The 144,179-nt window shown below is 41.9% G+C and overlaps 1 long non-coding RNA gene across 1 annotated transcript; it reads left to right on the top strand.

Moving 5' to 3' along the window:
• Positions 1-3,154: 3,154 nt before the first annotated feature.
• On the top strand, positions 3,155-65,799 carry LOC140203372 (uncharacterized). Its single transcript, XR_011887350.1, has 3 exons — positions 3,155-3,306; positions 55,424-55,501; positions 63,554-65,799. It is a non-coding gene; the product is annotated as an uncharacterized lncRNA (long non-coding RNA).
• Positions 65,800-144,179: the final 78,380 nt, after the last annotated feature.

Here is a 144,179-nt window from a genome sequence, read left to right on the forward strand (position 1 = left end):
GGTCTCAGTCCAAAATGTTGACTGTTTATTCATTTCTATAGACGCTGCCTGACTTGTTGAGTTCTCCCAGCATGTTGTGGGTGCTGCTTTGGATTTCCAGCACCTACAGACTTTCTCGTATTTCAGCCTTTTATCCGCTTTCTCATTGTCATCAAATGGGCAGCATTTCTACAAAGCAGGAATAATGGCAGTTGCACTTTCTGCAGACGTCCTCAGAACTTTGTTTGATTTAAGACATGTATGTGGTCCTTATGGTGAACAATGAGTATGTTAATAATTTAGCAATTTTGCCTAAATGTTGTCCAAATAGTCAGGAGGAGGAGAAGATGGCGGTGCGACGCAGTGATAAATAGCTGTAATCTGTCATGTAGGAGGCCATGTACAATCCTGATTTGATGGAGACGGATGTGAGAGCACAGAGGAACACCTGGTGAAACTTCTGAAATGCCTGCTTTGCTGCCGCTGCTACTGTGTGATCTGAAATCTCCGGTGGGGAAGGCCCCGAGTCCTTGGCTTTGCCTGTTGCTTGACGGCCGGAGCCGGGGCCGAAGCACTCAGCAGAGATGGTGCTCGGTGTCGGAGGGCTGGTCGGAGGCTCGAAGTTTTTGGACGGACTCAGAGTCGGACTGTGGTCGGGTGCTTCCAGGATGCTGCATCGGCAAGTTTGTGGCGCTGGAAGCTCATGGCAGGGAGAGTTTCTTCCTTCTACCGTCTGCGTGAGATGTTGGGGCTGTCAGGACTTTGAGGCTTTTTTTTACCATGCCCATGCTCTGCTCTTATCAAATTATGGTATTGCTTTGCACTGTTGTAACTATATGTTATATTTATGTGGTTTTTGTCAGTTTTAGCCTTGGTCTGTCTTGTGTTTCTGAGATATCATACCGGAGGAACATTGTATCATTTTTTAATGCATGCATTTCTAAATGACAATAAACGAGGACTGAGTGTCCTCATAATCTAATCTAATCTAATCTAATGACTGAAGGGTTCGCTCCCATTGCTGGACAGTGGAAGCCAGCAGGCATAGATGGCAGTGCGGAGGGAATGCAGTGATCAAAGGGTGATGTAGGCAGTTTGCTTTTGCTTTATCTTTGCAGAACTGCAAGAACAAACGAAAATAAGAAATAGGAGCAGGAGTAGGCCATCTGGCCCATCGAGCCTGCTCCGCCATTCAATAAGATCATGGCTGATCTGGCCATGGACTCATCTCCACCTACCTGCCTTTTCCCCATAACCCTTAATTCCCCTACTAAGCAAAAATCTATCCAACCTTGTCATAAATATATTTACCGAGGTAGCCTCCACTGCTTCATTGGGCAGAAAACTCCACTCTCTGGGAAAAACAGTTCCTCCTCATCTCCGTCCTAAATTTCCTCCCCCAAATCTTGAGGCAATGTCTCCTAGTTCTAGTCTCACTGACCAGTGGAAACAACTTTCCTGCCTCTATCTTATCTAACCCTTCCATAATTTTATATATTTCTGTAAGATCTCATCTCATTCATCTGAATTCCAGTGAGTATAGTCCCAGGTGACTTATTCTCTCCTCATAGTCTAATCCCCTCAGCTCTGGAATTAACCTGGTGAATCTCCTCTGCACCGCCTCTAAAGCCAGTGTATTCTTTCCCAGGTATGGAGACCAGAGCTGCACACAGTACTCCAGATGCGGCCTCACCAGTATTCTGTACGGTTGCAGCATAACCTCCCTGCTCTTAAATTCAATCCCTCTAGCAATGAATGCCAACATCCCATTTGCCTTCTTGATAGCCCTCTGCCCCTGCATCTGTGATAGAGGGACTATCACACTCCCTCTACAATCAATGGCCATCTAAGTGAAGGAACAAATACCACAGATAGTGGCCTAGGGTATACCAGACCACCTCTGCTCCTCAGCCACCCTGTAGAGTATCATTGACAGTATATTGGCACTCGGAAACAAATCACCAGTGGATGTTTAGGAATGGGGAAGGAAGTATTTAACACAGTATCCTTCCTGAGGATATGAAAGGCCCCGAGCGTGTGACCGCCAGTCTTAGAGGTCCCACTGACCAACAACTAAATCTAATGTACTGACCAAAAGTGTGCTGTCTTCTTACTCAAGGGGAAGGATGTCAGAGGGATTGGCAAAGTAGATGAATAGATATTAGCATGTTAAAATGGAAAAGATGAAACACTCTGAAGATAATTGTTTTATGGTAGAATATTCCTATGGGAACACTCTAATGACATAATTATCTTAGCCTCGGAATACTAGCATCTTTAACCTTTCATTTTGCTGAATGTTCCGACTTCTTGCCCAGGGATCATTTCATAAAATATCTAGGCTTTAAATGCACACATACACCTAGTGGCCACTTTATTAGGTACACCTGTACACCTGGTCATTAACACAAATAATATGCAATCAGCTAATCATGTGGCAGCAACTCAATGCATAAGAGCATGCAGACATGGTCAAAAGGTTCAGTTGTTGCTCAGATGAAACATCATACTGGGGAATAACTGTGATCTAAGTGACTTTTACCATGCAGTGATTGTTGGTGCCAGACGGGCTGGTTTGAGTATAACAGAAACTGCTGATCTCTTAGGATTTTCACACACAACAGTCTCTAGAGTTTACAGCGAGTGGTACAAAATACAAAAAGTTATCCAATGAATGGCAGTTCCATGGAAAAAAGTGCCTTGTTAATTAGAGAAGTCAGAAGAAAATGACCAGACTTGTTCAAGCTGCCAAAAAGACGACAGGAACTCCAATAACCACATGTAACAACAGTGGTGTGTAGAAGAGCATCTCTGAATACACAACATATCACACCTTGAAGTGGATGGGCTACAGCAGCAGAAGACCATGAACATACACTAAGTGGACACTTTATTAGGTACAGGAGGTACTTAATAAAGTGGCCACTGAGTGTACAACATTTGGTAGCAGGCTGTTTAACCATGACATAAGGGGAGGGAAAATTAGGTCTGAGATGACGAATGTTCTCAAAAATAGCTACATATGAAATTCTCAGCTTGGGTTAGCAGATAACTAATGATTGGAAATTAAAATACAGCTGATTTTAATCTCTTTTGCCAACACAAAGTATCTTTGCACAGGCCGTGAATCTTTATAACTCCTGACTCCCTTAGCTAGCTGATGGACAGATATTTTTTTTTTATTTGCCTAAATGTTCTGCACGACTTCGTAGCATGATTAAATTTGGATTAATCCAGATTCCCACAGAGGAATGATCAGACAGAAGCTGGCAGCAGGCCAACGAGAGAGAAATGAAGACAAGAACAAAGTCCCATTCGAGGAGACAGGTTTTAGTTAATCTTCCCTTGCTTTGTGTGTTTTGCAATGGTTTGTTTTTCCATGGTTATGACTCTTGCTCAAACACAGCAGTGAGCGCAAGACATTGCTGTGTGTTTTCCTTCCTCCTACTGCTTGCTCAGTATGACCGGGAACCATTCCAGCTAACCCATTAATCAGCTTATCAGCTACTGCTGCTTAATACATCAACAGGTCTGCATTATTTGATACAGTTTCAACCCGACTGCTAGCATAGATACTAGCACCATTGGACAACCAGCTCTTTTCTTTCTTCATTTTGGATCTTTTGACAACACATGGATCACGGGTTCAACAAATAAATTAACTCTTCTGACAGTATAAAATGTCAGTCAGCATGACAGAGCTGCAGGGTTGACTGATACCAGATGAACCACATCTAACCAATGATGAATGTCGCCCATCTGGAAATCTGTCTTTGCCCCGCTTTAAGTTGTGCCTGCGTCATTTCCAACAATTTTGAAGTCAGATTTTCAGAGTGGTTTGCATTTTGTCTGGTTAATGTTATGTTTTGCATGAAATAGTGATTTTCCTTTCATCCCTGACCAAATTAGTAAGGGTCAACACAACAAAGCTTGTTGAGAGTGCAGCACATTTAAGTAGATGCTGGGTTATGATATTCTTTACAGATGTCTCATTCCCGTTTCATTTAAAACAAAGCAAATTAGAAATCTGGGGAGTGAGTCAAGATAGACAGATAGGGAGAGGGAGAGGGAGGCCCAACTGAAGTTACAGAGTTAAAGATGAATCACGATGAGGTGATTTTGATTATAGGAGAAGGGACATAAAGTGTATACCAATTACAAAGAATGATTTAAAGCTGCATGTGTTGCGATAATTCCAATACATCCACTAGGAATTCTCATACTAATTCATGTAAACTTTTAATAGTTCTGCTAAAGAACTTTGGGTGCCTGCATTTTCTTAAATATCTGTCTACTAAATTGAGCCATAGAACCAGAATGGAACAATGTTTATATGATTAAGTATCCTGTCAATCTTCAGGCCTTACCACTTAGCAACTTGTGCTAGTATTATTTTGTGACTTTATGTGTTGGATTGTAACAGTATATACTGTGTGTGGGTGACTATATGTACCGCTGTTTTGTACCTGGGTCCTACAGGAACAATGTTTTGTTTAGGTGGATACATGTATATGGTTGAATGACAATAAACTTCAACTTGAACTAATTCTGAGGTGCACAGGTAGGGCGTTGTGGTCCGTAGATCCTCAAACAGAAGGCTGCATGAAGATTATTGCAGTTAATGATGGTCTTTGCAAAAGCGTTAGCCATTTGTAGCAGACAACAAGGAACTGATTGAGTCTGTGGAGGCATAAAGCTCATGAGCATTGGGAATTACCTTTTGGTTCCCATACACCCTTTGTGCCTTTTGATAGAGTTTTATTTTCCCAGAAACAAAACTGCTGTTTATTGTTGTAATATCTGATCTTGCTAAGACAAGGATTAACACTTTACATTGTTTTTTTTCCTCCAAAGATCAGGCACATGTAAGTGAGGGTCTCTTTATTCTGACTACTGTGTCAAATGGACTTCTTCTTGTCTGTAAGCATAGAGGTTAGAACATTACAGCATTGTACTGGCCCTTCAGCCCATAATGCTGTGCCAGCCTTTTAACCTACTCAAAGATCAATCAATGCTTCCCTCCCACAAAATGCTCCCTTTTTCTTTCATCCGTGTGCCTATCAAAGAATCCTTTAAGGGTCCCTAATGTAACTGCCTCTACCATTACCACTGGCAATGTGTTCCATTGTGAAAAAAACCTGCCTCTGACATCCCCCCCCATACATTTGTCCTATCATCTTAACATTAAGCCCTTTCATATGAGCCATTTCCATCCTAGGAAAAACGTGCAGGTTTTTTTTGTCCCTTAGATCTATGCCTCTCATCTTGTACACTTCTATCAAGTCACCTATCATCCTCCTTCTCTCCAAAGGGAAAATCCCTAGCTCGCTCAACCTTTCCTCATAAGGCATGCTTTCTAATCCAGGCAACATCCATTCAGTTCTCCTCTGCATTCTCTCTGAAGTTTCCACATCCTTTCTATAATGTGGTGACCAAATCTGCACACAATACTCCAAATTAGGCCTCACCACTGTCTTATACAACTTCAACATGACATCTCATTTCCCGTACTCAAAACGTTGATTTATGAAGGCCAGTGTGCCAAGAGCTTTCTCTACAACCCTCTCTACCTACGACGCCACTTTCAGGGAATAATGGATCTGTATCACCAGATCCCTTTGTTCTACCACACTCGTCAGTGGCCTACCATTCATTGTGTAAGACCTACCCTGGTTGCTCCTACCTGTGTAAAATGTCTCACCTGCCTGTATTAACTTCCATGTTTTGTCCTGGGTGGCATCGTCATACCCAAGTGATACAGGTAAGTGGAGGGTATTTTGTCTGACACCTGACTTGTCTCATTGTAATGCACAACTGATGGGTCATATGGGATGTAGACAAGACTGTCCGAGTTATGACTGGATGTAGACATTGCATCACCTGTGATTGCACTCATGGTCAGCACCTTTTTCCAAGGCAGAAATGGCTACTAGGAGAGGGCATAAATTTAAGGTGACTGGACGAAAATATAGGTTAGATGACAGAGATAGTTTTTTTATTTTTACACAGAGGGGGTTAAATGCCAGGAAGGTGCTGCTGGGATGGCGGCTGAGGAGGATACGTTATGGAAATTTAAAAGATTCTTAGATAGGCACATGGATGAAAGAAAAATGGAGGACCTTGTGGGAGGGAAAGGTTAGATTGAACTTGGATAGATTAAAGAGTCAACAAAACATTGTGAGCCCAGGGGTCTGTATGGTGCTGTGTATTGTATATTCTAGGAAGGGAATTGATGAAGCAACTGAAAATTGTTTTTGGACACTGCCTTACGGAAGTCTCCCAGGGATATCCTGGGCCTGGGATGGTTGTGAACAACCATTACCATCTTCCTGTATGCAATGTATGACTCCAGCCAATGGATAGTTTTCTGTTTGCGTTCTGTCCTTGTCTTGTGTAATTCTTCATGGGTTGGATTTGAAAGCTGAACCAGCCAGTGACCTTCAGTGTTCAGACATTATCCCCTAGCATCTGTAATGGCCTGCAGCTGTTAGTGTAAGCCACGTGGAATGGCCAAGGCTAGACCGGCCCGAAAATATTTTTAAAAACCTGAAAGTAGATAAAACTATGCTTTTTCACTTAGCTGAAAAGCTTCATGAGTCAGCTATTTTTAAACTCTTAAAAGCTTTTAGGCTTGTAAATCCCCTGGAAACATTAAGATAAAGTAAATTAACAAACCAATGAAGATATTTTTAAACAAGTATTTTTACAATGAACTATTACACAAGGCTTTTTTTTTAAGAGATTAATGAGCTAATTAAAATTTATTTCTGTGTCTCTCACAGACACACCATAGCATTGCAATCTTTTTCCAGGTACAGAGAAACATTTCCTGTATCTGCTCAGAGAAACAAGTATCAGCAAATTACCTTTGTAAGCCTTGGGCAATTTCCTGCTATGCTTCTCATCTCTTCGCTATTTTCAATGCTAATAACAACTACAAGGCAGCCTGCAGACTTACATGGAACCACATACTCTTGGAAATTCTGAAGTTGCTGTTAGTTTCACAATGCAGTGACAATGAACAGATTACTGGTAGTTTCAATGTTATTGCAATCACAAAATCTTGTCTCATTTTTCCTGATGAACACCTGCAAGACGCTGGAGGAACTCAGCAGGTCAGGTAGGATCTATAGAGGAGAATAAATACACAATGTTTCGGACCGAGACCCTTCATCGGGACTGGAAACATAATTTCACCTGTTACCTGCCAGCCTACACTCCTTCCCTTCCCCACACCTTCTTGTTCGAGCTTCTGCCCCCACCCCACTCCCCACCCCCCACCTTCCTTTCCAGTCATGATGAAGAGCCTCGGCCTGTAACATCAGCTGTTTATTCGTTTCTATAGTTGCTGCCTGACCTGCTGAGTTCCTCCAGCATTTTGTCTCCATTTCCAGCACCTGCAGAATCTCATTTTCCCTAATGTTATGCATAACTGAAGGACCCATATTGGATTGAGATTAAGAGTTCATTGTCTCAAAATTTAATTGAATGGTCCTGTTTCTCAATTTTCAGCACTGACGAACTAAACATTGACTTTACCAGATTGAAATGTGATAACCGTCTTCTTTGCGTCGTTTTGTATCACTCCTGTGTTGTCTGAGTGATTATTCTCTCTTCTTCCCCTCTCCCATCAGGCAGATGATACTAAAGCTGAAATCATGTACCTCAGGCTCAAGGATAAGTTCTATCCTGTCCTGTCGTTATCAGACTCTTGAATGGAGCTCTTGTACAATAAGACTTCACTATATACCTTGTTCTGGCCTTACACTTAATTGTTTATCTGCACTGCACTTTCACACTGCTGCTTTTACACTTTATTCTGCACTATTATTGTTTCACCTTATTCAAGACACCGTGTAGCCATTTGCTCTGTATGAAGAATACGCAAGAGAAGCTCTTCAATATATTGTTTCATGTAACAATAATAATAAACCATAATAGATCATAAGCAAAATATATTTGTTACCTGGGGACATCCATATTTCCTTTTATTCAAATAACTAAATTTAGATTCACCACCTGTTGTGGGAGTCGAGTTTATGCCTCTTGATATTCGTACCTCTAAATCACTAGCAATATACCCTCTGCAGTAATGCTGTCTTTAAAAAAAACTGACCTGATTTAACTGCTGATGGAAACTAAGACCCTTCACTTAATTTCTATTTGAGGCAGAAAGTGATTAAGCTGACCAAGTTTGCAGTGTTTGAGCTTTTAGAGGAAGCCTGTTTAGTAATCAGTTGGATAAATTGGCAGCTAAATGAGATCTAATTAGCTAATTCATTTGCATGTTCTATCCTCTTTTACATACTCCCAACATTTCATAACGAATAAGTGTGGTTGCATTCTTGGGGAATTTTAATTTGTAAAATTATGACTAATGGTATATGATTAACCATCTACATGTTATCATGAAATCATTTTCCGGACGGGAATCATGTGTTTGAGCTGGAGCATGGTGCTCATTTTCCAATTATCTTAATTTTATTTCCAAATGCAAATGAGATCCAATAGGATACTTGTATAATCTGTTTTTATTAGGATTGAGTAGCCTTGTAGAAGACTAATACTCTGAAACAGAGTGCATCTTGCAATTTATCATGAATAGATTGGTGGTAATTTGTTATTGGTTCCTTAAGGTTGTTATAGCCAGTGGGGCGGGGGCGGGGGCGGGGGCGCGTGGGTAGGGGCAAATGTAGAGGGGATAATCTCCCACTACCTGTTAAATGGTCCCAATGCATGTGTCTCATATAGCTTCTGACAACCAGGTCAGCTCCTGGCCTTCATGTGTGGCTTAGCTACTAAGCCTGGCGGAATAATTTCTGCTGACGGAAGAAGGAGCTAAAAGAGGTTACTGGCACCTTAAAACCAGTCACTTCAGGCAGATGAGGCTTATCAGCTGTGGTTGGCAGCTCACCTGAATATAGAACATAGAACATAGAAATCTACAGCACATTACAGGCCCTTCGGCCCACAATATTGTGCCAGCCATGCAACCTACTCTAGAAACTGCTTAGAATCCCCCCAGTGCATAACCCTCCATTTTTCTAAGCTCCATGTACCTATCCAAGAGTCCCTTAAAAGACCGTATCGTATCCACCTCCACCGCTGCCGCCAGCAGCCCATTCCATGCACCCACTACTCTCTGTGTGAAAAACTTACCCCTGACATCCCTTCTGTACCTACTGCCATGGACCTTAAAACTATGCCCCCTCGTGTTAGCCATTTCAGCCCTGGAAAAAAGCCTCTGGTTATTCACATGATCAATGCCTCTCATCATCTTATACACCTGTATCGGGTCACCTCTCATCCTTCATCGCTCCAAGTTGAAAAATCAAAGTTCACTCATCCTATTATCATAGGGCATGCTCTCCAATCCAGGCAACATCCTTGTAAATCTCCTCTGAACTCTCTCTATAGTATCCATATCCTTCCTGTAGTGAGGTAACCAGCACTGAACACAGTACTCCAAGTGGGGTCTGACCTAAGTCTTACATAGCTGTATCATTACCTCACGGCTCTTGAACTCAATCCAATGGTTAACACACCATAAGCATTCTTAACAATATTGTCAAACTGTGCAGCAGCTTCGAGTGTGCTATGAACATGGATCCCAAAATCTCTCTGATCCTCCACCCTGCCAGGAGTCTTACCGTTAATATTACATTCTGTATCCATATTTGACCTACCAAAATAAACCACTTCACACTTATCTGGGTTGAACTCCACCTGCCACTTCTCAGTCCACTTCTGCATCCTATCAATGTCCCACTGTAACCTCTGACAACCCTCCAGACTATCCACAACACCCTAACTTTTGTGTCTTCAGAAAGCTTACTAACCCACCCCCCTACTCCCTCATCCAGGTCATTTATAAAAATCACAAACAGGAGGGGCCCCAGAACGGATCCCTGTGGAACACCGCTGGTCACTGACCTCCATGCATAATACAAACCATCTACAACCACCTTTTGCCTTCTGTGGGCAAGCCAATTCTGGATCCACAAAACAAGGTCTCCTTGGATCCCATGCCTCCTTACTTTCTGAATGAGCCTTGCATGGGGAACCTTATCAAATGCGTTACTGAAATCCACCCACACTACATCCACTGCTCTACCTTCATCATCGTGTTTTGTTACATCCCCAAAGAATTCAATCAAGCTCGTATGGCATGACCTGCCCTTGACAAAGCCAAGCTGACTATCCCTAATCAGATTATGTCTCTTCAGAAGCTCATAAATCCTACATCTCAGAATCTTGTCTGACAACTTGCCCACTACTTAAGTAAGATTCAGTGGTCTATAATTTCCTGGGTTATCTCTACTCCCTTTCTTGAACAAGGGAACAACATTTGTAACTCTCCAATCCTCTGGTACTTCTCCCATCCCTATTGATGATGCAAAGATCATCACCAGAGGCTCAGCGATCTCCTCTCTTGCTTCCCACAGTAGCCTGGGGTATACCTCGTCTGGTCCCAGTGACTTATCTAACAATGCTTTTCAAAAGCTCCAACACGTCCTCTTTCTTAATGTCTATATGCTCAAGCGTTTCAGTCCACTGTAAGTCATCCCCACAATTGCCAAAGTCCTTTTCCCTGGTGAGTACTGAAGCAAAGTATTCATTAAGTATCTCTGCTACCTCCTCTGATTCCGTACACAGATTTCCACTATTGCATCTGATTTGTCCTATTCTCACACGGCTCATCCTCTTGCTCTTCACAGACTTGTGGAATGCCTTGGGGTTTTTCTTAATCCTGCTCACTAAGGCCTTCTCATGATCTCTTCTAGCTCTCCTAATTTCATTCTTAAGCTCCTTCCTGGCAACCTTGTAATTTTCTAGAGCTCTAACAGTGCCTAGTTTCTTGAACCTTTTGTAAGCTTTTCTTTTTTTCTTAACTAGATTTTCTACACCCTTTATATACCATGGCTCTTTTGCTCCACCATCCTTTCCCTGACTCAATTGAACATGCCTATGAAGAATGCCATGCAAATGTTTCCTGAACATTTGCCACATTTCTGCCGTGCATTTCCCTGAGATGCACATCTGCCCCCAATTTATACTCCCAAGTTTCTGACTAGTAACATCAGATTCCACCCCCCCCAACCCAATTAAATGTTTTCCCAAATTGTCTGCTCCAATCCCTCTCCAGCACTATGGTAAAGGAGATAGAGTTGTGATCACTACCTCCAAAATGCTCTCCCACCGAAAGATCTGACACCTGACCAGGTTCATTTCCCAATACCAGATCAAGGACAGCCTCTCCTCTAGTTGGCTTATCTACATATTGTGTCAGGAAACCTTCCTGAACATATGTAACAAACTTCACCCCACCTAAACCCCTTGCTGTAAGGACATGTTAGCCAATATTAGGAAAGTTAAAATCACCCATCACAACAACCCTATTATTATTGCACTGTTCCAGAATCTATGTCCCTATCTGCTCCTTGACATCTCTATTATTTGGGGGGGGGGGCTATAAAACACCCAGTAGAGCAATAGCCCCCAACCTATTTCTGCCTTCCACCCACACTGACTCAGTAGACAATCCCTCCATGACTTCCTCCTTTTCTGCAGCTGTGATACTATCAATGCCACACCCCCACCTCTTTTGCCTCCCTCCCTGTCCTTTTTGAAATGTTTAAAGCCTGGCACACTCAGCAGCCATTCCTGCCCCTGAGACATCCAAGTCTTTGCAGTGGCCACAAAGTCATAGTTCATAACACGCTGGAGGAACTCAGCAGGTCCGGCAGCATCCGTGGAAACGATCAGTCAACGTTTCCATGGATGCTGCCCGACCTGCTGAGTTCCTCCAGCGTGTTGTGTGTGTTGCTTTGACCCCAGCATCTGCATTTTGTGTTAGAAGTCATAGTTCCATGTATTGACCCACGCTCTAAGTTCATCCGCATTGTTTATGATACTCCTTGCATTAAAATAGACACATCTCAAACCACCAGGCTGAGTGCATCTTTGCTCTATTATCTGCCTATCCTCCCTCACAAATTCCCTACAAGCTGTCACTACTTGTGTGCCAGCTGCCCCATCCTCTACCTCTTCACTTCGGATCCCACCCCTCTGCAAATTTAAACCCTCCCCAATAGCATTAGCAAACCTCCCTCCCAGGTATTGGTTCCCCTCCAGTTCAGATGCAATCTGTTCCATTTGTACAGGTCACCCCTTCCTTAGAAAAGGTTCCAGTGATCCAAGAACTTGAAACTCTGCCGCCTGCCCCATCTCCTCAGCCACTCATTCGCCTGCACTATCTTCCTCTTCGTACCTTCCCGAGCTCGTTGCACCGAGAGTAACCCAGAGATTACCAACTTGGAGTTCCTACTCTTCAGCCTCCTTCCTAACTCCCTAAACTTACTGTGCAGGACCTCTACCCCTCTGCTGCCTATGTCATTGATACCAATATGTACCATGACCTCTGGCTGCTCACCCTCCCCTTCAAGAATATTCTGCAACTATTCAGAGACATCCTGGACACTCCCACTCGAGAGGCAACACAATACCTGGTGTCTCTTTTGCTGCCGCAGAATCCCATATCTGTCCCCCTACTATTGAATCCCCATGACTATTGCTCAGCCTGACTTCACCCTACCCTTCAGAGACTCAGAGCTGAGCACAGAGCCATTGATCTGGCTGCTGCTGCCTTGCCCAGATAGGTCATGCCCCTCAGCAGTAGCCAAGGGGGTATACCTGTTACTGAGGGGAATGGCCGCAGGGACACCCCGCACCGACTTCTTTCTTACCTTGCACCTCTCAGTGTTCACCCACCTACTCCCCGAATTCAGCACTCTGGGTGTAACCACCTGCTCAAAAGTCCTATCTATAAATTGCACTGCCTCCCGGATGATCCTCAGCTCATCCATCTCCAGCTCCAGCTCCTTAATGTGGTTTAGCATGAGCTGGATTCGCTGCACTTCCCGTAGGTGTAGTCATCAGGGAGACTATCAGGTTCCATGAATTCCCACAGGAGGAACATTCGACTGCCGTACCTGCCATCCTGCTGGCACTGTACCATGGGCAACCAAGACCAAATCAGCAATAACAAAAGGAAAAACCTACCATTCTTACCTGTTCCTTTGGCCTCAGCATCTTCTCGTCGAAGCTCTGGAGTCAAACATCCAAGTTCCCACTCCAACGATAGCCCCCACTCTGCTAGACCCTATCTCTCTTTTATGGTTTAAATAAGAAACAAGAAAAGCCCGCATGCAAGGAGAAAGAAATCATTGCATTTGGTGCTGCTCTGCCTGCCTTCTGCTGCGGCCGATGCCTCAGCTGTGAATAGGGGAGAAAGATAGCTCTGATCTCAAACCTTTGTTGTGTTGTGTTATTTATGGAGAAGGCTTCGAGAGTAAACCCTGAGGGAAAATCTGGAGCTGGAGTCCCTAAGGCAGTCCTACATTGAGTTCAACACTGACTGGCAATTCCAGCAACGCCGCTGGTGCCAGACTGTATCAGCTCCTCCTATTCCTTTAGATTCATCAGCTGGGTGGAGAGGGGGAGCCTGTGGCATGGGCAAGAGCTTGCTCTCCATATCGTACTGCCCCGGCTCGCATATCGGCTGAAACATAGATAGCTAGGATGCAAAATCCATGACCGGTGGAGGACCTCTCTCTAAGTTGTGATTTTTAAAAAATAATTTAATGAACTGCTTTAGATGTACTACTGTGTGTCTCACAGATGTGTCAGCTCGTTGCAATATTTTTGCAGGTATGACAGACATCCCACCCTACAAAAACTCATTTCAGGGAGGTAGCTCCATCAATTTGTGGGAGACTCCTTGAACTTCCAGGAGAGGTGGGATGTCTGCAATAGAGTAGCTCCTTAGCAGCTAGCCAGCTAGTTTAAATAACGTTGACTATGCTAATGAACGAACGACACCTGTTAAACTCACCTCAACATGTCTTTTACAGTCTTAACCCATCATGGGCAATAGAAAAGTCACTGTTGCAAACAGTGCAGCGAGCAACACTGTCACTATTTTTGACCCCTATTAGGCAGGGGTACACTTTAGTGTAGTCTGGGGTGACGTACGTTTTATATTTTCTTTTTTTTGGAACACTCTGCCATGGTGCTCACTCTCTCTCTCTCTTTCACTCGCGCTCTCTCTTGCTCTCTTTCTGTCGCTCTAAAAAAAAAATCGATTTCCAGTATATTGTATATAACTTGCGGACATCAGGGAGCCACTATCAATATGCGGGAGACTGCCGGAACTTCCGGGAGAGGTGGGATGTCTGGTATGAATAGTTTGGTGATAGTTTGTTACTTCAAATGTGCTATATGTATGTGAGTTGTTTCTGTCGATTACCATTACAGAAAATTCATCACGTGACTGTAATGTGTGTAATATATATGTCAGGTTAACTGAGATCAAGTTCCATTCCTGGTACCCCCATTCACAATTGGGGTAACAGTAACAATGCTACAAATGACTACTTAATGGATTTGTGAATTGGTGAGGCCTAGTGTTTGGGATTCCGTCATCAGTGAGTGCAGAGTTCGAGGCCTGGAGTTCGGTGATCAGTAGTTCCTGGGGTGGAAGCTGCGGATCAAGGCTGGAGGGCTGAATCAGGAGTCTTGAAGTCAAGGCTCAAAACTGGAGCCCTAGGTATGAGAATCTCTGTGGGTAGTCAAAGGCCCAATATCTGCAAAACCATGTATGAATCTGCTTCTGAATCTGGGTCTGCTGGAGGCTGGAGGCTAAAGAATACTGTCATGAAGTTAAAGCACTGTGCATGTGCATGGGTAAGAAGGAGGAATAGGGCCTTGTTTTGCTATTTTTCTGTTGTTTTGTTGAGTTCTGTGTTGTTCTGTCAAGCATTGTGGGCATGCTGTGTTGGCGCCGGAATGTGTGGCTACACTTGCGGGCTGCCCCCAGCATATCCTTGAGTGCGTGTGTTGGTTGTTAAAGCAAATGACATATTCCACTGTATGCTTCAATGTACACAAGATAAATAAACTTGAATCTTGTTCGTTTAAGCACCACACTCCATACAGAAACCCAGCCATGCTATTCTGTTAACTTCGTAGCTGAAGATCATGACCTTTGGCTGAGGGTCACAAACAGCATGAAACAATATGTTACTCTCCTTTAAGCCTTGGAAAGGCAGCATAGGTGTTTCCTGCCAAAATATTCAAAGTGGCAGAAGGATGTGTCTGGGAATCAAGAAACTAATTCCTTCGTGTTTTTCAGATACCACTTGGGGCAGCAGGCAACCACGTTCGATGTCAAAGTTGAGTTTATTGTCATGTGCGCAAGTTTTTGTATGCAATGAAATACTTACTTGCTGCCACATCACGGGCATAGAGCATCAGTAACAGTCGGCAGCAGAGAAACACAATGATATATTACAAACACAAGTGATTCTGCAGATGCTGGAACTCCAGAGCAAATGACACAGGCTGCTGGAGGAGCTCGGCTGGTCAGACAGCATCTGTGGAGAAGATGAACAGTACACAGCTGTTGCAAGAAAGAAGTAAAGTTCTGTGTGGAAGAGATCGTGTCTCACCGCATTGGCCAAGCTTTGTCGCAACGCCTGTTCATTTGGCACAGTCTGACTCCTGATGGGCATGGCGTGTTGACCTTGATCATTTCCTGACTGGGCTAGTTCACCCCTCTCGACAAGCTGCTGATCCCAGATTCCTCTGGGGGCATCATATCGCTGCCCAATTTAGTAAGGACACCAATTGGCAATTCTGGCCCAGAACTCCCGGCCTCAGACCTCCAAGCAGCCGGATTACTGTCACATGCCACCACTGAGCCTGCGCAGTCGGCGGTGGTGAGCTAAGTGCTGAACATGAAACACTGATGGAGATTCTGGAGAAGGACTTCAACAGGTTTTGCAACAGAGCTGTGGGAGCTGAACCCATGGTGTAAACTGCTGATTTGGCTGCCCAGTATGATACCCAATTTAAAGCCGTACTTTGGGTGGGATATTGTGATTTCTCTTTACTGAGTTACTCTATTAATTATAGAATATCACTCTTGGGGCAAGTTTAATAATTCCAACTCAGTCAGAATAATACATCACTCTGAGGAACTTGCCACAGCGTTCACCGTTCAAGCAGAGTGCAGTTCTTGCTTAATTAGCAGAGCAGGGCTAAGTGAAGCACTGCTTATTTGAGAGCCCGAAGGATGGAGGATCTGGAGTAAATTAAATCATTTTTCTTCACAGCTTGTATAATACTCTGTATGTGCCCATGTATAATATTGGTCTGGAGAATTAACGGTATAAGAGGGCTTCAACTACTCTTTAGTTATAGAACAATTCAACTGGCTGTTTTATTCTTTACTCTGATTTCTCTTCCATTGATTTCCAGTACTGCATTACTTGCGTTGCAGAGCTATCAAAGAGAGTTTTCAGTTCATTGTTTCAATGGCAATGCCCAAAAGGAAGAACAATCTCACCGAGCTGTCGCCTCTCCTCGTGCCATTCAGCCTCTGCATATGGTAAAGTGCTCCCCACCTCTGAGCATACCTACAAGGAGCACTGCCACAAGAAAGAGGCATCCATCATCCGGGCCATGTTCTCATCTTGCTGCTGCTGTCGGGAAGGACGTACAGGAGCCTTGCCCAAGTTCAGGAACAATTATTATCCTATTAACATCAGGCTCCTGAACCGGCATGGATAACTTCATTCACCACTACTCTACACGGATTCCACAACCTACGGACTCACTTTCAAGGATTCTTTAACTCATGTTCTTAATATTTATTATTACTTATTTATTTGGTTTATTTTATGTTTGCACATTTTGTCTTCTTTTACACATCGGTTGTTTGTGTGTAATTTTCATTCATTCAATTGTGTTTCTTTGTACCTTCTGTGAATGCCCACTTGACAATAAATCTCAGGGTAGTATATGGTGACATGTACGTATTTTGATAATAAATCTACTTTGAATTTTGAACTTTCAGGCTTACACTGCCTTCACCAAATACTCACTGTTCACGTCCAGAAAGAACCACACTTTTGCTTTTTGAATAAAGTGTCCAACAGTAGAAACAATACCTCAAACATCGACTATCCTGCCCCAAAACATCTCTCATCCTCAAGCAAGTAAACTACTAGAAATAAGCACAAATTATTACCCTCAGTGTAAGTGCCACACTGTATAAAGTGCTTGCAACTACACCGATCTGAAAACAGATTATGATCTTCCTCCTTAACTAATTTTCAGTGGAGCAAAGTTCAAAGAGCATTTCTTATCAAAGTCTGCATACATTGCACAACCCTGAGATTTGTCTCCTTACCGGCAGCCACGAAACAAGGAAACCCAAAAGAACCCATTAAAAAATTACCATCAAGCACCCAAAGTGCAGAGAGAGAAAAAGAACAAATCATGCAAAGAATAACCTCAAGCAAATAGCATTCCGATTATTTTACCTTCATCCCAAAATGTGAAGCTTTTGACTTGATCTTGTTTTCTCTGTGTTTCTTTTTTCTTTAATGTATTGTTGTTGCTCTGCTGTTGTTTCATATACCAAAATATGGTGAAAGGCTTGTATTTCAACATTGAAAAGAAATTTGGATAGGTACAAGAATGGGAAAGGTATGGAGAGCCATGCAGGTCGATGGGATGAGTCAGCATAGTAGTTCAGCATGGAGTGGTCGAGCAAAGGGGCTGCATCTGTGCCGTGGTGCTCTGACTTTATGACTCTATAACTAAATAGTTAGAACATGGGAGAACAAGAGAATAAGCCTGTTCCACCATTCACTTTGATTAATGGCTGATCTATGCTGACTTCAGCTCTTCTTTTCCATAATCCTCAATTCCCCAAATTTCAAAAATATTATTTACCTGCACCTTAAATACTTGTAACCATCCGATCTCCAGAATCCTCTGGGCTAGAGAACTGCTGAGATTCACCACCTTCTGTTAAACTTGACATGAAGACAAATGAATCAGTCAAATTTCTTTCTTGCAAGAACCGAAATGTATGTGGAGAATCTGGTGCTCTTTAGGCCGTCCCAATGATAAAACCAAGGCACAAATGCTCAGCAGCTTTCCAACTTCAAGCGGCATCGAGTCATGAATCTCCCATGGCACTAGAATGAATTGGAGTTGAAAAGGAAACTTGCTGCATTGCGTAAGTTGAATAATTGTTAACTTTTGTGTTGAAAGGATAGAAAGTTAGATCCAAGAGAATAAAACTGGAATCATTTCCTTAAATTATTTCCTTAGAATGAATGTTGTCATTTATTTGTTTACTTCAAATTAATAAATTTGTAAAAGGACAAGGGACTCAACTATATTTTTTTCTGTACTATGTCGACTTTGTTTCATTGAAAGGCAGAAATAACATATAACTGAAAATAAAAGCAAACTTGTGCTTCTCAGTTAGCTCTGACAAAACCAGTCATTAATAAACAAAATGAAGTGCTGGACATTTATTCAGAAATTCCTTTCAAACAAATAATATAAATCATTGCCTTTTTTTTTGTTGTAGTGCAGTAGTTTCTCTTATACAGAAGGAGGCCACACTACCTGCTAAGTCAATGCTGGCTCTCTGTAGAGTAATCCAGTCAATCCTATTTCCCTACCTAATTCTCAAAGCCATGAAATCTTATTTTGCTTTGCAATCATTGATCATTTTTTCTTCATTATATGCCTTGGGAAAGCAGCCGTCGTAATCAAACACCCCTCAACACAGTCATTCTTTCTTCTCCCCTTTCCCACTGGGCACTTTTTTGACAGCATGCCTCACCAGACTTGAGGACAGCTTCCGTCCTGTTATTATCAGACCCTGGCTCTTAAAAATGAACTCATACACTCCAATCTCTTAATGTACTTACCTTCCCCCATTGCATTTTCTCTCCAACACTGCATTCTGCATTCTGTATTTATTTTTATTACTTTGAGGTGCTTGTGTCATGACCTGCGTGGATGGGATGCTAACGAACCTAACTCTAATACTTCCCCACCCCCACCCCCATACTTTCATCCAATCACCTTCAATGTAAGCAACACACATAAAAGTTGCTGGTGAACGCAGCAGGCCAGGCAGCATCTCCAGGAAGAGGTACAGTCAACGTTTCAGGCCGAGACCCTTCATCAGGACTAACTGAAAGAAGAGCTAGTAAGAGATTTGAAAGCTCTTCCTTCAGTTAGTCCTGACGAAGGGTCTCGACCTGAAACGTTGACTGTACCTCTTCCTGGAGATGCTGCCTGGCCTGCTGCGTTCACCAGCAACTTTTATGCGTTTTGCTTGAAATTCCAGCATCTGCAGATTTCCTCGTGTTTGCACCTTTAATGTAACTTCAGTGGCCACTTTATTAGATACCTCCAGTACCTAATAACATGGCTACTGAGTGTTTGTAATCTCCTCCATCAGTGATTCTGACCCTGTAGATGTTCGCAAATTTAATGGCGCCCTTCAGAATCAGAATTAGAATCAAGTTCATTATCACTGACATACAGTGTACCATGAAATGTGTTGATTTGCAGCAGCAGTACAGTGCAATGTATATACTATAAGCTACACTAAGAAATATATTTAAAAATTAAGTAAGTAGTGCAATTAAAGAGCATGAAGTGAGGTAATATTCATGGTCCATTAAAAAATCTGGTGGCGGAGGGGAAGAAGCTGTTCCTAAAATGGTGAGCTTTTGCATTCAGGCTCTCATACCTCCTACCTGATGGCAGCAATGAGAAGAGTGTATGTTTTGGATGCTGAGAGCCCTTAATGATGGATTCTGCTTTCCTGAGGCACTAGCTTCTAAAGATGTCCTCAGTGGTGAGGTGCCTTGTGCCCATAATGGATCTGGCTGAGTTTACCCATGATGAAATGTAAGCACTGTTATGCCTTCTTCATAACTGCAACGATAAGTTGGGCTCAGGCAGGTTTTCAGAGATGTTGACACCCGGGATAGTTTGGCTTCTAGCTGCCGAAGCTTATGCTTCGGATTTCATGGAACAGTACAGCACAGTACAGGCCCTTCAGCCCATGATGCTGTGCCTACCCTTTGGCCTACTCCAACATCAATACAATACATTGATTAATTTTTCTATCATCAATATGCCTGTTTAAGAGTCCCTAGACTGTTCCTAACGTACCTGCCTCTACCACCAGCCCGGCAGTGCATTCTACCACTGTCTGTGAAAAAACCCTACATCTAATATCCACCCCCCCCCCACCATACTTCCCTCCAGTCACCTTCCTGTACTTAATAATGTGGCCACTGAGTGCATGTTCATGGTCTTCTGCTGCTGTAACCCATCCACTTCAATGTTTGATGTGCTGTGCGTTTAGAGATGCTCTTCTGCACACCACTGTTGTAATGCAGGATTATTTGAGGCACTGTCCCCTTCATATCAGCTTGAACCAGTCAGGCCGTTCTTCTCTGACCTCATATCAATGAGGCACTTTCACCTACAGAACTACAGGTTTTATGTTTTGCTTTTCACACTATTCTCTGTCTCAAGAGGCTGTTTTACATGAAAACCCCAGGAGATCAGCAGTTTCTGAGATACTGAAACCACCTTCTCTGGCACCAACAGTCATTCCACACCCAAAGTCATTTTGATCAAATTTCTTCCCCATTCTGATGTTTGGTCTGAACAACAACTGAACCTCTTGACCATGACTGCATGCTTTTATGCACTGAGTTACTACCACATGATTAGATGATTAGATATTTGCATTAGTGAGCAGGTGTACAGGTGTACCTAATAAAGTGGCCACCGAGTATATGTCCTCTTGTATTAGGCATTTCTGCCCTGAGAAAAAGGCTCTGGCTGTCCCTCCCTACATTTCTACCTTTCTTTCCCTTCAAGATTCCACTTAAAATTCATTTCTCTGGACAAGCTACAGGCCATCTGCTCAAATCATTCTTCGTGGCTTGGAGTTACATTGAGCTATAATCGGTGAATCACCTTGCCAATGTTTTGTTGAATGGATGGGGCAACAGATATCTTGATTATTTCAAAAAAGAAGAAACCATAAGTTCACTTCACTGATTCTCAGAATTGATTTTTCTGGAGATATAATTTGTCACAGCTGATGATGGGCATGTCTGACATCAAGCCTTTATATGACAATGGTAAAGTCTTTTCAAGTTCACGGACAACTGATGATTGTTTTGAAAACTCCATGAATTCAAGCCCAGGCTTTTTTTTCAAAACCTCCAGGCTCATGAGAAAAATATGTTGTCCAGTACTTTAAACAGAGACAATTTCATATTTGTAATTTTAAGTAATTTTTTAAATTGTAGATTTACTAGGATACAAAGCATTTTAGATTTCAGTTTGCATTTCCAATATTGTGTTTATTACTGCTTGAGATGGTTTAAAACAAAACATCAGAATCAGAATCAGGTTTATTATCACTGGCGTACATGGTGAAATTTGTTAACTTAGCAGCAGCAGTACAATCCAATACATGATAATATAGAAAAAACAAAAAAAAATGAGTTACAGTATATATATATATATATATATATTAAATAGTTCAATTAAAAATAGTAGTGCAAAAAAAAGTGGGTTCAATGTCCATTTAGAAATCGGATGGCAGAGGGGAAGAAGCTGTTCCTGAATCGCTGAGTGTGTGCTTTCAGGCTTCTGTACCTCCTTCTTGACGGTAACAATGAGAAGGGGGCATGCACTGGGTGATGGGGTCCTTAATAATGGACACCAACTTTCTGAGACATCATTATATTTTAATCGCACCAAAATATTTGGCATTTTACATTACCTTGCCTTTTTAATAGCACATTTTTTTTGTTCTCGATCCTCAAACAGCTTTTGGCTAATACATAAATAGAAGACTTTTTTACAATGTGCCTATTTTTTTTTGTTTCATTACTTGATTAGTTGATATTTTTATAAACTTGATACAAGCCGTGTAATGCAGTTGTTCCACATATAGTAATTTGTCCATCAAATAGTATTGAAGGGATCACAGACACAAAACTAATACCTTGGCTTCAATGCTTTGATGGTTGGCCTGAGGTTATACCAATGTTAATGAGACTGTAGGAGAGTCAAATGAGTTAAGGAAGGATAATTTAAGAGAGTGCTAAATGGTTAGCATGGACTCAATGGGCCAAAGGGCTTGTTTCAGTGTTGTATCTCTCTGTGACTCTATATAGATTTCCATCAGGAATTCTGGAATCACAGCCAAGGACAACCTCTATAATGCAAATGATATTCTGTCATTATTTTAAGAACATACATTTATCTTCCTAATTTCTGCTAATAGTAGAGGACTGCTCATCAAAGACAGTAACTGTCTAGAAATTTCTAAATACCAAAACAATGTGGATACGGCAGGACAATCAAATTCCAATATTACTTAAAGGCTAACAAAGACTTGCTAAAATGGGAAATGCATGTGGATGACATTACAGCAATAAATATCCTATTGAAAATCTTCCTCTACTTATCCAAAGTTCAAAAGAAAATGGGGCCTTAGTGTAACATCTTGTCCATCTGTACTTTAACCCTATGCCTTTCAGGGATGGCTCCAATGTAGTAGATGCTGTATTGGTGTCTAAGCTGGAAATAGGGTTAAAATGGTGGCATGGTAGTATAGCAGTTAGTGCAATCACTTTATAGTGCAAGAAATCAACGATCGGTGTTCGATTCCTGCCACTGTCTGTAAGGAGTTTGTACGTTCTCCCCATGACCATGTGGGTTTCCTCCAGCTGCTCTGGTTTCCTCCCACATTCCAAAGATGCACAGTTAGGGTCAATGAGTTGTGGGGCTGCTACGGTTGGCAGCAAAAGCGTGGCGACACTTAGGGCTGCCCCCAGTACAATCCTCACTGATCTGATAAGACGCAAATGATGCATTTCATTATATATTTCAATGATTTGATGTACATGAGACAAATAAAGCTAATCTTTAATCTTTAATTTCTATGAGTTATGGGTTAAAACAATAACTCAATTCCATGGTTAGTTCTTCTCGAAGAGAGAGGGCTAAATAGGGAGAGAATGGAATCCAGATTTTCTTAAAAACGTTGGGTAATTCGTAGATACATGCCAAATGTGTCTTTATCAGAAGTAACTTCATATTTACTTTTAACATAAAAGGATTCTGATATAGGTCCTGACAGCATGAGTGGGCCTACTTTTGAAAATTGATTCTGTTGGGCCCCAAATAAGGAGAAATTTTCTTCTTTGTTAATTATCATTTGATAAGCATTATCCTTTCTGCATAACCACAGTAAAGGTTATCAATTTCATTTGCAGGGTTTGGCTCTGCTGATCAGATAATGAAGCTATTGCCTCTTCAGAAAAGGAGAGTCGTGTGCAGCAAGAAATTCCATATTAGAGTCTGCTACTTAAAGCTTAGCATCTATTAAAATGGTGAAGGACACAGGGACTATTATGAGAAACACTATTTCTTACTCCCGTGTCTGAAGAGAATAATATTTTTATATAAATAGCATTCATATTAAACCTTGCAGGGAAAACATTATGAGGCTTGTCACATTATCCAAGCAGATCATGCTTATGTCAGTGCTTTAGCTAGCGGTCTCCTGGCAACCATGTGGGACTGGTTGGTCAGTTATTCAGTTACAGCTTGCCATTTCCAATCTGCAGTTAGGAAAATGCACAGTCCAAACCAGTGTGCATGTCTGAAAGAACACTGTCCCAGATTTTTGCAAACATTCAAGGCAATTCATTTGAAAAGAGGGAGTTATGATATGCTGGCGTTAGCTACAGCTATTGGTTTTGTTTGATATGAAAATAAGGTTTTGCTCTGCACACATATAGATAAATGCTCTCCTGGGTGTTTGCATATTGGACTATAGCCAGCTGAATGTTATTGCATTTTATACTGTTTTAGGACCACACAGAGTCAGAGGTGTCCAACATGTAGCCCACACACATCAGACCCAGATGTTTGGCCTGAACTATCCCAGCAGTGCACTCACCTGTGGCCTCTGATGACCCTGTGTGCCAGATTTAAATAGCTTTATTTCAATCTAATCTAGGCTCCTTCCACGATTTTGACTGAACAAGAGTGAACTATGTGATTAAATTTGTAATTTGGTTGAGAAGCGAAAGCTTCCCTGAAGTTTCGCATTGTCTTTGCATGGCTCAGTGAGGAACAACTAACTCTGACTGGACGTTCCACTCCTAAGGTTTAGGAACCAAGATCCAGGATGTCACTATAGAACTGCACCAAAGGAAGAGAGTTGTCTTCTGTCATTTGTGTTGTTAATCAAGACCCAGTTGTTCTCTCTTGTGGACAGTAAATATCCCAAAGTTCAAAGTAAATTTATTATCAAAGTATGTATATTCTATGTTACCATATACTACTTTGAGATTGATTTCCTTGCAGGCATTTACAGGAAAATAAAGAAAAATGATACATAAACCAAGATGAACAAACAACTAATGTGCAATAGAAGGCAAATTGTGCAAATACTAAAATATAATTAATACTGAGCACATGAGTTGTAGAGAACTCAAAAATTAGTTTGTCGATTGTAGAGTTGGGGTGAGTGAAGTTATTCACACCAGTTCAGGAGCCTGATGGTTGAAGAGTAATAACTATTCCTGACCCTGGTGGTGTAGGACATAAAGATCTTATATCTCTGCCTCTGCCCAATGGTAGTGGCGAGAAGAGAGCATGGACCAGATGGCGTGGGTCCTTGCCTTCATGAGGGAGTGCTCAGTGTAAATGTGCTCGATGGTGGGGGCAGGCTTTGCTGTGATGAACTGGGCTGCACCAGAACTTTCTCTAGACTTTTCTGTTATTGGACTTTGGTGTTTGCATATCAGGCCATGATTCAACTGGTCAGGATATTCTCTACTGTGCACTATGCAAGTCTGTCAAAATTTTAGGTGACATGCCGAATTTACACAAGCTTCCAAGAAAGTAGAGGTGTTATCATGCTCTCTTTGTGGTGGCCTTGTGCTGAAGAGGAACAGGAGAATTACCACCAGAATGGTGGCTGATATTCACCCAGAAATTATTTTGGTCATCATGTTGCTGTTTGTATGGGCTTGCTTCCATTTCCTCTAAACTACAACAGTGACTACACTTCAAGAGAACTGAATTGGCTGTAAATTATCCAGGGATGAGAAAGGCACTATATAAATACAAGCCTTTTGTTTTTCCTTAATATGTTGCCATAGGGTAGACCGCTCAATGTAACAACTGATCTTCAAAAGTCAAATATCTGGACGCCCCTCTGAGTCTCTGACCCTACTTCTGGACCTTTGTCCTCATTATTTAGTCATGACAGGAACTGAGTTACATGAGGTTGTTTTGTCCTCTCACCTTCTCTCCTCCCTCCACTCCGATACTTTCACCAATCTGAGACAAGTTCACTAGTGTAAAAGGTTCAGCCAGAATAGGTAGTTCTTAAAGATGGACACAAGGTGCAGATCACTAAAAAGACTGATCATCTGGGTAAACATCTTATCGTTCCTTTTAAGAGCGTAGTCCATAGGACAGTACAGCACAATACAGGCCCTTCAACCTATGATGTTGTACTGACCTTTTAACCTACTCTAAGATGAAACTAACCTTTCTCTCCCACTTAGCCGTCTATTTTTCTATCATCCATGTGCCTCTCTAAGTCTCTAATGTATCAGCATCTACCATCATCCCTGCAGTGCATTCCACACACCCGCCACTCTCAGTGTAAAAAGTCCAGCTCAAACAGCCTTCTATACTTCAGAGCTGAGCTGAAACAGATTTTCCAACCAGAGATTGGTTGTTGTTGTTGTTCAGTCGTTTAGTCGTGTCCGACCCTTTGTGACCTTCATGGACCATAGGGAAGATACGGAAGTAGATTGCCAGGCCGTTCTTCCGTGCAGATACTGCGGCTGCCCAGGTTGAGACCTGGCTGGATTTGGACTCAGGACCATCTGCATTGAGGTCCAGGGCTGATGCCACTACACCACCAGGTACTGGTTACTGCACTCTAGACAAAAAATATTCACAAGCAATTCTACACTAAAGGGGATGAGGAGCATTTGATAAGTCTGGGTATCTACTCGACGGAGTATAGAAGAACGATGGGGGATCTCACTGTAACCTATTGGACATTGAGATGCCTGGATAGAGTGGAGATAGAGAGGATGTTTCTTATAGTAGGGAAGTCTAGGACTAAGGGCACAGCCTCAGAAAAGAAGGATGATCCTTTAGAACAGAGATGAGGAGATAATTCTCTAGCCAGAGGATGGTGAATCTGTGGAATTCATTGCCACAGATGGCTATGGAGACCAAAACACTGGGTATATTTAAAGTAAAGGATCATAGGTTATTGATTAGTAAGGACATTAAAGGTTACAGGGAGAAGGCAGGTTGAGAGGGGTTCCATCAGCCATAATGGAATGGCAGAGCTACCCGATTGATGAATAGCCTAATTCTGCTCCAGTGCCTTATGGTCTTTTGGTCTAATTGTATGTGATTCTTCATAAAAGTATCAGAGAGCATGTAGTGCTGGGACAAAAATAAAGATGGAAGCTAGATTAGATTAGATTATGAGGACACTCAGTCCTCATTTATTGTCATTTAGAAATGCATGCATTAAAAAATGATACAACGTTCCTCCAGAATGATATCACAAGAAAACACAGGACAAACCAAGACTAAAACTGACAAAACCACATAATTAAAACATTTACAACAGTGCAAAGCAATACCATAAGTTGATAAAGAGCAGACCATGGACACGGTAAAAAATAAAGCCTCAAAGTCCCGATAGACTCATCACCTCACGCAGGCGGCAGAAGGGAGAAACTCTCACTGCCATGAACCTCCAAGCGCCGCCAACTTCCCGATGCACCACCATTGGAAGCACCCGACCGCAGCCAACTCTGAGTCCGTCCGAAAACTTCGAGCCTCTGACCAGCCCCTCCGATACAGCCTCTCCGAACACCATTGTCTGCCGAGTGCTTCGACCCCACCCCGGCCACCGAGCAGCAAGCAAAGCCAAGGATTCGGGTCCTTCCCCTCTGGGGATTCTGGACCACACAGTAGCAGCAGCAGCGAAGCAGGCATTTCAGAAGTTTCACCAGATGTTCCTCCGTGCTCTCACATCCATCTCCATCAAATCAGGATTGTGCACGGCACCCTACTTGACAAATGACAGACATCACCACCGGAGTGGCCGCTGGGAGCTGCGTCGCACCGCCATCTTCTCCTCCCATCTTCTCCGCTCTGATAATGGAGATAGGTTCTGAGAAGGCTTGATGGAATTAGCCTCAATTCCTTCTTGTGCAATTGGACCCTGGATGTCCTCACTTTTAGACCACAGTCAGCTCAGATATGTTCACACCTCCTCCACGATCCCATCAGCACAGGAGCACCACAGGGCTGAGTGCCTAGCCCCGCTCTACTCACCTTACATCTGTGACTGTGTGGCTAAGCACAGTTCCAATACCATGTTCAGGTTTGCTAATGACACCACTATTGTGGGCCGTATCTTTCTTTCTTTTTAAATCTTTTTATTAATTTTCCAAAATTACAAACAGAATAACAGTATTGATACAGAGAGATTGGAATAATCTTATTGTTGATAAACATTTACTAAAAAAACTTCAAGTAATACAGGTGTAATAGACTTCCAAACTCTTAATATAGTTAATCATAGAGAAAAAAGAAATAAAAAGAAGACAAAATGCAAAGAAACCCCCCCCCAAAAAAACAAAACAAAAACTAAATACTAAACCCGAAAAGAAAGCAAATGGAATGAAACAAGGCTAGACCAATATCTTAAATTGAATACATTCAATAATGTCATCAACTCCGCTCCTCTATTCATATATTCTTTGTTAATAAGAAGGATTCGGAAAAGGTCAAATTACATCATATGAAAATGTTGAATAAATGGTTTCCAAGTCTCTTCAAATTTAACTGAAGGATCAAAAATGTCACTTCTAATTTTTTCTAAATTTAAACATGATTTAGTTTGGGAAAACCATTGAAATATGGTAGGAGGGTTGGTCTCCTTCCAGTTTAATAAAATGGGTCTTCTGGCTATTAAAGTGAAGTGGGCCGAGTCAAAGATGGAGATGAATCAGCATACGGGAGGGAGATCGAAAATCTGGCTGAGTGGTGTCATAATAACAACCTCCCACTCAATGTCAACAAAACCAAGGAACTAATTGTATACTGTAGGAGAGGGAACCCTGAGGTCCGTGAGCCAGTCCTCATTGGAGGATCAGAGGTGGAGAGGGGCAGCAACTTTAAACTTCTAGGTGTTACTATTTCAGAGTAATAGTCATGGTCCTGGGCCCATCATGTAAGTGCAATTGTGGAGAAAGCATAGCAATGCCCCTACTTCCTCAGGAGTCTGTGGAGGCTCAGTATGGCATCAAAAACCTTGACAAACTACCATAGATATGTAGTGGAGAGTGTACTGACTGGCTACAACGCAGCCTGGTATGGACACACCAATGTCTTTGAAGGGAAAATCCTGCAAAAGGTAATGGATTCAGCCCTGTACATCACGGGTAAACCCCTCTCAACCACTGAGCACATCCATAAGAAGCATTGTTGTAGGGAAGCAGCATCCATCATCTGAGATTCTCACCACCAAGGCCATTCTCTTTTCTCGCTGCTGCCATCAGGTACAAGGTACAAGAGCCTTCGGACTCGCACCACCAGGTTCAAAACCAGTTACTAGCCCATAACCATCAGGATCTTGAACAAAAGGGGATAACTACAGTCACTTGCCCATCCATTGAGATGTTCCCACAACCAAAGATCTCACCTTAAGGACTGTTTATCCTGTTATTTCATGTTCTCGTTATTTATTGCTATTTATTTATATTTGGATTTGCTCAGTTTGTTGTCTTCTGCACTCTGGTTGATATTTATTGATGCTGTTATAATTACTACTCTACAGATTTATTGAGTATGCCCACAGGAAAATGAATCTCTGGGTTGAATGCGCTGACAAAAACGTACTTTGATAATAAATTTACTTTGAACTTTGTACTTTGGAAGTGAGAGAGGTAGCAAGTTTATGGTGGTCGTTTAGACTGAGCGATATAAGATACTTGAGCTGTATGCCAAAGGCAGATCAGAAGAAGGAAGGATTCAAAAAAATCCAAGTTTGATTGAGTAGATAGTTTTGGCTGATGAAAATGGCTGGAGGAACTTTTACAGTAGGATGGTTGATGTAAGTCACTGGTGAAGATGTTCAATTACCCTGAGCTGTTGGAATAGGGCCTAATTTTTCTTGTAGTTTTGTTTTCTTTATGTTTGCTGATATATTTGTATGTAGATAGTCAGCGGAGTTTTTAGTCAATCGTAATATAGGTGGCTTTGTAGTTTTTACAGTTTCTTTGTCTGTAGCCTCTGTAATGTCATAAATTCTATCTCATAGGCTGTTCTTATTAATGAATTTCCTCATCAGTCTTGCTAGATCTAGTTTTAAACATAGGTTGATCAATGCTTCTTAGTTGTTTGTCTTTTCTCTGTCTTCTTCCTTTGTTTCTTACTTACAGTAGAATGAATTTCTTTGTTACGAACATCTGATAAATAGCTGTGGCCCAAGATTTATACTACATTCTTGACCTCAGAAGAACATTCAGGGTAATATTATCTCCAGATCCAGCACATTATGAAATTAATGAAGAGGAGACGGTGATGCTTTGAAGGTTAATGGTCACAGGTTTAACGGTCACAGGTTCAACAGTACAGTTTCAGTCGGATGGTATTCAGGGCAGAGTGTGGATGCTCAAGGTAAGAGCGTTGATAAAGAGCATTTGAATTAGTAGCTGACTAAGTCCTGGGTAGTGAAGGTCTTTAATGGTGTATGCTACCTTCCTGGGGAACTGCCTCTTAAAGAAAACCTTGATGGTGGGTAGAGAAAGAGGTTGAATGAGCCTGGGTGTGGGAGCTGACAGAGAGAGAGAGAGAGAGAGATGGGAGGTGCTGCTGAATTGTGCTTGGTCATAGCTATCAGGAAGAGTTTGAAGTTTTGCTCAGCTGGTCTTGGACAACCTGAGCCACTGAGGAGGAGGCTGGGTGGACTGTAAGATGTGGAATTTTGGTGGAAACAGTGTTGTTGAGCACAATTCAAAAATGCGCAGTGTCACTGCTTCAGTATTTTAATTTGTCTTCCTGTGCCTTCACAAAGTGAAAAGCTGTGTGTAAGTAACCAGCCAGTATATTTGTTGCATGTGAATATGTTTATTTTTGTTGGAAGGAATAGCTGATGGACCATGCAGTTGCCCAGTGGGTGTGGAACATTTTGAAATTTTTAATCAACAAATTAGCTCTCTTTGGATTATGTTTATTAAGACATCCTACATATTGGAGAAATCCTTCTGCCTTTCTGCTTACCTGTACCAAATCCCATCCCTTGTGCTCAATAGTCTGCACTGGCTCCCCATGCAATAATTGATCACCGTTAAAATTGTCATCCTTGTTTTCAGAGACCTGTCACACCCAATCTCTGTACAGGTAACCGATTGCTGTCCTAGAGTCCTCCTGGATCTTAGTGCTCATGTAGATCAGATTCTCCTACATCCCTGTATTAATTCCCTTCTCTTTTGGCTATTCACTTGCAGCTGCTCGGGCTCTCCTCTTTTTTCTGTTATGATGCACCTTAATGCACAGACTTTACGTAACCCATTCTTAAGTCTTGTGTAATATTGCCAGGTTTAGTTTAAGTGGGATAGTTTTTGACCCTACATTTTAGAAATTGTTCCCCTTTGTGTCAGAGGTAGAAGACCAGGATCCTATATAATTGGAGCAACACATCTTTTCTCTTGTACACAAATCCTTTTGTAGTGAAGCTCAAAGTACTATTTCATTCCAGTTTGCTTGCTGGATTTGATGTTAACTCCGAATGATTTGTGTGCAAGAACACCCAGAACTGTTTGAACACCAACCACTTTCAAGAAATACTCTGCACTTCAATTTGTTCCTGGCTGTAATGTTTCCACATGATATTCCAGTTACCCGGTTGTCGACAATTCACTTAACTCGTCTCTATCCCCTGGGACCTCTCTTTCTGCATCCTCTTCTCAGCTCACAATACCACATCTTTTTGTATCACGTGTGAACTTGAATATATTGCAATCAAAACTCTAGGGTGTAGATTTGTTGGAAACCGTTGTTTTTTAATAATTTTTTTTTAAAAACTTGTACTTTTTAAACAAACTCATGTATTTTGCACAGTATGTGATGGTTCATCTCCACTCGCTGGCAGAAAGTGGTATAGCAACTAACTAATCATATTTCACCTTTCTCATTTTTCATTGGCTAAATATTAGTACATTATCCACATGACGTAATTGTTTTAATTATGTGGTCTATTAACTAGTTCATCCCTATCTTAGGAATTTCTTAGCTTGGCTAGAAAAGTGATGGATTTTGCAGAGGCGGCAACTTTGCATCTGTTCAGCTCTCAGTATCGTTTCCCAGCTCTTTATTCAGTTTGCTTAGTATTTGTATGTTTATTTGTACTTTAAGATAAACTGAAATCTGGGAATTAAGACTATTTGTCATTTCTGATGTCCAGAAGAACCCTAAGGAACAGGAAATAATCAGTTCTTTATTGGCTTTGAGACAGGTTATTTCCTTCACTAGAGGAACAGGACTCGGCTATTCAAACTCTGGAATCTGCTCTGCCATTTATTCGGATCATGGTTAATTCAACATTCTATGATTCCACTTCCCAGCACCGTTCCTACAGTCCCTTTACTGATCACAAATCTTTCCCAGCCACGGCTCATATCCAGGAGGATCCTCCTCCCACAGAGCTCTGTGGCAAGGGATTTCCAACTTCCTGAAAGAAGAGATTCTTCCTAATTTATGTCCTTAATGGGAGAGCCCATGTTATGAGACCATGCTAATGTTAATTTCTTCCTCAGTAACATTTGAACTGTAGTCCTCCACTCTGTTGGATGATTTCTGCTTCTTTTTCCATGAAGGTTGACACAAATTATTTCTTTAAACTTCCTGTCATTTCCCATCATCCACATTAATTTTAGATGATCATTTTCTTATCACATATCTAGACAAGCTTTTGTGTTCAATTTATATGGTTCTCACTGGGTTATTTCTGCTTTCTCTTTCATTATCAATGTCTTGGTCCTCTTTTTGAAATTTTCCGAATCCTCACTGTTCTCACTGGAAATAAACCTTGTAAATCCTTTTCCTTGATCTTATGTGACCTTTAACTTGGTAGCCATGGCTGGATAACTTTTCAGTTTTTCACTTTAAACTGACACTTTATTAGGTGCACCTGTACACCTGCCCACCTGCTCGTTAATGCAAATATCTAATCAGCCAATCACACGGCAGCAACTCAATGCATAAAAGCATGCAGACATGGTCAAGAGATTCAATTATTGTTCAGACCGAGCATCAGTATGTGGAAGAAATGGGATCTAAGTGACTGACCGTGGAATAATTTTTGGTGCCAGACGGGGTGATTTGAGTAGCTCAGGAACTGATGATCTTCTGGGATTTTCACACACAACAGTCTCTACAGAGAAAGGTGCAAAAAAAATCCAGTGAGCAGCAGTTCTGTGGGTGAAAACACCTTGTTAATGAGAGAGATCAGAGGAGAATGGCCAGACTGGTTCAAGCTGACAGGAAGGTGACAGTAACTCAAATAACCATGCATTACAATAGTGTTGTAGAGAAGAGCAGATTTGAATGCACAACATGTCGACCCCTGAAATGAATGCTGCAGCAGCAGAAGACTACTATGTGGCCACTTTACTGGGTATAGCAGGTATCTAATAAAGTGGCCACTGAGTATATATGACTTGTACACCATAAATTAATGTTATCTAAGTTGGCTATTGCTTGCCTCCTAAAGAAAGATTCAGGATTCAAGTTTATTTATCACATGTACACAGTAGAATGTGTCATTTGCATTAACAACCAGCGTACCTGACGGTTTGCTGGGACAGGCCGTAAGTTTCGCCATACATCCCAGTGCCAATGTAGCACACCCACAATGCCAACAGAACAACATAGAACACAACAAGCAACAAAACAATCACAGCAAAACAAACCCATTCTTCCCTCCCACCCATGCACGTACACAGTCCTTTAACCACTGGACCGGCCTCCAGCAGACTCAGACTTGCAGACAATTGGGCTTTGACTTCCCCAGTGGATTCACAGGGATCTGCAGAATCAGCTTCAGTTGTGGACTTCCAATTCAACCCTCGAACCTCAGTCATCAGCATCGAGCCTAGGACATGCCAATTACTGAACATCAGTCCTTGAACTCTGGACTCGCCAATGATGGTCTCTGAACACTAGGTTTTGAACTCCTGTTGTATCTTTGAATGTCCTTTGTAATCTTGTACCCTGTTTCCTCACAGCACCCAAAATGTATTCATCTTTGGAGGGAGGGAGTTTGAAGACATCTGGATGAATCCCAGGGGTCAAGAGCTATTCTTACCTTCCTTGTTTCTTCAATTCAATGCGGTTCTTCACACAACTATGAGAACTCTATAACAATTACTGGAAGGAAGGTGAAGAACACTACGGCAGTCATGATGTCAGCTCATTAAATGATCAGAGTTCATTGCTCAACTGCTGGAGGAACTCAGTGGGTTAAGAAACCTCCAGAAGAAGACATAAAGGAATGCTGTCACTCTGAGCATGTGAAGGGTTTCCTGTACAGAGAAGTGTTTCTTGTAATCACTCTGCATAGAAAGAGTTCCAGACCAGGATTGAGCTCTGTGCGATTCTGGATGTTAACGCCTGGACGTCAAAGCCCGATGATCAGTGAGTCCCGGGGTCAATGCCCACAGGTTGACAAAGTCTGATGTTTGAAGTATTTAATACCATCATTCCCACAATCCTGATTGAGAGGTTACAGAACTTGGGCCTCTGTATCTCCCTCTGTAATTGGATCCTTGGCTTCCTAACCAGAAGAGCACAATCTGTGCAGATTGGTGGTAACATATCCTCCTCACTGACAATCAACACTGGCACACCTCAGGGGTGTGTGCTTAGCCCACTGCCTCTATATACCCATGACTGTGGATAGGCATAGCTCAAATACCATCTATTAATTTGCTGACGATACAACCATCGTTGGTAGAATCTCAGATGGTGACGAGAGGGCGTACAGGAATGAGACATACCAACTAACAGAATGGTGTCGCAGCAACAACCTGGCACTCGATGTCAGTAAGATGAAAGAGCTGATTTTGGACTTCAGGAAGGGTAAGACGAAGGAACACATACCAATCCTCATAGAAGGATCAGAAGTGGAGAGAGTGAGCAGTTTCAAGTTCCTGGTCCCAACATATCGAAGCAGTTATAAAGAAGGCAAGACAGCCACTACATTAGGAGTTTGAAGAGATTTGGTTTGTCAACAAATACACTCAAAAACTTCTATAGATGTAACATGGAGAGCATTCTGACAGTCTTCATCACAGTCTGGTATGGGGGTTGGTGGGGGTAGGGGTGCTACTGCACCGGACCGAAAGAAGCAGTAGAGGGTTGTAAATTTAGTCGGCTCCATCTTGCGTACTGACCTACAAAGTACCCAGGACATCTTCAAGGTGTGGTGTTTCAGAAAGGCAGCGTTCATTATTAAAGACCTCCACCACCCAGGGTATGCCCTTTTCTCACTGTTACCATCAGGTAGGAGGTACAGAAGCCTGAAGGCACACACTCAGTGATTCAGGAATAGCTTCTTCCCCTTTGCCATCCGATTCCTAAATGGATATTGAACCTGTGAACACCACCTCACTTTTTAAATATATATAATTTCTGTTTCTTGCACGATTTTTAATCTATTCAATATATGCATACTGTTATTTATTTATTTATTTTTTGTGGCTTCCTTTTCTATATTATGTATTGCATTGAACTGCTGTCGCTAAGTTAACAAGTTTCACGACATATGTCGGTGATAATAAACCTGATTCTGATTCTGAATTAGCAAGTCTAGAAGTCAAAGCCTGAAGGTCCAAGACTGAAGTCAGCAATTCCAGAGTTTGAGGCTGAAGGTGGAAATCCTGGGTTGGCTTACCCAGAGCTCAAAGGCCTGATGTCTAATTGAGGAGAAAATTCAAAAATCCAAGGTGCAGAGGCATTTGGAATTTCTTCTGCAGGGCTCCCTGAAGGGTAATTTGCAGCTTGAATCGATGGTGAGAAAGGCAAATGCAATGTTAGCATTCATTTCAAGAGGACTAGAATATAAAAGCAAGGATGTTGTGCTGAGGCTGTGTAAGGCAGTGGTGAGGCCTCACTTGGAGTATTGTGAGCAGTTTTGAGCCCCTTATCCAAGACAGGATGTGCTGACATTGGAGAGAATTCAGAGGAGGTTCACAAGAATGATTCCAGGAATGAAAGGAATGAAATATGAGCACTGATTGAAAGCTTTGGGCCTTTGCTCACTGGAATTTAGAAGAATTAGGGGGGAAGGAATCTCATTTAAACCTGTCAAATGTTGAAAGGCCTAGATAGCATGGATGTGAAGAGAATAGTTCCTTTGGTGAAGGAGTCTAGGAAGAGGGCACTGCCTGAAATTAGTGGGACATTAGTAGAACAGAGAGATAAGGAGGAATTTCTTTCTGGAATTTGTTGCCACAGATGTCTATAGAGGTCAAGTCACTGAACCATTTAAGACAGAAGCAGAAAGGTGCAAGTAAGATGTTCATTGTGTAACATGTACTTGAGCTTATGGAAATAAACTGGATTTTGACTTCATCTTTACTGAAAGCCACCTTATGAGCTTCCAGTTTAGGATTATATAAATTGGACCATTTCATGGTGACAATGAAAACTGCTGATTGTAATTTTCTGAATCACATTGCCCAATAGTTCTCAGCAGTGATCTAATCAACATGCTGTGCCTTATCTATCACTTAATGCCAGGGCTGTCTCACATAAGAACACCATTTAACTCCCCGGCAACGCAGTACACCACATCAGTAGAAACGCATTGCGCAGCTTTTCACTCAACATCAGCAAAGCCAACGAGCTGGTTATTGATTACAGGAGGAAGAAGCCAGAGGTGCATGAGCCAGTCCTCAATAGGGGATCAGAGGTAGTGAGGATCATTGCATATCGTACTGGCTGTTTGTCAGCCTTTACTTATGCGTAGTTCGTATTTCTTCATTTTCCTGTAAATGCCTGCAGGAAAATGAATCTCAAGGTGGTATATACGTACTTTAGTAATGAACTTACTTTGATTTTGATCAAAATTTACATCTCTGCAAACAAGGCTCCCTGCAGACCGTGGTCTATCTTTGGGTGCTTTGCTGTTGCTTAGAGGGTGGTGGGCACGGACGTTTTTTGCTGAAATGGGCGGGGTGAGGGGGGAATTTGTTGAGTTGATGCTTTTGTTTGTGCGGGGGAGGGGGGGCTTTGGGGTTCTAACATTTTTCTATTGTTCATTCTTTTGGGGTTCTTCTGTTTTTTGTGGATGTCTGCGAAGACAGGTATTACAGGTTGTATACTGTATACATTCTCTGAGAAATAAACAGAACCATTTTGGTTATACTTCCCTGCTCTAGGTGAAGGTGCCTGCTTTAGAAGCAGTTGTTAACCAGAGTGAGGGCAGAGGGAGAGTGTGGGATTCTGATTCCATTACTGGCAGAGCAGAATCTGACCAAGAACATGAGGATACACTCTCTCAGTGAAGACAGCAGCTGCCATTCAGTCATAATCCACAGTGTAGAGGCATTCTTCAATTGAAGAATAGCCTGTGACCCTGTCGTATGGCACGCATTCTTTTAACAAAGCTCTGAGATGACACATTTTACTGTATGTTTTGATGTACAAGAGTTAAATAAATCTGAATCTGATTCTCAATCTGGAATGAGGTCAGCAACCTATGCAGGAAAGCCAGAAGGGGCCACGACATGGTCAGTGACAAATAACTAATTAGTTTTTATTTCAAACACAAGAGAATCTCCAGATGCTGGAAACCCAAACCAACACACAAAATGCTGGAGGAACTCAACAGGTCAGGAAGCAACTATGAAAAAGAGTAAACAGTTGACGTTTTGGGCTGAGACCTTTCATCAGAACTAGAAAAAAAGATGAGAAGTCAGAGTAAGAAGGTGGAGGGATTGAAGAAAGAAGCACAAGGTGGTAGGTGGGAGGTGAAACCAGGAGAAGGGGATGGGGTGAAGTAAAGAGCTAGGAAGTTGGTTGATGAAAGAGATAAAGGGCTGGAGGATGGGGAATCTATTAGGAGATGGTAGAAGATCATGGAAGAAAGGGAAGGAGGAGCAGCACCAAAGGGAGATGATGGACAGGTAAGAAGATAATGTGAGAAAGGGAAACAGGATTGGGGAAATGGTAAAGGTGGGGGGGGCATGCAATTACTGGAAGTTTGAGAAATTGATGCTGATGCCATCAGGTTGGAAGCTACCCAGAAGAAATATAAGGTGCTGCTCCTCCAACCTGAGTGTGGCCTCACCATGGCATTAGAGGAGGCCGTGGACCGGCATGTCGGAATGGGAATGGGAAGTAGAATTGAATTGGGTCATCACTGGGAGATCTCGCTTTTTCTGGTGGCCAGGGCATAGGCGCTTGGCGAAGCAGTCTCCCAATCTATGTCAGGTCTCAATCATACACAGGAGGCCACACTGGGGAGTACCAGATATAATAGATGACTCCAACAGACTCACAGGTGATGTGTCGCCTCACCTAGAAGGACTATTTGGGGCCCTAACTGGTAGCGAGGGAGGAGAGGGAGGAGGTACAAGGGCAGGTATGACACTTGTTTTGCTTTCGAGGATAAATACCAGGAGGGAGATCAGTGGGGAGGGATAAGTGGACAAGGGAGTCGCATAAGGAGTGTTCCCTGTAGAAAACAGAAAGTGGGGGGGGGAGGGGAGGAAATGTGCTTGGTAGTGGGATCTTGTTGGAGATGGCGGAAGTTACGGAGAATTATGTGCTGGACTACTGGGGTGGTAGGTGAGGATGAGGAAGTTGGCGTGCAGCCAAAGAAGAACATCCTTTTTAACCCTGGTGGGGTGGTGGGAGGATGGGGTGAGGGTAGACATGTGCAAAATGGAAAAGATGCGGGTAAGGGCAGCATTGATGGTGGAGAAAGGAAATCCCCTTTCTTTGAAGAAGGAGGACACCTCATTAGATCTAGAATGAAAAGCTTCATCCTGGGGTCATGATGGGGTCAGAGGAAATTAGAGAAGGGGATGATATTTTTACAAGTGACAGTTTGGGAAGATGTATAGTTTTATTATAAAAAGATCAGTAATTTAAACAGGAAAATTAGTATACAATCCATCTTTATGAAAAATAACTCTAGTGCCACTCAGAACACAACAAGCAACAAAACCACAACAGCAAAACAAGCCCCATTCCTGCCTCCCGCCCAGCCACCTCGCACATGCACAGTTCTCTGACCCCCGGATAGGCCACCTCTGGCCCCCAGCCTTGTGGGTTTACAGACATTGGGCTTCAATTTCCCCAGTGGACTTGCAGTGGACTCAGGACTCTGATCATTAGGCCTTGATTTCTGGATTTCCATCCAACCTTCAGGCTTCGATCACAGGTAATGGCCCAGGTCTCAGAATGCTGACCATGAGGACCCCAAGGGTGGGGGGTGGGGTGTGGTTTGTCATCATCTCTTGTGTCTACTGCCCCCATAGAGCTCCAATCCCAGAACCTGCTGATGACTCGGTGACCTGGGGCCGCCAGCCCTTGTCCTTGCCGCTCTGACGGCCTGACATCTGACCACAGATGTACTTCAGCATACGTCCATCTCGCCAGCCTTCAAACATTGATCAGAGGTCTCGACTCCAGTCTGACATCTAATTTCCCCCATATCCTGGTCCTTAAGCCGTAAACTAACTCCTAACTCCGCAACCTGACTCCTAACTCCCCTTTCTGTCCTCAAAGCCTATTCCTTCAAATGAAACAAATAAAAAGCAACATGTTTGAGCCATGACCTCAACAGCTAGGTGTCATCTTGACTCATGTTTCACTTCCTTGTATTGTGGCTATAGACAGACATTCTTGCACAACACTGGAATATCTCAGGTTTGGTTACCTTCTGGAAAGCTGCTCCTGTCTGTTGGAATGTCAACAGATGATCTCAAAGAACCAGGAGAATCTTACTTTTTAGGGAGACAGTCAAGGCTGGCTGATTGTGCATCCGCAGAAGAGGCTGCTGCCTGAGCCGGGAGGCATGACCTACACTTTAGGGTGGATATAGAAGACAGAGCATAGTACAGTCCCGCATAGGAGCATGCTCTACAGTCCACAACCTAACTAAATTAGTAATCAAATTCTCTATTTAAACTAATCACTCCTGCCCACACAATATCCATGTCCCTCCATTCCCTGCAGATTGGCATGTCTATCTAAAAGCATCTTGAATGCACTGTTGCATTTGCCTCCACCGATGTGCATTCCAGGCACCTATCACCCCCTGTTTTAAAAACGCTTGTCCCACATACCTCCTTTAAACTTCTGCCCTCTCACCTGAAATGCTTGTCCTCTGGTATTAGACATTTCAACGCTGGGAAAAAGATGTGGGCTGTCATAATCTCATAAACCCCTATCGGATCTCCCCTCAGCCTTCATTGCTCCAGAGAAGCCAACCCAAGTATGTCCATTCTCTCTTTACTGCACGTGTCATCAAATCTAGGCACCATCCTGGCAAACCTCTCCTGCACCCCATCTAAAGCATCCACATCATACTTTTAATCGGCTGACTAGAACTGAATGCAATACTGCAGATGTAATAATGACCTAAATTTGCACATGACATGAATGTCCTGAACACAAGAGATTCTGCAAATGCTGGAAATTCAGAATAACACACACAAACACAAAATGCTGGAGGAACTCAGCAGGTCAGGCAGCATCTATGGAGAGAAATAAAGAATCAATGTTTTGAGCCAAGACCCTTCATCAGGAGTATCCTAAAGGTCCTAAATCTGCATGTGATTGACTATTGGCTCAACCTTCTGCAGCTGACACCTTCTCTATCAAGCACCCTTGAAGGGATGACCCCAATCCCTTGCCAAACAATACTCGTGGTCTCCAAAGTGAAGCCAACACCACTCTGGTTCCTCATTCCTGTTCTCCACCATTCTCCTTATCATCTCCTGGTGGTCAGCCAGACAAGCTTGAAGCTATAACCTCCATATGGACACTCAGCCATGTCAAAAAGGTTGGATTGTTGCAACATTCGTTTCGTTCTCCCTAAGAGTGGTGAACCTCTGGAATGTTCTTTGTTAGAAGGTTCTGGAAGCTAATCTGCTGGTGTAAGTTCAAGAGGAGGCAGGTGAGTTTTTGAAAGATTGGGAATGGTGTGCCATAGGGAAGTGGCACAGGAGAAGAAATTAGGCTTATAAACAAGAGAGATTCTGCAGGTACTGAAAATCACACACAAAGCGGTGGAGAAACTCAGCAGGTCAGGGAGCATCCATGGAAGGGAAAAGCAGATGACATTTTAAGCTGAGACCACTGCAAAGGAAGCGGGGAAGAAGCCAGAATAAGAAGGTGAGGGAAGGGGTAGGTGTAAAAGCTAGAAGGTGATATGTGAAGCTAGGTAAGGGGTAAGGTGGGTGGGTGGGGAAAGGGGTGTTAAGCAAGGAGCTGTGAGGGAGAGGTGGAAGAGACAAAAGGCTGAAGAAGAAGGAATCTGATCGGAGAGAATGGTGAAGTTAAGGGAAGAAGGTGGGGAGCCGGAGGAAGTAATGGACAATTCATTAGGAGCACACAAAAAATGCTCAAGGGACTCATCAAGTCAGACAGGAGATAGGACAGGACAGCAGATCATAGAAGAAAGGGAAGGGGGACAGTCATCAGAGGGAGGATATGGGCAGGTAAGGAGAAAAGAAGGGTCGAGAGGGAAACCAGAATGGGTAATGGAAAAATAGAGAATGGGGAGGCGGGGAAATTGCCAGAAGTTAGAGAAATTGATATTCATTCCTTCAGGTTGGAGACTACCCAGATGGAATATGAGGTGTTGCTCTTCCAACCTGAGAACTGCCTCATTGTGCCAGTCAAGGAGACCATAGATAGGCAAGTCAGAGTGGGAATGGAAGGTCAGATAGAAATGGGTGGCCTTATGCATCGGACAGAGGGAAGGTGCTTGACAAAGCAATCTCCCAACCTGCACTGGGTCTCACCGATGAAGAAGTTAGGCATGCTGTCCAAAAAGAAGCGGAGAGCTTTAAGACCTTCGTGATGGGGGATAGAAGTATATATGTAGGAGATGGACATCAGTAGTGAAAATGAAGCGAGCAGGGCCAAGGAACTTAAAGTGATTGAAGCAATTGAGAGCATGTGAAGTATTATGGATGTATGTAGGAAAGGACAGAACCAAGTGGGACAAAATGGAGTTAAGGTATGCCGACACAAGATCAGCGGGCCAGGAGCAGGCAGAACCAAAGGGCCTACTCGGACAGTCATGTTTGTGGACCTTGGATAGGAGTTAGAAATGAACAGTATGGGGAATGGGAACTATGAGGCTGGTAACAGTAGATGAGAGGTATCCTGAGATGATGAGAATGGTTTGCTGCTCCTTAGAGGGTCCTTAATTGGGAAATTAGGCTGATCAGCTTTACTCGTTTTGAATGCTGGGCCAAGGTTAAGTGCCAAATATCCTACTCCTGCTTCTGTTTATTTATGTTCTTGTTTCTGTAGGGCAGTGACAATGTTTGGACCTCTTGACTAGAAATCCCTCATTATTCCTCATGCCTCCTGCCAGGCTGCAGCCATCTGGTACCTAGTCGGAGTGGGAGTGATTTTGGGAGGGGTCAATATTTCTTATTGATGTGCATGGCAAACTGAGGTCTTTTCTAAGGTTTGACCTTGACCTATTAGGAACCTCTAACCACATTGCCTCATGGTATGGTGATTATTGTTAAGGCCAGGCACCATCTCAGCTACCTCTTCCCGAGCTCTCCTTAGCAGTAATCCTGTATAGGCGTTGGACTTTCCTGCAGTATAGAGTTTCTCTCCCTGCACATACAGCACACTACACTGTTGTATGTTGTACACCATTATAGTTACAGTTATGTCTTTGCTGGTAGTGTACTTTTAAGGATCATGACCTTGTGAATTTGGCGCACACAAAGTGAAGGGGAAGGTATGCCTTGTAAAATAATATTTGAATGATGTAGGGCACAATTTCCACTGAAAAACCCCTTCCTTTAAAAAAATTCTTTGACTAATTTTGTCTTTTATTTTGTGAGAAAAAATATGAGCATCAGTTCAGTGATCAGCACACATTTAGAGCATGAAAATGTGTGACAGCAGGCCATCCCTTCCTGATGGGTTTAACACATTCTATGCATGTTTTAAATAGAAGGGGATTGGTATGTCACCACTCACTCTGACAGTGTCCAATGCACCTGAATCTGCAGGATACAAGATCAGTCTTCTGGAGCTTGAACCCATGGAAAGCATTTGGCCAGAGTGATGTCCCTGAAGACATCCTTAGATCCTGATCAGATCAGCTGGCAGGAGTATTTGTAGACATATCCTACCACCTCCTTGCTTCAGGCCATGATTCCCTCCTGTTTTTGGAAGACCATTATAGTCCTGGTACCCAAGAAAAACAAGACAACGTGCTTTAATGACTACTGCTCAGTGCCTCTGAAATTAACTCTAGCTTTCCAGACAATCTTGGCCCACTGCAGTTTTCCTACTGCCAAAGCATCATCTCCCTGGTCCTACGTTCATACCTGGAGCATCTAGACAGTAAATACACCTATATCAGATTATTGGTTATTCACTACACTTCTGCCTTCAATACTGTATAACTCTGAGCAAACCCATCACCAAACTGAAAACCCTGGGAGTCAATGCCTCCTTCTGCAGCTGGGTCTTTGACTTTCAGACGAACAGTAATGATAGCAATACCTCCACCACGATCATCCTGAACACTACTGATTGCAATCTGTGCTCCACGAGGTAGAGTCCTCAGCCCCCTACTCTACTCCTTTTACACTCACGACTATGTGGCCAGATAATGCTCTAATTCCATCTGCAAATTTGCAGGTGACACCACCAATGGTGGCAATGGATTCTTGTATGATAAGATGGACTCTACCTGACAATCTACCCTGTTATGATCTTTCGTTTTATTGTTTACCTGTGGTGCATATTTTTGGTAGCTTTTCCACTTTATTCTGACTGTTACTATTTTATCTTATTCTAGCTCAATGCTAAAGTGCAATGACTTGTTCGGTATGAACAGTGTGCAACACAAACGTTTCACTGTATCTTGGTATATGTGATAATAATAAACCAATATCAGAATGCCAGGCATCAATGTGCTAAATAAATTCATATAAATAATTTGTAAGAGTATACTCATGTGCTATCAGAACTGAAGGAGAAATATCAGATAGGTTTCAATCACTGACCCCATTCAAGCATGGAAGAATAGGTTTATAATGAGTCCTGACCGACGAAGGGTTCCGGCCCGAAATGTTGACCGATCTTTTCCACGGATGCTGCCCGACCTGCTGAGTTCCTCCAGCATTTTGTGAGGTTTATAATGAACCTATCTAAATCCGGGGCATTAAATTCTTTCTTTCTGCTGCAAAATATTTGTCTCCAATAGACATTCAAAAGTTGAAATACAGTTACGTGTGCAAATGCTTTAGTTCACTGGGAATTCATCAAATAAAATTGATCACTGGCAATTGAATCCTGGATTCAAACATCAAACTATATCAATATATGTTAATTTATTGCAGGATTTGACAGAATGATGGCATTGTGAGTCCTGATGTTCTGAGTTCAGTTCTTGCTCCAGAGATAGAGCATTTAATCCAGATCAAAGCAGTCCTGAAGGACTGCTGCATTGTTAAAATGAGAAGTTGTCTCCCTTCTCGTTGGTTTGCAAAGGATCCTGTGGCACAGTTTAAATAACAGTAAGTGAAATCTCTTTGGCTAATATTTATTCCTCAACCAGTGAGAGAGATTGATCGTTATCACATTGCTATTTGTGGAAATTATGGGATGAATATGTAATGTGGAGAGGATGTTTCCTATAGTTACTGAGTCTATGACTAGAAGGCAGCCTCAGATTAGAGGAACATCCCTTTAGAAAAGAGATGAGGAGGAATTTCTTTAGCTGAAGGGTGGTGGGTCTGTGGAATTCATCGCCGCAGATGGCTGAGGAGTCCAAGTCATTGGGCACATTTAAAGCAGAGTTTGATAGGTTCTTGATTAGCAAAAGCATCAAAGGTAATGGGGAGAAGGCAGGAGAATGGGGTTGAGATGAAAGGGATAATAAATCAGCCATGATGGAATAGCAGAGCAGACTCGATGGGTTGAATGGCCTAATTCTGGTCCTACGTGTAATTGTCTCATGGTCTTATTTTGGTTGTTCTCTTTCTTACAAGCTAAAGTTTTTCTAATTGGCTCTGAAGCATTTTGGATCAAGCTGAAGTCATGACAATGCTATATAAATGTATATCTTTCTTCTAATTCTGGTCTTCCTCTGGTCCCCTAACTGGCTGAGAGAACTGTATCATTAAAATGTGAACACATCCACCCTATGCCAATGAGGGCAACCCATGTTTCTGCATGTTTGTTGAGGCCTGGAAGTTGAAATCAGTGGTTTGCTACTGACTGCTTGTGGAATTTGACGTAGATATTTAAGTAATGATGCTCCATACATGCTTCATGGACTTGCTAAAGAATCCTGAGAATAAGAATAGGAGGTGTGGCAACAGATCTTTTCTCATTGGTTTCAGTGGCGGCAGATGTCTGCAAGAACTTTGGGTGAGTGCTTGATTCCTTTAAAAGATACGATCTTTATGTAAAATACTAATTTTATCAAAAAATATATTAAATGAATTGCTAATTTAGTTTTATAAAGTGGTTAAATATTTTTAAAAGTCTCTCCAGAATCAGAATTAGGTTTAATATCACTGACATGTCATGAAATTTGCAGTTTTGCGGCAGAAGTGCAGTGTAAATTAAGAAAGATAAATACAAACTTGTACATAAATTAAATTAAATAGGTAGTGGAAAAAGAGAGCAAAAATATTGAGGTAGCGTTAATGTGTAGGTTCATTGTCCACTCAGAAATCTGATGGTGGAGGGGAAGAAGCTGTTTCTAAAATGTTGAGTGTATGTCTTCAGGCTCCTGTACCTCCTCTCTGATGGTAGTAATGAGAAGAGATCATGTCCTGGATGATGGGGATCCTTCACGATGGATGCCATCTTTCTGAAGCATCGCCATTTGAAGATGTTCTTGATGCCATGGAGGCTGGTTCTCGTGATGAAGCTGGCTGGATTTGCAACCCTCTACGGTTTTTTTTCCAATCCTGAGCAGTAGCCCCTCCAGTGATGCAACAAATCAGAATGTTCCTCCCAGTACCTGTAGAAATTTGTTAGTGTTTGGTAACATACCAATTCTCCTCAAACTCCTAATGAAATATAGCCACTATTGAGCCTTCTTCATAATTGCATCAATATGTTGGCCCAGGATAGATCTTCAGAGATGTTGACACCGAGGAATGTGAAACTGCTCACCTTTTCCACTGCTGACCCTTTGATGAGAAGTGGGGTGCGTTTCCTCGACTTCCCCTTCATGAAGTCTACAATTAATTTCTTCACCTTACTGACAGTGCAAGATTATAACTGCAACACCACTTAACCAGCTGATCCATCTCACTCCTGTACGCCACCTCATCACCATCCGGGATTCTGCCAACAGCAGTTGTGTCATTGGCAAATTTATAGATGGCATTTGACTTTTAGAAGTGAGTTAGCATTTTTAAAGTTTTTAAATATTTAATTTTGTTTTTTTAAATGTTTTGAAGAACATGGACTATGTTATAAGCTACGACAATCCTTTTGAGAAAAAGCCTCCTGATGAATCATTTTCTCTCATTTGTGGCTGAGACTTGTGCTGGCTGCTTTGCACCACCCAAATATGGCATGGGAGACACTGGCGCCTCACTACCAAAGATTAGATGCTTTAGATACTTCATACTTTATTGTCGCTAAACAATTGATACTAGAGCGTACAATCATCACAGTGATATTTGATTCTGCTCTTCATGCTCCCTGAAGTACAAATCGATAGTAAATATTAGAAATTGAAATTATAAATCATAAATAGAAAATAGAAGAGGGAAAGTAAGGTAGTGCAAAAAAAACCGAGAGGCAGGTCCGGATATTTGGAGGATACGGCCCGATCCGGGTCAGGATCCGTTCAGCAGTCTTATCACAGTTGGAAAGAAGCTGTTCCCAAATCTGGCTGTATGAGTCTTCAACCTCCTGAGCTTTCTCCCAGAGGGAAGAGGGACGAAAAGTGTGTTGGCTGGGTGGATCGTGTCCTTGATTATCCTGGTAGTGGATTGCAAAAGCTTCTACCAGGTGGATTGTAAAATACCTTTTTACCCTGAGGCTGGAACAGGCATGGGTAGTTGACCACACTACTCTCGTATAACGCTGCTCCTCTTTTGACCATCTGAGCTGTACCCCACTTAGTTGCTGCCTTCCTTGTACATCAAATCATAGCTGAAGAATCTTCAATGCTTGTCATCCTAGTCTTATCATTACCTCTAGTTTTAAACTATACATCATCTTATAATTTTTACCCATATTGGTGATGTCATTTAGAGTGCAATATTAAGTTCCACATTTTTGTGCACAGTGCTTTCCAGTGCTTGCTTTATCAGATTAGTTTCTGATTCCCGCCGCATTCTGTAGAGAGTTTGTACATTCTCCCCGTACCATGTGGATTTCCTCCAGGTGCTCTGGTTTCCTCCCATATTCCAAAGACGTATGGTTAAGGATAGTAAGTTGTTGGCGTGCCTTTGTTAGCAATGGATTCACAATTCAGCACAATTCTTACTGATTTCATTTGATGTAAAACAACGTATTTCGCTACATCTTTTGATGTACACATGACAAATAAGGCTAATCTTTAATCTCTATATTTATCTTTAAAGACACATACTCTGAGCTCTTTCTCCCTGGAACTCCATACAATCTTAGGTTTGCCACTCTGAGGAGGGGTGTGGTGTTGTGGGGGAGGAACAAAACATGCATCTTGAAAGTCATGAATAACTCAAGAAAATGCACACAAATAACTCATAAACACGAGATTACGCAGCTTCTGGAAATCTTGAGCAACACATTCACGCACAATGCTGGAGGAACTCAGCGAGTCTTGTGAGCTGCTTCTTGGTTTGGGTTCAGCTGCCTTCGGGTAGGTAGAACAATGAAACAATTAGTAATTATTATTTACAGTTCAGGGCAGATCACTAAATCACAACAGGAGTTAATAAGCTAACCAAAGTTGTATTGATAATCCTTACCTGTTCTGGTTAAAACCGAGTGGGTTTGCACATGTAGAATGTTAGCTTGGACGAAGCAGTTTGAAATTTCAGCCATCCAGCTAGAAGGCCTAATCTCCTTTTGGGCGGACAGAAATGCTGTGACGTCCGGCAAGACCAACGGAGGAGCTCTGTGTGTCCACAGCTATAAGAGCCAGTAGTACAGAAATGGCCAACTGCTCACCTCAGGTAGAATTTTTACTGGTGGAGTGCAGGCCCTTCTACTTACTGAGGGAGTTGAAAACTACACAAATTCAGGGAGGCAGCTACCTACAAACATCACGCCAACATTAGTGAACATGCAGGGTCGCTGACCAGCTACGTAGGAGGGTGCCAGGATATTATCATGATTAAACACTAGAGTGTCAGGGCAAACCGGAAACCATAGCCGACTGCAGAGGCCCGTGAATCGCTTAGGGATTGAGACGCTGCCTTCAGATCGGGGGACGGGATGACTCAAAGGTCAGCAAGGGCTGCACTTTTCCATGCCATCAGGAAGGCAATGAGTGGGAGACTATAGAAAATCCAGAGGCCCCTTTGTCTAACTAGGGACATGCGTCAAGATACAACCCATAACCCATTGCATCAATGATAGGTGATGCTTTCCTTCCTGATAGGCTGAATGCTTTACCTGCACAGCTTGACCAATTGAATGATGTGACAGGGAGGGAAGCCCCCTCTCTTCCTGAGGGACAGGCACCCTGTCTGGTGGAAGCCAAGGTGAGGAGGACCCTATCCAGTGTAAACCCACGCAAAGAGGCTGTACAACTTACCTGGTCAGGTGCAGAGGGACTGCACTGCCCAGCAAACAAAGGTCTTAATGGATATTTTTAATACCTCTCTGAAACAGTCTACTGTTCTTGTAGTCTTCAATGCAGCCACCATCATTCCAGTATCCAAGAGAGCAACCGTATGTGATGCACCATCAATAACTCCAAAAGACTAGAAGTAGAGTAAATACTGAAAAGCTTTTATTCACAGTAAAATGTGACCTCCAGCATGCTGAGTGTCTGCCCCTGGACTGAGGGGAGGAGCCAAGGCCCAATCACCTTTATTCAGGGGTCTGTGGGAGGAGCCACAGGGGCAGTCAGCAGAGGGGCGTGTTCAGACAGGTAACCCAGTTACAACATATATATATATGGTTTACCACAGTAAGTGGTGCTAATTTCAACAATTGTGAAGTACTTTGAGTAGCTGATAATGGATTGCATAAGATCCCACCTTCCAGCTCTATTGGACCATTTTCAATTTGCCTACCGCTCAAACCAGTCCCCTGATGATGCCATAGTCTTGGCTCCATCCTGTCCCACCAGAAAACGATGCCTCTAAAACCAGGAAGTTATTCATTGAATTCAGTGGGGTTTAACTTGATCATCCCTCAGAGGCTGGTGGGTGAACTGTCGTCAATGGAACTCAATGCCTCTCTCTGTAACTGCATCTTGGACTTCTTGATGGAAAGACTCCAGTCAGTCTGAGTTGGCAGCAACGTCTCAAGCTCCATCACACTGAGCACTGGTGCCTCCCAGGGCTGTGTGCTCCGTCTCCTGCCATTCACACTGCTGACTTGTGACTGCAGCGCTAGATCCAGCTCCAACTGCATTTTCGAGTTCGCTGATGATACAATGGTGGTTGGCCTCATCAGCAACAATGATGAGTCAGTATACAGCAAGGAGGTAGAGAGGCTAGGCAAATGATGCAAGAACAGCAGCCGAGTCTCAACATGGACAAGACAAAATAGATGATTGAGGACTCAGGAAGGCCCAGGTTGACCGCTCCCCATTGCTCATCAATGACTCTGCTGTGAAGTGAGTGAAGAACACAAAGTTCCTTGGTGTGCACATAATGGATGATCTAACCTGGACCCATAACATCTCCTCACTAGTCAAGAAGGAAAACTGGTATCTACACTTTCTGAGAAGATTGTGGCATGCAAGGCTCTCTCCCCCCTTCTAACAACTTTCTACAGGAGAACAATAGAGAGTGTGGGATGGAAGCTGCAAGGCATTGGATGGTGAGACCCTACAGAGGACACTAAAAATGGCTGAGGGGATCACTGGGGTCTCACTCCCCCTGATTTGTGACACTTACCGGGAAGGTTGCAGATGAAGGGCTCAAAGCATTGTTGAGGATGCTTGCCACCCGTCCCACAATCTCTCTGACCCACTACCATCAGGAAAGAGGTAAAGAAGCATCAAAACTAGGACAGCCAGACTGGGTAACAGCTTCTTCCCTCAGGCTGTAAGACTAATGAATACCTTGACGCCACCAAGGTCTCATCACTAGGACAGTGAGTTGTTTACTGTTTACCTGTGCTGCACTTGACTACATACATTTTGAATTATATTTTATTAACTTATTTATAGTATAATAGTTTAGTTTATGTGCTGCGTGTGATATATGTTGTGTGGGTGCACTGTGGTCTGGAGGAACGTTGTTTTGTTTGGATGTGTACATGTACAGTCGGATGACAATCAACTTGAACTTGAATCCAGAGCTGACTTTATGACGTTTTTTTCTCTGTGTTGCACCAGAGCTTCTTTATTGACTTAAAGTTGTTCGCCTTTTCCATATCCATGGTTTGGGGTGTGGGAGCTGATCCTATTTAGTCTAGCTGCAGTTGCAGATCACTGTGCTAATTCTCTTCCTAAATGGGAATGTTCTCCACTGGCATGAATAAATATGAGAGGACAGTTCTGCATTTGCACAGCGGTAATTGAGGTTAATTTGATCTGACACCACTGTGAGATTGTGTCTGTATAAAAGGTAAAATGGGAAACTGCTGTGTTCAGATTGACTTCTGTGAACAGAACCATAGATTTGTCTTCATTACATTCCCAACTAGTGCAGCCACATCCGTCTTCATTCATTGTTTGGCTTAAAAATTCCTGGAAGATCTTGTAATTGACTGGAGAGAGAAATATCACAAAGTAGTGACTGTAAGGCAAGTGGATATGGGAAGGTCCATATCTTGCTTTCCATGCAGATTCATCTTTGCTAAACCTCTTTAGCATTATCAGTTGTACTTTCTGTCTGCAATGTTTTAATGCATAATGATGGCACTCCCACATCAATACTCCCCCACATCAATACTCCTGAATGTAGCTGATGTACTTAAGGAAAGGAAAGGTACGTCGCATCCAGAGTTTCTCCGGTTAGCGGACGATTTCCCTCCATGCCTCTCTGATGTAGTGGGGAACCGTGTACGAGGCAAGGTACAGCAGTGGTTTGCCATTGCCTTCCACCGGGTGAGTTTCCAAAGAGATCACCAGCTTGTAACCCAGTAAGGATGGAAAGCGTGCAGAGGAGCTGGCTGGATTTGAACTCGGGTCCATTCGTCCTGAAGTCTGGCACTGATGCCACTACGCCAACAGCCAGGTCCCTAACAACCTTTTCAAACACCAGATAGATATTAAAGATTAGCCCCATTTGTCATGTGTAAACCAAAACATCGAATCTTACAGTGATACCTTATAGTTTCAAATCAGCGAGTATTCTACTGGAGTAGGGATCCATAAGACCATAGGACCATAACAAATTGGAGCAGAATTAGGCCATTCAGCCTATCAAATCTGCTCCAGCATTCCATTATGGCTGACTTATTATCCGGATTAATCCCATTCTCCTTCCTTCTCCGTGTAACCTTTGACACCCTAACTAATCAAGAACCTATCAACCCAAGCTTTAAATATACCCAATGACTTGGACATCATAGCATGTTGCCACGTCTCTGGTGCCAACATAACATGCCGGCAATTTACCCTGACATCTTTGGGATGAGGGAGGAAAGTGAAGCATCTTGAGGAAACGAACACAGACACAGAGAGAATGTAAAACTGCTTACAGACTGCAGTGGGGATTGAACCCCAAATGGTGATCACTGGGTTATAAAGCGATTGCACAAATCACTATACTGCCATGCTGCCCAGTCCTATCCTTCATTTAAAATAAAATGCATTTAGATATGTTTCTAAATGGATTAAAGGAGTACTATGAAACTTTTAGGAGAAATTGACAACATTGTGTTTGTGGCATAGATACAACATACATAGCTCCAGTATGTATCAGTCAATACAATGTGCACATGCCAAGATGTGGGTTTGGCACCATCCACAGTACTTTTGAGTTTGGAAAACTGAAATGAATTATTTTTTGAAAACGTACTGTTGTCAGACATTTAGTTGAAATAAACAAACTCTAGGGATGAGAGTGCATTCTGCACTGATATTGAGCCAGATCATTGAGTTCTTTGCCTTGCAGCTTTTCATTCCATTTCCAGGAGTTCTTGATTTGCTTTCAGAATGGTTGTTGCCCTCTAATTCAAAAACTAAACACATTCAAGGTTCAAGATTGTTTAAATAACACACACAAAATGCTGGAGGAAATCAGCAGGGCAGGCAGCATCCACGGGAAAAAAGCACAGTTGATGTTTTGGGCTGAAACATCGACAGTGCTTTTTTCAACAGATGCTGCCTGGCCTGCTGAGTTCCTCCAGCATTTTGTGTGTGTTGCTCGGAATTCCAGCATCTGCAGATTTTCTCTTGTTTGTGTCAAGATTGTTTAGTGTCATTTTGAGTACAGAAGTACAAAGGAGAACAAAATATTTGTTACTCTGAATCCGATGCAACATATAAAAACACAGTAAGAAAAAGAAAACAATAATAAAAAACACAATATATATATATGGTGGCCGATTAGGAAAAGGGGAGGTGCAACGAGACCTGGGTGTCATTATACACCAGTCATTGAAAGTGGGCATGCAGGTACAGCAGGCGGTGAAAAAGGCGAATGGTATGCTGGCATTTATAGCGAGAGGATTTGAGTACAGGAGCAGAGAGGTACTACTGCAGTTGTACAAGGCCTTGGTGAGACCACACCTGGAGTATTGTGTGCAGTTTTGGTCCCCTAACCTGAGGAAAGACATCCTTGCCATGGAGGGAGTACAGAGAAGGTTCACCAGATTGATTCTTGGGATGGCAGGACTTTTCATATGAAGAAAGACTGGATGAACTGGGCTTGTACTCGTTGGAATTTAGAAGATTGAGGGGGGATCTGATTGAAACGTATAAGATCCTAAAGGGATTGGACAGGCTAGATGCAGGAAGATTGTTCCCGATGTTGGGGAAGTCCAGAACGAGGGGTCACAGTTTGAGGATAGAGGGGAAGCCTTTTAGGACCGAGATTAGGAAAAACTTCTTCACACAGAGAGTGGTGAATCTGTGGAATTCTCTGCCACAGGAAACAGTTGAGGCCAGTTCATTGGCTATATTTAAGAAGGAGTTAGATATGGCCCTTGTGGCTATGGGGGTCAGGGGGTATGGAGGGAAGGCTGGGGCGGGGTTCTGAGTTGGATGATCAGCCATGATCATAATAAATGGCGGTGCAGGCTCGAAGGGCCGAATGGCCTACTCCTGCACCTATTTTCTATGTTTCTATGTTTCTATGTAAATACATGAGGTAGCTTATATTTGTACATAAAGTGACGCTAAGCACAGGAGTACCTGCATATAAGGTGACTCTGACAGGAAATGATCAAATATGGTGGTGGGGTGGTGGTGGATGTGTTGATCATCTGCCTGAGGAAGGGAAATCTACCATGCAGCTTTGTGCTGTGCATTTCCTGGAGATCTGCTATTCATCATAACACGAAATAGAGCGTATATAGGGTATGTTAATGTTCACCATGCCTGCCAGAGATCAGAGCGCATTTGAACAGTTTGCCTTCATTTATACATTGGTTGCTTGTTAGTCTTTGTGTGTAATTTTTCATTGATTATATTTTTTTGTTCTACTGTGAATGCCTGCAAAAAACTGAGCCTCGGGGTAGTAAGTGGCGACATATATGTTCTTTCATAATAAATTTACTTTGAAATTTGAACTTTATGAACTTTGAAAACTGCTAAGTCCCAGATGGAAGATAGTGTCCCATGCATTGACATTGGGCTTCGTTGAGACATTGCAGCAGGCTACAGACGTATGAAGTCAGGGTGGGGGGAATAGAGAATTAAACTGAGGAAACAGTAAACCCTGCTGTGTTTTGCAAAACAATCCCTTAATCTGTGTCTGCTTCTTTCAATAATGAGGAGACATTAAAAGCAGTTCACTTGATTAGCAGTGTACAAGTGAATTATTACCTCAGCTGAAAGGACTTCTTGGGACCATAAATAGTGGTAAAGTGTGAGGCTAAAGAGAAGGACGCATGCCATTAATGGAAAAATGGTTGGTGGAAAGAATGACGAAGGGAACAATTCCTCCAGTTGTTGAAAGGGGAGGGGAAGGGAGGATGATTCTGGAGCTGGAGTCTTTTTGGAGGCAGTGGCGGTTGTCAAGGGTGATCTGTAAGTCAAGGTGCTGGCATGGTATCAACAAGAACAGAAATTCCTGACCTTGCCTGGATTCAGAACAGAAAGCATTAAAAGAGAGGTTAGGGTAAGAGTGGGGATATGGTTGAGGGATTTGTCATCTATACTGGTGAAGATGTTGGCCTTTTAAGGAGAAAAAGAGAACATCAGAGAGGTAACACATGGCAAGTTTCATCATCTGAGCAGATAGGATGGAGATGAAAGAACTGGGGTAATGTAATGGAGTTTCTGCAGGAAAGCTCTATAGATATCTAATGGATCTTAGTGGCTAACTTGTCCCTTTTGGATGAAGCCAGAGAAATATAGGAAAGGAACAAAAGAATCAATAATGGAGCAAAGAAAATGAGAGTAGATGATAGGTAATAGGCAGCAAAAGTAGCAATTTTTGTTTAATTCTGCATTAATGCAGGAAACAGCACCCATCATTGTACTATTAAAATGCGGCTGTCAACATTGATAAGTAGCCAGAGTGAGAAATACAGATACATTGGAATTATGGAGAGAACAGATCCACCATCCTCAGTGAAGACTCCTGCCCAAAAAATGAGATGGAGGAGGCAGAGGTAGAATTCAGCATCATTCTGGGACCAGAATTCATTACAGTGGGGACCTAGGTGGATGAAGCTGATGGTCAGAAGGGATAATGCCAACACGGTAAGATGTGGGACTACGATGAGAAATGCAGTTAGAGGACAGTGAAGGAGAAAGATGAAAAGTAGCGTTGGAAGTTAAGATTTTATCAACGTCTTTGACTTGCAGTTTTAACGTATCCCTGCCATTTCCATCAAACTCAATATATAAGTTTGCTGATGACACCACAATTGTAGGCCGTATCTCGGGTAATGACGAGTTTGAGTACAGGGAGGAAATTAAGAACCTGGTGGCATGGTGCCAAGACAATAACTTATCTCTCAATGTCAGCAAGATGAAGGAATTGGTTGTTGACTTCAGAGGGAGTAGTGGACTGCACGACCCAATTCACATAGGTGGTACGCAAATGGAACAGGTCAAAAGCTTTAATTTCCTCGGGGTCAATATCACAAATGACCTGACTTGGTCCAACCAAGCAGAGTTCACTGCCAAGAAGGCCCACCAGCACCTTTACTTCCTGAGAAAACTAAAGAAATTTGGCCTGTCCCCTAAAACCCCCACTAATTTTTATAGATGCACCGTAGAAAGCATTCTTCTAGGGTGCATCACAACCTGGTATGGAAGTTGTCCTGTCCAAGACCGGAAGAAGCTGCAGAAGATCGTGAACACGGCGCAGCACATCACACAAACCAATCTTTCGTCCTTGGACTCACTTTACACCGCACACTGTCGAAGCAGTGCTGCCAGGATAATCAAGGACACGACCCACCTAGCCAACACACTTTTCGTCCCTCCTCCCTCCGAGAGAAGGCTCAGGAGCTTGAAGACTCGTACGGCCAGATTTGGGAACAGCTTCCTCTCAACTGTGATAAGACTGCTGAATGGATCCTGACCCGGATCTGGCCGTACCCTCCAAATATCCGGGCCTGCATCTCAGTTTTTTTTGCACTACCTTACTTTCTGTTTTTCTATTTTCTATTTATGATTTATAATTTAAATTTTTAATATTTACTATCGATTTGTAATCCAGGGAGCGGGAAGTGCAGAATCAAATATTGCTGTGATGATTGTACGTTTTAATATCAATTGTTTGGCGACAATAAAGTATGAAGTATATAAAGTAATTCCCCCCTCTAACTCTCCACATTAATCTTCTAACCAGTCAACTCCATAAACATTGGATTACCTGGACATGTTGAGCCTCAACCTCTCAAAGGTATTCCCTTTGTCCTCTTTATGTTCCCCCAAGCCAATCTGCAATTTAAAACTTCTTTCTCTCTTTTCCAGTTCAGAGGAAGGGCTTTAAGCTGAAATGTGAACTCTCCATGTCCATAGAGGCTGCCTGACCTATGGAGTGTTTTTACGGTAATTCTGATCCTTATTTCAGATTTATACAATCTACATGTTTTTGTTTATTTTGAACATGATAACTCTGACATTGAATCCACATACAGCTGAAGAGAAAATATTGACCTGTGGCAGTTCTGGGGTTCTCGTGCTTTTAGCCTCTTCCCATCCACATTAATGAATTTTTCATGCTAGCAGATAAGAAGGATTCTATTTGCCCTTATATTTAAACTTAATGATTTGATCTGCTAATATTAGGTTGAATGCAGCAAACAACTCCAAAAATCACCAAATAATTTACATTAAATGGTAGTCCTAACTGCTTATTGCAACCATGGAAGGTAAATGCAGCTTCACCTCTCCAGTAGTAACATTAGTCCTCATTAGGGGAGCAGAGGAGAAGAACTTAAAGTTCTTTGGTATTGTCATATCAGATGATCAGTCCTGGGACCTGCATGTAAATGCCATCACAAAGAAGGTACAACACCACCTGTACTTTCTTAGAGGTTTGTGTAGATTTGGCCTGTCACAAAAAGCTTTGGCAAACTTCTATAGATGCAGGGTGGAGAGTGTCCTAACTAGTTATATCATGGCTTGGAATGGAAACACCAATGTTCAGGAACAGAAAAGTGTACAGCAAGTGGTAAATGCAGCCCAGTCCGCCACAGTCAAAACCCTCCATTGACCACATCTACATGAAGTGCTGCCACAAGAAAGCAGCAACCACCATCAAGGACACCCATCATCCAGACAACGCTCTCTTCTTGCTACTATCATCGGGCAGGCAGGAGGTACTCAGCCCCAATCTCCTGCCTTCTCCCTGTATCCCTTCATGCCGAAACTAATCAAGAATCTATCCATCTCTGCCTTAAATATACATAACGACTTGGCCTCCAGAGCTGCCTGTGGCAAAGAATTCCACAGATTCGCCATTCTCTGGCTAAATTGATCTGTGTTGGTAGCATTCATTGTAACTGCTTAATGTAGCTAGGCCCTGGTTTGTCTTCATCCTGCTGATTGTGGTCTCCTGCTTTCTACTCATGCTGATGGCTTGCTTTGTTTGAAGCCCGTCTCCCAAACCACCACAATAATCACCAGGCCAGCTGCTTCTCGCTCCTCTCCCTCATTAACATAATGGACAGTTTTCGACATCATCTGAAGCCAGACAGTATCCTTAACTTCCTTAGTTTGCTTCAGCTTTCTCTTTGCCCTCCCACTATCTACAGTGGATATTTTTTAATGCAAATATTAATATCATAACTCAGAAAAATATGCAAATCAACTAGGGGACAAATGTAGGACTTGTAGGTGTATATATGGTCAGGAGGGGCCAAAGGTGAAGGCCGCACACTCAACAAGCTCCTTGGTTAGCCCCAGCGTGGGATTTCTTCTCTAAACTATCTTTCCTTGATCAGCAGGGATTGATAGGCCTATGTTAGTCTGCTTCTCCAGATAGGAATCATCATATCTAATTTACTGACAACCCCCCACCCCTCACTGTTCTCCCATAGGCAATTATATATTTGTTTAAGTAGCATTGGTTTGTGGGATCAAGCAACACACATCAAAGTTGCTGGTGAACGCAGCAGGCCAGGCAGCATCTCTAGGAAGGGGTACAGTCGACGTTTCAGGCTGAGACCCTTCGTCAGGACTAACTGAAGGAAGAGCTAGTAAGAGATTTGAAAGTGGGAGGGGGAGGGGGAGATCCAAAATGATAGGAGAAGACAGGAGGGGGAGGGATGGAGCCAAGAGCTGGACAGTTGATTGGCAAAAGGGATATGAGAGGATCATGGGACAGGAGGCCCAGGGAGAAGTGGGGGGGGGGAACCCAGAGGATGCGCAAGGAGTATAGTCAGAGGGACAGAGGGAGAAAAGGAGAGTGAGAGAAAGAACGTGTGTATATAAATAATGGATGGGGTATGAGGGGGAGGTGGGCATCAGCCGAAGTTAGAGAAGTCAATGTTGTGGGATAATTATTTTCCAATACAACTGGGATAACTAATGCTGGATTAGAGTGTAGAATTGTTACTTTCCTAGTATTTTACTTGTAATTTAACTTCCCTATGCTTACAGTAATTGTATTTGCATATAGCCACTTATATACAGAACTGTGCAAAAGTCTTAGGTATATACAGTAATATATAGCTAGGACGCCTAAGACTTTTGCACAGTGCTGTAGTAATTTTATGTGTTGCACTGTACTATTGCCACACCCAAAAACAAATTTCATGACATGTGTGAGTGATTATAAACCTGATTCTGATATTAGTCTCTGTTGTGGACTGAGAGTGGGAAGGTGGCAAGGAGAGGGGAATCATGTTTGGGAAAAGGGGAAGGGAGAGGGGAGGGAGCAGGAAGCACCACAGGGACATTCTCTAATAGCCAACAAGCCAAGTTTTGGAATCAAATGACCTTGCCTGTTGTCTCAGGGCTGCGCATATCTACACCCATGTCACCGCTGCCTCCGGAACTCCTCCTCTGCCACCGGTACCCCACCCACATAGCCCCCGCCCCTGGCACTCTTTCTCTGCCACCAGTCCCACACCCCTCCCGTGGCACTCCACCATTCCTAACATCCTTTGCTCCCGCCAGATTTACAAACTCGGTCTCCGCTTCACGTTGACAAATACCATACCATGCAAAAGTATTAGCTGCGCTAGCTATATATACTGTATATACCTAATACTTTACACAGTTCTGTACATGTCATTGTTTAGTAATTTTTCCAGTAATTATGGTACAGTTGTTTTTTCATTTTCCAGAAACTTCCCAGTTTTCCATAGTAGATGTCACACCACTTGAATCTAGCTATTTTATAGGTTACTTGTTATATTGGAATTTTGTTATCTTTAGTCTGAGTCTGAGATGACCACGGCTGCTTTTTCATTCTGTCTTCTACTTTGTTCTCTTTGCACATCTTTCTTGTTTGTTTTTTGGTCCTGTAACACTTAATGAAACAGTTGTAGGCAATACGTTTTGTGTCTCGTTCTTGATTTCTGAAGAACCATTGGATTGCAAAAGCATCAGGATCCAACACTATGCTGTTCTTGAGATTTTCGTAATGGGGAGAATTGGTCTTAGTCTCAACTACAAAAGCACTGGCAGCAAGCCAACACTCTTATCACTGAGCTAAAGTCATGCCGATTTTTGAATCAGATTTGAACCTTCAGATTCTGAAGCAAGAATGCTAACAACTCAGATAGTTGTCTCGGGTTAAATTGCTAAGTTCCTAAGCAAACGATATAGTAACATAATATAGAAACACAAGGGGTTTGCCAGATGCTGGAAAACCAGAGGAACACACACAAAATGCTGGAGGTCAGGCAGCATCTATGGAGGGGAAGAAACAGTCAGGATTTTGAGCGCTCTAAATGAATTAAGTGTGCCTCAGTCAAAAATTATCAATACACCCATCTGTTAACTCAGGAAAGAATTCAGTACTCTGCACATTTAGATTTTACAGAACCATACCCCTCCCTAAATAAATAATGCAGAATTAACTGAGCATCTCCCTGAATGAAACAATACTTCTTATTTGAACAAATTACAAGAGAGTTGTACTGCTCCCTAACTGAATGGTACCAAATTAACAATATCTTTCCCTAAGTGTGTGGTAAGTGCATATATTGCAGTTATGGGCAAGGAATACATATGGCTGGGTGCCTTATGATGAGATTAGACTAGTGAGCTAGTGTTGCAGCAAGATTGTTAGGTTGTTAGGTTAGTTGAATGTTAGTCTTTGGTGTTTACTCGGTCCTGTGGTCGATGGCAAGGATCGAGGCCCAAGGGTCAAATCAGAAGTCTGGAAGTCAAAGCCAGTTAGCTGGAAATCTCTGCAGGCCCACTGGAGCAGTCGAAGGGCCAGTGACAGTGTTTCAGAGTCCAAATCGAAATCTACCGGAGGCCAAAGAAGATGGCCTGTCTTGAGGTTAGAGGGCTATGTATGTGCATGGGTAGGAGAGAGGAATGGGGCTTGATTCTCTGCTGTTGGTTTGTTGCTTGTTGTGTTCTGTGTTGGTCTGCTGAGCAGCGTGGGCGTGCCATTTCGGCACTTGAATGTGCGGTGACACCTGCCAGTATGCTCTACTTAGCCGCTGAACAATGGGTGCTTTGCCATGGGTGTTATTGTCAGTATTGTATTTATTGTATCAATACACTCGCAGATAAATTCTGAAAATCCTTTTATCCAAAACACAACGATATTTTTAAAATCAAACGACTTCAATGAATTTATTTTTCTCACAGGTAAGTCTCATTACTTTCATTGTTGAGCTCATGCTTAAACCTTTATATCATATTTATCATTGCACGCCTATTATTTATTTATTTATTTGCCATATATTTATTATTATAATAATATTTTGATTTTTCTTGTATCTGCACAGGTTCTTTTGCACACTGGTTGTTTGTCTGTGTTTGGGTGCCGTTTTCCATTGATTCTATTGTATTTATTGGTCTGGTGTGAGTGCCCACAAGAAAATTAATTTCAGTGTTATATGCTGATGTATACATACTTTGATAACAAATTTACTTTGAACTAGACGCTCATGTTATGAGCTGAATATTCTAGAACTAGTCTAACAATCCAGAGAGTGCAAGTTCATATCTCACCATTCTCACGAGAGGATTGAGTTCAGTTAAAAATTCAAAAAGGTAATTGTAACATTTATACAAGTGACTATGCAGCTCCCGTAAAATGTCAACCATTTAGCCTTTACAGGACAGACATCTATCGGTCACCAATGTGTCCTACGTTGATGGAAAAGTGACAAAAAGACGTTAGTGAGATAGTGCTTTCCAGTCATGCTGAAAATTCCCTTCTCAAAGAAAGGCACTTGTAGTGTATTTAACATTTCTGTAATATTTTAAATATAGTGTTTGATTAGGCATTTTTTGTTTACTGAATTCATAATGGGTTATATGTAAGAAGTACGTGAATGGTAGACCACCAGTCATATGTGAGTCCCTTACTAAAGAAAAGGGAAATAAAAAAACTAAGCAGACAAAACATATCCCAGCGTGTGTGTTTATATTTCACTGGAGCTACAAAACATAATAGGGGTGAAGAGGAAGTTTTAAAATGACTCCAAGACGACTGCCTACATGTTGAAGTGCAGCATATATTTCTTTGGACAGGGAGAGAGATTTCTGAGTTACAAAATAAGGCAGGAAACAGTAAAAAAAAGGAATGTGTATGGCCACAAGTTCATAAATAGTGAGTACCGGGTGATAGTAATAATAAAGAAAGCAGAAATAGCTGACGACGTTGGAAAGGTAGACACATTTGAATGCATAACAGACAAGTGGATGATGTATACTGAACGATTGAGCACTGCTTTGAAGAAAATGAAATAGCCAGTGTAAAGTGTGTGCCAGTGTTGCCGATTGCAGTCGATGGAAAGACACACAGCTTGCTTAGAAATTTAACTGCTCCAAACAGACCAGCTGAAAATAGCTTTGCTGATATTGTGAATGCAATGCCGGAACATTTAGAACTGAAATTGTTGTTGATTGAAGAATATTTTAGGTTAGGTTTCATAAGCAGAATAAAAAGGAAGGGAAGACCATTTCAGCTTATTTGGCTCAATTAAAGAAATTATCCGAGCATTGTCAATTCAGTGATGAGCTTAAAGAGGCACTGTGAGATTGTTTAGCTTGTGGAATTTAACAAAAAAAAAGCATTCAAAAAGTGCTTCTAATTGACGTACAATTTATACTTATAAGAGCAGTTGAAATCGTTTATTCAATGGAAAGAGCAGCCAGAGGCGCAAATGAGTTGCAGTCAGGAATAAAAATAAGTGTGAACAAAATTGCAGCGACTAAACAGAACTTGCCTGGCTGAGCAAATTGTTTTACCATTCTGGCAGGAGTTCACATACAACCAGACTAAAGTAAATGGAATGCACAGAGAAAAGAAAAAGACAAAAGTTCTAGCTGCAGTCTCAAAAGGAGCACTAATCCACATGCTCCTTTTGATAATGATGAGATAGATGCAGGACTGCGCAGCCTTAAGATTTACTATGTGAAAAGTAACAAGAGACAAGCAAACACGAGGAATCTGCAGATGCTGGAATTTCGAGCAACACACATAAAAGTTGCTGGTGAACGCAGCAGGCCAGGCAGCATCTTTAGGAAGAGGTACAGTCGACGTTTCAGGCCGAGACCCTTCCTCAGGACTAACTGAAAGAAGAGCTAGTAAGAGATTTGAAAGTGGGAGGGGGAGGGGGAGATCTGAAATGATAGGAGAAGACAGGAGGGGGAGGGATGGAACCAAGAGCTGGAAAACAACACCTCATATTCCATCTGGGTAGCCTCCAACGTGATGGCATGAACATTGACTTCTCAAACTTCCACTAATGCCCAACCTCCCCCTCGTACCCCATCCGTTATTTATTTATTTATATACACACATTCTTTTTCTCTCTCTCCTTTTTCTCCCTCTGTCCCTCTCACTATACCACTTGCCCATCCTCTGGGCTCCCCCCCCCCCCAACTTCTCTTTCTCCCTGGGCCTCCTGTCCCATGATCCTCTCATATCCCTTTTGCCAATCAACTGTCCAGCTCTTGGCTGCATCCCTCCCCCTCCTGTCTTCTCCTACCATTTCGGATCTCCCTCTCCCCCTCCCCCTCCCACTTTCAAATCTCTTACTAGCTCTTCTTTCAGTTAGTCCTGACAGAGGGTCTCAGCCTGAAACGTCGACTGTACCTCTTCCTAGAGATGCTGCCTGGCCTGCTGCATTCCACCAGCAACTTTTATGTGTGCTGCAAGAGACAAGCAATACAGTTTACACCAGAAGTGAAGGGAAAATTAATTAAAGTGGAATGGAACACTGGCTCCGCTGCTTCCACCATTCCATAAAATGAGTTTGAATGACATTTCAAAAAGCTGAACTGAAGTCTACAGATATCCAGCTAAGAGCCTATACTGGAGAAAAGATAACTCCTGTAGGAATGACATTTGTAACAGTGCAATGCAACAACCAACAAGCCATATTGGGCTTTTATGTGATAAAAACAGGAGTCATTGTGTGGACACAGCTGGCTGAGACAACTACAACTTGATCCATCCACCGTTTGCATGCCACATCCTCAGCAAAAGAGTCAACTGAAAGTGAATTAAGAAAGGTACTGGATGATGCCACAACAGTGTTCAGAGTGGCATTGGAAAACTCAAACATATCAATGGCAAAATAATATTAAACAAAAATGCCACATCAAAGTTTTACAAGCCTCTCTGTTTCTTATATCATTCGTGAGAATGTAGTTAGTGAACTAGATTGCACAGAGACTGAAGGGATGGTTTCTAAGGTTGAGTGGAGCCCAAGGGCAATGCCAGTGGACCCTGTAGCCAAGAAGCCTATGGTAATCTGTCAGGATCTGTGGTGAATTTAAAGTCACCATCAACCCAGCACTGAAAGCTGTAACCTTTGCCCAAAATACAGGATATCATTGCAAACTTTTCTGGAGAAAAACACTTTAGCAAAGTGGACTTAACTGAGGCCCACCTACAGATGCAGATGGAAAAAAAGTCCAAAGTGTTTCCCACCATAAACATTCACAAAGAGCTTTATCACTATAATGGGTTTATTTTTGGAGTAACACCTGTACCTGCCCTCTGGCAGAAAGCTATGGGACAAGGCTGTCCAGTCTGTCAGTGTTACCTGGGAAAAATCATTGTTACCAATGAGGATTGCAAGGAACACCTCCAAAATTTCAAGCCAATATTATAAAGATTAGATTATGATGGGCTCAGAGCACAATGCAACAAGTGTGAATTCTTTAAGCCAAGTATCACTTACTGTGGTCACACCATTGACACACAAGCATTACTCAAGTATGCAGAGAAAATTCAAGTAGTGGTGGATGTCCGAAGGCCAAAGGATGTGACACAGTTGTGATCCTGTTTAGGATTTGTCAATTATTATAACAGGTTCTTGCCAAACCTGGCTACAAAGCTCCACCTCTGAAATTCATTACAGTACTACAGATCAGGAAGAAATGGCAATGAACAAAGCAGAGTTTACTCTCATTACTGAGATTTATCCACTAGTGTCCATTTTCAATCCACAGAACGGTGTTCCACTAACAGCAGCTGTATGAATGCAGAGATGGGCTCTGTTTCTTGGAGGACACAATTACAAGATCGAACTCAAGAGGTCAAATAATCACGGAAATGCTGACGGATTGTCCCGTTTACCCTTGGAAAAGGAAATACCTGGAAAATATACAAATGAGGACATTTCTCTTGACGTATTCTCCTTAATGCAAATTAAAAGCCTCCTTATTAGAATATAGAAAACCTACATACAGCATAATACAGGCCCTTCAGCCCACAAAGCTGTGCCAAACATGTCCTTACCTGAGAAATTATCCAGGGTTACCCATAGCCCTCTATTTCTCTGAGCTCCATGTACCTATCCAAAAGTGTCTTAAAAGACACTATCGTATCCGCCTCCACCACAATTACCGGCAGCCTATTCCACACACACACCACTTTCTGCGTAAAAAACTTACTCCTGACATCTCCTCTGTGCCTATTTCCAAGCACCTTAAAACTGTGCCCTCTAGTGTTAGCCATTTCAGCCCTGGGAGAAAGCCTTTGAATATCCACACGATCAATGCCTCTCATCATCTTATACACCTCTGTCGGGCCACCTCTCATCCTCCGCCGCTCCAAGGAAAAAAGGCTGTGTTCACTCAACCTATTCTCATAAGGCATGCTCCCCAAACCAGGCAACAGCCTCTGCACCCTTTCTATGGTTTCCACATCCTTCCTATAGTGAGGCGACCAGAACTGATTATGGCAGAAATAATCCAAAGGGGAACCAGAAAAGACACATACTGTCTCAGGTCTACATGGCAACTCAAAATGGCTGCACTGTGTAGCAGGAATTCTAGTTCCCACATTTTTACAAGCACCAGGATGAATTTTCCCTTGACGGGGGCTTGCCTTATGTGGGGATTGAGAGCTGTAATACCATCTAAGCTGCGAGCTAAAGTGTCAGAGGAACGACATGCTGGCTGTCTAGGCGTGGTCAAAATGAAAGCATTAGCTTGAAGCTTTGTCTTCTGGTCTAAGAATAGACCAGCAGATCTAACAGCTTGTTATGCACTGTCCAGGATGCCAACTTGTCCAGAAGATACTAAGAGCATCTTGAGAATGGCCTGCATTATCCCAGCAGAAGAATTTTGCCAGACCATTCATGGGCACAAATTTAGTGGCAGTGGTGGATGCAGCTACAAGGTGGCCATAACTTTTTCTAATAACCTGCACTACAGCCTCGCACACTGTTCATGTGTTGAGAAGCCTCTTCTCAAGGACTGGTGTTCCAGAACACTTAGTCAGTGAAAATGGATCACAGTTCGTTGCGGAACATTTTCAGTCATTCATGAATATGAATGGAATAAGGCATATTACATCTGCACTTTACCAACCAGCTACAAATGGCCTGGTGGAAAGGGTTGTCCAAAGTGTAAAGGACTCATTGTGAGCAATATCAGCAGGGCACTCTACACTAACACTGAAACAGAAACTTGCCAATTTTCTCCTTGCATATCATAATACAGCACTCTCCACAACCAACAGCTCGCCAGCAATGCTGTTCCTGGGTTGTCCCTTGCACTCACACTTAGATCTCCTCAAACCCAATCTCAGAAGGAATGTGCAAGACAAACAGCTGAGACAAATTGAGGACTCCTCAGAAGTTCAATATTTCACTCCTGGACAAGGAGTCCTGGTGAGGGACTATAGGGATGATCAAAAGTGGATACTTGGAAAGATTAGGGACAGAACTGGACCACTCTCCCACACAGTGTCATCTGGAGACGACACATCGATCAGTTAAAGAGAGCAGAGTCAATTGTTAGAGAAGAAAGATGTCCAGAGCTGTCAGAACCACTTCCTGCAGACCCAGAGTCAACTCCTTCTACCACCATGGAGGAGGACTCACAACCTGAGATTGTTTCTCCTGACAAGCAGAGTGACCCCTCCCACCCCCTTGTCAGGAAAAATGTTATCCCACCAGAGTAAGAGATTCTCCACAGTGATTAAACCTTTACTATGCTGTGGATGTCTATCTATCGTAATTGTATATATATTGAGATGCATTCTATATTAAATTGTTTATAGCTAAGCAGGGTGTAGGGTATTTAATATTTCAGTAATATTTGAATAATGTAATTATATTGTTTGATTAAGCATTCTTTGCTTACATAATTCATTATGGGTTATATGTAGAAGTATGTGAATGGCATACGTCATTATGCCACCACGTCATATGTGAGCACCTTATTAAAATAAAAGGAAAAATAAAACTAAGTAGACCAAACATTGACTCCTGTGTTTTTCTTTCAATTAGGTTCTGGATTTACAAAACACAACAGTATTGCAGTCTTGTTCCAGAATGTAAATACCTCAAACATTTAGTAGACTCTTTAAAACTCATTTTAATAATTCTATTTACATTGTAAATACATGTTGGCATTTATATATTTATGGACATTTTATTCCATATCCATCCTTTAACCTCTCTTTATTTTATGTGAATCTTCTTTCTTTATAATCGTTGAATGCTGTTGATATTTATTTCATATTGCACCCTGACCAAAGCACCACAGTAAATTCCTAATACATATAAATGCATATGGTGAATAAAACTGATAAATTAAAAGTTGGTTTAGCAAGTTGCCCAAATGTCATTGTTTCTGAATGGTTGTATATAATGCTACTCAAATTTCTTCCTCAACTCTCTCTCCTTTGATATTTTCCTCTCTCCCATGGATCAAAATTCACATTGCCATTCATGACAACAAAGCCCAGTGGAATCAAGGTGGTAGAAGAAAAGTTGAAGTCAAAGCAAATTTCTAGGGGAGGAAATCCCTGATACGTGATTATAGGACGACCATTCTGCTGGCACCTTTTCAGTGATATTCCCCCAGGTCATGAAGTCAGTTAAGCTTTTTGTTCTTCATAGGATCCTGGAATTCAAAGCAAGGGGAACAGCAGCCTGAGAACCAGGTAATAACTGATAACAAAATGTCTCAGATTGTCTTGTGATCTGCTTATGACACTCCTTTTGGAGCTATAGGTATACGATTTCAATTCAGTTTAAAAGAAACTTACCATTGTGTTATCCTTCCAACTCTCTTCACCTTGTTGTCATGGGGAGAAATGCACTGTATTTGGAACGTACGAACTGCAACAGGCAGTTCATCCCCAAGAGGTTACTCTTCCATTTTATTAGCTGATCTGCAGCTCAACACCGCTTATCTGTCTTGGATCCTTACTATGAAAATCTGATTTGAGGTTTTCAGTTCAACCTCCCAACCTGTGCGGTGTCTTGGGAGAAAAGTCGCATATTTTTACTTTTGTTTATGCTACTGTGTCCAGGCATCACCCTGAACATACAGCTCCTAATTAGAAACCTTTCCCACTGTGCGATCCAAGTTAAATAGCATTCAGATCCTTTAAACATCCAAAAACCTTGATTAGATCACCCTTTAATCAGTTGCCGAGGGTCTGAAAGCTTATTCTATACAACCCAATCTGATAACACAAATCATTTAGCCCTGATGCCATTCTGGTAGATCGGTGCCCTTGTCCCTTCCTACCATATGGTGTCTGGGAATGTGCACAGTACTCCATATGACATTGAACCAATGCTTCATATAACTATTGGAGACTTGTACTGGGTCTCCAGTGGTAAAGGCCAGCATTCTGGTAATCTTTATGATGTAACTGTTATGTCTGATTCAATTGAGCCAGCCAGAAGTTGTAGCTTGGAGATATAATTAACACATCAGATCTTCTAGGCAGAATCTAGTTCTTCTCGTCTCACTCGATGTTTTTTTGTGATGCAACTAGTCAGAATTCTCTTCATGGCATTTCTGTAGAAATATGTGACATATCAATTCTCCTCAAACTCCTAATGAAATACAGCTACTGGCACGCTTTCTTCATGATTGCATCAATATTTTGGTCTCAGGAAAGATCTTCCAAGATATTGATGCCCAGGAACTTGAAGCTGCTCACCCTTCTCCATTGTTGACCCCTTGATGAGGACTAATGTGTTTCCTCTCAGCATCTCATTGTATTTTCTTGTAATTAATTGTAATTTATGTCTATCCATCTGCATAATTTTGTACCTTCAGGGAATTCCTAACAGTAACAGTAATGATGCTGCCTCTGCTTGGGCCTTTCACAGGGTGGGGAACAATGCCAATTAAATCTGAAGTGAAATATTAAAGAAGGTACGTAAGGGGTAAAGGATGAACCTTCCTTTAGAAATTATAAGGACAGAATCATAGTAGCTTTAGATTCTGTTGTGTTCGCTCACCTATAATTACTGATGAGACTCAAAGCCAGAACAAAATTGGAATATGAAAATAACCCTTATTCAATAAAGCCACGCAGTCAAAGATACACAACAGTGCATCGAGAGCATGTTTATTTGAAAGGTTTACAAAAAACATTCGAGATGTTGTCTGGAACAATGACCAATCTGTGAAAGTCAGCCTAGGATTGGTTATCGGTTGACCAATAGGCTTTGGCTGCTTTTGTTTCATGGTACCACTTTCCTTTTGAAGATGATTACCTGTAGGATTTGAGCCAAGGATTGATTTGGATTGAAACAACTGGCCTGTTGCAGGCTGTGACGTTTTCATCACAATGTTGTGTGCAGATATGCTGGTGCTGGTGGTTGGTTAATCTGGGATAAATCCAACCCTTCCAGGAGGAGATGAAAGTCCAGCTCTGTGTTTGATGATCTGCCTGATGAACCTGATGTGCCGTCGGGAGCACATGGCCACAACTGGTTGATGTAACACCAGAAACGTCCGTCTCCGATAACTTCATAGAGCACTTTCTCCATTTGTTTGACAATCTGACCTGGTACCCAGGGGTCTTGCCCATTGCGATACTATCTGGCCCACACGGCAGCTCAAGGCTTGAATGATTTCATCCATCGACCAAGGTCTGTTTGGCTGTATTTGTGCACCTGCCCATCTGCTGTCTCAGATGTTGGACACTTTGGCAGTATGGCATCCAACACTGACATCATCCTGAACTGGCTGAAGATCAACTGCAGCTGCTGAGCGGTAGCTTCTGTTGTTGTTAACTTGATCGCTAATATTTCTGGCCATATCTGGTAAAACTTCTTCACAGCAAAGAAGGCTTCCTTCTCGATTTGTCCATGGTTCCTTCTGCTGCGGTCAGCAATCTGGCTGCATACATGATAGCTTTTTCTGAACCATCAGGGAAGATATATCTTCTCCATAGCTGGACGCATCCATCACCATGACGATTAGCAGCCCTGTGTTGAAATGCATCAGGAGAAGGTCAGGCTGCAGCATATTCTTCACCTGATCAAAAGCCTCTTGGCATTGCTTGGATCATTTCTAAGTGGCATCATTGCTGAGCAGGACATTAAATGGCTCCCTCAGCCGGTGCATTATTGGGAAGAATACTGAATAATGACTGATCATGCCCAAAAGTGCTGACCTCTGATGGTAGAGGCATTTTTAAGATGGCCCTGATGTCTTTGGGATCTGGGTGGTGACTGTGCTCACCTATGATGAAACCCAAGTACTTGATTGAAGACATCAGGAGGCCGTAATACTCTGTCAAAGCTTAGTAGTTTGATCAAAACATGGTCCAGGCATTGGCATAGTTCTGTTTGACCCATGCCAGTCACAATGATGTCATCGTTGTGTGTGTTGTGATATCATCGAAATAAGCAGCAACACCATCAATACCACTCAGCATGGTGTCCACAGGCTGTTGGGCAATTAAGGAAGCCTCTTTTATCCTGAAAGGCAGTCAGAGGAAGGAAAACAACCCATTATATGTTGTAATGGGTAGTTATGTCCAACTTCACAAAGTAGTGGCCACTATTCAACTTTGCGAAGGGATCTTCCGGTACCAGTAATGGGTACTGGTGTGTCTCCCAAGCCCCACTGAAACCAGTTGACAAGTCTGCATACAACCTCACTTTCTTGATCATAGCTATTGAAGCTGTCGAATGTGAGTAGTTGACAGCTTTGATCACACCAGCTTGTTGCAGGTGATCTACTGGAGCTTATGCTCTCTTGACGGTTTTTTATAAAGTCCATGTTGACCATGGTATATTCGTTCAGAACCACAGATGAGTCCTTGAACACAGCCTCCCATGACCACCTCTTTGCTGTCCTAATCTCTGGAGCTTGCACTTTAGTCTCTGCCTATATGCAGGTAGAAAGACAACCAAAAGATCAGACTTCCTGAAATGCAGTCTGGGCATGGAACAGTAGGCAATCTTTATTCCATTTTACTGCTTATTTATTCATTAACATTATTTTTTTTCTCTGGCATTTGCTCAGTTTGTTGTCTTCTGCACACTGGTTGTCCACCCCGTCAGGTGTGGGCTTTCTTTGATTCCGTTAAGGTTATTGGATTTATTGAGTATGCCCGCAAAAAAAACATATCTCAGGGTTTTATATGGTGGTGTATATGTACTTTGACAATAAATTTATTTTGAATTTTGAACTTTGAAAAGGTTGCATTTGGTACCAGTATTTTGGATCAGTATTTTGGCTTTGTGTCTGGATGAAGATGGAATTCTCCTTGCAGTTTGATGCCCCAACCTAAACCATCTTGAAACACCGCTGCATGGTGCTGTTGAAGTAGTTGAACGGTCTCATGTACAAGCGGCGGTATGGCATCAATGGGCATGAATTGAATGGCCATCGTCTTCGTACAGACCTCATCCAGAGGGATGCTCCAGAGCTCAAGCTTGCCCATCCAGTCAATGCCAAGGACATTCAGATCTGGCTGGTCTGTTAGGTAACACATGCCATTGACTTGGTTACCATTCAATTTCACCATACACTGCAGTTTGCCAATCAGCTGGAATGTTCCTCCAGATTCGCTGCAGCTGGAGAGATGAGCTGATTTGACCAATGGTGACCCAAGTGCCTGCCAAGTGTATTTGGCAATAATGGTGATGTCTAACACCGTATCAAGTTGTAGCTTGACCAACTGATTCTTAATAAATACCTTGATGTACTGTCTCCAGGTGGCAAAGTCAGCTTTGACCATGACCATTAAACTCTTTGCAGATTGTGTTGACTTTTGAAACTTTTTGCTTTTGGGTTTCACTGGCATAGAAACAGTGAAGGACAACAAAAGTCTTCTTTGTGACCAAGGTGTCAGCATTTGCTGAAGATGTGTTTCCTTATTGGTAGTTTCTTGTGTAATGCCATGCACTGCAGTTCCAACAAGCTGTGGCTGGCCACCCAAAGATAATCTAGGCCACTGTGTTGACACAATTCTGTTCAACCCGGTTGGAATCGTGTTTCAGATTAATCAAACACTGATATTCTTGAGTGACCGCTTGTAGAATCATATCAAGGTCTTGCTCCAGTCTGGTCAGAAGCCACTTATAAATGTCCGCATTGCGAGGAGTCTGAACTTTGCAAATAAAAATCAGACATTTGAACTGTGATTCCATCATGTTAGTCAGCTTGAACTTTTCACATTCGGGATTGATGACGCTGACATATGTGATGAAGTCACTGGCATTGTGTTTGACAAGGTTCAGGCAGTGGTAGTGAGCACGGAAGAGAGATGACTGCTCTCCAGAAACGCTCGCTAGCTGTTGGACAGTTTTGTCAAATGATAGGGCACGTGGATTCTTAGACAGAATGAATTTGACATCATATTCAGGTTCAGCAGTACTCAATTTTCAGAGCAAGGTGTATGCCTTCCACAATTCATCTTTACCGGCAATCTCGACACAGAACATATCTTCGGAATGTTTGAACCAGGATTCAAAAGTAACTCCTGAAGTAGCATCGAACTGGAAGTTGGTAATGGAAGCAATAACTGGCTCACATGAGTTTTGTTCAGTGTTTGACACTGATGTCATTGGACTCACTGAAAACCTGCTGGTTAAGGTTTTGATTAGCCTGGCTGCTTCATCTGAGCTTGCCAATATGTAGGGTTGTGCTTAAGTCTTCTGATGATGACGCTGAACGGCAACTCCTTTGCTTGCATCTTCAAAAACAGCTCTATTTCTATCTTTAATATCTCTTTTTTTTTCCTTTTCAGGGTTCTTTTGAAGACCCTGACCTGGAGTCACACCCTGACTTCGGTTCTTTGCAGGAATGGGATCCACTCTCAGGGCCTCATGACCAGCCGCTTTTCGATATCCTAATCAGGGTTCCAGATTTTCGTGGCTCTGGAGACGGCCTGATTGAAGGTTGGTGCCGCCACCTGATGTGTTGCGGGAGAACACGGAAGATTGTGTCCAGAGACCTGAGTTCATTGGTAACAGGGCTTGGAAGAAGAGGCGCAACAGGCTTTTAACACCATAAATCAGTGAGTTGTTTGTTATGTCTCCCCTCTTGCTGTGAAATGGAGACATCTCTCTTTCTCTTATTAGGGGGAGAGAGAGAGAGAGAGAGAGTCTATGGTATGCCGAATACCGGGTGAACAAATAGTCTTTGGGGTACTGCAAGTCTGTGTCTTTATTGATGCTTTGCTGTACACTTGAGTGCTCGATGGAGGGTGCAGATGTTTTTATTGCTGGTGTGGGGGCATTGCCTTGCTGCTGATTGTGTGTGGGGGGCTGGGGGGAGGCTTTGGGGTTCTAACATTTAACTGTCATTCATTCTTTGGGGTAATCCTCTGTTTTTGTGGATGTTTGCGAAGAAGAAGAATTTCAGGATGTATATTATATACATTTCTCTGACATTAAATGTACCTGTTGAAATTACCAGGTTGATATAATACAGCACCTTGTCACCAATAGTTTGCCTTTGCTCACCTATAACTACTGATGAGACCCATTGCCAGGAGGCAGAACAAAGTCAGAACATGAAAATAACCTTTATTCAATAAAACCACACAGCCAAAATAACGCAACAGTGCATGTAGAACATGATTATTTAAATAGTTTACGAAGAACGTTCGAGATGCACAATGACCAATCAGTGAAAGTCAGTCTGAGATTGGTTGTCAGCCGACCAATAGGCGTTAGTTGCTTTTGATTCGCTGTAACTGGTTCCATCTCTGACGAATGAAAAGTTAATACTAATCCTCTGTTTCTAGGTGCTGATTGTCCTGCTGAGCATGATCAGCATGTTCTGTTTTGTTTAGATTCCACCTGAGTGTATGGAATTGTCCATGGGTTTGTCGCTGGTCATGTTGATGTGCTGTTCAGAGCTGAAAAATGGACAATAACTACATCATCAGTTCAGTGCTGTCACATACCCCGTGACGGGTTTAAGATCCAGCAGAAATGGAAAACACTTTGGAGTCCAATATTGCTAATAACTAATGGTATTTATTAGTAACTACGCAATACAGTAATATAAATGCAGATAAATCAAACAGGTTACCAATGATTATATATAAGTAAGTGTGGAAATATATGAAAACCAAGCTTCTTCAAGTCTAGGGGTAAATAGGTCATCTTACGACGATGAGTAAAGTTCAGTTCAGTTCGTGGTATTGTTGAAAGAGAGAGGGAGAGATTTGAGTCTACAGGTGAGCTGACGCCATCGATCTTCCCGTTGTCCTCCTAAATCCTTTAGAAGTCGCCGACTGTGACCACAACAAGGGGACAGTTCTTCTGTGGTGGAATTATCAACCCAGGTGAGGGTTGGACACATGAATAACTCCCCACTGGTCACACCCTTTTCACACTGCAACAGCCACTGATCGATCTGCCTGATTGATCCTCCAAAACCCACCTTTTCTGTGGGCACAAAAATGCTCCTTCAGTGTCTAAAACCATGTGTCTGTAGGTCTAACAGCTGACCTTCTATTTATCTCACCGTGCTGAATACCAGCTGTCCATCAAGCAGCTCCTCCCTTCTCATCCCTATAAGAACTTGGAAGCTGCTGGTGTCCTTGCAAAAGTGTAAACATGCTGCCGAAAAACTATAACATCATCTCAAAGCGGTCTTCGTCTCTCTCTCTTTCTTCCTTTCTCTTTTTAACAAGGTGTCTGTGTTGGACAGCTCTCTATCTCTTTCCAAAAGCACAGTTCATAGGGGTAATTCAGGACCCCATCACAGTGCCCTGTAATGAACTTGGACTGTGTAGTTGGTAGTGTATCTGGTGGGAAGCTTAGACACAGATTATTAAAGCCAGCTGTAAAGGAAACAGAACCTCCTCCACTTAGGAGAACTTCAGTCACTTCTTTTGTTCCAAATAGATTTTACCAAGAAGATTCACACAGGTGACTATGCTGTTTGAAAGAGGCCATGACAGAATTTAGAATGAAAATATATAAACTTGTGTGTGAAATAATCTGTAACAGCAACTGGTATTAGAAATCCCTCAATAAAAGCAGACACTGCTGGAGGCACTCTGCAGTTCACGTGTGGCACACAAGGTGTAGCGTTGTCCACACTTGCAGATTAGAATAAATGAAAGATAGGTAGACAGTTTCAGGTCTGTAGCTTTCCTTGGAGAAGGAAAAGATTTTGGCATGAATCTCCAAAGTGAGCTTTTCCTTTACCTCCTTCCTCCACCACCACCGCCCCCCCCCCACTCTCTTTCTACAATTATCATAAGGTTAGCCAGTTTGTCTATTATTCAGATTAAACAAAAGCATGTTTTGGAAGAGGATATCGCATTCCTGTGCGGAACATTTTTTAAAATTTCTCTTTTGAATAGCCTGACCCTGATTTTAAAGGTTTGATCATATGCCACATCTCCATCAAAACAAAAAGGTTCATTCTCCTCTTTCCTCGTCCATGCATGTTATTAACTCTGGTGTAGTTATACTTTAGATTATTTTCAATCCTGACTGGCCATAACATTGATCTCATGGGAAGCTCTACCTTGCACTATACTGTACATCTGTTTAGCCCATATGTTTAATATCTTAGAGTGGGTCCTGCTCTGGTACTACTGAAAATTCTCACGCTTGTTTTTAAGTCTCTCTGGTCCATGCTTTTTGATAACACTTTGACTTTCTTGCCCATGTTCAGTCAGGCCAGTTTTGTTCAATCCACGATTGGTGGCTATGCCCTTGAGCTTCCTCTATTACAGTCTCTCTCAAAACAATTCCACATTATTTTTCGCCATTTAAGGAATTCCTTGAACATATCATTGATCATGGTTTTGTTTTTTCTTCTTCCATAATTTCCCTGCTGGGAAGTGCTTTAGGATTATTAAAACAAAAATTTCACACCATCTTAAACATTTCTTCCCCCAGGCAGTTAATCAGATCAACCATTCTAGTTAGCAAACCCACCCCCTGCTATCTATTACCTCAGTCACTGCTCTGCACTGGAAACACTTAAACCACTTTTTATAATGCTGTTTACATTGTGTATGCACGCTGGCATTTATGTATTTATGCACATTTTATTCCATATCCGTAAAAGTTTTGAGCAGTTGATGATGAAACATATCAACTTCAGCCTGAGAAGTGACTTGGATCTGCTCTAATTTACCTACTGGAGCAATAGGTCCACAGCAGATGCCACCTCACTGGCTCTTCACCCAACCCTAGAACATCTGGACAGCAACGATACATACATCAGGATGCTCCTTATTGACTACAACTCACTCAATTTCACTTGCCTCATCGTTGAACTGTTCCCATAACCTATGGACTCACTTTCAAGGGTTCCTCATCTTATGTTCTCAATATTTATTGCTTTTTTATTATTATTAGTTCTTTCTTTTTGTATTTGAACAGTTTGTTGTCTTTTGCACCCTAGTTGAACACGCAAATTGGTGCTTTCTATTCTGGTTACCATTCTATTATGGATTTATAAGGTATGCCCACAAGAACATGAATCTCAGGATGGTATATGGTGACAAATATGTACTTTGGTAATAAATTTACTTTGAACTTTGATGTTTGAACTATATTTTATATAATGTTTTATTCTTTATAATTGTTGAAGGTTGTTTTTTGTTGCAGGTTGCATTGACACAACACGGCAAATTCCTAATACATGTAAATGTGTGTGGCAAATAAAGTTGTTTCCAAATATCTATGTTAAAAGTATTTAGTAACCCTTCTGAGAAGCCCATTGGAATATTTTGCCACGTTAAAGGAACTATGTAAGTGCACACGTTGTCAAACAGATCAAAAACAGAAAATGCCAGCAACAGCGGGTCAGGCCGCAATTGTGGCAAGGGAAAGAGTTGATATTTCAGGTTGAAGGCTCTTTGTAGAACTGAAAAAGACACAAACATTGTGTTGCAAGCAGGATGAGGGTTTATCACAGATGGAGTGAAACCGGCTCAACCTGAAGCTTTAACTCGATTTTTCTTCCCAGTGATGCAGCCTGACCTGCAGAGTATTTCCAGAATTTTCTGTTCTTGTTATAGACCCCCAGCAAGGGCAGCTTTTTAAAATTGATTTTCAGCATCGATAAGTAGCTCTGTTGAAGCTTGCCCTATCTTACTCTGATAGTATTTAAGGAGGAGGGGACCTCTCAAACAGAATAATTTTCCTCATTTATACTGTTGAACTTCACCTTTTCTCATGTTGAAAATTAATGTACATTTCAGCTTTGACGGCAACTGCAAATTATTGCCCATTTTATCATAGAGTCATAGAACACTACAATACATAAACAGGCCCTTTGGCCATCTAGTCCATGCTGCCCTGCTCTGTCTCATTAACCCAAACAGGGGTGATAGTCCTCCATATATCTCCTATCCATGCACTTATCCAAACTTCTCTTCTATGTTGCAATCAAACCCGTATCCACTACTTACACTGGCAGCCTGTTCCACACTTGTACAACTTCTCTGAATGAAGAAGTTCCCCACCAAGTCTCTGCTAAATATTTCACCTTTAACCCTTAACCTATAACCTTTTCTGTTAATGTTTTATAAATCAAAGTTGGGAACCGTTATTGCAAGGGAATTGAGGACTTCCTTGTATTGAGATCAAAATCTCCAGTAGCATTCGTGTAGCATGCAAGGCTCCAGCTTGTCTGGTACAATTTTTCCTTATACCAGCCATCTGCATACATCAACCAATCACACTTGTGCTGAAAGATCCAAGGATTACAGATTCAGATCCTGCTTGCAGAGACCTGTACACAAGACTATGGCTGCCGGTCGTACAGGGCACACAGAAGCAAGATTTGTGCTTTTATCCACGCACGCTAATTATGTCATTCATTCATATCAGGGCTGATCAAAATCGTAACTCCATTCATGCAAATTGCTTCGATTAGCCCTAATTCGTTTGGCAAGCAAAGATCTGTCAAGCTCAAATTTACAATTGTTTATGCACGCAGTTAATGCTTAATGTGGGTCAAAGCTTGGAATCAGTTATCCTTTACATGAGAAATTTGCAGATACTGAAAATTTGTTAATGTTGCTTCATTTACCTTTTCTTTTTATTTTTTATTTAAAGGTATAAATTACATTAGATATAAAAGTACATTAATTTTTTTACTTAAAGGTAACAGGCCCTTCTGGGTCAAGGAGCCTGCGCGGAGCAGTACACCCATGTGACCAACTAACCTAGCAACCTTTGCAATGTGGGAGGAAAGCAGAGCACCCAAATAACGCGGTAATGGGGAGAACAACCAAACTCCTACAGACAGCGGCAGAAATTGAACTCGGGCCAATGTTTCATGCTATCAAGACACCCCCTGCAGGGCATTTGCTAATCCTTCTGAAATAGCCTCAAAATAAACACATTTTCTGCTATTTCTGGGAGGCTAGTCATCCAATTTTATAAATCTTTATCCAAATTGCCATTTGACATATGTGCTGAGAACACTCTTAGTTAATGCATTGCTTGCTCATGGTTTGACACTCGGGTAACATTCTGGTGAATAGGTACCACTTCCCTAAGGCCAATGCATGCTTTCTAAACTATGATGTCCATTAATGTATTCCAGCTGTGTCCTTGCTTATATGGAGTGAAATATTCTCCCTTTTAAACTTTAGATTTCTGGTCATAAATTTCTTGCAACTGAGTTCTATTTCATACCACTCTTCATAGCTTTCCATTCTTTTAAAACAAAATTGAAGGAGCGCTCTACTGCCAGAGGTCCCATTTTTATATGAGGTGTTAAAGTGAGACCCCATGGCCTTTTAGGAATGCATTAGTGGTTGTGCTGTACTATGTGAAACAAAGCTGTGCAGTTGTCTGCAATCTCATGGTCACTTACCAAAATTGATCTCTAATCTGCTCTCTTGTTTGCAAAACTCTGCGCTGTGAAAAATGGCTACAAATCTTCTGATAATAGAGGAGGATCAGCAAGAACATTGTTTGTTGGAAAAGACTTGGCAGGGTCATAAGGTTCTGTAAAACACTATAAATTCTCTTTACCCAAATAACTTGATTATCTAATGCTTTCAAAATGCTTCATAAAAGATAATGTAAATAGTATGTTAGATAGTTATGTAGAGATGACACGCAACCAGCTCCATCACAGGCACTGCCCTCCCCAGCATCAAGAACAGCTTCAAAAGGCAGTGTCTGTCATTAAGGACCCCCTTCACCCGGATCATGCTCTCTTCTCATTGCTACCAACTGGGAGGAGGTTCAGGAGCCTGGAGACACCCAGCCTATGTTTTAGGAACAGCTTCTTCTCCTCCATCATTTGATTTCTGAATAGGCAATGAACCAATCTATGAAAAATGCATATATACATTTCTTATTGTCATTCATGTCTTTTTGTGTTTGAACTGTACAGCCGCAAGACAACAAATTTCCTCACATATGCCAGTGATGTTAAACCTGATTCTGATTCCTATTTGTTTAATAATATAAAGTGTATTTAATTGCAGTTCTGTGGTATATTATATTATATGAAGTCAGATGCGAGGTTAACAAATGAGCTAAATTTTCGAAGTCAGACAGCCTGGATTTGCAGTGTAGGGCAAACTGGCTGGATGTACACATAGTCAGGGAAGAAACTTCAGATGCTGGAGTATGGAGCCTAAAGCAACACGTACACAGAGCAGAGCAGAGTGGCATGGCAGTGTAGTGGTTAGCACAATGCTTTACAGCACCAGCTGTAAGATCGTGGTTCAATTCCCGGCTCTGTCTGTAAGGTGTTTCTACATTCTCTCCATGACCATCTGGGTTTCTCTCATGTCCTCTGGTTCCCTCCCACATTCCAAAGACATATAGTTAGGGTTAGTGAGTTGTCGGCATGTAGGCTGCCCCCAGCACATCTTCAGACTGCGTAAGTCATTGACACGAATGATTTACAGTGCCTTGTAAAAGTATTCAGCCCACAACCCTTTATTCACATATATGAGTATTGCAACCAGGGATTTTGTTCAACTTATTTGCGAATGACATGCTCCTTTTCACAGTAGAGTCCAAAAAATAGGGAAAATTGTAAAGCATGAAAAACTAAAAATTCAAAAACTCATATGGCAGCAGTTCAGAAGTATTAACCCCCTTTGCTCTTTTCTTAGTTGAACCAATGCTCGCAGCTATTACAGCCAGTCGTCTTTTTGGATCGATCTCTATTAGCTTTGCACAATTTGATGGATCAAGATTCGCCTATCCCTTCTTGCAACGTTGCTTAAGCTGTGGCAGGTTAGTTGGGGAGTCAGCAATCTTGAGTTCTCGCCAGAGATGTTCAATCAGGTTAAAGTCAGGACGCCGACAAGGCCACTCAAAGACATAAATTATTTTCATCTGAAGCCACTCTGTGGTTGCTATAGCAGTGTGCTTTGGGTTGTTGTCCTGCTGAAAGATGAACCTCCTTCCCAGTTTAAGCTTTCTAGTGGAGACTAGCAGGTTTTTATCCAGGATTGCTCCATATTTAGCGGCATTCATCTTCCTTTCAATCCTGACCAGATATCCAGTCTCTGATGCTGAAAAGCATCACCATAACACAAGTACTACCTCCACCATACTTTACAGTAGGGACAGTGTTGCCTAGCTGATACACAGCATTAGATTTACACCATGTGTCCTGCTTAGTGTTCAGGCCAGCAAGTTCCAATTTAGTCTCATCTGACCACAAGACGTTCTTCCATATCTTTACAGTATGATCTAAGTGATCATTTGCAAAGGCTTAATGGACAGGTACAGTATATGCTTATTTTTTAGCCAGGGCTTCCTCCTTGCCACACTTCCATAGATAACTCTTTTTGTACAAGGCCTTAGAGATTGTGGAGCCATGAACTTCATCACCAGTTGCCGTCATTGACATCTGCAGCTCACTCAGAGTAACTGTTAGCATCACAGTAGTCTCTTTTACAAGTGACATTCTTCTCCGGTGACTATGTTTAGAGGGGCGGTCTGATCTAGGCAGTGTGGCTGAGGTTCCATAATTTTTCCACTTTTTCATGATGGACTGCACTGAGCTCCGATATATGTTCAGATAATCTTGTACCCTTCCTCAGATTTGTGCTTCTCTATCATCATTTCCCTGACTTGTCTTGAACGCTGTTTTGTCTTCATTTTGGTTTGGGGGTCTGTTGAAAATCTACCACCGTGTTGGACCTTACAAAGAGAGGAGGTACTTATTCTTATGAATTCATTGAAAACTGGGGATCCAGTTGATCTACATCAACAAACTGGGTGAGTTGGTAAGATAACATATTGCACCTGAGGAAAGTCAGTGTAGTAATTACAAAGGGGATGAATACTTTTTCAGCCTCACAGTTCTTTTTTTTTATTTTTAGTAAATTGTTGACAGGAATTTTTCTTTTGTTTTGACATGATGCACAATGGTATGTAGATTAGCCCAAAGAATCCCACTTTTAAATTTAGAAAATGAGGCAGTAAAACATGAAAGTAGTTGTGGGGGCTGAATACTTTTTCAATGCATTGTATATTTCGATGTTTCTATGTACATGTGACTCATAAAGCTAACCCTTATCTTTGTAGAATCTGTGGAATTCTGTGGAGCTTGGCCTTAACAGAACAGCCCTTGTTGCAGAGTCTCTGCCTGCATTAATGAGTTCACCACTAGTCAGTGAGCAGAAGATGTACATCTCTGGAAGATTGACATATTGGCCATTGAGGCTGTATGGATGTACAGAGATAATCTCATGGCCTAAAGAGGGGCTGTGGTGTCAGGTATTCACTCAAGTATCTCACAACTCATGATAGGTCGTAACAGAGAAAGAGGCACTTCTTTGTCAACATGCGTGACCTCACAATCTACCTCACTAGGGTTTTTTACACATCACTGCATACCTGCAGTGTACTTTCTGTGTGCTGCAACACCTCATTCTGCACTGTGTTATTGTGTTACCTTGCACTGCCTCAGTGCATTGTTGTAATGAATTGACCTGTATGGACAGTATGGAAGACAAGTTTGCATTGTACTCAGCTTGTCTTCATAGGATATGCTCTCCAATTTGTGAGTCAAAATCAGATCTGGAGTAAGATTAAGATAAAACACATTTTAAATGAGTATGGAGACAAAGGGAGAAGGGCAAGAAAGGCAAAAGGGAGGCTGTTGGATGGAGGGAAGGTGGGATAAATTTAAAAAGGATGACGATACCAGGCAAAAAGATAGGAATGTGTTAAATGTCTGGTCGACCTTCTGTAGCTATTACTATTGTGTGGCACTCAGTGTACTAGATGGACTGTTAACTGTTGATCGCTTATTACCAAAATGGCTTCCCTGAAGTGCTATATTAAAATGGCTTCTCGTAATGTTAACTGCTGAGCAACGGGTTCTCTGTAACTGCAATGTTTGGGTTATACAGCGTGATAATGGAAATTGTATTCATTTGTTAGCCAATGGAAGTCATGTTCTGTTATCTTGTATACGTGTGCTGAGTTGAGGAGCGCAGGTTTTTTCGGGAGGCATGCAGAGAGGATGGATGTGTGAGGAACGGACAGCGGTTCCAGGGCGGCGGACACTTTACCTCGGGGGTTCGGAGGGTGGCCGGAGTCCTGGAAGGACGTTGTGGATGGAATCAGAGGCGTGAGCTCCAACTTATTGAAATATTATGTGCACAAGACTGATAAGTTACTTATGTGGCGCCTCTTCTTGTAGTTGTTTCTACTAACCCATCACCAAAAATTTGCTATGAAGTATAATTCTTTACTCGCACTTTGTATATTGTTTCATATTTGTGTCGTGGCTGAACATTGGGCGACTCATACCTTATCCGCACCAAAATAATTGCACTGTTTGGCGGGGTTGACGGCTATTCACCCTAGGCAATGGGGTGGTCAGTGGGGCAAAGACCATTGCACTATTTTCAGGTATTGCTCTTGTCTTCTTTGCTTCAACCATTTATGTGGACTTGTCAAGAAGATGGATGTTACAAATAGATTACATTGACCAGTGTCATCATCCACAGGCAGCTTTGGTAACTATTGCTTTGCTGTTCAATGGTTTCCAACTCACACTTCACAATGGAATATAAACAGTTAACTTCAGTCTGCTAATAACATGGTACATTCCTGGCCATTATTTACTGGTTTCTCAAGTATTTGATGCAACATGACTAACAGGAGAGACAAAGCTGGAACAGATGAAATTTTCGCTTCAGATCTAAACATATTGAATATTTTTCAACAAATTTTTCATGGATAATAATATTTTTGAACATGGGATTTGACAGTTGGATCAATGTACAGAAAATAATTTGTCAAAACCCACTACCTCCTCAATCTAGAAGGGAAAAGAAGGACAGGCACTCAATTTTCTGAGTCACATACCATTTCCCCTCCCATCAATAGCTGGCTGAATAACTTCAAACTTACAGCAGCGCTATAAAAATCCATTTACAAATGTCTGCAGGAATAATGAACCTTCTTTAGAACCTTCTAATAATGAAGCTGGGTGGGCAGTGGAATGCCAACTTTGCCAGCGGTGCCAGTATCAAGTATCTTTATTTGTGGAACTTACAAGATGAAGAATGGCTTCCCTTTAAAGGCTTTTTCTGAGAGGCAGCAATTGTGTAACACCTAAAATGCCCTGCAAGTGGCGCTGACATCTCTAAGAGCAATGATGTCGTCTGTCTGGGCAGAGGTCCTTATCCCTAATCACTAGGAGGAATCTCAGTTGGATTATGAGACACACCTGAGACTGATTGATAGTTGTTTAAGGCTGGTGGCTGCATCTACCAGTTGTTCAGATGAGAAATAAATTAAGGGAGTTGGGGATGCAGGAATTCACATTAAAAGGGTTGCTGGGCATGGGTGAGAGAGCACAAGTCGGGGTATTTTTTTAGCGTTTTTAAGGGGTACAGGGGTTTTTTATAGAATATGACAAATAAACAGGAATAGGATACTAGGATGGTCAAAGATGGGAGGGTGAAGTGTAGGTTTGTATACATATATATGCATGCGTGCGCGCGATTGGGTGAAGGGATTTAGAATGTATGTCTAGTGCACATTCTGGAGCAGAGGGTGGCGGTAATGCACCATTAAGCTGGATGCCAACCGCCGTAAAACAAGATACAGACAGACAGACCAGTTGTTCAGTCTTGATAATTGTTATGTTTGTTAGAGTTAGTCATTTTCTGTTGAATTGCTTATCTGTGTCGGTACTATGAAAAGACTTGCCTTGGATCTAGCCTGTGAGAGCACTCCCTTTGTTTCATAGAGTGAGTTGCCTGATTTTCTCCTGCAGCCTTGGATCTTGTGAGACTCCTTATCTGAAGCCTTTGTGTATTCTCTGTGAACTTTCTAGTTGCCTGTGTATTTTAAATTGGAATTTGAAGAAGTGAATCTGCCAAGACAGTTGTACTGAGTCCCTCTGACTGTTGAAGTAAAATTTGAATTCATTTGACCAACACTGTTGCTGTTTCTGTCTGCAATTGTTCTTGGACCCACCTGCACTGTTCCAAATTAGTGTGCAGCATTATGCTCATCAGGAACTCCTGAAATCTTCCAAGAGAGAACTGGCACAAAAATGCATCTGTTGTTGCTTTTATACCAGAGAAAACCTCGGCTACCAAATCTAATCTGAGCTCTGAAGACAATTCAAACTATTTAGGCCTTTCTCACCACAATCCCAATCATCATCTCCAAGAAAATTATAAATATCCCTTTGATTTAACTCTTTTGCTTTAGCTTCTAGGTTCCATGTGAGTATCTTGAAGGAAAGAAGTTATTGCAATATATTGGGAATGATATAACAAACTTAATAAAGTTTCAAACAGTCAGCAGAGGTGCATTGGGCCAAATAGCTTCCATTGCTGTTGAACTCTGTAATGTTGCTGAAAGTAGAAGTTTTTGGAGATGATCTAGAGCAAAGGGTTCCCAACCTTCTTTATACCATGGGCCAATATCATTAAGAAAGGGGTCTGTGGATGCCAGGTTGGGAACCCTGGTCTAGGGATTTCTGCAACATCTCCCAAAGGTTGTTACCATCAGTTTGAGAGGAAACACAATAAAGATTGGCTGCTTGCATAATGGAGTAGAAGAGGAGAGGTGTACACCATTGTGGAAACAAAATGAGGTGGCAAGTGGAAAAAATACATCAATATCTCAAATTGTGAGTGTAGTGTTTGTTGTAAATTTGTTGCTAATTTAATAAACATTCTGCAATTGAGGCAATTTTGCATTTCAAAGTGATGAATATTTTAACACTTAAAAGGCTACAAAGTACTCACCATTAATTCTGCCTCTTTGAAACTATTGTGTGATATTTTCATGAAAAATGGACACCTAGTTTATATTTGATGTTTATTTTTCTTAAAAGGGAGCTCCATCGTTCTTAATTAGCGCACCATCCCAAGTTGTTGCAAATGGTAAAGTCCAACAATACTGGCCAGAAATCAAAAGTTTCCTGGAAGTTACACAACATAAAACTGATGATTGATCCTGGAAGTTCTTACTTCCCTTACTGCCAAGCCATTTATGAATATTACCATGGCCCTCATGACTTAGTTAAGAAATTAGTTAAGCCCAAAGTTGGGTCCTTGAAGACGGAAATGGGTGAACTTATTATGGGGAACAAGGAAATGGCAGATGAGCTGAACAGGTTCTTTGGATTTGTCTTCGCTAGGGAAGACACAAACAATCCCCCAGATGTAATAGTGGCCAGAGGACCTAGGGTAACAGAGGAACTGAAGGAAATTCGCATTAGGCAGAAAATGGTGTTGGGTAAACTGATGGGACTGAAGGCTGATAAATCCCCAGGGCCTGATGGTCTGCATCCTAGGCTACTTAAGGAGGTGGTTCTAGAAATCGTGGATGCATTGGTAATCATTTTCCAATGTTCTATAGATTCAGGATCAGTTCCTGCGGATTGGAGGGTAGTTAATGTTATCCCACTTTTTAAGAAAGGCGGGAGAGAGAAAACAGGCAATTATAGACTAGTTAGTCTGACATCAGTGGTGGGGAAGATGCTGGAATCAATTATAAAAGATGAAATAGTGTCATATTTGGATAGCAGTAGCAGGATAGGTCCGAGTCAGCATGGACTTACAAGGGGGTAATCATGCTTGACTAATCTTCTGGAATTTTTGGAGAATGTAGCTATGAAAATGGACATGGGAAAGCCGGTGAATGTAGTGTACCTGGACTTTCAGGCAGCCTTTGATAAAGTCCAACATAAGAGGTTAGTGGGCAAAATTAGAGCAAATGGTATTGGGGGTAGGGTACTGACATGGATAGAAAATTGGTTGGCAGACAGGACACAAAGAGTAGGGATTAATGGGTCCTTTTCAGAATGGCTGGCAGTGACTAGTGGGGTACTGCAAGGCTCGGTGCTGGGACCGCAGCTATTTACAATATACATTAATGATTTAGATGAAGGGATTAAAAGTAACATTAGCAAATTTTCAGATGACGCAAATCCGGGTGGCAGTGTGAAATGTGAGAAGGATGTTATGAGAATGCAGGGTGACTTGGACAGGTTGGGTGAGTGGGCAGGTGCATGGCAGATGCAGTTTAATGTGGATAAATGTGAAGTTATCCACTTTGGTGGCAAGAACAGGAAGGCAAATTACTATCTGAATGGTGTCAAGTTAGGAAAAGGGGAAGTACAATGAGATCTTGGTGTCCTTGTTCATCAGTCACTGAAAGTAAGCATGCAGGTACAGCAGGCAGTGAAGAAAGCTAATGGCATATTGGCCTTCATAACAAGGGGAATTGAGTATAGGAGCAAAGCTGTCCTTCTGCAGTTGTACAGGGCCCTGGTGAGACCACACCTGGAGTACTGTGTACAGTTTTGGTCTCCAAGTTTGAGGAAGGACATTCTAGCTATTGAGGGAGTGCAGCATAGGTTCACGAGGTTAATTCCCAGGATGACGGGACTGTCATATGTTGAAAGATTGGAGCGACTGGGGTTGTATACACTGGAATTTAGAAGGGTGAGAGGGTATCTGATTGAAACATATAAGATTATTAAGGGATTGGACACACTAGAGGCAGGAAACATGTTCCCGATGTTGGGGGAGTTCAGAACTAAAGGCCACGGTTTAAGAATAAGGGGTAGACCACTTAGAACAGAGTTGAGGAAAAACTTTTTCACATGGAAGGTTGTGGAGCTGTGGAATGCTCTGCCTCAGAAGGCAGTGGAGGCCAATTCTCTGGATTCTTTCAAGAAAGAGTTAGATAGAGCTCTTGAAGATAGTGGAGTCAAGGGATATGGGGAGAAGGCAGGAACAGGGTACTGATTGTGGATAATCAGCCATGATCACAGTGAATGGTGGTGCTGGCTCGAAGGGCTGAATGGCCTACTCCTGCACCTATTGTCTATTGTCTATTGACTTAGTCTTGCCACTCAGGTAAATGTGAAATATCAATCATTATGTAGGTCAGTCTCCACTTGGTGACCTGTGCTATTCTTCTACTGATGGCTTGCTGAAGGAATGGGCCTATTTTGAATGCTCAGTGCAGGAACATAGATTTTAGATTTGAAGCACTCAGCAAGTCAAGCAGGATCTGTGGGGAGGGGGGAAACAAAGTTAACCTTCTAAAGATAAAGATTAGCTTCACTTGTCACAGGTACATGGGAGCATCGAAACATACAACAAAATGTGTAACTGCTTCAGTGATGTGCGTGGCAAATGTCGCCACAATTCCAGTGCCATCATAGCATTCCCAAAATTTACTAACTCTCACTTGTACATCTTTGGAATGTGGGATGAAACACCCAGAGGAAACCCACATGTTCACAGGGACATTCAAACTCCTTACAGGCAGTGGCAGGATTTGAACCCCGGTCTTACAGCTGGGATTCCATAAAGCATTGTGTTGACCACTACGCTGCCATTCCACATGTACATCAAGGTTTCCTGGTTCTAACAAAACACCTTTGACTCAGTACGTTAAATGTCTCTTTCCCTCCACAGAAGCCAACCAACCTGCTCAGTGTTTCTGTCATTTTCCGATTTGTAGCATCTGCAGTTTTATTTGGTTTTCTTTCAATTGTTCCAGCAACAGACAGTGATAGGTATGATCAGATTCGCTCCATTGAAGCCAACCCATGTATGTTCTATGTTTACCCACATGGCTGCTATTCATGTTCATTTAAACTGAGGGAATATGAAAGCAGGGGGCAAGAGAGTACAAGGCAGAGGAGTCAATATGCCCAGTCATTTCCCAAGGTACCAAGTTTGGGCAAGATGAGGAAGTGCAGCAAAAACAGAATACTTGAAGCATCCCTCAGGTCAGGCAGCATCAGTGAGGAAACAATTATTGTTGTTTTGGTCAATGACCTTTCAACAATCTTCTAATAGATACAAGTGTACAGTACATCATGAATAAAGTTGATCTTTGATTTTAGATTATGAGAACACTCAGTCCTCTTTTATTGTCAATTAGAAATGCATACATGCATTAAGAAATGATACAATGTTTCTCCAGAGTGATATCACAGAAAACAGGACAAACCAGACTAACACTGACAGAAACACATAATTATAACATATAGTTACAGCAGTGCAAAGCAATACCACAATTTGATGAAGAACAAAGCATGGGCACGGTAAATAAAGTCTCAAAAGTTCCCAAGTTGATTAACTCCCGAGTCCCCAATAGCAGGCGGCAAAAGGGAGAAACTCCCTGCCATAAACCTCCAGGCACCGTCAACTTGCCAATGCCTTGGAAGCAGCTGACCACAGCTGACACCGAGTCCATCCGTCCGAAAACTTCGAGCTTCCAACCAGCCCTCCAATACAGCCTCCCGAGCGCCATCCTCTGCCGAGCACCTTCGACCTCGCCCCGGCCGCTGAAACAAGCAAAGCCGAGGATTTCGGGGCCTTCTGCTCCGGAGATTCCGGTTACCACACAGTAGCAGCGGCAGCGAAGCGGGCATTTCAGAAGTTTTTCCAGATGTTCCTCCGTACTCTCACGTCTGTCTCCATCAAATCAGAATTGTGCACGGTCCCCTACTTGACAAATAACAGATATTCATCAGCGGAGAGGCCGCGTGCGCTGCCATCGCGTCGCCATCTTCTCCTCCTAGGTGAAGGAGATCCTCCTGATCAGAATTGGAAAGTGAGGTGACAAGTGTGTTTTGTGTTGCAGAGAGTGGCAAACAGCAAAACAGAGGGAATGTCTCATTGAGTTTCTGGTCAAGATAAAAATTACCTTGAGAACCTTAAAATTAAAACTGAAGAACTGATGGGTGCATACCAGATGCATTAACTCTTAATAACTAACGGAACCTTTATCCAGCTTTCTATTTTGATGTTTGAATTCATGATTGTGGCACATGTGATTTTAACCCCTGCACTGCCCCTGCTAGTTCCCCAAGCCTATACTGTACATTTCTATCTTTTCTAAAAGAGTTCAGATTAAGGATCTCAACTCAAAAAATTGACTGTCCATTTTACCCTCCCTAGAGGCTACCGTACAAGCTGAGTTCCTCCATCATCTTGTTTGTATTTCCAGCACCTTCAATCTCTTGTATCTCATGACTTTAACAATTCCTGTCTCCCTTCCTCAGCTCTACCCATCCCTCAACTATCACCCAAACCTTCCCTGTTTCATACTCTAGGGACTCTTTGACCAAAACTTCTAATAAATTCAAGAATATATGTTTAGACTCCCAAATCTTTGGAAATATTTTGTTTAAGTCCATTCTATCAAACCCTTTCCTAATTTTTAAGACCTTTATTAAATTGCTATTCAGCATTTTCTTACAATTTCTCATCAAACTTCCTCATGGGATCTTTCGTAATCGCTTTTTGAAGTGTTATTTTCCTTTGCAGGCACTGAAGTTCCTTTTGTATATTTTCAGAGCTTTCTGCCTGGCATCTAAAGCGGATCAGTCCATTCAAAAGCATCAATGCCCCATGTGGATAATCAGTTCTTGATGTCACAATGTAATGCATCTGTGCTTGTGTTCCACAGAAGCGTAGCGATTTCCTGCAGTTCCTGTTGGATGCCAGATTTCTGCTGATTATGCCACCATGGAATAATTTAACCTTGCCAGCTGCGATGATCAAACTGAGGGACAGGATGCAAAAATATGCAACCACAGCAAATCCGTCCACTGTTCCAAAGAAGATCCTCACTCCAGATAAAATGGTAGGGCAGAGGACCACTATCTTTGGAGCAGGATTCGAAACCATCAGCAGTATTCTAGGCTTCACATCTTAACCGCTTGCTATCCACCTTAAGATTCAGAGTTGTTGCTGAAGGAAGTTAACAAACTCTACAGGGTTCACGTTAAGTTCATTTTGTTTCAGATCTCCCCGTGACTTCCCCACCTGGGCCTCTTGAGTATTTCTAATTTCACCACTGATGACTTAGTTTTGTGGTTAGTGTAGTCTTTACAGAGCTAGTATTGCGATTGAGGTTCAACTTTCACCACTGTCTGTAAGGAGCTTGTAAGTTCTCCCCAATGAATGTGTGGATTTCCTCCGGGTGCTCTGGTTTCCTCCCACATTGCAAAGAAGTACGGGTCAGGGTTAGTGAGCTATGGGCATGTTAAGCTGCCATTAGAAACGTGGTGACACTTACAGGCTGCCCTCAGCACAATCCTCGGACTGTTTAGTCATTGACACCAATGACACATTTTGATGTTTTGATGTACACGTGACAAATAGAGCAAATCTTTCAAATGCTGAGGCTGTGCAATTCTCTTCTTTAAACATGCAAGTACCATTGCCATTAAGATGGTCCTTAAAACCTAACTCTGTGACCAAAGTTTATGGTTCTAATGTTATGCAAATATTGACTGATTACATTTATGAAGCAGTGTCTTAAGATGAGTTACCAAAGTAACCATCAATGCATTATTATTTAGGACTTCCTTAGCAAACTTTCCCATGTCCATTATTAGTAGAATGGAATAAATTAGTTTTAGTTGTCGCATCTACATCAAAACATACAGTGAAATGTGTCATTTTGTGTCAGTGACCAACACGGCCTGAAGATGTACTGAGGGCAGCCTGCAAGAGATGCCATGCTTCCGACGCCAAGCATAGTATGCCCATAACTTACTAACCCACATGTCTTTGGAATGTAGGAAGAAACAGGAGGACCTAGAGAAAACCCATGTGGTCAGGTGGAGAACGTAAAAAACTTCTCACAGATAGTGGTGGAACTGAACCCTGACCCTGTAAAAACAATTGCACTTACTGATATACTACCACGCTGCCCCATGCATCATGAAATATTCTTTTTCTGTATAACAGTATCAGTTTAATGACTAATCCAACACAACTGAGGACTCTCATTTGCCCCAGCATCTCCTGTCAGTTATCAAAGTCACCAAGACTCTAGTGACTTGGTTACAAAGTCCGGGTGACTAGAATCCATTGCAGACTGGTGTGGTTAACTGATTTCCGCTGAGCTGTCAGCTCAGTTCATGCTTCACGAGCTTGGGGTTGAGCAGCATCTGCCTTAGGAAAGTAATTAGTGATTTTCTCTGTTCGACTCTGCCAATCAGGTGTCTGAAAATTCCACTGTACCAGGAAAAATATTCTATAAAACTACTCTTCAAAGAGCATCTTGCATTTAATTTTCAGTGAAGTGAATGTTCATTTCAATTCAGGTTAATTTGGCAGCCTTACCTTGTCTTTTGATGCCAACATTTAATGACACGCTGGCTTGCATAATTAGATGTGGAGTGCATCAGAGGGAGCAGCTATTTATTTTTCAAAGACTAATTAGCTAGAATTAGAACCAAATTAAAAATTAGAACATAGAAAAAAGGAAACTACAACACAGCCCAAGCACTTCAGCCCAAGAAGCTGTGCTGATCTTTGAACCTACTCTAAGATCAATCTAACCTTTCCCTCCCACATAGTTCTCCATTTTTTTAATCATCCATGTGCATCTAAGAGTCTCTTAATTATCTGTAAATGTATTTGCCTCTGCCACTGCCCCCAGCAGTGCACTTCACATACCCACCACTTTCTGTGTAAAGATCTTACCTCGGATTTCCTCTGCCCCATACATTCCTCCAACTAGGAGTGAGAAAGGGAACATGTCAGATCTAGCATAGGATAGGATGGTCACTGATGTGGATTTGCCACGTATATCTCTGGAGAAAGGGACATAATTAAATTTGTGTTCTTTGAAACTTACCATGACTTATGCTTCCTATAACTGTAACCTCCTCACTCCACAATGAACAAATAGCCAGAAGCACGGCAAAAGAGGGTTTCATAAAGGAATGCAGCTTAATTTAACTGTTAACATCTGTTGCGAAGTGAAACATCATAAAATAACAAACCAAGAAAACCAATCAAAAAGTCATTCTGCAAAATTTATCCACGTCCAATCATTTCTTCCAATATTATTCCTGTTTTTGTTACAAAGCACAGAAGTATTATCTGCCTCTAAAAATGACATAACATCAAAATCCTATTAGGGTGCTTTGGAATTTCTAAGTTCAAAAGTTGGATTGGCAGTGACTGAAGTAGAAGACATTTATTAATAACTTGAAATACTAAATCATTCCTAACATCTTAATTCTCCATTGTTTCTTCCATTGTCTTACTTCCCACGAGAGTACAAAATCCACAAATTCCACAAAAACCATTGGCTCAACAAAGTGATCATTATTTTAATTTTGCTCCTTGATGGAGGGCACTGTATGTAACAGTGGCTCATTACTTGATGGCCGATACCACAGCTAAATCCAACCTTGGTTACAAATGTGGCTGCAAACAAGCTACCCCTGATTGTACCAACATGAAAGAGTTACCGTGTTTGAATGTGGTGATTTCACAGATGAAGACTGTGCCCACCAGTAGTAAGGTAGTAAGCAAGTGGCACTGGAACGTAGTGGTTAGCACAGTGCTTTACAGTACCAGCGACACAGGTTCGATTCCCGCTGATGTCGGTACAGAGTTTGTATGTTCTTTTCGTGATCGAGTGGGTTTCCTCCTGGTGCTCTGGTTTCCTCCCACAGTCTAAAGCCTCTACCAGTTTATAGGTTAATTGGTCGTAGTAAATTGTCCTGTGATTCGGCTAGGGTTAAGTTGGGGGTTGCTGGGTGGCGTGACTCAAAGGGCTGGAAGGGCCCAGTCTGTGCTGTATCTCAATAAAAAGTAAAACTAGTAAGTAAAAAGACAAAGGAAGATGAAAATGCTGAAATCTGGAACAGGAACAGAATATAAGAATGAGTAACAACATCTGTTGAAGTCTCTGGAATGGGAAAGAATGAGACCTCCTAATAAACTCATAGTTTTGCTTTTTTCTAAAATACTCTAAATCAGTGCAGAGCAGCAACTAAGATATCTGCTCTATAATGCTTGCTACCACCAGCTGACCAAGTAAGCTTGGATGTTTTCACTTCTATATTAATTCTTCATGGTTTTCTTTTCATGTGAGGGTTTACATATTAATAGATTGCATCCATCACTGTTGTTATTTCACCAGAAACCAATAAATTACTAAAACACAGTTTACATTTTATACTAGATCATTGTCTTTATAAACTCGGCAGGTCAGGCTGCACCTATGGAGAGGAATAAGCAGTTAATATTTGGGACTGTGGCCCTTCATCAAGTGCTGATAACGGGTTTCAGCCCCAGATGTTGACTGCAACCTGACCTGCTAAGTCTCTCCAACATTTTGTGTAAATTGCTCTAGATTTTCAGCATCTGCAGAATCTCTTGTGTTCATTGGCTTTATAGGTCCAACTTCTATATTTTTGTGACGTAGAAAGTAGTTGTAAGTACTATAGCATTCTCTCAGTACTATAACATTCTCTCAGCAACACAAATCAGCATGCAAGATTATCATTTGTCTTCTCTCACTAGAGCATTGATTAGTCAGAATCAGAATAAGTTCTGGCATATGTCGTGAGTTTTTTGTTAGCAGCAGTAATGCATTGCAATACATAATAAAACATAAATTTACAGTAAGAAATATATATATTTAAAAAGTTAAATAAATAGGGCAAAAGCAGAAAAAAGTAGTGAGGTAGTGTTCATGGGTTCAATGTTCATTCAGAAATCTGATGGCAGAGGGGAATAAGCTGTTCCTGAATCATTGAGTGTGTGCCTTCAGGCTCCTATACCTCCTCCCTTATGGGAACAACGAGAAGAGGGCATGTCCTGGGTGATGGGGGTCCTTAATGATAGATATCTCCTTTTTAAGGCACCACTCCTTTAAGTTGTCCTGGATGCTGGGGATGGTAGTGCCCGTGTTGGAGCTAAGGTCACAACTTTCTGCAACTTATTTCAATCCTTTGCAGTGCAACGCCCCCCCGCCCCCTCATTCTAGACAGTGAGGCAGCTGGTTAGAATGCTCTCCGCAGTACATCTGTAGAAATTTGCAAGTGTCTTTGGTGACATACAAAATCTCCTTAAACTCTTAATGAAACAAAGCCACTGTTGTGCCTACTTTGTGACTGTATCAATATGTTGGGCTCAGGATAGATCCTCAGAGATGTTGACACCAGGAACTTGAAATTGCTCATCCTTTCCAAACCATTCCAAGAAGAAGAAACTGGGAGGGAAGAGGAAATTCCCCTTAAGGCAAATCTGTTTTCTCTCTTTGACAGAATTTATATGAGCCTCTCTCTCACTCTCTCTCACTGTTCCCCTTGCTGAGTTCTTCCAGCATTGTGTTTTTTGTTCAAGGTTAAAAAAACAGTAATGTGCTTCAATAGGCTTTAAGAGATTGACAATGTAAGTTTTCAGAAGATAGGCATACACTGGATTTTCCTTTGGACCTTGTACAGACAGGATTTCCCAGGGTCTCCTGAATGGTTCAGCCAGATAAAGCATAGCACATCTTTGTTCCCTTAGCAAATATTAAACAAAGCTTCAGATCTAAAGGTATTAGGCAAAGACTTCAGTTGATGTATTGCACTGGGAACATTCTTTATAATCTGAAAGATGAAAACAATGGATTTAGATGCAGATCAACGGGGATATCTTTGAGATTCGCTGTATGTTTTGAAGTATGTACATTGGACAAATAAAGATAATCTTTAATCTTAAAAAAACATTCCCACACACAGTGGCTTGCAAATCTCAGACTGAGTGGCCTTTCTGACAAGATCTCCATCCACCTCCCTTCCCTTTGCATTGCCTCCCCCTCTGGCATCACACCAGTCATTCAAAAGGGAATTTTGCTCGGCAAATGGTAAATCCTATTAGCCCAGCAGCAGACATCAAAATCATTAACAGAGTTGGATCTTTCTTTCAAAGGACAGAATCCCTCTTGTCTCACACTGTGCTCCCTCGTAGCTGCAAGCTACTCTGGCTTATTCACCATTGAAAGTTATTATTGAATTGGGTTCTGTGATTCTTCGAGATAGTGTTCCCAATCAAAATAACTTGCTGCATTGAAACAAATCCCAGCTGACACTTTGAAAAGTACCATAACGCTATGACTTCTGGATATTGAAAATATTTCCTTCTTACTTACTCTTATCAAAGCGTCTCTTAATCACCACTTACATCTCTTAGCTATAAGAACAATCTCTTTTTCCTGGTCTATTCATACTTCTCACGCTCAAAAATTGTGTTTGGTCTTCATTAAGCCACAAGAGCCAGATGAAATACTGTGAGGTCTTGCCTTGTTCATCTTCCAAAATGCTCTCTATAACTCCAGAATGCATTATCTTTCCTGGTTCTACTTTATTGACCCTGCTCGGTATGTTGTCAAAGAACTCCGGCAAATTTGTCAGACATCCAACAAAAGCTAGATGTTTCAGACAAAGGCAGCCAAGGTTCAGACCCCTAGCTTGTGAGGAATCATGCTGATCTCAGCTTCAGAATCTTGGCGTTAAGGAAGATTCTGCAGGTTTCCCGACTCCAGCTACCTCACGGAAAAGTGCCCGTGTGTAACCAAGAGCACATCTGGCACCTGTGTACACACACTCAGGAGAAAATTCATTTAATTGGAAAGAGTTGAAAGATTTGACCCTCTGCTTGGAAATGGTGAGAAGCAAAGACAACAGTCAACAAAGGCAAAAATGTGTATTATCATTTTGATAAACACCAGGAATAGAACAATCGACACTTGTTTTGATTCAGCACAGATTCTTTTTGGGGTCAAATGAAGACACTTTATTGAGTGGGAATTTTATCCTACGTGCCATGACTATAGAAGGTGCCATCACCAAAGTTAACCTTGACTCATAAAGCCTGAATTGGAGAATATGTAATAACAGCTCCCAGTAATTGCTCTCAGCTTGAACAAGGCTGGCCTTCCTCCTCTAGCCTCTCTCATTAACAAGGTGTTTTCACATCTTTCTTTGTAAACTCTGGAGACTGTTGTGCATGGAAATCCCAGGAGACCAGCAGTTTCTGAGATACTCAATCCACCCCATCTGGCACCAACAAACATTCCATTGTTGATATCACTTAGGTCACATTTCTTCCCCATTCTGATGTTTGTTGGAGTAACAATTGCACCTCTGAGCATATCTGCATACTTGTACTTGTATGCATTGAGTTGCCATCACATAATTGGCTGAAGAGATATTTGCATTAACGAGCAGGTGTGCAGGCGCACCCAAAAATGGCCACTGAGTTCATTGATAAAAATTGGTACCAGTTTACAGGAACATTCGCAATTTCTTTAGCCTCCTGAGGAAGTGGAGGAATTGGTGAGCTATTTTGGCCATGGCATCAACTTGTTCGAACCAGGACAGGCTGTCGGTGATGTTCACACCGAGGAACCTGAAGCTCTCAGCCCTCTCAATTGCAACACAGGAGCATGTGCACCACCTCCCTTCCTGATGTCAATGACCAGCTCTTTTGTTTTGTTGACAATGAGGGAGAGGTTGTTGTCATGTCATAAAGTCTCCATCTCTTTCCTGTACTTCAGCTTATCAATATTTGGGTTATGACTCTCTTTGCACTATATATTTCATTGTAACATAGTAATTATTTTTTGTCTTCCACTGTACTGCTGCCAGAAATCATCACACTTGATGACATATATCAGTGATAATAATCCCAATTCTGATCCTGATCAGCAAACTTGTGGATGGAGTTAGCCAGGATCTGGCTACATGGTTATGAGATTACAGGGAGTAGAGTGGGGTGGGGGGTGTGGGGGGAGGTTAGTGAGAAAGCAACCTTGTAGGGCAACAGTGTTTGGAATAATCGTGACTGAGTTTTCGCTGCCTGCACCATGATTATTCCTGTCCCTGTTTACACGTCTGACCCGTGACTGAAGCAGTTGTGTACATTCTCAGAATCAGAATCAGAATCAGGTTTATTATCACCGGCATGTGACATGAAATTTGTTAACTTAGCAGCAGCAGTTCAATGCAATACAAAATCTAGCAGAGAGAAAAAATAATAATAATAAATAAAATAAAACATAATAATAAATAAGCAAGTAAAGCAACTATGTATATTGAATAGATTTTTAAAAATGTGCAAAAACAGAAATACTATATATTAAAAAAAAGTGAGGTCGTCTCCAAAGCTTCAATGTCCATTTAGGAGTCAGATGGCAGAGATGAAGAAGCTGTTCCTGAATCGCTGAGTGTGTGCCTTCAGGCTTCTGTATCTCCTACCTGATAGTAACAGTGAGAAAAGGGCATGCCCTGGGTGCTGGAGGTCTTTAATAATGGACACTGCCTTTCTGAGACACCGCTCCTTAAAGATGTCCTGGGTACTTTGTAGGCTAGTGCCCAAGATGGAGCTGACTAGATTTACAACCTTCTGAAGCTTCTTTTGGTTCTGTGCAATAGCCCCTCCATACCAAACAGTGATGCAGCTTGTCAGAATGCTCTCCACGGTACATCTATAGAAGTTTCTGAGTGTATTTGTTGACATGCCAATCGCTTCAAGCTCCTAATGAAGTATAGCCACTGTCTTGCCTTCTTTATGACTACATTAATATGTTGGGACCAGGTTAGATCCTCAGAGATCTTGACACCCAGGAACTTGAAACTGCTCACTCTCTCCACTTCTGATCCCTCTATGAGGATTGGTATGTATTCCTTCGTCTTACCCTTCCTGAAGTCCAAAATCAGCTCTTTTGTCTTATTGATGTTGAGTGCCAGATTGTTGCTGTGGCATCACTCCACTAGTTGGCATATCTCACTCCTGTACGCCCTTTCGTCACCACCTGAGATTCTACCAACAATGGTTGTATCATCAGCAAATTTGTAGATGGTATTTGAGCTCTGACTAGCCACACAGTCATGTGTATACAGAGAGTAGAGCAGTGGGCTAGGCACACACCAATGAGGTGCGCCAGTGTTGCTCGTCAGCGAGGAGATTTATCACCAATCCACAGACTGTGGTCTTCTGGTTAGGAAGTTACCATCACTCTGGAGATACTGCTTATTTGTGGATCGTTGCGTCATGGGGAATCCAGTTAGGCCACAATTATAAACAGTGTATCCTCAGAACAGCCCCTCCCTAAATAAACATGCATCTCTCAAATGTCATGAAACCTTCGGACCAGTGAGGGGCCTCGCATAGCAGCAAGTCTCGACACATCTGAACGTCATTTATTTGAGTTTGTTAGCGTTCTTTAATGGCTACTTTATCTTTAAGCTGTTGCTGTGTTTTTCGTGATGCTCTTTATGTGAATACAGTTTCCTTATGCTTCTCATTCTTAAGTGATCCATTTTTGATTTCGACTGCATAGGTTTCCTGTGATTAATGTTCCATTTAAAGTGACTCTGGCCCAGTGCTCATTGCTGAGTCCTGGATTTGAGTTCTGTGTGAACTACCACACTGTGTGTTCAACTCCTGAGAAATTGAGCTCTTAATTCGATTGTATTATTCTCCAAATAAATCTTCATCATTAATCTCTACTATCGAGTCCTGAGTTTATTCTGCACCTGGGTCCGCTTATCTGAAGATCATTGCACACAAACTGTTCCAAAACTTTTCCTTCTTTGTGAGTTGCTTGAGAATTGAATTGAATTGAATTGACTTTATTACTTATATCCTTTGTATATATGAGTAGTAAAAATCTTTACCTTACGCCTCTGTCTAAATGTGCAATATACAATTTATAGTAATTTATAATAAATAGTATGTACAACAGGGCAGTCAATATAACATGGAAATACAGTTGTGTCAGCATGAATTAATCAGTCTGATGGCCTGGTGGAAGAAGCTGTCCCGGAGCCTGTTGGACCTGGCTTTTATGCTGTGGTACCGTTTCCCAAATGGTAGTAGCTGGAACAGTTTGTGGCTGGGGTGACTTGGGTCCGCAATGATCCTGTCATTTTTACATACCTGTCTTTGTAAATGGCCTGAATCATGGGAAGTTCATATCTACAGAAGTGCTGGGCTGTCCGCACCACTCTCTGCCGAGTACTGCGATTGAGGGAAGTACAGTTCCCATACCAGGCAGTGATGCAGCCAGTCAGGATGCTCTCAATCGCGCCCCTGTAGAAAGTTCTTAGGATTTGGGGGGCCATATCAAACTTCTTCAACTGTCTAAGGTGAAGGAGGCACGGTTGTGTCTTTCTTACCACACAGCTGGTACGTACAGACCACTTGAGGTCCTCGGTGATTACTATGTCATTACTATGGTAACATTGGAAATGTTAAGTAGTTTGACCATTGTGAGGGTGTTATCAATCTGATCATCTGTGGTAGTGATGTTGGTTGAGGAAACTTGTTTTCTATAAGTAGTTCCATGAGTTCTTGCACATCTATCTCTGCTTCATGTCTCACTGAAGCCCATAAATCTGCCCAGACAGCAGTCCCTCAAAACATTAATGAAGTTATATGGTTGGGTCTCTGGCGGTAGACATACACAAGTGGTTTCAATCAGATTTGAGTCAATGTAAATTTATTATCAAAGTACATATATATCACTGGATACTACATTGAAATTCATTAGTTTCAGCTAATTAGAGAAAAATAAAGGAATACAATAAAATTTATGAAAAACAATACATAGAGGCTGTAAAACAACTAAGGTACAAAAGAAAACAAATTGTGTAACTAATGAAAGTAAAGTAAATAAATAATACTGATAACATGAGTTGTAGAGTCTTTAAACTTGAGTCTATAGATTGTGGCAACACACACAAAATGCTGGAGGAACTCAGCAGGCCAGGCAGCATCTATGGGAATAAGAGCGGTTGATGCTTCAGGCCGAAACCCTTCAGCAGGACAATTTGGCCTAGAACGTCGACTGTTTACTCTTTTTCATAGATGCTGCCTGGCCTGCTGAGTTCCTCCAGCATTTTGTGTGTGTTACTCAGATTTCCAGCATCTGCAGGTTTTCTCTTGTTTGCTATAGGTTGTGGAGTCAGTTCAGCATTGAGGTGAGTGAAGTTATCCACACTGGTTCCAGAGACTGATGGTTGTAGGTAATAAACGTTCCTGAACCTGATGGTATGGGACTTAACGCTCCTATACCTCCTCTCCAATGGAAGCAGTGAGAGGAGAGCATGGCCTGGATGATGGGGGAACCCTGAAGATTGATGCTGCTTTCTTCTGACAGTGATCCTTGCAAATATGCTTAATGGTGAAGAGAGTTTTGCCTGTGATGGACTGGGCTGCACCCTTCACTCTTTGTACACTTTCCTATTCCTGGGCATTGGTGTTTCCATAGCAGGTCATAATGCAACCAGTCAGAATAATCTCCATTGTGCGTCTATAGTGTCTACCTGCTGATAATGACACAAAGGAGCGGAATATCTTGAGTTGAGTTTTGTACATCATACTCTGCAGAAGTGATGTCAGCTTTGTGCTGTGGTGTAAAAACTGAGGAGGACGGGTCACCAAATCATTTTGCATCTCTTTGCTTCCTTGTGCACTGTTCAAGATGTGATAAGACTGATGACTCTATTTCTCATTTTATATCAGAACAAGTAAGTTCTAAGTTGGCCCAAACCACTTTGTTGGCTGTGCCCAAGTGTCCACTATTCTGCCATGTCCCCAAACCATGGTGACTGCATGGCAGAAGTGGGGGTTTGTATACCAACATGGGCCTACTACCCAATTTTACACTCTCTGTGATTTCTGCCAGTACAGGGCGTAGAGGTCATGTGAGAAATGTGTGGGCCAGCAGACTGGATGTGAAGTAGGAGATAATTGGTGAAAAAAGACCAGGGAATGGAGAAGGAGTGATGGACAAGACTGGCTGGATTATAGTTGAAGATCAGGAAGCGTGCGAGGTGGAAAAAGACAGTCTAAAATAGAAAACATAGCTTTAAAGTGAGAGGAGAGAAACTTAGACCATAAACCCATAAGACAACAGAGGAGAATTAGGCCATTCAACCCATTGAGCCATCTGCCATTCAATCAAACACATTCTCCTACCTTCTCCCCACAACCTTTGACACCTGAACTAATCAAGAACCTATCAATCTCCACTTAAATATACCCAATGGCTTGGCCTTCTCGGCCATCTGTGGGAATGAATTAGACAGATTCATTACTCTTTGGCTGAAGAAATTCCTCCTCATCTCTGTTCTAAAGGGATGCCCTTCTATTCTGAGACTGTACACTCTGGTCCTAGATTCTCCCACTATTGGAAACATCCTCTGTATGTGCACTCTATCTAGGCCTTTCAGTATTTGATAGGTTTCAATGAGATCCACCCCTCATTTTTCTAAACCCCAGCAAGTACAGGCCTAGAGCCATCAAATGCTCCACATCCATTAACCCTTTCATTTATACCTCATGTACCTCCTCTGGACCCTCTCCAATGCCAGCACATCCTTTCTTAAATATGGGGTCCAAATCTGCTCATAATACTCCAAAGGCAGTCTGACTAATGCCTTATAAAGTCTTACCTTTACTTTTAAATTTTAAATCATTTAAATTTAAAGGAGGTCTGAGGGGGAAGTTTTTCTTACACAAAGGATGGTATATGAAATGAGCTGTAAGTGGATATTTTTGGGAATTGGATGTGGAGAAGGCTGGTGCTGTAAATTCCTTGGTGTTATCATATGAGGGGCTCTGTCCTGGGACCAGTGTGTAAGTGCAATCACAAAGAAGGCATGACAGTGCCTCTACTTTGTGAGTACTTTGCATAGATTGAGCACATCAACCTAAACTTTTGCCAGACGTCTATAAACACACAGTGAGGGTTGCATCACAGTCTGGTACAAAAACACCAATTTCTAGGAATAGAGGAGTTTACAGGAAGTGCTGTCCATCACAGGCAAAGCCCTCCCCACCATTGAACACATTTACAAGGAGCGCTGCCCAAAAAAGCAGTAGCCATCAAGGATCCTCACTGTCCACGCCATGCTTTATTCTCTCTGCTACAATTGGCTTAGGACGTATAGAAACCTTTGAACATCACCAAGTTCATGAACAGTTATTACACTCAGGCTCCTTCACTCACCTCAACTCCACAATCTGCAGACTTACTTTTAAAGTCTACAACTTATTTCTCCAGTATTTATTTGCACAATTTGCCCTCTTTTGCACCTCGATTCCAAATGTTAGTCCTCAAGACTCATATTTCGTGTTTCCATTGGAGGGGAAGTCTCAGACCAGAGGGCAAAGCCTCACAATACAAGGACAGAAATGAGGAGTAATTTTATTCATCAAATGTTGGTGAATCTGTGGAATTCATTGCCACAGCCGACTGTGGAGGCCAAGCCATTGGGTATATTTAAATCAAAATTTGATAGGTTTTTAATCAGTAAGGGTGTCAAATGTTATGGGGAGAAGGCTGGAGAAGAGAGTTGAGAGGGATGATAAATCAAGCCATGCTTGAATGGTGGAGCGGACTCCGATGTCTTATGGTCAAAATGGTGTTGACCAAGTGTTTTATGTCACTGGGTCAGTCCAGCTGCATCAATATTTTCAAAGAGGACCTGGTTCATGTATCTGTCAAGGAAAATTGGAAAGGAAACAAATATATTTCTACTTAACATACTGTCACAAGAGGAAATAGGGAAGGGACTAATTGTAGGGATGGTGAGTTTCCCATGAGAGATTAGGATGAGCAGAAAATAATGAGAGGATTTTCATCAAATCTGCCTGAAGAGCAGCTTGCCAGCCTAGATACAGAACAATGCTTACCCTGGCAGAGGAATCTAAGGCCAGGGTCCACAATTTCAGAATCAGAAGCAGGTTATTTCCAACTGAGATGAGGAGAAAGGACTTCACACAGAGGTTGGTGAAACTATGGAATTCTGAATCTGGTGGGAGGCATAATGTGCGCTTTCATTTGAAATAGTGATTTATAGTTTTATGGGAAAGTGCAAGGAAATGGCATTGATATGAAAAAAATATCATCCATCCCCTGAAATGGTGAGGCAGGTACAAAATCCTGGGTTGCCTCCTCCTTCCTTTTAAATATGTTCATATAAAGTCAGAGTCATAGCACAATACAGCACAGAAACAGGCCCTTTGGTCCGACTAAACCATGGACCATAGCTCTCCATTCCCCTCCCATCCATGTATCTATCCAAACTTCGTTAAATGCTACCTCTGAATCCGCACCCACCTATTCTGCTGGCATCTCGTTCCACACTATCACCACCCTTTGAGTGAAGATTTTCCCCACCCCACCACCCCCAGGCTTCTTGTTATGTTTTGTAGCTCCAAAACATAAAACTAATTGAAAGCAAAAACACAGAGACAGGACTGCGTGTATTTGTTTCGCTTTTACTCTAAGCAAGGCGCGCACGTATGACGTGGTGGTGTGATGATGTACGCCATTCACGTATTTTTACATATAACCCACAATGCATTAGGTAAGCAACAAAGAAATCTCAATCAAACAATATATTTACAATATTACTCAAATATTATTGAGATATTAAATACACAACGCTCTTCCCTGTTAAGCTATAAACTCCAACCCAATACAGAATGCATCTCAACTATATACAAGGTATACTATATAATACAACTACTGTACAGGCAGTCACAGCATTGTAAATTTTAAGTTGACCTATTCAGGCCTAAATATTTAATCACTCTGGAGGATTTCTTACTGTTTTGGGATAATGACTTTCCTGGCAGGAAGTGTCACTCTACTAGGCAGGTGAGATTTATGGCTGTGAAACAATCTCAGATTCTGGGCTGTCCTCCATCATGCTGGTAGGAGTTGACTCTGAGGCTGCGTGGATTGGTTCCGATAGCTCTGGACACCATTCTTCTGGATGTGTTGGCGTCCTGAACAGTGCAATGCAAGCTGTATAACCTGCTGATCTATCCCAGGGCACCAGACAAAGTTTCGAGCCAACATTATCCTTTTAACCATGCCTAGATGACTGGCATGTAGCTCCTCCAACACTTCACCTCTCAGCTTGGATGATACAACAACTCTCTATCTACACCTCAGTTCATCCCTGTGCTGGTAAAATTCCGGGAACTGGAGTTTCTGCTGCACATTCCCGACATTTTGGGTGGCATTGTGATGGTGTGGGGTCTTTTCTGGTTTCCCTTTGGATCATCTCTGCTGTAATAGGGAGACTTTGGATTTGCATTAGAGAGAATATGTCCTTTGGCCTAGGGTGATCCATCACTGCTCGAATTTTCTCTGCACACTTGAGTAAATCTTGTGCATCAGTGGTGTTACCACAGTAAGTGATGCTTGATTTAAAGAATTCACACTTGTTGCTTTGTGCTCTGAACCCATAAGCTTCTAATCTTCTTAACACTGTTGTGAAATTTTGGAGATGTTTCTTGTTATGGGTATCAATAATAATGATGTCATCCAGGTAACACTTTGTCTCCAGCCCCTTGGTATGAACATAGAATTCTCCAACTTCTGGTAATGCCCTCCCCCCTCCCTTCTCCTATCCCAATTTCACTCTGCCCCCTCCCCCAGCTGCCTATCACCTCCCTCATGGTTCCGCCCCCTTCTACTACCCATTGTGTTTGCCCCTATTACTTCTTCACCTTTCCTGCCTATCACCTCCCTCATGGTTCTGCCTCCTTCTACTACCCATTGTGTTTTCCCCATTCCTTCTTCATGTTTCCTGCCTATTGCCTCCCTGCTTCCCCTCCCCCACCTCTTTATCTTTTCCCTTATTGGTTTTTCACCTGGCACCTACCAGCCTTCTCCTTCCCACCCTCCCTCACCTTCTTTATAGGGCCTCCAGCATATTGTGAGTATTGCTTTGACCCCAGCATCTGCAGAGTATTTTGTGTTTAGGTAACACCTTGTGCCTGGACAACATTTCAGTAGCTGGCCCATATCTTTCTGTCAGAGTGCAGGTGTAGATGTTACTCCAGAAATAAGCCTATTATAGTGATAAAGCCCTTTGTGAGTGTTTATGGTGAAAATCACCTTGAGTTCTTCTTCTTCCATCTTCATCTGTAGGTAGGCATCAACTAAATCCACCTTGCTGAAATGTTTACCTCCAGAATGCTTTGCACAGATATCCTTTATCCTGGGCAGAGTGTATTGATTGACTTCCAGTACTGGATTAATGGTGACATTAAAATCACCACAGATCTTACCAGACCAACTCTTCCTGGCTACTGGGACCACTAGCATTGCCCCTGGGTGCCACTCAACCACGGAAAGAATTCCTTCAGCCTCCATGCAGTCTAGCTCACTGGCTATTTTGTTACGCATGGTATAAGGAACCAGACGGGCTTTGTAAAACTTGATGTAGCATTTTCATTTAACACTATTTACCCTTGATATGTTTGAGTTTTCCAGTGCCCTCCTTGACACTGCTGTGGCATCATCCAGTACTTCCCTTAATTTGCTTTCAGTTGACTCTATTGCAGGGGATATGGCATGCAAATGTGGCAATCAAGTTATAGTTGTCTCAGCCAATCACAACCTCACAATGCTGGCCTTCCTATTTTTACCACGTAGAAGCCCAATGTGACATATTGGTTTTTGTATTTCACTGTTACAAATGTAACCGGGTGACCATTGGATCTTATTCAGTATCGTTAAAAGTGTACTTAGGCGTCCATCCGGGTAATGCTAGAATAGTTGTCTGTGCCTTTAAGGGAGACGCTGATGTCATTACGCACGCGTGGGATAGTGGGGAGACTATTTTGCTTTCTGCTGAAGATGCTGGTAGGGCTTTGGAATCTGGTCTCTCCAAGAGTGTGCTGGGCATGGTGAGGAAAGGTGAGCATTAATTAACGATATCCATGTGAATTCATTTATTCTTGCTGGTGAATTGAGAATATCTGTAGTTCGACATGTTTTACCTGTGGATGCTTTAGATTTTCTCAAGTGAATGACTCAACGCTGGTTAGCGTGGCTTGGGCAAAGTTCCTCACCAGCCAAATAGGTCAGGCTTCCTGTAATTTAACTACCAAGCAATACCTTGTAAAAGTTGTGCCAACGTGTACCTTTTGTCTAACTTTATTGTATCAGGACTGATTGTGCATGTAACCGCGTAACGTGAATGTTTAGTCTCTGTTTGGAAGTTCAACTCGTGTGTACGTCTTAGATGAGATGTATTCACTTACATTTTTTGCTGTGATGTATAACATGCAGGGTGGGTGGGATTCTAATGCTTGTATTGTGCTCCACCAGGATTGCCACTGCTGTATTAGTTCCGTATTTGTACTGTATTAGTTCTAGTGTTTTTTTTATACTGCATATGCAATTCTGTCCATACACAAGGGTGTGAATCAGAAGTTAAACTGAGATTGTAACAGCAAGAACTGGTTGTAAATTCGTTCGTTTTGTTTCGCGACCCTCTTCTGGCACTTAGACATCAAAAACCGATAAAGGAATTAAAACCCAAAAAAGTCTTTGTTGTCCTGAGTGTGTACTTTTTGCCCAGGCTACACAAATGTCAGTTACACAGGAAATATAAGAGAATAAGATATAGGAGCAGAAGCAGGCCATATCGCCCATCAAGTCTGCTCTGCCATTCAATCATGGGCTGATCCAATTCTTCCAGTCATCCCCACTCCCCTGCCTTCTCCCCATACCCTTTGATGCCCTGGCTAATCAAGAACCCATCCATCTCTTCCTTAAATGCACCCACTGACTTGGCCTCCACAGCCGCTCATGGCAATAAATTCTACAGATTTACCACCCTCTGACTAAAGTAATTTCTCTGTGTCTCTGTTCTAAATGGGTATCCTTCAATCCTGACGTCATGCCCTCTTGTCCTAGACACCCCTACCATGGGAAATAACTTTGCCATATCTTTTCTGAATTATCTTTTTTTCCAGTATAAGTTATTAGTTGGTTATCTTCAGCCTTCAGTTCAGTACCTTTGAAATATCATTCAAACTTATTTTGTGTAATGACTGAAACAGCCGACCCAGTGTCCAACTCCATTTTAATTAATTGGACATTCATGTAAGGTATCAGCCATATTACTAGTCCATTGTTAGATTTCATTTTGTAAGTTTCAGGGCTACCTAGTCCTATGTCACTCCCATCATTATCAGATTTTTCATCAACACCATACAAATCAGTCCTCTTTTTGAAACTGCAACTTCATTTTTTTTCTCCTTCTTGTGCTGTCCATTTATTTTTGTCTGCCTAACATGCTGTTTGTATGTGTCCTGCCTTGTAGCATTTCTGCAAGCTTCACTTTTAAAACTGTATTGGTCTGGCGTATGGGAGCCCCTGCCACAACTCTAACATAAATTGTTTGACCAGGCAGGTTTCTGTTTAGATGTTGCAATTTTGTTCACGCTCACTTTCTTTCCTGATTGCAACTCACTTGCACCTCTATCTACTGTTTCCATTGATACAGCTATCTCAACTGCTCTTTTAAATGTCAGTTCTGTTTCAGTTAGGAGCTGTTTTTGAATGCTTGCTTGTAAAATTCCACAAACAAAATGATTTTTCAGTACATCATTAAGCCCATTACTGAATTGATAATACTTAAATAATCTCTTCAATTCTGCTATGCATATTGTAATGGACTCCCATTCCTTTTGATTCCACTTTTGAAGCCTAAAGCATTCTGCAAACAACAATGGCTTCAGTTCTAAATGTTCCTGTGTTACTTTCACAATATAAGCAAAGCTAATTTCAGCTGGTTTGGTTGGAGTGGTCAAACTTCTAAGCAAACTGTATGAGGGTTGTAAATTTAGTCAGCTCCATCCTGGGCACTAGTCTACAAAGTACCCAGGACATCTTCAAGGAGCAGTGTCTTGAAAAGGCAGCGTCCATTATTAAGGACCTCTAGCACCCAGGGCATGCCCTTTTCTCACTGTTACCATCAGGTAGGAGGTACAGAAGCCTGAAGGTGCATACTTAGTAATTCAGGAACAACTTCTTCCCCTCTGCCATCCGATTCCTAAATGGACATTGAATCTTTGGACACTACTTCACTTTTTAAAAATATATAGTATTTCTGTTTTTGCGCAATTTTTAATCTATTTAATATACATATACTGTATAAAGTATACAGTATAAGATTTACTTATTTATTATTATTTTCTTCTAGATTATGTATTGCATTGAACTGCTGTTACTAAGTTAACAAATTTCATGTCACATGCTGGTGATAATAAACCTGATTCTGATTCTGAACTGTATGCTCCTCCACCTAAAGCACTCAGCAAAACTGTCACTCAGTTCTCATTGTCTATTCCACTTGCTTTAAAGTACTGCTCAATTTACTCAGGACCCCATATTCAGTTATCTCTTCTGCAATCAAACATGGTTATCTTTCTGATTACTTTTATTTACGATTATTATCACCCAGTACTCACTAATTACGAACCCGTGAACTTAGTCTGTTTTCTGCCGTTTTTTAACTTGACTGTCTCTTTTACCGAAGAAACCACATGCTGCACTTTTACTTATTCGACTGTTTCTCTCCTCTTGCGAAGAAAGCACACTGCAATTTTTTTTTAACTTGAATGTCTCACTGAGTCTCAACATGTGGTCGTCACGGGTTAATTTTAAAACTTACTTATCGCCACTGTTATGTTTTGTAACTCAGAAACATAAAATTAAATAAAAGCAAAAACAACAAGTGGGTCTGTGTGTTTTTGTTCTGTTTTTACCTTAAGCGAGGCATGTATGTATGACATGGTGACATGATGATGTATGCCATTCATGTACTTTTACATTTAATCCACAATGCACAATGTAAAAAAACTTAATCAAACAATATATTTACAATAACTCAAATATTACTCAAATATTACTGAATTATTTAATACACAACACTTCCCGTTATACATTTCACTTTTCACCCTTAACCTATGATCTCTAGTTTTAGTCTCACCCAACTTCCATGGAAAAAACCTGTATGGCTTTACCCTACCTATGCCCTCAGAATTTTGTATGCTGTACCTCTATAATATGTCCCCTCATTCTCCTACACTTCAGGGAATAAAATCCTAACCTATTCAACCTTTCCCTATAACTTAGGTCCTCAAGTCCCAGCAACATCCTTGTAATTTTTTCTGCACTCTTTCAAGCTTTCCTGTAGGTAAGTCAACTTATGTCCATAGAACTCACATTACCTGTGGAATTACTGTGAAAATGTTTAAATTTTCTGTCTTCACACCTGTTTATAAAAAGAAATAAAATAACAGCAAACACAAAAGATTCTTCAGATGCTGGAAATTCAGAGCAAAACACACAAACAGCAGGAGGATCTCAGCAGGTCAGGCAGCTTCTATGGAGAGGAATGAACAGTCAGTGTTTTGAGCTGAGATCCTTCATCGGGACTGGGAAGGAAGGGGGAAGAAGCCAGAATAATGAACAATAAATGTTTAAAAAGAGGAATCCTTTAGCTATGGAAAAACAAGCATGAATATCGGTGGAGGAGTCCACAGGGAGCAATTGGTCTCCTTGTTTAACATTTATACAGCAGTGTGGTCAAATCATGCATCTCCTGGGGAAAAGATAGATTCATCAACTGTCCAGCTCCTCTGCAAAATCCATTCTTCCCCTTTTATCAGTCCTGTCATTCTTCAGTGACTGTGTTATTTTAAAATAAAAAAAACATTTTTCCTCTGCAGTCTATAATTCCTTTACCCGTTGATAGATGCTTTAACTTATTTGTGCTGGCATGGAGTCAAAGATGATCCAAAGAGGGCAGCGCTGCCTAAGAACATTTGAAGTAGGAAATCCTACTCCTTTGCTTGGTAAAAAAACAAAACGGAACATAGACGAGACATTAGAAAAGATCTTATTGTAGCAGGGCACCTCGTGGTTAGACCCTTTGCTTTACAGGCAAGCATGGGAGGCTATAATTTTGGCCTGCTTGTCAAGGAAAAAAATCTGCTGGCTTTGATTCACGAGAATGAATCTTGGAATGAAAGGGTTAACATATAAGGAGCTGTACTTGGCTCTGGACCTGTACTCGCTGGAGTTTAAAAGAGTGAGGGGGGATCTCGAATATTTAAAGGCTTAGATAGGGTGGATGTGAAGAGGATGTTTCCTATAGTGGGGGAGTCTATGACCAGAGGGCACAGCCTCAGAATAGAGGGATGTGCATTTAGAACAGAGATGGGGAGGAATTTCTTTAGCCAGGGAGTGGTGATTCTATGGAATTCATTGGCATGAACGGCAATGTCTTGGGTATATCTAAAACTGAGATTTATAGGTTCTTGATTAGTATGGGTGTCAAAGGTTGGGGAGAAAGCAGGAGACTAGGGTGGAAAGGGATGATAAATCAGCCATGATGGAATGCTGGAGCAGACTCGATAGGCCAAATAACCTAAATCTGCTCCTTTGACTTACTGTCTTATGGGATAGTTGCATAGTAACCTGATGTCAATGTCAGCTCAGAACTGGATGGCAAAATCAGCTGGGCATCTGGAGCTATGGTGAACCGTAGAACTAACAGCTGATCTCTTTAGATAATGAGATCTGGATTGACAAAGAAATAATAGCAAAGGAAAATGGTGAAATTGATTCGAATACATGAAGAGAAAGAAAATAAAGAGGTAAAATTTAAGAGAGGAATAAAAGAAAAAAGGGAAAAACTGAAATTTGACTGTTGTGATATTTTGAATGGGATGCCACAGTTTAAATTGTTAATTTTCTTGACCAGAGAAGTCAGTTTGCATTACTGTATATTCATAAAAAAGCATGAAAGTGTAGTGGTTAGTACATTGCTTTACAGTGCTACCAATTGGGGTTCAATTTTCGCCACAGTCTGAAAGGAGTTGGTATATTCTCCCCGTGACTGTGTGGAATTCCTCCAGTACAGTCCATATATAAACTAGGATATATAACATGTTAGCGACAGTTCAACAAAGTTTTCTGAATTGATTCTTGACCTGGCAGGTTTGTCCCAAGAGGAGACATCAATTAGGTAATGGCTTGTGCTTTCCAGAGTTTAGAGAAATGAGATCTGATCCCACTGACACAAAAGGAGTTTGAAGAATAGAGGGATATTTCCCAAGCTGGGGGGTCTGGAATCCATCACCAAAATAAGTCTCTGCCATCAAGATGAGACTGAGGTGTATGTCTTTATCCAAAAGGTAGTGAACTTTGGGATTCTCTTCTGGTGGAGGCTCAGTTGCTGAGCGAACCCCAGACAGGGATCAATAATTTTTGGACTATGGAAGCAATCGAGGGACATGGGATTAATGCAGTGAAATGGAGCTGAGGTTGTGATGGATTTTCACTTTCCAGAGCCTGACAGGCTTATTGCTAAACTCAGCTTTCTAGCACAGCTGCCTGATCTTTCCAAATGGTCAGAGTTGTGGGTAGTAACGTTAAACTTTTAACAAATATTTTTGATCAGATTTTTATTGTGAACAATAGCCAATCCTCATTTCCTAATGTAAATTGCAAGTAGCAATTGGTTTGATGTTGGAGGCACAGTTTTGCAAAATAAAGTGGCCAGGAGGCATACCTCCATTAGCCAAACACAAGAACACAAGGCAATGGGGTTAATGCAGTTAGCACATCAAACATGGTTACAAATTTTTGATGTTGGTCTACTTGCGGCGGGGAGGGGGGTCAGCTGTCACACCGTCAAGTGTAGACATTTTAAGACCATCTGTGTGAGTTACTTTGTCCCAGCAAAGGCATTTGGAAAGCATCACATGCAGATAGTGTCAGCTCATAGAAAATAGTATAAATACCATCACAATTTTGGGGATTGTTAGGAGTGACAAGGCCAATAACAGAAAGATGGGCTGACAGAAGGAAGAATTATAATTCGTTCCTCAAAGGTTAGTTTCTGTGACAGATCACTTGTTTGTCTGCAACTCTTTGGTATGTTCTTTTAATTCATAAGATCTGTGTTTGGAAATCTCTTGTAGGTGAATCTTTTGTAATTTGGAAATCTTTTACAAATCTGAAATCCTCTGTGAGTGTTAAGAACTATTTGAATTTAAACATGTATCATTAAAAATAAAATAACTGTTTAAAATACTTTGTTGGCTGGACGTATCTCCTCCTTAGTAAGGAGGGGGGACCTGTGCTGTGGGTATTGACCTCGCCACAGAGGCTAGACAGGGAAGTAAGCTAGACCTTGAAGAGCAGGTGGATACAGTGCAATATCCCTATTGTGAGGGGACCCAACGATATCTATATTTACATCAGACAGGGCCTAACATCTTCTTTTAAGTTTAGGACTTTGTGGGCAGGCAATTCAGTTGCATCACAAGGTAAAAGATCCACTATGAAGTTGCAGAATAAGTCTGCAGATCCCACGTTGGCTTCATCAGCTACTTCATACTCAGCAGAGCTGGGGTGGATGCAAGTAAATCTGGCTCCCAAGAGACTTCCTGAAAAGACAACAGTGTGTAGCAGTTTTGATCGACCTTACTGGTTTGCTGTGCACATTGCTTTTGAACGGAAGCCATAAAAATTAAATCGGGTAAATTTACTTGATTTTATTTCTGGAAGGCAATTAATAATCAAAATGGATTTTTAACAGTGTTGTAGTTTCACTATTACTGAAACTACCTTTTACATCTAATTGTAAACAATCAGTTGAGATTAAAATCCCAGCTGCTGTTGGAGCGGTTGAGCATGTTTCCGAATACTCTGTCTAACAATGTGATAATCATGTGTAACCCTCTTGATTGTCTGAAAAATTTCAACTAACTTTTTTTGGAAGGTTTAAAAAGTATTCAATATACATTGAGAAAATGTATGATCTTGGTATTCACAGTTGCATTTGAACTTCAGTAGAAGAATGGAAAACTGTTTTCATTTGAAATGTTAGTTGAAAACCTGCACATAGTTATCCTATCTATATTCACAACATTATCAATAAGGATAAAAACAACTTTGGAACACAGAATATCACTTCCTTTTACACTAGTTAAGCTTTAACTTTGAACAAAATAACAGCCATAAGATATCATTTTGATAGTGGACCATTATTTTAATTTGTGTGCTGAAAAGGGGATTCATTAGAAATTTTATCCATCCTTTGGTTTTCTTTCAAATAATTTAGAAACACAACCTATCATTAGTGCAGAAAGAATAGCAGTGGCTGTATTGTCTATTAAGTCCTAATGATACTTCCTATGGCATTTGAAGACTGTAGGGCCACCTTCAATAGACTGAATCACTGCCTGAAAAGAAATATTAAATGCAAGACAAGTCTTCTCTTAGAAGTTGACACTTTCAAATATAAGCATTTTGAGACACACTGAAATAAACTACATAACTTAGCATAGAATTATATTGTGACATAGGTCACAAAGTGCCACAATTTTGCATTTTTAACTAATAATTTTTCTTCATGTAAGGTCTGAACCTTGCTTATTCTCAAATAAACAAGACTTTGTCTTCATAAATGAGCTGTTGGTATTTGTTACTGCCTACATCTTTTCTCGTTTAAAGGCAGAGTGAGTATGCACCAGAACTTCTGAAGAAAGAAAAATCAAATTCAGGGTAAATTAATTTGTATAGTACAGTGTACAAATACAGAGTACAATGTACAGTATACAGTATGTCACCATATACTACCTTGAGATTTATCTTCTTGCAGATGTTTACAGTAGAACAAATAATACGATAGAATCAATGAAAATTGCACACAAAGATTGACTAACAACAATGTGAAAAAGAAGACAAACCATGCAAATAAAAAGTATATAGATAAATAAGTAAATAAATAATACTGAGAGCATGAGTTGTAAAGTCCTTGAAAGTCAGTCCATAAGTTGTGGAATCAGTTCAGAGTTGAGGTGGTTGAAGTCATCCATGCAGTAATGTTTGTTCCTGAACCTGGTGGTGTGGCTCCTAAGAGTCCTGTTCCTCAATAATTATGAGAGGCATAGATCAGGTGGATGGTGACAGTTTTTTCCCCAGGGTATGGGAGTTCAAAATAGTGGGCATATCCTTAGGGTGAGGGGGCAAATATTTGAAAGAGAACTGAGGGGCAACTTTTTCATGCAGAGTGGTAAGTACATGGAGTGAGGTACCAGAGGAAATGGTTGAGGCAGGTACAATAGTATAATTTAAGAAGCACCTGGATGGGTCCGTGGGGGGGTGGAGCTGAGGGGGATATGGGCTTATTGCAGGACAATTGGGACTAGATGGGTGGACACTGTGGACTGGTTGTGCTGAAATCCATCTGTATTGCTCTATGGCTCTATGAATGCGTGTACAGACATCTCAAAGCCAAAATTACTTACGTTCCTCCCACAAGAGTGCAGAGAAACGAAGGGAAATCGTATGCTGGAATTATTTGAAGTAAAAGCAAAAAAAAACTCGACAGGCCAGGTAGCATATGTGAAAAGAGAAGCAGTTAACATCTTAGGTCAGGCAGATTCCATTGTTCTTCTTGAACATCAGTTTTAAAACAAAGATTTGACCAACATAAGTATAAGTTTAATTGTCATTCAACCTTACATGAAAACCTATAAATACAGCCAAACGAAACAGTGATCCTCCAGGGCCAGGATGAAAAATGCAGCTCCAACAGTTGCACGCAGCTCATAGCACATATAGTACATACACGGGAGCAGTAAACATACAGTGACACAAAAAAATATATATAGCCCGAGTCCCTGAATCCACGGATACTGCCAGCAAGAACAAGCCCACAGCAGTCCACAAACGAGGACAATCCAGCTTGTCTTCCACTGAGCGAACACTGGAGAGTAGCGCCAAAAGGAGGACTAGTCCCCAATCCAGCACGGACACTACGCCACAGCGCCTCTATTGTCACCTCTCCTGGGCAGCTGCAACAGGGAAGCCCACAGCTTGAGGCCCAGTCCGCACTGCAACCAAGCTAATTTCCTTAAATCCAATAACCTGAAAATTGGCTGGGCAGCTGTACCAAATCTCCCATAAAACAGGCGTTCCAGAATTAAACTGGTCAACAACAGCATCTCCCAATTGCATTAGGTCAACAGTACTGACGGAAGGCTTCAGACAGCAATCTGTGCTCATGGCAAAGTGGACTGCAACTTGTAAGGAATTGTCTCCTGGTAGCTACATTATAATTATAGGCTAAGTCCTTGGTAATGTCAAAACAAACCAACATAGAAACGTAGAAAACCTACAGCACAATACAGGCTGTGCCGAGCATGTCCTTACCGTAGAACTACCTAGGCTTACCCATAGCCCTCTATTTTTCTAAGCTCCATGTATCCATCCAGGAGTCTTTTAAAAGACCCTATTGTTTCTACCCTCACCACCGCCACCAGCAGCCCATTCCACGCACTCACCACTCTCTGCGTAAAAAACTTACCCCTGACATCTCCTCTGTACCTACTTCCAAGCACCTTAAAACTATGCCCTCTCGTGCTAGCCATTTCAGCCCTGGGGAAAGGCCTCTGACTACCCACATCTTGTACATCACTATCAGGTCACCTCTCAACCTCCATCGCTCCAAGGAGAAAAGGCCGAGTTCACTCAATCTATTCTCATAAGGCATGCTCCCCAATCCAGGCAACATCCCTGTAAATCTCCTCTACACCCTTTCTATGGTTTCCACATCCTTCCTGTAGTGAGGTGACCAGAATTGAGCACAGTACTCCAAGTGGGGTCTGGCCAGGGTCCTATATAGCTGCAACTTCTTTACCTCTCGGCTCTTAAACTAAATCCCACGACTGATGAAGGCCAATACACCGTACGCCTCTTTAACCACAGAGTCAACCTGCACAGCAGCTTTGAGCGTCCTATGGACTCGGACCCCAAGATCCCTCTGATCCTCCACACTGCCAAGAGTCTTGCCATTAATGCTATATTCTGCCATTATATTTGACCTACCAAAATAAGCCACCTCACAATTATCTGGGTCCCTAACATGGTCTCTAAGGAACTGTATCTTGATGCCTCTGGTGCAGATGTGGCCTTTGGGGTGGGTGGAAGTCTCCTGGAAATCCCACATCTGACACCCAGAGCAGAACACTGGCTCTGTCGACATACCCACTATTCTCTCAAGATTTAAATAATAAAGGTAATACCTGCTTGCCTTGCCTCCACCTGTCCTCGCTGAAGCCCTGTTGAGCCAAAGCCTTACTACTCTGATGACGATCACTCCCACGATGACCGCTCCGCTAGGTGGTACCTCTTTTATAGAGACTGGGTTTCCCATTGAAGATCTTTGTCGGACCAGGGTCAGAACACTCCTCTTGTGTCTGTGCAGTACTCCAACAATCTAATAGATTAACTTTCGATTTTCATAATCAATGTATGACTACAGCAGGAAAGCAGGAAAAAGAAGCAATCCCTCAATTTTTTGGCGTTAGGAAATATATATCCAACCAGACTTGGCTTCCAGTATTCTATGACAGATAATTCACCTCCCTCTGCAAAATTTCTCCTGCTTTTGTTTCTAAATGGCTATCTCCGTATCCTGAGACCTTTATTCTTAGATCTGAACTTCCTAGCAAGCAAGAACATCCTGTCTGTAATTAGTCTGTCTAACCCTGCTAAGAAAGTTATAGCTTTCAATGAGATGTTGCCACATTCTTCTATACTCCAGTGAATACAGATTTAGTTTGTCTTTATGTCAGACCTGCCACCACAGGAATCAGTCTAGCGAACCTTTGTTGCACTCTCTCCATGGAAACAATGGCTTTCCTCAGATGAGGAGACCAAAACTGTGTGCATAATATGGTCTCATCAGTTATTTGAATTTAAAAAAGCAGCAACTGTTGAAGAAATACTCGGCACATCAGGCAGCATCTGTGGAAGGAGAACCAGTGATCATTTTAGATCAAAATATTCATCAGAACTCGTGAGTCTAATGAAAGATCTTGGATCTGAAACTTTTTTTTCTCTTTCAGAAATGCTACCTGACTCACTAAGTTTTTCCAGCATTTTCAGTTTTTATATCACATATACAGCATCTGTAATTTTTTTTAAAAAATTCATCGCTGTTGAAGAAGGATATGTTTTCTCTGGTGCTTAGCTCCTCCTGCAATGAAAACCATTGTATCATTTACCTTCTTAGCTGCTTACTCCAAATGAACACTTGCTTTCAGCACCACGTCTTGCTGCACCAATCTACCATTCAGATTTTAATCTGTCTTTCCATTTTCATAACCAAAATAGATAGCTTCACATTTATCCGAATGAAACTGCATCTCCCATACATTTGCTGCACTTCCAGTTGGTCTAAATCACATTGGCAATTCATCCTTGTCACAGCTCATACTTTGCCATCTCTCCCAGCAATGTACTATCTGCAAACTCAGAGAATCATGTTTCATTCTCTTATTCATCTCATTGATACATATTCTGAACAGCTGGGACGCCAAGGACTGACTGCACTCATGCTTATTGCTTGACGCTAGAAAAACACCTGTTCATTCCTCTGTTTCTTGTCTATCAACCATCTCTCCACGAATGCGCGTATATCACCCTAATCCCACAGAATTTTACACATTAATCTCTGATGTGAGACCTTACCAAAAGTCCATCTGAAAGTCCAAACACTTAATATCCTTCTTTATCCATTCTACCCATTGCATCCGAATTAAAACTTCAGTAGATTGTTAGGTGTGATATCCCTTTAATAAACTCAGGCTGGATTTGTCCAAATCTGTTAATGCTTTCCACGTGTTCCACTGTTACATGTATTCTAAGACTTTTCCGCCACTGACGATAGGCTTGCTCGTCTGTAATTTCCTCTTTTTGTTCTCCTTCCTTGTTTTTTAAAAACTGTCATGTTACATTTGCGACACTTCAATCAACGCAATGTCTCTCTCTCTGGCTATCCATCCCTAGGATGATGATGGTTCCTTTCAAAAGGAACGGCGTGTGTGTGAATGGATTTTAGGTGAGTAGGGGGTTGCACAGGTCCAGACCCACCCTCTCGACATCCCCTCCGGGATCCAGTGGCATGGTGGGGTCCAAGACGGCTGGGGGAAGTTCTGATGCAGTGAATGGCCAGACCAAGATTCGATGCAAGGGATGCCCTTTCCGTGCTTCACGGCACGTGTTTGCTAGATGGCCGTTGACCCTACGAGAGGGTTCATCCACCCTTCGACAGGTCTTGTTTTTTGTCCTGCAGGGTGTCTAGCCACCCTCCTCACTAGGCAAGTGGGGGAGCCGGTTCAGTCGCCGACCACCCGACCATGCGACGGGTAGTACTGGGTTGCATGGTACCAGCAGTACTCACACGAGTGACCTGACATTATGTACTCTAAGGTTAAAAGAACTTGGAAGACAACCCACAAACACATCCACTATTTTCAGAGACTGGGGCGCAACCATAATGTGTGCTCTCCAATCCAGGCAGCATCCTGGTAAATCTTTATACTCTCCCTAAAGCTTCCATATCATTCCCATAATGAGGCAACGAGAACTAAACACAATGAATCAAGTGCATTCCAACCAGAGTTTTCTAGATCTGCAATATTACCTCGTTGCTCTTGAACTCAGTTCCTCAACAAACCGCATGCTTTCTGAACCACCCTATCAACTTTTGCTGCAACCTTAAGGGATCTATGAACTTGGACCCCCAAGATCCCTCTGCTTCTCCACACTGCTAAGAATCGTACCATTAACATACTCTGCTGACAACCCCCATTAGACCACCTGCTGAATGGCAGAAGTCCCATCAATCTGTTGCTTCCTCACTCCTGCAGTGATATTTCTTTTACAAGCATGCTTAAGCCTCTTTAGCAGGACTTGTACCGATATCATTGCAGGAGAGCGGTCAAAGACGCTAAACCTGAAATATAGGGAAACAATTGCTTGCGACTTGGGAGTCCTTGTGCAGAACACTCTAAAGGTTAACTTGCAGGTTGAGTTGGTGGTGAGGAAGACAATGTTATATTAGCACTCATTTCAAGAGGTCTGGAATGCAAGAGCAGGGATGTGATGCTGAGACTTTATAAGGCACTGATGAGATTTCACCTTGAGTATCGTGAACAGTTTTGGGCTCCTCCTTTTAAAGGAGATGAATTGACATTGGAGAGGATCCAAGGGAGGTTCACAAGGATGATTCTGGGAATGAAAGGGTTATTATTTGATGACTCTGGGTCTGTACTCACTGGAATTTAGAAGGATGGGGGTGATCTCATTGAAACTTTTCGAATGTTGAAAGGACTAGATAGAGTAGATGTGAAAAGGACAAGAGGGCACAGAGGACAAGAAGACAAGAGTCTAGGACAAGAGGCCATAGCCTCAGGATAGAGGGGCGTCCATTCAAATCAGAGATGCAGATAAGTTTCTTTAGCCAGAGGGTGGTGAATTTGTGGAATTTGCTGCTATGTGCAGCTGTGAAGGCCAGGTCATTGGGTGTATTTAAGGCAGAGACTGATAAGTTCTTGATTGGACATGGCATCAAAGTTTACGGGGAGAAAGCCAAGAAATGGAGTTGAGGAGGAGAAACAAAAAGGATCAGCCATGATTAAATGGTGTATCAAATTCGATGGGCCAAATGGCCTAATTCTGCTACTATGTCTTATGGTCTTATCATCTTATAATTGCAAGAGGGAGAGACAGAGCAGCCACCCAAGTCCTTGTTTGTCCAGGGATCCTGGTCCAAGGATAACATAGACCTTCAAAGGGGCATCCTGTGGATTACGATATTCCAACATGCATCATTTCAGAATTCTCTAGGGCTATGAGGAATGAAACTGGAATTTTTATGAAGCGGGAGTTCCAAGATTAACATCCTTTATATGATAAAATATTTCCTGATTTCATTTTTAAATAGGCCATGTTCTAATTATAATATTATGCCCATTATTTTTGGATTGTCTCACCAGGGCTCTCTGTACCACTTGATCAGGTCATTAGATTAGCACTTAGAATAACATTTATAATGACATTTGGAGCAAAGTTGTGGTATATTTGAATCCCTTGCCTCCAGGCTAAATCCAATTCTGTTTGCCTTTGAGTTGATAAAGCTCAGAGAAGGCACAAAACCAACAGAGACCACAATCAGTATGGCCTCATGCTTGAATTCCACACTGGAAGGGAAATTCGACCCAGACGTGGTGTACCTGTACAAGAAACCAGCTCCGTTTCTGGGTTGAGACGGTTCAGAATTAGAAAAGGCCAACATCACCATCTGCTGGCCAATATCTGGTATCGCAGTAAAAATACACAAGTGAAAATCACTAGTGGAAACTTTTAGCAAAAGGAGTGAAATGTTTTATTTCTCACTCTTCCATAACTTCAGTGATGTGTAGGTCATTTCTAAGAACCTTTCCTTACTTACGCTGCAGTTATGGTCAAATTCTTTCTCAGCCTCTTATGCTTTTATCCTATACCCTCTGATTACAGACACCTCAGCAAATGGAAACAAATTTCTCACTGACTACCCTTTGCCTCTAATAATGTTGTATAATTTAATTAGGCCCCCCACTTAGCCTTCCCCACCCCAGGAATAATCAGTCTTTCTTCCTAGCTGAACTAGTCCAACCTCAGAATCAGAATCAGAATACAAGTTCAAAGTTCGAAGTAAATTTATTATCTAATGACAAATATGCTACCATGTATTATCTTGAGATTCAATTTCTTTGAGGCGTTTACAAGAAAGTAAAGAAATGCAATGTATTGTATGAAAAGCTACACATAAACAAACAATGTGCAAAAGAAGACAACCTGTGATTATAAAATAATATTGAGAACATGAGTTTGGATGTGAGTTTGTTGGTTGTGGAATCCAGTCAGAGTTGTGGAGAGTGAAGTTATCCACTCTAGTTCAAGAGTCTGATGGTTAGAGGGTAATAACCATTCCTGACTCTGGTGGTATGAGACCTAAGGCTCCTGTACTTTCTGCTTGATGGTAGTAGTGAGAAGTGAACATAGCCTGGATGGTGGAGGTCTTCAATGATGGACGCTGCTGTCTTGTGGTAGAGCTCCATGTAAATGTGCTCACTGATGGAGAGGGTTTTGCCTGTGATGGACTGGTCTGTATCCACCACTTTCTTTTGCATTGACCAGCAAGAGTGTGCATTGACCAGTAAGGTTTGCATTGACCAGTAAGAGTTTGCATTGACCAGTAAGACTTTGCATTGACCAATAAGAGTGTGCATTGACCAGTAAGACTTTGCATTGACCAGTAAGAGTTTGCATTGACCAGTAAGACTTTGCATTGACCAGTAAGAGTTTGCATTGACCAGTAAGACTTTGCATTGACCAGTAAGAGTGTGCATTGACCAGTAAGATGGCACCACTAAATGGCGACTGCATACGACTCCAATGGGAATCGACAAATATTTCCATTTAAGATACTACAGCTGAAATCTGCAGCCATGGGTACTTCAGTAAGCAGCATCGTTTTTTTGACGTTTAAAAAATACTCAAAATTGATGAACCTCAGACAGCAGATTCGGGTCATGAGTGCAGTTCCTCTTTAAGGAAATGGAAGTGGGAATGCTGTGTTCGTCTACAAGTACAATTGGAATGCTGAGGCCTTAGGCTTGCACTCCTGACTATCCTGCTGGCAAATGAACAGTATCTAGAAGATAAAATTGAAGACCTCAGAGCAAGATTGCTGTACCTGGGGGACACCAGGGACTGCTGTGTTATCTGCTTTACGGAAACATGGCTCACATCCACAATCTTGGATGCAGTGCTGCAGCTTGATGGCTTCACCATTCTCAAAGACAAGACAGCTGAGTCTTTCAAAGGCAGGGGAGGTGAATCCTCCTTTATGACTAACTTAGCATGGTGCATAAACATGGTGGTTCTATCTCAGTCCTGCTCACCCGTCCTGGAACAAGAAGTGGTCAAATGCCATCTATTTTATCTGCTGAGGGAGTTTTCTGCCTTCCTCCTAGAGCTGCCTTCAGTTCTAATCAACAAGCTCGTCAACCTGAGCCTCAGTACTTCTCTCTGCAATTTGATCCTTGACCTCCTCACCTCCTCACTGTCTGTGCAGATCAGGAATAACATCTCCTCCTCTCTGACAATCAACACAAGTGCACTTCAAAAATGCATGCTGAGCCCACTGCTCCACTCTCTATACACCTATGACTGTGTGGCTAGGCATAGCTCAAATGCCATCTATAAATTTGCCTATGACACAACTATTGTTGGCAGAACCTCAGGTGGTAACGAGGAGGTGTACAGGAGGGAGGTAGATCAGTTGGTTAAATAGTGTTACAAGAATAAATTGGTCAACCAAGGAATTCATTGTGAACTTCAGGAAGGGGAAGTCGAAGGAACACACACCAGTCCTCAACAAGGGATTAGCATTTCCAAGCTCCTTGTCAACATCTCTAAGAATCTATTCTGGGCCCAACATATTGAGGCGATTAGAAAGAATGCAAGATAGTGCCTGTATTTCATTAGGGGTTTGAGGAGAATCAGTATGTCACCAAAGACACTCCCAATTTTTTGCCGATGCACCACAGAGAGCTTTCTAACAATCTAGTATGGAAGGGCTTCTGCACCACATCAGAAAAAACTGCAGAAAGTTGTAAACTTAGCCAGCACCTTCACTGGCATCTTCAAAAGGCGATGCCTCAAAAAGGACCCTCATAATCCAGATCAGGCCCTCTTCTCATTGCTACCATCAAGGAAGAGAGGGGGAGGTGGAACAGGAGCCTGAAGACGTACACTCAACATTTCAGGAATAGCTTCTTCCCCTCTGCCGTCAGATTTCTGAAGGGACAATGAATCCATAAACATTGCTTCAGTATTTTTTCCTCTCTTTTTGCACTGATTATTTAATTTATATACAGTATATATGTGTGTGTGTGCATGCGTGTGTGTGTGTGTGTGTGTGTGTGTGTGTGTGTGTGTGTGTGTGGACCTCCATTGGTTGAGGTTGACAATGGATACTGTGCCGTAGCTGTTTACGTGATACGCAAGCCAGTAAGCACAAGTCAGGCAGTACGATATGGAGAACAAGCTGTTGCCCTTGCAGCAGGCTCCCCCACTCCATGCATCTGATGAGCCCAAAAGAACACTGGAGACCGGTAAGGTTTGGCACCAGCAGCATTGCAGGAGTTGCCACTTAGCTTTGAACTCAACGTGAAACTGCCTTAGGGACTCCACCCCCGTGTTTTTCCTCGGGGTTTACTTGCAAAGCTTTTTCCATGAGTGGATATAGCCGCAAAGCAGTGGAGATTTGAGATCAGAGTTTTCCTACTGGCTCATTCTCCTAGATGAGCTCCCAACCACAGCTGACAAGGCCTATCTGCCGGAAGCTACTGGTTTTGATGAGCCAGTAGCCTGTCTTTGCCCCTTCTCCAGTCTGTAGAAATGGCTCTGATGGACTTGTAATTTATAGATTTTATTATTTTGTATTGTAATGGACTCTCCTGCAAAATAACCGATTTCGTGACATACTGTATGCCAGTGTTATTAAACCTGATTCTGATTCTGTAGACGTCTCCATTCCTGTTTCTATACCAGGCCATGATACAACCAGTTAGGATACTCTCCACCGTGCATCTATAGAAGTTTGTTAAAATTCTTGCTGCCCAACCCAGTGGTGAGCCGCCTTCTTGACACACTGCAGTCCTGGTCAGGTGCTCCCACAATGCTGTTGGGAAGGGTGCTCCAGGATTTAGTCACAGGGTAACTGATGCACCTCCCGTACAGCAGAATGTAGCACTGGAGGGCAACTCTCCCACATGGCTGTTGGTCCTTCTTAGTGGAAAATTACTCTGATTTGGAAAGTACTGCCATATTAACCCCTGTACATAATTACAGAGTGCTTTGTAAATGGTGCGCACTGCAGTCACTGAGAGTCAGTGGAAAATGGAATGACTGCTCATGGTACTTGATTGGGCTGCCTTGTTCTGGGTGATGTTGAACTCACTTGAAGGGTGTTGGACAAATGCTCATCCAGGAAAGTGTAGAATAATACACCACTTCACCAACTTGTGTGTTGTAGATAATGGAAGGGCTTTGGGGAGTCAGATGGTGACTTAATCATTGCAAGATACCAAGCTTGCCCTGGTAGGTATTTTATGGCTGGTTCAGACGTGCTTCTGGTCATGTTGACCCACAGGATGTTGATGATGGGAACCCAATGATGGCAGTATATTTTAGGATCAAAGGTAGGTAGTTAGACTCTGTTGTTGAAGATGGTCATACCTAGAACTTGGAGTTACGTCCATGCCCCTGGAACATTTATTAGCCTACAACCATCATGCTCTAGAACCGGTTTGGATAACTTCACTCACCACAACTACTAATGCCAATGTCCCATGAATTCAATCCACTTCTCCCAGACCAATCTTTGAGCCATGCATTTAAGTCTATGATCTTATTAACCCTGTTCCAATTTGCACATAGTTCAATTAACAATCCAGAAATTATTACCTTTTTGATTTTGCATTTTAACTTAAATGCTAGCAGCTCAAATTCCCTCAGGAGAACCTCTTTTCTCATTCTTCATACATTCTTGGGGCCCACATGAACCACGACAACTGGATCTTTCCCCTCTCACTCCAAATTCATCTGCAGGTCAGGTGAGATGTGCTGAATGCAGACAGCAGGCCAGACGACACGGCCTTCAGGGTTCTCAATCCCTACGATGGAGAATTGTCTTGGTGGTCTTCACTTGGGTGTTCTTCCTCTTCACTCTTGATTCTGAACATTTTTGTTTTCTAGCGCATCTGCCAGATCCTTTGCCAGCTTTGCCAGATTCAGCTCGGATAGGCAGAAAGATACAAATCTGATTATCTATTTAGAACCACGAAACTTTGTTTATTAGGACGGAAACAGTGCAAGCATTAAAACACTTATCTAGGCGTGTGCTGGCCCCTATCACTGCAGCCCCATCTCTCACTCAATTCCCGGCGCTGTTCATGACCAACCCATCGGTGAGGCCTCAAAGAATTGCCCCCAAGCCCCCAGACCATTGATGTGAAATTCTGCAGTAAGTGTTCAAGTACGGAGCACCAGCTCAAACCATCGACTCAGAACCAATCATTACTAGCCACCACTCTTCACGAATCCCACCCTTGTGTTCACCTAACTTTGATGCTCCCATGGTTATCTTGCATTCTCATGGTTACATCCCCATAGTAGTAATTTGTCCTTTTTAGGGTCTACAATCATCAGTCTGTTTCTTCGTCCTGGACACCTACTGGACAAGTTCACTCTGAGGAAGCATTTGGGTGCAGCTGGCTGTGGTGCGGAGTCCAACAAGATAAAAATGCTGATTCAAGCAGGGTGCAACTGCTTTCAAAAAAGAAAACGAATCGTAGGCCCGAGTAGAGATGTATGTTGAATTTGGTAACTCAGTCAAAGAGCCAGTAAGGCAAGATGGACAATTGCCTTTGTTTAACACTGTTCCACTGTAGTGTGCTACAACTAGGAAGTGTAACGTCAAGATGAGAGAAACAGCAACACAGGTGTATTTTATGTCACCTTGCTTGAAGGATACGTACGAGGACAGGAAGAGGAAATCTTTCTGGTATCTCTTGCACCTTATAAGGTGGCCACTGAGTGCTTTTTTGGTCTGCTGCAGTCGCCCATCCACTTCAAGGTTTGACACATGCATTCAGCGATGCTTTTCTGCACACCACTATTTCTAACACAGGGCCATTTGAGTTATTGTCACTTTCCTGTCTGCTTGAATAGTTTGGCCATTCTCCCCTGTCCTGTCTCGATAACAAGGTGTTTCCGGCCAGGCAACTGCCAGTCACTGGATTTTTTTTTGGGGAGGGTGGATTTTTTCACCATTCTCTGTAAATTGAAGCGACTGTTGTGCGTGAAAACTCCTGGAGAGCAACAGTTTCTGGGATACTCAAACCACCCCATCTGGCACCAGCAATCATTCCACAGTCAAAATCACTTAGATCACATTTCTTCCCCATTCTCTATGTTTGCTTTTTACGTATTAAGTTGCTGCTACATGATTGGCTAATTAGGTATTTGCATCTTTGAGCAGGAAAAGAAGTGTGCCTAATAAAATGGCCACTGAGTGGGGAGGGAGGGAGGGAACGTCGACTCAGACCATGAGAGGCCTGTGTCGGGCATTTTCATGCCTTACAAGGCGCAGATTGGAAGTCTGTGTGGGGCGCCACTCATCTCACAGACTAGAGCAATGTGTGATTAAGTGCCTTGCTCAAGGGCACAAACACACTGCCACAGCTGAGGCTCGAACTAGTGACCTTGAGATAACTAGACGAACACCTTAACCACTTGGCCACGTGCCACTGAGGGAGTATCCACATAAGGGATGGATGGAGATGCAGATTAACAGCTCATCGATAACAAACCCCTCCAAATTATGCCTGCGCTGCCTGGCTGAGGAGAGGGGTTTCAGGCTGAACTCTGTCACACAGCATTGCAGGTGATTACACGCTTAAGCCTCAGGAAGTAATGAAAACCAATCTCTCAATTCCAATCAGCTGCTGACATTTCAACTCTGTTGTCAGTTTGGATATTGTTTGCGTGTTTCTAGCCTTTGAATTTCCAATTGCTATCTGCAAGATTGCTTTTACTCTTTTATTGCACGTGCTGTCAATAAGCTCATTAGAGTCAAAATTGGAATCGAAAAATTCCCTGTCACTGTGTAACAGAGTTTTATAGCTTGTTAATTTAATCAGTAAACTGTCAAATGATAAAAACTGGGTTGAGAGTAATTAGATTATAAAGTCTTATTACAAGCAGGATTAGATGGATGAAAAGGTAAGCAGGTGAAAGGTTCTTTTTCTGGAAAGACACAAGAAGAATTCTGTTGAGATTCACTTTGATTTTCTCCCAAAATACTTGAACTCAGGCTGGGGCCAAGGCTGCATAAGTTGCCCAGGTCACTTCACGCTTCCCGTCCTAATCATACTGATTATGGGTTGCACGATTGCCTCACCTCACCAGTGACACAGTCACTGTGAATCCTTCTCATTACAAGTTTAGATGCAAGCTGGAGGTCAATTACAAAAGCAACAGCCAAAAAAAGATAAAGATAAAGGTCACTACAGATCAAGCAGTGTACACAGTCAGTGTGGAATTCACAAACAATACTCATTGTGACTGTGACTAAGTCACTGGAGAAATTGGAGAAGTTGGTGGATATGAAAGTCTTTATTCATCATGTTGAAAAGACTTTCTCTTGGAGACCCTCTTGGTAGTCTCTGAAACTCAAAGATTTTATATGCTTCAGAACAATGGTAACAGTAGGTGAATCAATACAATTTCAGAAGTTACAATCATATTGCTTACTTCAATATTTTGTGTCTGACAAATGATTCCTTTGAAGTACAGTACATGTTTACAGTGGGAGGATATCATAATTGATAAGACACCTCTGAAGGGTCAAATGCCTTTGCTGGGACAAGCTAATTCACATAGATTGGCTAAATGTCTCTCAGGGCAGAGACCCCAGGGGGCACCCAAGATTAGTGTTGTGAAGGTTGACATTCAGAGTACACAAATATCTCCAACTATTGTAACACACACAATATGCTGGAGGAACACAGCATGTCAGGGAGCATCTTTGGATGGGGATAAACCGTCAATATTTCAGGGCAAGTTCCTTCATCAGGAATGGAAAGTAAGGGGGAAGAAGCCAGAATAAAAAGTTTGGCAGAAGGGAAGAAGTAAAAGCTGGCAGTAATAGGTGAAACCAGGTAAGTGGGAAGAAGGGTGGGTGGTGGAGGGGTGGAGGTTGAAATGTGAAGCTAGGAGATGATAGGTGGAAAAGATAAAAGGCTGATGAAGAAAGAATTTGATAGCACAGGAGCGTGAACTATGGAAGAAAGGGAAGGTTTAAGGCATCAGAGGGAGATGAAAGGCAACTATTAATATCTCAACTATTGATAGATCAGCTATGCCTGTTGTTATGTTACTTCTGTTTAAACGTACCATGGGTTAACAGTAAAGAATCATATTCTGGAAGAATTAGAGAACTTTTATTTATAGTAATAAACAAACATGTCTTAACCCAGCCACGTGCTGGAACATTCTGGCAATCCTGCGCATGCTCAGTGCTCTGTCCAATCATGTACTGGCACATCATTGCACGTGATATCACCACATCTTCCTTTCCTTAAAAAGAAAAACAATTAACAACGTTAATCAAAACACATCTGTATCAGATAACTGAAACCCTGAAGTTGGCTCTTTCTTAAAACCTTTGCGATTCTTTCTTAACACCGCTCCCTCCTCCGTTTGGACCAAGTATGATCTGGTCTGTGTCCATGTGTTCCTTTTATCTTGTATCCTCACTTTGTCTCCTTAGATCAGTCAGTTCACGTTCCACTTCCATTTGTCATGAAACACAAATCTTCTTCATTCATTAACTGTGTAATCTCTTTTCTATGCTAAGACTTCATCATTTCAATAAAACTTCTCAATTCCTTCACTTGTGCTTTCAGTTCTTCCTTATACTGTGCCCACTGTGAGCATTCTTGCTCTAGACAGTGATGAACCTGAATCTCATATTCTCTCAGTATCTCTCTCATTATCACTTACATTGAAGCAACCTCCTCCTGCCATTGCTTTTTCATATCATCAATTGCCTCCTGTTTGGTCAACTCAGACACTGCAGCTACTGCTTTTATACTTTCCATGTCAGCACTTGCCTCCATGAGCTGGACCTGCAGTCGAGTTACATCACCTTCTGCCGACTGTAATGCAACATTCTGTTGCTTCAGCTCTGTGTCACTATCCAAGACAAAAACTCTTTTCACTGAATTAAGTCTTTCACAGGCAGATAAACCCAGAATTGACTGTACATTTTTGGCATGACCACAAATGAAAGCGTATGCACAATATTTTTGTGTGATACCTTTGCCACACATGTTCCTTTAACTGGAATGTCTGCACCTGAATACCCAGTCACTTTTATATTTGTCTGATGTAACTTCGGTCTTGGCTTTAAAGCATTAAACTCAGATTCTGCAAAAACATTTACTTGCGCTCCAGTATCAAGTTTAAACAGAATATTGTTTTGATTCACTTGCAACGGAATAGTCCAGTCATTCTTACTTTGTTTATTTTCACAAAGCACATCTATATAAAACTCCTCACGTTCATCTTCAAGCACAGCATTTACTTGTTTCATTTTATTTTCCTTCTTTCTACTTTTACAACAGAGTGAAAAATTATTAATTTTATCGCAGCCATTGCAAATTTTGCCATATGCGGGACACTGATTTAGACGATGTTCCTGCGCATGGCGATCACATGACTTTTTTCTTTCCAATGTTGTCTTGCTCTCTGTCGGTTTCGTGGATGTATTATTATATTTCTTGATGTATTTGTGCTTTTTTACAGTGTTTACATTGCAGTTTTTGACAAAAAGCTCTTCAGCCTGCAATGTCACTGTATCAGAAGCTTTGCAAAGGGCCGAAGCTTTTCAAAATTTAAACCTTGCTCTCTCGACAGCCTTATCTCGAATGCCACAAACAAGTCTATGTTTAATGAGAGAGTCCATGAGCAATCCAAACTCGCATGTTCTACTACGCTTTGTTAACTCAGTAACATACTGATCAATTGTTTCAGCGGCTCTCTGCGCACATGTGAAGAACTTATATCACTCATACGTTAAATTATACTTAGGTATACAAAATACTTCAAACCTGTCCATTATCGACTTTAAATTGAAATTATCTTCAAAGACAAAATTATTATATACCTCTACTGCGTCATTCCTGATTACATGGAGCAAAAGCACAGCTTTGGTTGCTTCCAATCTTTCTTTATAATCGATCGCCAATAAGTACAGTTCAAACTGTTGCTTGAATATCCTCCAATTCCCAGCTACATTGCCAGTCAGCTGAAGTTTTGGTGAGGGTTGTAAACCTTCCATTTTACCGTTTACTGTTCTAATTTTTTTCTTCTTCTCTTTTTCTTGATTATCTTCGGTTCTCCATTCTCGATTCTCCTGTATTATTCTTCCAGAACCACTCCTGACACCATGTTATGTTACTTCTGTTTACTGTGGGTTAACAGTAAAGAATCATATTCTGAAAGAATTAGAGAACTTTATTTACAGTAATAAACAAATACGTCTTAACCCAGCCACGTGCTGGAACATTCTGGCAATCCCATGCATGCTCAGTGCTCTGTCCAATCATGCCTGGCACATCATTGCATGTGATATCACCACACCTGTGACCATGCTTAAAATGCTAAGTAATAATATCAGACTCACCTGCAAGCTTTCTTGAACTTGTTTATAATGGTGCTAATAACTTAGCCCATAGTTGCCTGTTTGATGCATGCCAATTTACTTAACCTTATTGTCTAACATTTAGCTGATGCAGACAAGAACGTCTCATGGTCACTTCACTTTTCAAGGCATTATCTCTTAGCAGCCAACCCCCGTGTTGTGAGCCAGCAGCCTATGCTTTGAGGACAGTGATGTTTGTTTGCAGAGTTGTCCTTGCAATTTCAAACTGATTACTACTTGCAATTTACATTAAGTAATGAAGATTGGCTCTCATTTCAATTAATACCCGCTTAAATCACATAATTCCTGAATAATCCCTAACACTTATCAACCAAATTTTTTTGGAAGATGAGAGGACATAGGGAACTGAAGGAGATGAGTTTTTTTGTTTTTTGTTGGCAGAGGAAGGCATGGACCAACTGAAAACCTACCCATGTATTTACTCCACCTGCTCTTTCTTGCCCCATCTGTGGAATGGTCTGTAGCTCCCAGAATGGCCTTAACAAGCACTGACCGATCCACAGAAGCAAGTCATCCTCCATCCTGAGAGACCCCTTAAGACCACACCTCCCTCAAATCCTTGGGTGTCTTATAACACAGATCCTCTGGAAAGATCCAGCAGGCATTGACCCCTCCCAGTGTTGCGTCTCTGACTAACACTCTATAATACACTCTCTAGTGTGGGTCCACTGACATTGGCCTCCTTTGGCAAAGCTTTTAGATGATAGGTCTCAAGTATTGCCTATCCTGCTACCACTACTTTATCATTTCCTAACAGAGTCACTTTATGTACAGATACTTCAGAGGCCAGCTTCACTTTATGTACATATAATCAGTTGATGCAGACAAGCTAATCTTATGTATTTATATTCATTGTGTTTATTTGTGTTCTTTGTGCTTATTGTTTTTTTATTTATACTGCATTTGTCTGGAGTAAAAATCATTTCATTCTCCTTTACACTTGTGTACTAAAGAGTAGTAATAAATTATCTTGAATCTTGAATCTGTGGAAAGCATCTGGCCTATTGTTGGGTTCAATAACCATATTTCCACACTATCCCAAGCAGTAACTTCAATGGAAAGTTCACCGTTCAACTATATTTAAAACAACTCTTATCTCCAATGCCACCTACCCCCTCAGTTTCCGTCTTCACCACCTACCTACCAACTCAGGCTGTGACCAGCTGATGAACTAAACAGATTGAAACAAAGATACTCAGCATTGTGCTGCGCGGTTTTGAAGGCAAGAAACCTTCTACTCTTTAGAAGCTAGACAGCAAATACGGGCACAGCCAGCAATAGCATCTCAAATAACGATGAGTCGGAGTACAGGAAGGAGATGGAGAGCTTATCGACATGGTGTCATGACAACAACCTTTCCCTCAATGTCAACAAAGCAAAAGAGCAAATTATTGACTTCAGGAAGGGGGTGGTGCATGTGCTCCTGTTTACGTCAATGATGCTGAAGTTGAGAGAGTTGAGATTTTCGGTTCCTAGCAGTGAACATCACCAATAGTCTCTGCTGTTCTAATCAGATTGATGTCATGGCCAAGAAAGCTCACCAATGCCTTTACTTCCTCAGGGGGCTTAAAATGTTAAAACGCCTACTCATATTCATTGGTTAAATGATGTTATGTCATGTTTAAATTTAGAAAAGATTCGCTGTTCAATTTCTGAACCTAGACAAGATTTTTTAACATTGTGGGGACCTTTTTTGAATTGTTTTCAAAATCTTTGATTTGCTATTAAGCACAAGTGTTGGCTAACAATATGTTTTATTATATGATAAGGATTTTTTCCTTTTCTTTTTTTTAACCAAACAGCTGTTTTTCTTCTGGTAGTGGGTTTAGATTTTTGTTTGTATAACAAAGTATATCTTTTCAATATTATGTTTAAATTTAATGTATACGGATATGGGGTAATGAAACTATATTTGTGATTCCAATATATTGCAATCTATATATATTATATATCTTACAGTACTCTGTACTCTTTTATGTAAGAAATCAATAAAAATATTGAAAAAGAAAAGAAAGAAACTTGGTACGTTCCTGCTAATATTTATCAATTTTATTAATGCACAAAATAGAAATCCCCAAACAGTCCTTCCAGGTGAGGCAACACTTGACCTGTGAATCTGCTGGGGTCATCTATTGTACTTGGTGCTCCTGATGTGCCCTCATCTACAATGGTGAGACCCATCATAAACTGGGGGACCGCGTCCTCAGGCACCTCTGCTTCATCCGCCAAAAGTAGAACATCCTGGTGGCCCAAAATTTTAATTCCAATTCCCATTCCCACTACAACATGTTAGTCCATGGCCTCCTATTGTACAATGATGGGTCCACCCTCAGGGTGGAGGAGCAATGTCTGATATTCTGTCTGGGCAGCCTCCAACCTAATGGCATAAATATCAAGTTCACCTTCCTGTAGAGAAGAAGATCCACCCCGTCCTCTCTTCTTCTATTCCCCACTCTGGCTTCTTACTGCTTCTCACTTGCCTATCACCTCCTCCTGGTGCCCCTTCTTGTTCCCTTTCTCTTATGGTCCACTCTCCTCTCCTATCAGATTCCTTCACCTCCGGCCCTTTGCTTTGCCACCCACCTGGCTTCATCTATCACCTTCCAGCTATCCACCTTCCCCTCCTCCCGCCTTTTTATTCTGACTTTTCCCCCTCCTTTCCAGTCCTGAAGAAGGTCCTTGGCCTGAAACGTCTACTGTTTGTTCATTTCCAAGGATGCTGCCTGACCTACTGAGTTCCTCCAGCATTTTGAACATCTGCAGAATACCTTGAGTTGTAGAAAGCATTCTGTCTGGGTGCATAATGGCTTCGTATGACAACTCAGGAGTGTCCTGATGAAGGCTCTTGCCCTGAAACATTGACATTTATTCCCCTCCATGGATGCTGTCTGACTTGCTGAGTTCCTCCGGCATTTTGTGTGCAATGTAGAGGGAGGCTATTTGGCCCATTGTGCCTGCACTGGCTTTTTGGTAGGGATATCCATATATCCTCCATACGCTGAAGCTAGCCTACAGTGTTCCCAGCACACTTCTTCTCCGCTTTTCTGATTCCCTTTCAAACATTACTGTTGAGTTTATCTGTCTCATCCTGTCAACAAGGCACATTCCCCAACATAACAGCTCAATGTGCAAAACAAACCTCATTTCTCCCCTGGCTTATTTGTCAGTTGTCTTCAATCTGCTTTCTCAAGTTACTATCTATATTGCCAGTGGAAACACTCACTCTGTAAAAAAAACCTTCCAGAGCTACACGTTGCATCCTTTAAGTTGAACAGCGAGTGCTTCTCTGCTGTCTGTGCAGAGATGATGCCCGGTAGAATTCCAGCAAATCTACTCTACACCCTCCTCCAGACCTTGCCATCGTGTTTAAAGGGAGGTGCTTTGGACCTTTGCACAACAATTTAGCCCTGGGCTAACTGGTGACTTGCGTGGTCTGAACCTATGTCACTAAGGAAGCAACGATTCCATATTCTGCTTTTTATCGACAGTATTCCTTTTATCTCACAGCCTCAAAGATTTCTATGCTTGTCATACTCTTCCTTATTTTTGCCCCCTTTAAAAGGGTATTATTTTCTGCATTACTGCCTCTCCACCGCTCCTGTTCATGTGTGAATTACTTCACCCCTGACAGTCTTGAGCTACTGCTCAGTTTAACCCAATTCTCTCTGTCCTACTGTTACAATTCTCTACACTTTTACAGCAGTAATGGACTACAGTTGCGTAAAGCCCTTGCACACTTCCCCCTTTCAGGAATACTAAGGATTAAGCTATACGCAGTTGGCGACAGAAACCAACAGAATTATGTTCCTGTTCTGAAATTTGGTTCCGCTGATGGATTTTAGTGCTGTCTGTCAAGGCTGAACTGATAAGCAATGCACTTTGAAAGGAGGAAGGTACGTATTAATTTTTTGTCACTGAACAGAATGCAGACCTTCAACTATCTCTGAAGCCTGGTGCTCGCTCTACTCTAAACTCTTTTTAACAGAGAGCAATTCTCTCTGAGTGGTACTATGCATTGTGTCCAATTAGCTTTTATTTTCCCATAGGTTTGAAGATGGTTCTTTTTGCTAACATATATCCATTTTCATTTTGAAAATCATCTGCTGTCTATGCCCATTCATGGAACACACTCCAAATCCCAGCTGTTTGTCTGAGCTTCCAGCATAGTACTCACTGCATCAACAAATTCACTTCATCTGTCCTCTGTTAAACATCATTCACCATTGGTCTGTGTCCACTGTTTATCTCCCTGCAGTTATTCTCAGCAATTCAGCTTCAGTCAGAATGTGTTACCTGAAGTCACATGTGAACAAGTCATTTTCAAAAGAGCTCAGATTTCCCTTGCATTCTGTGTCACTGAGAATCAACAATAAATTAATACTAGATCTACATAATGTGCCAGAGTGACGTTCCTGGACTAGAGTTGATGCTTTAATAATTTTAGGTTCTTGTCAGGATGGACATAAGTTCAAGTTCAATTGTCAACCATACACGAATACAGCCAAATAAAACAATGTTCCTCTGGGGCCAAGATGCAAAACACAGTGCCAACAGCACACAGCACATATAGTTATGATTGCAGAGAAAACATACAGTTAGAAAAAAATAACATAGCATAAGTCCCTGAGGGGCATGGTCTGGAGATCGATGATGTTGTCCTGGTCCGGGTTTTCTCCTATTGAGCAAACACTGAAGAGCAGCACCAGTGGGAGTGACCAGCTCCCAACCCACTATGGATTCCAGTGAGCTCACAGAGGCCTCTATTGTCTCCCATACCTCCTTGGGTGTCTCCTCTCCTGGGCGGCCTCACAGGCGATACCGTGGCATGAGGGCCTGGTCCGCACGACAACTGAGGCAACACAGCTCCCTTGCTTTTGGTCTCACCAATGAAACTGTGAACCGCACTTGCAGTATTCTACATTACAACTGTCCAGCAGGGTTTGGCGATCACAAGAAAAACACACAGGACAATTACTTGCACCATTTGTTGGACTGCGCACTGCCTCTGCACAACCAGCAAGATCAGCCGAGATGCCTTGCTAAAATGGCAATGTGCCTTCTTACTTTTCTGCTTATAGAGGTTGGCCACATATTGGAACAACTGGGGAAAGAGAACAAAGCTCCCTTCCTGAAATCCACAGTGGGATTTGAACATTTCTCTGGACTATTAACCCAGGATTTGGGACCTGTGAAAATGAGTGCAGTATTAGACAATCTGTGGATTTAAAACATACCTGGTGTTGAATGCTCTGTCTGTGATCCAAATGCAACTAATCTGAAATTGAAGTTGAGAACATTCATGAGCGTTTGCTTGGACCATCTAGATTTTTAACCTACCTTATGACCTGGCTGGTGGCATAGTGGCATCAGCGTCGGACTTCGAGACGAAAGGTCCCAGATTCGAATCCAGCCAGCCGGCTCCCCTGCACGCTTTCCATCCATGCTGGGTCACCAGCTGGTGGTCTCTTTGGAAACTCACCCGGCAGAAGGCAATGGCAAACCACTGCTGTAACTTGCCTCGTACGCAGTTCCTCACTATGTCAGAGAGGCGTGGAGGGAAATCGTCTGCTAACTGGAGAAACTCCGGGTGCGACGTACCTTTCCTTTCCTTGCCTACAAATTATCGAGAGGACATGAAAAATACTTTTATTCCTCCTTGGGTCATGCTGTAGAACCCTAAACAGTGATTTGAGAGTTGGTGGATTCTAGGATTAACATCACATTTGATCTGATATTCTGAGTGTGTGATGAAGAACCAGATTAGAGATTCAATTCTCCGGTTTGGGTTGAAGCCACAATCTGACGAACTGAGCCAAAGAACTTCCTATAAACCAGGGTCAGGGAGAAGGAAATGAAAAGGGCCCATGGGCCTTTCTTCTTTATTTTAATCACTGAATCATTGACAGTCTGGTGGGTTTACGCAGTTAGGTAAATTGATGTTGCAGGGAAAAGGTATTTTTATATCTGATTTCGTAATATTTTTCCGGGTATCGAATCATCAACAGATAAGGATTCACAAGGAACTGGTGTTGTAAAAGCAGCTTCCTATAAAATAATCAAGTTACTGATTATTCAGGTCGTTCTTTGAGAAGTGCTTGACTCAAGGCCACAGTGAAATGTTTTGTTTCCTGGTTTAATGGTCACTGGGATAGTTTGGTGAATGAGGACAGGATAAGGTGTTCCAATGATCCAAAAAGTACTCATGTCCTTCAGCAGGGGGTTAGGCTGCAGACAGGCCTTTGTATAACACAACTATAGACCAGTGTTTGACTGTCTTTTTAAGTAGCACAGGCAGCAAGCCACTCAATTGTATCACTACTAGCAGGGCAATTAGACACAGGCTATAATTGTGGCTTGATTAATAACAAAAAAAATAAAATTCCCAGAGACGGCATCTCAATTTGTTTGCTGGAGACGGTTTATCAGCTCACAGTCAGGTTTGTAGTCACTGACATTAGTCATGAAATTTGTTTGTTGCAGCAGTACAGTGCAGACATAACAATTTACTGCAACTTACAGGAACAGATAAATAAATATTGCAAAGAGGCATAGTGAGGTAGTGTTCATAGGTTTGTAGAATGTGTTGATGGCAGAGGGGAAGAAGCTGTTCCTAAAATGTTGAGAGTGGGTCTACAGGCTCCTGTACCTGCTCCCTGATGGAAGGAATGAGAAGAGGTCATACCTTTGATGGTGAGCATCGTTAATGAGGATGGCATCTTCCTGAGGTGCTGCCTTTTGAGGGTGTCCTCAATGATGGTGAGGGTTGTGCCCGTGATTGAGCTGGCTGAGTCTACAGTCCTCTACAGTCCCTTTTGACCCTGAACTGATGTGCTGCTCCTTGGAGCTGTTACATTTATGCAGCCCTTGGTAACATTTATTCTCCTAAATTAGATGGTTGGGGTAGACATCCTATCTAGAGGTAAGTCTAGGCTAGCCTGCTGAAAGAGACCTACACCGCTGGAGGTGCTGTGCTTTGGATGGTCTGATCCCTGTTCCGCTGTAGGAAAAGCCAATACAGGAGCAAGGTGGAAAGAAGATTTATCCTTCATTCATCACCACGGAAGAAAATTTTCTGTGTTACTTCATTGCTGTGTGCACGGTCTTACTGTGAACCAAATGGTATGCTTGGTTATCATCACCTTTCTCTTTGTCAGAACTTCATTGCTGACATGCCTCTCTCAGTACAGTGACACATTTTGAACATGCTACTCTTGCTCATAGAATCATAGGAAGCTTATAGCTACAGAAGGAAATGTTTTTTGTCCATTGTGTTCATGTTGGATTGAGCAGAGTTACCCACTCCATTTCCAGTTGGCATCCCTGTACCCATAACCCTGTAGATCACAGTGTTTTAGTAAACATCCAGGCATTGTCTAGAGGTGATGAGAGTTTCTGCCTCTACTACCCTTCTATGCAGTGAGTTCTACCTTCCCAAGCTCTAAACTTTCTACCTTCTCTTCCCTCGTATTCAGTCATTTTCAATCTCTGATCTCTGAGGAAAAAGTCAGGGAAATACACACAGTGGCCACTATTTTGGGTACTTTCTGTAGCTAATAAAGTGGCCACTGAGTGTATGCACATGGTCTCCTACTGCTAAAGCCAATCTAGTTCAAGGTTCATGTGTTGTGCATTCAGAGATGTTCTTCTACACACCACTGTTGTAATGCACTGTTATCTATTTATTTATTTGTTTGTTTGTTTGTCTGTTTATTTGATTGTTTGTTTGTTTGTTTATTTATTTTTATTTTTTCCTTTTTCTCTCTCCCTCTCTTCCTTCTCTCTCTGTCCCTCTCACAATTACTCCTTGCCTGCTCTCCATCTTCCTCTGGTGCTCCCCTCCTCCTTTCTTTCTCCCTAGGCCTCCTATCCCATGATCCTCTCCTTTCTCCAGCCTTATAATCCCTTTTGCCAATCAACTTTCCAGCTCTTAGCTCCACCCCTCCTCCTCCTGTCTTCTCCTATCATTTCAGATCTCCCCCTCCCCCTTCCACTTTCAATTCTCTTACTTTCTCTTCTTTCAGTTATTCCTGACGAAGGGTCTCGGTCTGAAACATCGACTGTGCTTCTTCCTAAGGGTGCTGCCTGACCTACTGCGTTCCACCAGCATTTTGTGTGTGTTGTTTGAATTTCCGGCATCTGCAGATTTCCTCGTGAATGCACTGTTAATTGAATTATTGCCACCTCCCTACCATCTTGAAATGGTCTGGCCAGTTTCCTCTCATCTCTCTCATTAACAAGGCATTTTTGCCTACAGAACTGCACCTTACAGGATGTTTCTTTTGTTTTTCTCACCATTCTCTGTAAACTCTAGAAACTGTTGTGCACTAAAATCCCAGGAGATCAGCAGTTTCTGTGATACTCAGACCACACTGTCTGGCACGAATGATCATTCTACAGTCAAAGCCACTAGATCATATTTCTGACCTATTCTGATGTTTGGCCTGAAAAACAACTGAATATGTTGACCATATCTGCATGCTTTTATGCAATGAGTTCTTACCACATAATTGGATGATTATGTATTAGTTTTAACGAACAGTTGAACAGGTGTACCAAATAAAGTGACCACAGCATGTATATGCAAAATCAGAAGTGTTATTATGTTTACTCTTAGTAAAATCAAACAGCATGGGTAAACACTAGAAAGTTTTATTTACAGAATGACTTCAGCTCAATACTAGGTGTACAGGACCAGGTCACCATCAACGCTTCTGGTTCCCGAAGTGAAGTGTCTGCATTGAACACCAAATAATTAGTTCCTCGGTCAGTTGCTAAAAATAGCAAGAGTTACATTTATCATTTTCATCTGTCGGGACCCACCTTGTGCAGAGGAATATAATTAGAACAAGGTTGGCATTTTATAGGTCAATGCCAATAGTTTTTTGTTAGTCCACACACATGGAACAAAAACAAAATCTGTGTCAAGTCAGAAGGAATGGCAAGGTCAGTGATATTTAGCTCACCCTGAGAACATTGACTTGATCCTTCAGCCAACACAACTAGCCTTGTTTCAAACAAAGGACTTCCAACAAAGATATCTACATTAACTTCAACTGCAATGAGCAAATACAGTCCCTCATTCACTCGAAAACTTTCAATCAGTCTCTGATGTGGTTTGATGATCCTTTTTGGTCTGTTATTTGTTTCCACAGATGAATTCCTTTCATTTGCTTTGATAATATTATAATCCTTCTGAGAACTCCGATCAATATGTTTTTTTATATACCTATTGGCCTTTGGTGTACTGACAGCTATAGGTTGGAGCTTCTTTCTCAGAGATGTCCTTCGCTTCATCTGGATTTGGTAAGAACATGGAGCTATTTCGTCTTGCAATATCCTTGCATAGACCATGTGCCAGAATCGTGATCCCTGATTTGTACTTGATCTCCAGGTTTCAGGACTGTTAGGCTTTTTGCAGTCTTGTCGTGATACTGTTTCTGTGTTATTTTTGTTTCTCTTTAGCTAATTTTACTTCATGTGCTCCTTGAGGTGCCAAAAGGTTTTCATGCACTGGGAGGTTAGTGGATATGCATCAACTGATCAGCATTTGGGCTGGTGAAAGGCCATTCTGCAGTGGTGAACTGCTGTAAATCATTAGACTTTGTAGAAGTCCTCTCATCCACCTTGTGCCTTCTTCATCAGGTCCTTCACTACCTTGACCAAACTCTCTGCTGGGCTATTAGGTTTTGGGTGATGTGGGCTTGAATTTATATGTTGAAACCCGCAATCACTGGAAAAGGACTCAAATTCACAGCTCGAAAACTGTGGACCATTGTCTGATACTATCTCATATGGAACTCCATGCTTGGCAAGCACAGATTTCAGGAAGGTGATGACCACTTTACTGGATGTTGATTGTAGTGCTGCAACTTCTGGGTAACAGGAAAAGTAGACTGTTACAACAATATGACTTCTCCCATTACAATCAAACAAATCCACTCCAACTTTTCTGGTGCAGGGTGTGGTGTATGCCGTTCTTTGGTCTGTAAGTAAGGCATATTTCACATGAAGCAGTGGTCTTGGTTCATTTTTGACCAGTACATCACTTCCTGAGCTCGAGGTTTACATTTTTTCTTACCAAGATGCCCTTCATGTACCGTCTGGAGCGTTTCCTTGCATTACAACACTGGAATCAAAATCTTGCTCCTTTTGATGACCACACCTTCCACTACTAAAAAACGTTCAAAGGTCAAAGGTTCATTTATCATCAAAGTATAGAACTCTGAAATTCTTCTTCTCCTTCAGATAGCCACGGAACCAAGAAAGAAAAGAACAGCAACACGATCATTAACCCCCAAGTACCCCCTCCCCACACAAAAAAAAAACAAACAGAAAGAAAGAAAGAAAGAAACAAACAAAGAAACCTGGGTAACATTCTCCGGGCACAATGACAGCCTCTCCCCTCTCCGGCAGTAGAATGATCCCACCAGCGAACAAAAGGCAGTTTTCCCTCTCATCCAGCAGAGTGATCCCACCAGTGATCAAACGGCAGGCACTCATCTTATGCATTCGCCCCGATGTTTCAATCTCCCTCGTTGCTTTAATTAGCAAACAATGAAAGCTTCAATTGCAGAAATGGAGTCAAATATCAGCTCATGCCCAGTCCCACAGCCTTCTCAGCGAGACGTATGTGCATGCTCCCTCGGCCTCCTGGCATCCTCTCAGGGACGGCAGTGCTGAAACACCCAAACAATCTCCAAGCTGCAAATCACAGGCTCCAACAGTTCCAGAATCATGATCAAGATGAAAAACAAATGTAAAAGACAAGTTATGGTATTGTTGCACTGTTGTAACTATATGTTATAATTATGTGGTTTTGTTAGTTTTTTCAGTCTTGGTCTGTCCTGTGTTTTGTGATATCACACCGGAGGAATATTTTATCATTTCTTAATGCATGCATTACTAAATGACAATAAAAGAGGACTACATGTCTTCATAATCTAATCTAATGTAATAATCTAATCTAATCTAAAAAGAAGTGAAATATATGGTTTCATGGTTTATCCAGAAGATGTCGACCATGGGAGCATTGTACGCAGGCGCCATCTTGACTGGATGCATGCTCAATAATCCCAAGTACACATTGGACAGTCATTCTTAGCTGCTGGCCGTTCCTTCTGTATTGCCTCTTTGAGTACTTTCATTGCTTCTTCTCTCCCTGCTGCTTTCCTGATCTTCTCTGTTCTATTGTTCTATTGGAGATACTGCAATGGAGGTGACAATCATGTCAACATAGCCTGCATATCTCTTGGTCACAGTTTTCTTTCTTGTTGACTGCTTGAGACAGAGCATCAGCAACGAACATATTTTCCCAGTATGTAGATCATCTTCACATCATATTTCTGCAGCCTTATCAATATGTGCTGCATGTTCTTGGAACAGTCACTCAGTGGGTTGTACATAATTGAGAACAGTGGTTTATAGTCTTTCTCCACTTCAAAAGCTTGTCCATGGATATACTGATGGAACCTTTTGTATACATATGTGCAGACAGAATCCCATACAGTAGCCAAAGAAAGCGATATCTTCCCTTGTTAAAAAGTACACCATCTCAAACTTGTCTCATCAAGCTTCATCTGCCAACACTCAGAAAATGTGTCAAGTTTGATAAACCACTTGGCATCTGCAAACCGTGACATGATCTCCTCCCATGTTGGCAATTTAAAATTCTCTCTCTTGATGGCTTTATTGAGGTCCCATGGGTCTAGACATATCCAAAACCTCCATTTTTCTTTTGCACAATGACCAGTGAGCTCACTAGATCTGCTGGTTCTTCAATTTTCTGTATGACATTATCCGCTCCATGCATGCTAATTCTTGTTTGAGTTTGTCTCTAAGTGCAAATGAAACTTGCATGGAGAACAGGAGCCATCATGACTTTTGTGTACACCAGGTAAGAATCCGAGCTCCTCAAAGGCATCTGTGCATACTCCTCCTTGAGTGAAATGTGTTCATCTTCGGATTGTGAAGCCACTATGAAAACTATTTTCACCAGGTTGAACCCTTCACATACACTTAGACCTAATATTGGCTGTACTCGCTTTTCTACAATCAGTAGCCGTGCCTTTAGGTGATGCCTCGTGTACTTGAAGGTCATTATACTGCCTTCTTTTACTGGACTGTTCTCTCCAATCTAGCCTGACACTTCTCATTTCACTGAATCAATCTTGCTCTTTACTTTGGGAAGCTTGTAATTATCCATGGATAACAGACTTACATGGGCTCTGGTGTCAAGCTTGAATGGAATTACTGTCTCAGTCACAGTCACTGGAAAAATCCATTTTGTTTTACCAGTACTAACAGTCTGCAGAAAATCTGCAAAGGCTTCCTCCATTTCCTCAGCAGTGTGACCCTTTCTCTTGGCAGCTCCAGCTTTGAGCAATTTGCCAAATGAGTCTTCTTTCCACAACACGCAGGACACATCTTTGGAATGCGCTTACCTCAATGTATGCTGCATTTGCAGTTTGAGCCTACCTCTTGAACTCTGCCCAACACAAACAAAATGCCGGAGGAACTCAGCAGGCCAGGCAGCATCTAGGAAAAGAGTACAATCAACGTTTCAGGCTGAGACCCTTCGGCAGGACTGGCATCTGTAGATTTTCTCTTGTACTCTGTTCCTCTATTTTCACAGCATACACTGATGTGTCAGCCCTGTGAAGCTCCTTAGCGTATGATTGTGTGGTCTCTGCTGCCCGACATATATCCACAGCCGTTTTCAGCGTCAAATCTTTTTTATAGAGCAATCTTTCTCTGAGCCCATTATCTGGGATTTCACAAACTATTTTGCCTGTAACCAGTGAGCTCCTCAAATCTCCAAACTCACAAGACTTACTCAGTGTGTGAAGCTTATCTAAGTATTGGTCAAAGCTAACACCTTGTTTCTGGTCGCAAGAAAAAAAACTGATATCTCTCAAACGTGATGTTTTTACTTGGGACAAAATACTCCTCAAATTTTTCCATCAGAGTGACCAACTTAAAAGCTGTCTCATCAGTTTGAAAGCTGTTATACATGTCCAAAGAACCTTCGTCAATTACATGCAGAAAAATAAATGCTTTCCACCTTTTGTCAACTATTCCCACACCTCTAGCCACTAAATATATATTAAATCAGCGTTTGCAGTATTTCCTGATGTCCGTTAGATTGCCAGTACTGTAAGCTGCTCAGGTACAGGAGGACTTCAGTTATCCATGATGGAAACTTTCAACCTCTCACTTGAAGTTCTTGATGAACTTCGGGTCACAACGTGATCTCTTGTCTCGCTGGCCAGCCTTTTTTTCCTGTCTGAATTAGCGTCTCTTTCTCAGTCACTCACTGTGTTAATTTACGCTCTGTGTTTAGACCTCACACTGATTTCTGATACCATGTTATGTTTGCTCTTAGTGTGGGTAAACGCTAGAACATTTTATGTATAAAATTGTTTCAGTTTAACACCGTGTGCAGGACCAGATCACCGTTGAAGTTTCTGGTTGCTGGGGTGAACCAACCACATTGCCCACTGGGAACTGAAGCTGTTTGTAATGTACACACATAATAACACAGGGAAAGCAAAAAAAAAAGAGTTGAGTTACTCCAGCAGCATCTGAGGAGAGAAAACATACCCTCAACTGAACGTGTGCAGACATGGCACATCAGGGCCACCGGATCTACAGATGCTTGATGATCTGATGCTGTGTCCATGAGTCCCAAACCAAGCTCCATCACATCAAACTGTCCAACTTGATCTGTCACAGGAGACACCTCACTTATCCACTTGTCAACTCAAGAGAGCTCCAAGTACATTGAATGCACACAGTAGCCACTTTACTGGATACCTCCTGTACACATTAAAGTGGCCACTATGTATGTTCATGGTCTTCTACTGCTGCAGTCCATCCACCACAAGGTTCAACATGTTGTGCAATTAGAGATGTTCTTCTGTGCTCCACTGGTGTAACACATGGTTATTTGAGTAACTGGCACATTCCTGTCAGCTTGAACCAGTCAAACCATTCTCTTCTGACCTCTCTCATTAACAAGGCACTTTGGCCTTTTTTTTTTTGTTTTTTGCACCGATTCTCCATAAACTCTAGAGACTGCTTTGCGTAAAAAATCTCAGGAGATTGGCAGTTTCTGAGATACTGAAACCCACCTGGCCTAGCACCAGGAATCATTCTACAGTCAAAGTCAATTTTATTCCTCATTCTGATGTTTGGTCTGAACAACAGCTGAACCCCTTAACCATGTCAGCATGCCTTTATGCATTGAGTTGCTGCCAGGTGATTGACTGATTAGTTATTTACATTAATGAGTAGGTGCAGAGGTGTAGCTAATAAAATGGCCACTTTAGGTTCTGATAGCTGCAGAATGAGACTATTTTGCCCATTATATTCGTATTGGACAGGGAAGAATTGCCCACTCTGAGCAGGTTCTGATTTAAACTCCCTTGGTCCTTCATAATTTGTGCACTTGTGAGATATCAAACCGTAGCCTGTGTATTGTCTCAAACTGGTGAAGGATATCCCAACAGACTTGTTTCAGATTATTGCCATGGGATCCCTTACATTGCCAAGTATTCAGTTCACAACCAATATGTCAGAACAAAGATACAACGATTCAAAGTACATTTATTATCAAAGTATGTACACAGTATACAACTCCGAATTTTGTTTTCCTGCAGGCAGCCACAAAACAAAGGAACTCCATGGAACTCGTTCCAAGAAAACATCAAACACCCAACGCGCAAAAAAAGAACAAGTTGCGCAAATGGGAAAAAAACAAGGGATTTACGCACTGAATATTAAGCATCAAAGCACAGAGCCTTGAAACAGTCGAGGAATGTTCGGTTTAGGCCAGCTCAGTTCAGTTCAATTTAGCACTGTATTGTTTGTTAACTGCAGATGGCAGAGCCTGTCCGCCCCAATTAAAATCACACAAAATAGCAATAAAAAAGGAGTAACCAGAAACCAGAAACACATATAACATGAACTGTAGAGCCTCTAAATGAGTCCAATCCACAAACCACGCTGATCAAACGTTGCCCAAGACTCAAAAGGCTCCGTTCACCTTCCTCCTGCAGCAGCAAACGAGATGGAGAGGGAGACCGGTGAGATGTCAGAAGATGGTGCTGAACACCTG

The sequence above is a fragment of the Mobula birostris genome, chromosome 9 (genome assembly GCF_030028105.1).
Source record: "Mobula birostris isolate sMobBir1 chromosome 9, sMobBir1.hap1, whole genome shotgun sequence".
In the NCBI taxonomy this organism is placed as follows: domain Eukaryota; kingdom Metazoa; phylum Chordata; class Chondrichthyes; order Myliobatiformes; family Myliobatidae; genus Mobula; species Mobula birostris.